Source organism: Hypanus sabinus, chromosome 2, assembly GCF_030144855.1.
Source record: "Hypanus sabinus isolate sHypSab1 chromosome 2, sHypSab1.hap1, whole genome shotgun sequence".
NCBI classification, from domain to species: domain Eukaryota; kingdom Metazoa; phylum Chordata; class Chondrichthyes; order Myliobatiformes; family Dasyatidae; genus Hypanus; species Hypanus sabinus.
In genome coordinates this window covers 72,349,115-72,493,293 of record NC_082707.1, presented here as the reverse complement: position 1 = coordinate 72,493,293, position 144,179 = coordinate 72,349,115, and the positions used below count along the sequence as shown (strand labels likewise).

Below are 144,179 nucleotides of genomic sequence, written 5' to 3'. Positions count from 1 at the left end.
ACCTCCTCTTTCTTCTGTGGTCCTCTGCTCTCTCCTATCAGATTCCTTCCCTTCATCCCTTTGACTCTCCCACCTATGTCCTCATAGCTTCTCACTTCATCCTCTCTCACTGATCTCAACTGTGGCCTGTTGTATTTTGTCCCATCCCACCACTTGCTTTTTCTGGTTTCTGCATCCTTCCTTTCCAGTCCTGGTGAAGGGTTTCAGCCTGAAAGGTTAACAGTTTATCCCACTCCATCAACACTGCCTGATTGGCTGAATTCCTGCTGAATTTCATGTGTATTGCACTGAGACCATATTTAGTTTCTATTAAAAAATTGGAGCAGAGTTAGTCAATTTGGCCCATTGAGTCTGCTCTGCTATTCTATCGTAGCTGATTTATTATCCCTCTCGACTGCATTCCTCTGCCTTCTCACCATATCATATGAAGCCCTGCTAATTAAGGACCAGTCAACCTCCACTTTAAATATACCAAATGACTTGGCCTCCCCTGCCCCTGGCTATAGATATTCATTATCTCTGTTCTGCATGGATGTCCTTCTATTCTGGACTATTTACAACAGAGATGAGGAGGAATTTCTTTAGCAAGAGGGTAGTGAGTCAGTGAAAGGTTTGGTGCAGCTGGTGAAGCTGTTCCCTCTGACCATAGATTCTCCCACTATTGGAAACACCTTCTTCATGTCCACTCTATCTAAGCCTTTCAATATTTGATAGGTTTCAATAAGATCCCTACATGGTATTTTATTTGCCACTTCTTTGCCTGGTCTCACAATCTGTCCAAGTCCTTCTGCTTCCTGCGTCTCCACCTGTCTTTGTAGCATTTGAAAACCTGGCCACAAAGCCATCAATGCTACTGTCCAGGTCATTGTTGGAGGTACTAATCACATTTGTTACCACCAAGCATTGGGGAAACAAGTTCTTCTCTTGGAACAGGAATAATTGAAATTCTCAATTTTGGACTGTTATAGAGGCTGAGTAATTGAACATTTAGGTATCAGACAGAAACATGGAGATGAAGCCAAGAAGGAGTGTGGAGAGACTGTATAGGCTGGGTTTTGTTTTCCTTTGAGTGGAAGCAGTGACATGATAAAAATATGCATAGAAAATTTTAAAAACCGTCCATGATGATGGTATCTAAAACAAAGGGTGATCCAGTTAAGCTGAAAAGTAAAGGATTTAAAGGGTGTCTGAGGGGGAATTTGGTAAATAATTTTATATTAATGTATTTGTGCTAAGGACAGTAGAAGAAGTACTGCAGGAGTAAACAATAACAAAATACAGAATAAATAATTACAATTCTAGAGGTACTTCAAGCAGACGGTAAGATGTAAGGCCATATTAAGGTAGACTGCAAGGTCAAGATTCACTACTATTGTAATAGGAACTATTCAAGTCTTATAAATAGCAGGATAGCTGTCCTTAAGGTTTCAAGGCACATATTTTCAGGTGTTGTATCACCTGCTCGGAAAGAGATAATGTCCAGGGTGGCTGCCATCTTTGATTACATTACCTGCTTCACTGAGGCAGTGAAAAAGGTAGACAGAGTCCATGGAGGGGAAGCTGGTTTTCTGACGTGCTGAGCTGTACCCACAACGCTTTTTAGTTTCCTGTAGTCATGGGCAAAGCAGTTGCCACAAAAAGCCATAAGGCATTTGAATATGAGGCTGTCAATAGTGCTTCAGTTAAAAATTGGTGAGGGTCAAAGTGGATATGCCAAATTTCTTTATCTTGCTGAGCTTTGTTGGCTGAGAGATCTACCTGGTTGGACACGAGAATATTGGTGATGTTCACTCCTAAGAACTTGAAGCTTTCAATCCTCTCAACCTCAGTGCCACAGTTATAAACAAAAGATTGCGCACAACCCTTCCCCCTTCCTGAAATCAATGAGCAGCTCTTTTGTTTTGCGAACATGGAGGGACTTTTCCCACATACAGTGTGCAGTTGAAGTCTGAAATCTCATTGCCTCACTCTTTGTTCCTTTCTGCAGAAGTGGTGGAGGCAGATATTCTTATGATAATTAAGAAGCATCCATCTTAGTACCTGAAACACAAGACATACTAGGCCATAGATCTAAAAGAGGTAAGTGGGATTAGTGTAACAACATGGACAACATTGACATGATAGCAAAGCAGGTTTGAGACTTAATGGATTCCTATTTTAATTTCTTAAGTTCTTGTGGTATTGCCATTTAAGATATTTGAATTTCCCAAGACAGAATGACGCGGCAACATTTCATCACTTTCTCATTGTATCTCTTAGCCAAGTGCTTTCCCTCATATTTAACCTTTCTGAATTTGACAAGACCTTGTACACTTCCATTAAATCTTCCCTCAGCCTCCATTATTGCAATGATTTTCAGGAAAACTGTATCAATAAATGGCAAATGTTGTGTACAGTAACTGCCAATTTCCTTTTGTGACCAATGTGTAACATGTGATATGATTGCTGTAACAACCACTGCACTGAATTAAGTGCTAAAATTGATTGATTGATTAAAAATAATCTTTGGTTAGAAGCACCAACCTGGTTATTTTTCTTACTAAGTGTCAATTTGAACAATCAGAAAATGCTTTATTGCAAATGAATTTAACTTCAAGATTAATTATCATTCAACAACACATGAGTACCCATGAATATAGCCAAACAAAACAATGCTCTGCCAGGGCCAAGGTGCATAACACAGTACTAACAGTTATACACAGCAACACATTTCTCCATAACTGAAAGGTTCTCAAACATACTACAGCTGCCTCATGATGGAATACCACCCGTGTTCTTAACCATGCTGCACAGTAGGCCCAAACAGTGCAAACAAATATGAATTAAGAGTGCATCCAAAACTTAATTTTTCTTATGACACCACAACTCGCCCAAACGGCTCAACCTGTCACCTGCGATCAAATCTGAGGGCCTTACAGTGCCCTTGTCAGCCACAGCAGATTTGGAGTTGAAGCAAATCATCTCAACACTATAATATATAATAAGCCTATAATAATGACACAAGGACCACCTAAACAGGTGGTCACCCTGTGAGGATAGTGGTGGACTTAAATGTTGATTAATTGTTGATGGACCTTATATACAGTATATGTGCAATTCTTAGCAGAACAGTGCTTGGTAAACTGTAGCATTATGCTCTGTGGAGCTCCTTCAGACTCTGAGCAATTCTTGTCTGCAATAGAAACATAGAAAACCTACAGCACAATACAGGCCCTTCAGCCCACAAAGTTGTGCCGAACATCTCCTTACCTTAGAAATTACGTAGGCTTACCCATAGCCTTCCAATTTTCTAAGCTCCATGTACCAATCCAGGAGTCTCTTAAAAGACCCTATCGTTTCTGACTCTACCACTGCCGCTGACAGCCCATTCCATGCACTCACCACTCTCTGCATAAAAAACTTAACCCGCCATCTCCTCTGTACCTCCTTCCAAGTAGCTTAAAACTATGCCCTCTCGTGCTAGCCATTTCAGGCCTGGGAAAAAGCCTCTGACTATCAACATGATCAATGCCTCTCAAGGCATAAAGATCTGACACAGAACTGTGAATGAAGGTGTGCTACACTAGATGGCCATGGTTGATGGAAAGAGATTTGCAAAGTATGCTTCATGTTGTCCAATCGGCAATATTTTAGAGTGATGCATAGGACTTGTATTTATAATAGTCAGTGGTCCGCAACACTTCATTTTAGATAATACAATTTCCCTGCAGTTTCTTAGATGGCTCCTGATGAAATAGCTTTACAAGTTCTAAAGGATAAGGTTTTGAATGACTAATTTAGTGACTAACCAGCAAGATTGATGATGTACAAAGTGAGCAAGATGCTATGACTATGTAGTGACCCTGAACTGAGCTGTGTATGGTGACCAGGCATTTACAGCAAAAAAAAAAGAAATATCATAGAGTTTATGAAAAAGTATATATAAACATAAATTGACATAAAGCCAGTATTCAAGAGAAGACAAATTCTGCAAATAAAAAAATTACTGAGAACATGAGTTGTAGAATCCTTGAAAGTGAGTATGTAAGTTACAGAATCAGTTCAGAGTTGAGGTGAGTCAAGTTATCTTCATCAGTTCGGGCACCTTATGGTTGAAGGATAACAATTATTTCTGAGAAAGGGTTTTGGTCTCTTTTATCCACCTGCAAAACTCTTGCAAATACGATGGATGAGCTAAGTTTCATGGCATTTATACCTTACATATACTGTATATACAGTACCAATATGTTATATATACAATAGAATTGAACTTGAAATCATGGTAATTAAGAAAACCTACACCTCAGGGACTGCAGCGGTTCAAGAAGGCAGCTCATCACCACCTTTTCAAGGGCAACTAGGGATGGGCAATAAATGCTGGCTTAGCTGGTGACTCCCACATCCCATAAATGAATAATTTTTTTTAAAAACCAGTTCAATTTACAGCTGATGACTAAGATAATTACCTGGCTGATATGCATGTACTGTATTTAAGCTTATATTATGTAATAAACATAGTTTAATTATTACTAATATTTTAAGAGGTCGGCTGGTTAGGTTTGCATATATCTTTCAAGACCCATGTCAAATGAGGTAGGACTTTGAATACGTAGTTGTATCCACTGCAGTTAATTATGCTTGCTACTAATGAAGGATAATTGGTCAGAAGATCCAATTTCATTGCTTTAAATAGCAATCTGATGAACATAGATACTGTAGATGGGGGAAAAGGAGACCATTTGTAAGATACCTTGTAAGACAATTATGATTAATGATTGAAAGAACCCTTTTGCTGAACTATAAGATAACCGGCCATGATGTAGATACAGATGATTCTAGTTAATTGCGACACATCCGAACTAATACATTTAGGACCAATTAAGCAGCTGGCCCAATTAGCCAAAGTTTCATGGAAATAGTAACAAAGGTATAAAAAAGACAAACTACAATTTAACTGAGTAGCAAATTATTATGAATTTAAATGAAAAAAGAACAAATTAGAATACTACCAATGCTGCTATAGTACTACAAAACTGTGTATTAATTCCTAAAAGTTATTGACAGAAGAATTCGGGTGTATGCTGCCATGTACATGGTGTCCAGGAAAGGGCAGCACTTCTGCTGAAGGTGTCCATTCTGGGGCAGCTCGCTCACATTTGGTCCCCGCTGGGCATTCAGCTCTCACCTGGTACTCCGTGTAAATTGCATGCAACAGTGTCCACACTCCGGCAAACCACTTTGACAGTCAGGCTAAACCAGGTGAGGGTAGCTGGCAGGCCTCATACATTGGTGAAATAGGGTCATGCCTGTCCTAGCAAGTGAAATCAGCTCCGGTGAACTAGATAGATGAAATCAAGAATGAGATCCAGTGGCCAAGAAGGTGGTTTTGCAATGGTTCATGGAGAGTGAAGGGCATGACAAGGTACAACGAAGTCATGGTCATTGTTTGCGACCAAGGAAGACCCCAGTTTGTGATAACTACTCATACCACTGGACCCGGGCTTCTGAGATCAAGCAAGTGGAACTGTCCCAGTTCAAAGGCTTTTCTTCTTTAAAAATTCTCCCACACAGGTTTCACTGTCATCCTCAGATACGATGTACAACCCACATGCCTCCGTGCTCTTTTGTTTGACCTGTAAATGAATGGAATTAGCACAGATAATGGACTTACCCCCTTTCGACGTTTGCATCCTCCAAATCTTCATTTTCATTGTAATATTCAAAATGATTGTTGATACCTTCAAAATCTTCGTAGTTCCTAACTCGATGAAGTAGTAAAATCATTTCATCTTCACTCCCGGTTGTTTCCGGCATCTCCAAGCCTAAATGCTTGAAACTACAGTGAGCAAAATAATTCTAAATTTTCTCACTACTTATTTCTTGCCAATTATCAGTGACAAAAAATACTGCTCTTTTAACGCAAACACATGGAAATTATGCTATTTACTTCTCTTCATTCTGAGTACAATGTAGTGTCTAAAGGCCACACAAGTTTATGTGACCCAAATAAACAAAGGGAATTCTGGCTATTTTCTTGATTAGATTTTGTTCCTTAAATATTGTCTCAAATAAGCAAGTGCCCTGATTAACCAATGGACAAATTAATCAGATTCTGCTGTCTTCCAATAGATTCTGTTATTACATGGTCTTGTATTTGGAACTCCCAGTGAGCCTGCACCAGTTTTTTCCGGTCATCAATTCAACTGTGCTCTGAATATTCCGATTTTGTTTAAAGAGTTGAAAAGGTGCTTTTCCTTTCCCATTGCCTTTTGCTCAGAAAGTTACATTAAAGTGGAGTGACTTTGGGGGTCAAGCGTAAATACAGTAATTGTCCCCTTATTAATTTTCTCTAAAATCCATTATGCTAAATCATTCTTTGTTCTATATTTTAATTCAGAATATCTTAAACAGGGTTATTTGGTTTGAAATATTGCTGTAGGATATTTAATATTTACTTGATCATAAACAAACTGAAATGATACATGCAAGAGAACTCTGAAGTATTCCCCAATCATGAGAACAGCATTTTTCTCTTCCACTGCTAGGTTTGACTATGAAATACTTTGCGACATGGAGAAATCATCACTATTTCAAAAACACAGGATGCGGTCGCTGCCATAAGCTGGTGTGAAAACATGGACTGTAATGACCTGCTGAAGAAAACCTCTGTGTCCTTGGTAATTTTGTTGCTGCATAGCTATTACTGAAGCAATTCAACAATGGTTTTTACTTCTTAAGCTGAGAGCAATAATCTCTTCTGCTTCTCTGACTCCTAACAAAAATGTCCTGTTTTAATGCAACGCAACATCTGAAGACAGAAATGTACTCTTTCAGCAACACCACGCAAGGTGAATTTATGAAGACATTCCAGTACCTGTTGCACATCCCTACTTTCACCCTGGGACTGATCATCAATTCAGTGGCACTCTGGATACTCTGCTTCAGGTTGAAGAATTGGACTGAGAATGTGATCTACATGACAAACCTGATATTTTCTGATATCCTGTTGCTTTTCTCTCTGCCTTTCAAAATGCACGCCTACCAGACGGGAGAGCACTGGAGTCTCGGTTCAGTCTTCTGTCAGTTTGTGGAGTCCCTGTACTTTGTCAACACCTACGGGACCATCCTGTTAATCATGCTGATATCTCTGGATCGTTACATTGCTATCAAGCACCCCTTTCTGGCCAGAACCCTCAGATCTCCAAAGAAAGCAACAATTGCCTGCACTGTTCTGTGGCTCTGTGTCTGGTCTGCAAGTATTCCAAATTACTTGCAAGAAGAAAATGATGAACACTGCTTTAAAGATTTTGCTAAGTTTTGGTGCCCTGGCAGAATTCCTCTGAGCATGATCACAGTGTTTTTAGTTGCTGCATCTGTTGTGATTTTCTGCAGTGCTCAAATTATAAGAACACTGCAAAGAGTAGATGAAGAGAGGGATGACGTTGACACCAAGATATCAAGGAAAATAATCTCTTCCAATCTGGTCACCTTCCTTCTCTGCTTTACTCCGTATCACCTAGCCCTTTTCCTGTACTTTTTGGTAAGAAATTCTTACATAGCAGAACATTATCTGATATCCCTGAGGGTGTTACTCCAGATCTGTCAGTGCTTTGCCACAACAAACTGTTGTCTGGATGCAATGTATTACCATTTGATCATTAAGAAGTTCTGGAAATCAGAAAATGAACAGCTAAAAAGAAATGTTTTGCTGTCAATTGTGGTTAGCTTTAAGAATTCAATTTGTCTTTAACTCAGTTATTTAAAAACTTGTTGATTACCTGCTTGCATTAGTAGTCTGAAGGAAAATATGTGATAAAAGCTACATAATTTCTTCAATGCTATTATGAAATATACTCTGTCGTACATGTCCTGATGACACCATGTCAGTAAGATGGTGTGCAAATGGGGAGGAAATTGGATAATGATATTAGTGAGATCGAAATGCAGTTTCTTCATTTTTATTTCTACCGAATGTATATAAACTGGAGGAGTGGCCGATTCATTTATGGCATTAATTGAAATAATTAGATATGTATGTTTAAACTGTCTGTTTATCTGAATTATTCATTTACACAATTACCTTAAAATAAATATATATATTGTTGTGTTTTGTCTTGTAAAGGAAAGTTATGCTGTATGTTAAGTGCAGGCATTCATTACCAATCATCTAAAGAAGTTTAAGAATGCTCCTGGAATATTTAATATAAACCCCCGAAGTGGTTAGCACATAAACAATTCATTGGCTTAAAATTTGCTATATTGAAATAAATTGAGAATATTGAAGATTTTCAACTTTTCAAGAATAGGAAATCAAAATGACACAATTTATTTCAAAGAAAACCTTTAGCCTGAAATTACGGGGATGCTGGGGATTTACCTGGCATCTGGAGAGGTCTGTCAATATTAGTCCCCTTATTCTGTATAAATTATGATTTTTTTAAATTTGTTCCTGTGTTAGGTGAATATAATCAATTAGGTGCTAATTATTTGGAGCGCATGATAAAACATGCCGGATTATACATTTGCCTAACAAATATACTTAACTGCAAGAAATTCAAGCAACTCAAAGATTCACTATGTAGTTTCAAACAGTTCCATTAACTTTAGTTTCATAACTCTTTCAGTTACACAACTCTTTGATTTACTTTCACAACTTGCAAAACCTAGAGCTAAAGGATGGGTCACAAGAATATCTACTTTTCTCTGTGTCGTGTCTGAACAATAAATATAATGGGGAACAGAAATGAAGTAATGAGGAGCAAGAAACATAGTGAGAAACATACAAAAAATTTGGTTTGCTTATTGATAGAAAATTATTCTAATTCCCCTTCACAATTACCTTCATAATTTTGTACCAATTCAGAACTTTTTTAAAGTTCCTGCTATTGCCTAAGGCCCCTAACCTCTATGAAGGTGTCATCACATTGTGGATGGATCTCTCATGCAATTTCTACAACATTTATTTAGCAATGCAGTGTGGAGTAGGCCCTAGCAGCCCCTTTCCCCAGATAACCCTAACATTTACAGTTTACAATGACCAATTAACCATCCTTGGACTGTGGGAAGAAACCAGAGGACCCGGAGAAAACCCAGGCATTCCACGGGGGGACGGGGGGGTGCATACAGAGTCTCGGCACCAGAATTGAACTCTGAATTTCGCAACATCCAATGGTGTAATAGCTGCCGAGGTGCTGGTGTCTCTTGGTATGCAAGGAAGTAGATGATTAATCAGAAGGGTAGAGGTTCCTCTTTTATGACTTCCATTCTTAACTGAACAATCCAGAAAAGGTGATTGGTAACCTTAGATCTAGAATAGGAGTCATGTAGCTCAAAGTGAATGTTAATTATAGACCACAGAAAATATAAACTAGCATTAATTGTATAAGCTTGTTGAGAATTATGACAGCATTCTACCCCATTGTACCAAGGTACAGTGAAAACCTCTTATTCTATCCAGATATATTACCACTAGATCACTCTGCACACTGCCCTTCCCTTGCATTTTAAATCACTTTGCTACCATCAGTATTGTCTTTGACCATTTGTCTACACAAACGTCTCTGTTTATGGAACGCACATTAGAAGCATCCTATCTGGGTGCATCACAGGTTTGTATGGTGATTGCTCTGCCCAAGACTGCAAGAGATGGCAGAAAGCTGTGGTCACAGCTGAGTACATTGTACAAACCAACCTCCCTCCATTGATTCTGTCCACACTTCCTGCTGCCTGGAAAAGCAGCCAACATAATCAAGGACACCTCTAACCAGTCATTCTCTTTTATTCCCTCCCCTGTCTGGCAGGAGATATCTGAATTGGAATCCAATTTATTATCAATGACATATAGCATGAAATGTGTTGTTGGATAGCAGCAGTACAATGCATAGACATAAAATCTCTAACTAAATAATGTAGCAAAGGGGAATAATAAGGTATATTCATGAGCTCATGGTTCATTCAGAAATCTGATGGCAGAGGGAGAGAAGCTATTCCTGAATCATTGAGTTTGGATATTCAGGCTCCCTGCTGGTAGTAACAAGAAGAGGGCATGTCCCAAATGGTGAGAGTCCTTAATGACAGATGCCACCTTCTTGGTGCATTATGTCTTGAAGATTTGTTCAATAGTGAGAATGGCTGTGCCTGTGATGGAGCTGACTGTGTCTGCAGCCTCTTGTGACCCTGTGCATTGGCGGTTCCACACCTGGTTGTGACGCAACCAGTCAGGGTGCTCTCCACTGTACATCCTAATGAATTAGTAAAAGTCTCCTCAGGCTCCTAATGAAATGGAGCCACTGGCTCTAGATATAAAAGCTTCAGAACACATAGCACCAGACTCTAAGACAGCTTTTATCACACTGTTATCAGGCTCATGTTCAACCCTCTCATATGCCAAAGATGAGTTCTTGATTTCCCAATCTACGTCGTCTTGGCCTTTCTATTTTAGTTGTTTACTTGTTCTGCACTCACTGTAGCTGCTGCACTCTACTTTATCTTCTGTATCCCGCTTTTTTTTACCACCTCAGATTTGTATGGCATGTAAACGGAAGTTTTTCACTATACATTGGTACGTGGCAATAATAAAGCCAATAAGCACAAAAGAAATTTCCCAGCATCAGGTTACTCCAACATTTACACTTCTAGCTTTGACTCTCATTCTATTTTACATCTTGTAATTTGCTGAGCTTTTCTACATTCTGGAAGTCCTTGAGTATCTACTCCGTCAAATCAGACATTGTCTACTTTCCTTCAACTCGCAAGAACCAACAGAGCTGACGTAGGTACCTGCTTGCATTGCAGGGTCTCCTGAAGTTAGGATTCAGAAAGCTTACTCATTTCTTTTTTAAAAAACCTCCTGAAACTGTCACAAGCAGGGCTCATTTTTAAGAAAGATGTTTTTGTCAGTTACTATGTTGCCTGTATTTGTTGAATGTCAACTTGTGGATATGCATTGTCCACAATTTCTCTAATTGTCTGTCTTTACACTTGCTCTGGTTTTTCACTTTGTTTTGTTGCTGTCTCATTTGGATCATGGGGGTTGTTAAGCTCTCTGCATTCATCACTTTTCTTTAATTTGGCATCATTTAATTAGCACATTATTTTCAAAACCTAGAATTTCTATATGCTCCATGGTATATTTCAAGGGGACATGCCAACCTCTCTTTGTTGGGTCTTGTGGTTCCCAGTCAGGTGAAACTCAGATCAACTTCTTCTGTGTATCATCAGTAATGTCTGTTCATCAAAATTCTGTACAGCTTGTCTGAGCTCCAATTAGCTTTCCAACTTAGCATATGTATTAAATCCTTAGTTTAGTTTGAATTTGCAAAGTGTCTATGATTCCTGCACTTGAGTTCACTTGTGATATCACAGAAACACCTAACTGTAACCCTGATGGATCTCTGTCAGGATAGTTCAGCTCGCAATAGAGAGAGATGGCTCAATCTATAATGAATACATATCTCTCCATTACCATGTTCCTTATAGTTGGAATACAATGTTGTCAATTTTAGTTTCTGTGGTCTCCAATGAACAGGGGACTTCCCTTCTATGATTGTGACTGCAAATTTTTTAAAGATCCTGTTAACTCCCCCTTAAAATCATGGGTCAAGGAGTGGTGGCTGAGAGACTACTGTTGGTTTTGTTATCTGAAGTTGGACAGTTAATGATCAAGTTCCATCAGCTGCAACCTACCAAGATGGAAGATAAGCTGCTCTTCCTTGAGCTCACATTGGGCACCATTTGTAGGAAGACGAAGAACAAGAAATTCAAGTACAAACATGACTGGGAATGTAAGGGACGGTAACTGGAATGTCACGGTCACCTCTACAAACTGACCAATGCGTTCAACCAATCTGCATTCCATTTCTCTAATGTAGATTTTCTCTGATTGGCTTTCCTCAATTGTGGAATTGAATTTAGGAGCCGAGAGGTAATTTTGCAGTTATACAGGACCCTGATCAGACCCCACATGGAGTACTGTGCTCAATTCTAGTCGCCTCACTACAGGAAGGATGTGGAAACCATAGAAAGGGTGCAGAGGAGATTTACAAGGATGATGCCTGGATTGGGGAGCATGCCTTATGAAAACAGGTTGAGTGGTGAACTCGGCCTTTTCTCCTTGGAGCGACAGAAGATGAGAGGTGACAAGATAATGATAGAGTTGTGCAAGATAATGGGAGGCATTGATCGTGTGGATAGTCAGAGACTTTTTCCCAGAGCTGAAATGGCTGCCACGAGAGGGCACAGGTTAAGGTGTAGAGTCGGTTTAGAGAAGATGTCAGAGGTAAGTTTTTAATGCAGAGAGTGGTTAGTGTGTGGAATGGGCTGCCAAAAAAGGTTGTGGAGGCGGATACGATAGGGTCTTTATAAGAGACTTTTGGATAGGTACATGGAGCTTAGAAAACACACACAACTTTGTGGGCCAAAGGGCCTGTATTGTGCTGTAGGTTTTTTATGTAGTAAGGACCACAGTGTGAGTACTGAAGGAAAGTGGGAAAGAGGCAAGGAGAAGAGCTGGGTTCTGTATCACCCATTGTTGCATGGGAGAAGAGTTGTGGTTGGAGAAGGAGAAGTGTGATTCACAGAGACACAAAAGGAGCAGTCCCTTTAAAATGCAGGAGGAGATGAGATGGAGAGGATGTCCACAGGTGGAAGCCTGCTGAAATACAGAAAATTATGGGAAGGAAGTGAGGGAAACTAAAATCCTATCCTTCTTCTGCCTGAGAAGAGAAGTGGCCAGAGCAGAAGGGTGGGAAATTGGGTTCCTGTTTATAAATCCACTCTCAATTCAGGTAAAGAGGACGCCGAGGTTAAGGAAAAAGAAAGCCATCTTAAAGGGTCAGATGTGAAAAGTCTTGTCATCAGTGCAGGAATGATGTAGATGGTGGTTGGAGTGTGGTCCTTTCAGGACTCTAGGTGAGAGGAGTTGACAAGCTTTTAGTGGGAGTAAGTAAACTTCTAACGAGCTGCACTTACCAGAAACAGAAGAGATTCTGTAGATGCTGCAAATCCAGAACGACACACAAAATGCTGGAGGAACTCAGCAGGTCAGGCAGCATCTATGGAAGAGAATGTGTTACAGAGTGGAGTAAACAGTATTGGTGGCTAACTGGACCCCTGAGATGGAGATGTAAAAAGAGAAATGGGAACAGCTGGATATGGTTCATGTGATGGTGATAGGAGAATCAGAATTGGCAGAAAGTGGTAATGGAATTTCTGAGTTCCATATGAGTGTGGGAAGCAGCATCAGTAAGTCCCAATGTTTCAGGTGAAGAGCAATGTAGACTAAAACAAGAGCTTCTACCACAGAAGCAGGCATAAAAATGAAAATCTAGTGCAGCATCTGTCTTCTAATCTGTTCAGTCACCATTCAGAGAATTAAATAGTTCTTCCGGGTGTAAAAGCAATACATTTCTACTACTTCCATTCTAGTGTGCTCTATTTGGTGTTCATAATGTGCTCTTCCCTCACATTAGAGAAACAAAATGCAGATCTGATGACTACCTTGCCAAATGCTTGTGTTCAGACCGCTTGAGTAACCCAGTTCCAGTTACCTGTCACTTCAGATCTCACATAAATATAAAAAGTACAGTGCAAACTTGGCCCCTTTAATCTACTATAGTTGCACCAACTATGGCCCAAATTAAACTAATCCCAATTGCCTGCTCATGTCTGGTATCTGTCTCCTTCCTGTTCCCTCTCTGACCTATCTATCTGTGCTCTCCTAACTGAAATAACAAAGCCCAACAAACACTTCAAGAATGAAATTTGCAGCCTTCTAAACTCTATGAACTATAAACCTCTGAATTTTCTTTCTCTGTATCCAGAACTATTGTGCAGTAGATCATCCATTTGTAATGTTAATCCATATGGTCTCAACAGTACTTTACTCCCACGCAAACATGGCCTCTCCATATCAGTGCTGTTCTCATTGTCCTTCCTGTCCTTCAGCAATTTAATTTCACCTCTTTCCTAACTTGCACGCTCAAAATGCCGGAAGAGCTGTGCTGCTCAAGATTTTCTGCCACCTGCAGAATCTTGCCTCCTGCTTCCTTACTTTTTCCTTCTGACCATGGGTCTTCAGTCTCATTTTCTTTTTTGACAGATATTGTTGGACCTGCTGAAATATTCCAGAAATTTCTTTATTAATTGAAGAACAGCTATGCAAGTTCTTTTAGTTACATTATTACACTGGAGAAATGTTGAAATAATCTGTTTTTTCTATCATTGCCCAACCCTTTACAATAAAAGATTCCAGCTCACATTGACTTTGAGTTAAGGTATTTCACTTTCCACTGTCTCCCAGATATTGCAGCATTAACTCATATGCAGTCTATCTAGTTTCCTTCATTAATATCTCTTAAGTTTTCTGATTCTTATAAGAGATAATAAATGCATTTGTTTTACACTGTAGTTGGAAGATATTACATTTCTTCCTAAACATCTTAAGTAGTTTTAAATTTTTTTTCTCTACTTCTTTGATTTTTGCTTCTCCAATTATTTATTTCTTATACTGCTCAAAGTTAAACTGTTTTTCAAATGTATCTCGCTCAAGTTGCTTCTCATTCTGACATAACTTTATTTCAGAGATGTAGGTTATGACTAAGCTCTGCCTCTTTTGAGCCAAGTGCAAAATTGTTCCTTTCTGTTTATTGGGTCCAGAACCCCCTTGCTGCTCATCAAACTACAAGAAGTGCCACATGTCTCTAATACCCACCTGATATAATATCCTGAGCATTGCTTTACAATGGTACCACCTAACTCTTGTTGTTTTACTGATGTGAGAACTTTGAGTAAGCTGAACCAGTCTATGAGTCATAGCCCACCACAGACGCAAATTTCATTCCCATAATATAAAAAAGGTCAAAAGAATTACCACTAAGTTTAAAATGTCACACATTTGCAAAACTAAATCAAGTATCAGCATGGGATGCACTTCTAAGGTATAAAGTTCACATTTTTCAGAAGGGACTCTGGAACAAAGTACAAACTCCTATTAGTAGTCATTTACTTTGTCAAAGTCTTTTGCACCTGAACCAGAATATAGATCGGCATGTGGCAGGATGGGGTTGGTCCTGCTGCTGGATCCTGACCTCTGGTTCTCTCCGCGTGGAGTTTGCATGTTCACCCACGTCCATGTGTAAATCCCTATATGTGCTGGTTTCTTTCCACATCTTTAGGAGCCTGAAATACAAAGAAAATTTGCATAGACTAGGACTTTATTCCCTGTGATGTAGGAGCTTGAGTGGTAACCTGAGAGAGATACAGTATATAAGATCATGAGGGGCATAGGGTGAAAGCACATAATCTTTTATTCCCAGGGAGATGGCACTGAAAACAACTGAGCATAGGTTTAACATGAAAGGCAAGAGATTTAATAGGGACATCAGAGCAGCTGCTTGGAATGAGCATCCAGAACAGTAGCTGAAGCAGATATACTCCTTTGGATACTGCTGAGGGGGTGACCTATCTGGGCAAGGCAGCAGCAAACAGGCCAACAGCACTGTGGTTGGCACTGAGCTTCAGAACGGTAGGGTGAAGTCAGGTGGAGCAGTCGTTATAGGGGACATGATGGTTAGGGGGACAGATAGGAGATTCTGTGGCAGCAAAAGCGACTCCAGGATACTGTGTTGCCTGTTGGGTGCTTGGACCCAGTACATCTCTGAGCAGTTGTAGAATATTCTTGAAGGGGAGGGTGAGCAGCCAGAGGTCATGATACATGTTGATACCAATGACATAGACAGGAGATGGGTGGAGGTCCTGCACAGTAACTGTAGGGAGTTGGGAAGGAGATTGAAGAGCAGTACCTCCAAGGTGGCAATCTCCGGATTACTCCCGGTGCCACAAGCTGGGGAAGGTCAGAACAGGAAGATAGCACAGATGAATGAGCGGCTGAAGAGATGGTGCAGGGGGCAGGGTTTCAAGTTCTTGGATCATTGGAACCTTTTTTGGGGAAGAGGTGACCTGTACAAGTGGAATGGATTGCCTCTGAAATTGAGGTGAACCATTATTCTGGGGGGGGAGGATTGTAATGCTATTGGGGAGGGTTTAAACTAGGATGTGGTGGTTAGTGCACAAGTAGTGACAGCTTGTAGGGAGTTTATGATGAAGGATAGGCAGATGATAGAGCAAAGGAGCACTCAGCCAGATGGTTTGAGATGTGTCTATTTTAATGCAATAAATATCCTGAGCAAGACAGATGAACTTAGAGTGTGGATCAATACATGTAACTATGGTGTTGTGGCCATTACAGAGTCTTGGATAACTCAGGGGCAGGAATGACTGCAGAGTGTGTCGGGCTTTAGATGTTTCAAAAAAGGACAGGGAGGGAGCAAAAGAGGTGGGGGAGTGGCACTGCTAATCAGGGACAGAACTACATTTGCTGAAAAGGAGGAAGTCACGGGAGGATTGTCTTCTCAGTCATTGTGGTGGCAAGTCAGAAACAGGATGGGGGCAATTCCTCTACTGGGTGCTTTTTGTAGACACCCTCCCACCACCAGTAGTAACAGAGACATTGAGGAGCAAATAGGAAGGCAGATTCAGGAATGGTGCAACAATAATAGGGCTGTTGTGATGGGTAATTTTAGCATTCCTCATATTGACTGGCATTTCCTTAGAGCCAGGGGTTTAGATGGGGTGGGGTTTGTTAGATGTGTTCAGGAAGGTTTCCTGGTGCAATTTGTAGATAAGCCAACTGGAGGGGAGGCTGTGCTTGATTTGGTATTGGGAAATAAACCTGGTCAGGTGTCAGATCTCTCAGTGGGAGAGCATTTTGGAGATAGTGATCACAATTCTATCTCCTTTACCATAGTGCTGGAGAGGGATAGGAACAGAAAATTTAGGAAAACATTTAATTGTGGTGGGGGAAAATATGATGCTATTAGGCAGGAACCAGGGAACATAAATTGGGAGCAGATGTTCTCAGGAAAATGCACAGCAGAGAATTGGCAAATGTTCAGGGAATATTTGCATGGCGTTCTGCATAGGTATGTTCCATTAAGGCAGGGAAGGGATGGTAGGGTTAAAGAACCATGGTATACAAAGGACGTAGAAAATTTAATTAAGAAGAAAAGAAAAACTTACAAAAGATTCAAGAAACTATGTATGTTAGAGCTCTAGAAAATTACCAGGTTGCCAGGAAGGAGCACAAGAATGAAATTAGGAGAAATAGAGGGAGCCATGAAAAGGCCTTGGCAAGCAGGGTTAAGGAAAACCCCAAGGCAGTCTCCAAGTAGATGAACAGCAAGAGGATAAGCCATGTGAGAATAACACCAATCAGATGTGAAAGTGAAAACATGAGCATGGAGCTTGAGGAGGTAGTGGAGGTACTTAATAACTTGCTTCAGTATTCACCAGTGGAAAGGACCTTTGCAATTGTGGGGATGAGTTACAGCGGACTGAAGAACTTGAGTGAACAGACATTAAGATAGAGGAGGTGGTGGAGCTGTTGAAAGGTAGTAAGTTAGGTAAGTCACGGGGACTGGACAAGATATACTCCAGGCTACCGTGGAAAGCGAGGGAGCCTCTGACAACGATATTCAAATCATCAATAGGGACAGAAGAAGTACCAGAGGATTGGAAGGTTACAAACATTGTTCCCTTGTTCAAGATAATCCAGGAAATTATAGACCAGTGAGTCTTACTTCAATGGTGGGCCAGTTGTTGTAGAAGATCCTAAAAGTCAGGACTAATGAGCATTTGGAGAAACATCATTTGATTAGGGATGGTCAGCATGGTTTTGTCAAGGACAGGCCATACCTTACGAACCTGATTGAATTATTTGAGGATGAAAGACAACACATTGATGGAAGTAGAGCAGTGAATGCAGTGTATATGAATTTCAGTAAGGCATTTGGTAAGGTACCCCATGTGAAGCTCATTCAAAAAGTAATGAGGCATGCGATCCAAGGAAACCTTGTTTTGTGGATCTAGAACTGGTTTGCCCACAAAAGGCAAAGGGTCATGGCAGATGGTTCATATTCTGCATGGAGTTTGGTGACCAGTGATGTTCCGCAGGGATCTGTTCTGGGACCCCTGCTCTTTGTGCATTTTATAAATGACCTGGATGAGGAAGTAAAAGGGTGGTTTAGTATGTTTGCTGATGACACAAATGTTGGGGGTGCTGTGGATAGTCTGGAAGGTTGTCAGAGATTACAGCAGGACATCAATAGAATGTAGAACTGAGCTGAGAAGTGGCAAACACAAGGAAATCTGCAGATGCTGGAAATTCAAACAACACACACACAAAATGCTGGTGGAACACAGCAGGCCAGGCAGCATCTACAAGGAGAAGCACTGTCGACATTTCGGGCCAAGACCCTTTGTCAGGACTAACTGAAAGGAAAGATACTATGAGATTTGAAAGTAGTGGGGGGAGGGGGAAATGCGAAATGATAGGAGAAGACCGGAGCGGGTGGGATGAAGCTAAGAGCTGGAAAGGTGATTGGCGAAAGTGATACAGAGCTAGAGAAAGGACAGGATCATGGGATGGGAGGCTTCCGGAGAAAGAAAGGGGGATGGGGGGAGCACCAGAAGGAGATTGAGAACAGGCAGAGTGATGGGCAGAGAGAGAAAAAAACAAACAACCCCATGATGGGTAAAAAGGGGAGGAGGGCCATTAACGGAAGTTAGAGAAGTCAATATTCATGCCAACAGGTTGGAGGCTAACCAGCCGGTATATAAGATGTTGTTCCTCCAACCAGAGTGTGGGTTCATCTTGACAGTAGAGGAGGCCATTGATAGACATATCAGAATGGGAATGGGACGTGGAATTAAAATGTGTGGCCACTGGGAAATCTTGCTTTTTCTGGCGGACCGAGCGTAGGTGTTCAGCGAAATGGTCTCCCAGTCTGCATTGGGTCTCACCAATATATAAAAGGCCACACTGCGAACACCGGGCGCAGTGTACCACACCAGCCGACTCACAGGTGAAGTGTCGCCTCACCTGGAAGGACTGTCTGGGGCCCTGAATGGTGGTGAGGGAGGAAGTGTAAGGGCAGGTGTAGCACTCATTCCGCTTACAAGGATAAGTGCCAGGAGGGAGATCGGTGGGAATGGATGGGGGGGGGACACGAGTGGACAATGGAGTCACGTAGGGAGCGATCCCTGTGGAAAGCAGAAGGGGGGGAGGGAAAGATGTGCTTGGTAGTGGGATCCTGTTGGAGGCGGCGGAAGTTACGGAATATTATACGTTGAACCTGGAGGCTGGTGGGTGGTAGGTGAGGACAAGGGGAACCCTATCCCGAGGGGTGGGCGGATGGGGTGAGGGCAGATGTGCGGGAAATGGGAGAGATGCATTTGAGAGCAGAGTTGATGGTGAAAGAAGGGAAGCCCCTTTGTTTAAAAAAAGGAAGACATCTCCTTCGTCCTGGAATGAAAAGCCGCATCCTGAGAGCAGATGCAGCAGAGACAGAGGAATTGGGAGAAGGGGACGGCATTTTTGCAAGAGACAGGGTGGGAAGAGGAATAGTCCAGGTAGCTGTGAGAGTCTGTAGGCTTATAGTAGATATCAGTAGATAAGCCGTCTCCAGAAACAGAGACAGAAAGATCAAGAAAGGGGACGGAGGTGTCGGAAATGGACCAGGTAAATTTGAGGGCAGGGTGAAAGTTGGAGGCAAAGTTAATGAAGTCAATGAGCTCAGCATGCGTGCAGGAGGCAGCTGCAATGCAGTTGTTGATGTAGTGAAGGAAAAGAGGGGGACGGATACCCGTATGGACTTGGAACAAGGACTGTTTGACAAAGCCAACAAAAAGGCAGGCATAACTGGGACCCATGCGGGTGCCCATGGCTACACCCTTAGTTTAGAGGAAGTGGGAGGAGTCAAAGGACAAATTATTGAGAGTAAGAACAAATTCCGCTAGACAGAGGAGAGTGGTGGTAGAGGGGAATTGGTTAGGTCTGGAATCCAAAAAGAAGCAAAGAGCTTTGAGACTGTCCAGGTGGGGAATGAGGTATATAGGGACTGGATGTCCATGATGAAAAAAAGGCGGTGGGGGCCAGGGAACTTAAAATCATTGAAAAAATTCAAAGCGTGAGAAGTGTCATGAACATAGGTGGGAAGAGTTTGAACAAGGGGGATAAAACAGTGTCAAGATATGCAGAAATGTGTTCAGTGGGGCAGGAGCAAGCTGAGACAATATTCGGTGGGGCAACCTAACCCACCTAAGAACTGAAAGAAAGATTTAACATACCATGTGTGTCACACAAAGATTTGTTCAATAAAAATGCAACATTTCCTTTTCAAAGGAAGGCTACTGAATTCAGAGACTTGTTTGAAGTCAGTAGTACAGATGTTGGCCTATCATTCTAGAGTTAATAAGTAACTCAAATACTCTAGCTGTCCAGATAGAATTTGAGCTGATTTCCAGACACTAGTACAGATATTTTAATGACTACTTTACAATGGCCTTGATGTATAACCATATAACATATAACCATATAACAATCACAGCACGGAAACAGGCCATCTTGGCCCTCCTAGTCCGTGCCGAACCCTTAATCTCACCTAGTCCCACCTACCCGCACTCAGCCCATAACCCTCCACTCCTTTCCTATCCATATACCTATCCAATTTTACCTTAAATGACACAACTGAACTGGCCTCTACTACTTCTACAGGAAGCTCATTCCACACAGCTATCACTCTTTGAGTAAAGAAATACCCCCTCGTGTTTCCCTTAAACTTCTGCCCCCTAACTCTCAAATCATGTCCTCTCGTTTGAATCTCCCCTACTCTCAATGGAAACAGCCTGTTCACGTCAACTCTATCTATCCCTCTCAAAATTTTAAAAACCTCGATCAAATCCCCCCTCAACCTTCTACGCTCCAATGAATAGAGACCTAACTTGTTCAACCTTTCTCTGTAACTTAATTGCTGAAACCCAGGTAACATCCTAGTAAATCGTCTCTGCACTCTAATTTATTGATATCTTTTCTATAATTTGGTGACCAGAACTGCACACAATATTCCAAATTTGGCCTTACCAATGCCTTCTACAACTTTAGCATTACATCCCAACTTCTGTACTCAATGCTTTGATTTATAAAGGCCAGCGTTCCAAAAGCCCTCTTCACCACCCTATCTACATGAGACTCCACTTTCAGGGAACTATGCACAGTTATTCCTAGATCTCTCTGTTCCTCTGCATTCCTCAATGCCCTACCATTTACTCTGTATGTTCTATTTGGATTATTCCTGCCAAAATGTAGAACCTCACACTTCTCAGCATTAAACTCCATCTGCCAACGTTCAGCCCATTCTTCTAACCGTCATAAATCTCCCTGCAAGCTTTGAAAATCCACCTCATTATCCACAACACCTCCTACCTTAGTATCATCGGCATACTTACTAATTCAATTTACCACCCCATCATCCAGATCATTTATGTATATTACAAACAATGTTGGGCCCAAAACAGATCCCTGAGGCACCCCGCTAGTCACCGGCCTCCATCCCGATAAACAATTATCCACCACTACTCTCTGGCATCTCCCATCTAGCCACTGTTGAATCCATTTTATTACTCCAGCATTAATACCTAACGACTGAACCTTCTTAACTAACCTTCCATGTGGAACTTTGTCAAAGGCTTTGCTGAAGTCCATATAGACTACATCCACTGCCTTACCCTCGTCAACATTCCTTGTAACTTCTTCAAAAAATTCAATAAGGTTTGTCAAACATGACCTTCCACACACAAATCCATGCTGGCTACTTCTAATCAGATCCCGTCTATCCAGATAATTATAAATACTATCTCTAAGAATACTTTCCATTAATTTACCCACTACTGATGTCAAACTGACAGGTCTATAATTGCTAGGCTTCCTTCTAGAACCCTTTCTAAACAATGGAACCACATGAGCAATACGCCAATCCTCCGGCACAATCCCCGTTTCTAATGACATATTAAAGATCTCCGTCAGAGCTCCTGCTATTTCTACACAAACTTCCCTCAAGGTCCTGGGGAATATCCTGACAGGACCCGGAGATTTATCCACTTTTAAATTTCTTAAAAGCGCCAGTACCTCCACCTCTTTAATTGTCATAGGTTCCATAACTTCCTTACTTGTTTCCCACACCTTAGACAATTCAATATCCTTCTCCTTAGTGAATACCGAAGAGAAGAAATCATTCAAAAGCTCTCCCATCTCCTTCGGTTCCACACATAGCTGACCACTCTGATTCTCTAAGGGGCCAATTTTATCCCTCACTATCCTCTTGCTTTTAATATAACTGTCGAAGCCTTTCGGATTTACTTTCACCTTATTTGCCAAACCAACTTCGTATCTTCTTTTAGCTTTTCTAATCTCTATTTTAAGATTCCTTTTACATTCTTTATATTCCTCGAGCAATTCCTTTACTCCATGCTGCCTATATCTATTGTAGACATCCCTCTTTTTTTGAACCAAATTTCTAATATCCCTTGAAAACCATGGTGCTCTCAAACCTTTAACCTTTCCTTTCACTCTAACAGGAACATAAAGATTCTGTACCCTCATAATTTCACCCTTAAATGACCTCCATTTCTCTATTACATCCTTCCCATAAAACAACTTGACCCAATCCACTCTCTCTAAATCCCTTCGCATCCCCTCAAAGTTAGCCTTTCTCCAATCAAAAATCTCAACTCTAGGTCCAGTCCTGTCCTTCTCCATAATTATATTGAAGCTAATGCTATTGTGATCACTGGACCCGAAGTGCTCCCCAACACATACATCTGTCAGCTGACCTATCGCATTCCCTAACAGGAGATCCAACACTGCCCCATCTCTAGTTGGTACTTCTATGTATTGTTGCAAAAAACTATCCTGCACACATTTCACAAACTCTAAACCATCCAGCCCTTTTACAGAATGAGCTTCCCAGTCTACGTGTGGAAAATTAAAATCTCCCACAAACACCACCTTGTGTTTACTACAAATATCTGCTATCTCCTTACACATTTGCTCTTCCAACTCACGCGCCCCATTAGGTGGCCTATAATACACTCCTATCAGTGTTACTGCACCTTTCCCATTCTTCAATTCCACCCAAATGGCCTCCCTAGAGGAGCTCTCTAATCTATCCTTCCAAAGCACCGCCATAAGATTTTCTCGGACAAGCAATGCAACACCTCCTCCTCTGGCCCCTCCTACTCTATCACACCTGAAGCAACTAAATCCAGGAATACTTCGTTGACAATCACACCCTTCCTGCAACCATGTTTCACTAATAGCTACAACATCATAATTCCAGGTATCAATCCACGCTTTAAGCTCATCCACCTTTCTTAAAATGCTCCTAGCATTAAAATAGATACATTTAAGATTCTCTCCATCTCCTCCTCTCTTTCCATCCCTAACAATGCATTCAAATTTATTATCCTTTTCTTTCTTCTCCCCTACATCTTCAGGCTGAGCGCATCCCTTCTCCATCACCTGCCTTTCCTCCCTCACACACTGTCTATTTACTTGCTCCACTGGTGAACTAACCTTCTCTCCCATAGCCTCCTCAAATAGTCTCCCGCCCCCCCCATCTTACTAGTTTAAAGTCCGCCCTGTAGCCCTAGCAAACCTCCCCGCTAGGATATTGGTCCCCCCACGATTCAAGTGTAACCCGTCCTTCTTGAACAGGTCACTCCTGCCCCAGAAGAGGTCCCAATGATCCAGAAACTTGAATCCCTGCCCCCTGCTCCAATCCCACAGCCACGCATTCATCCTCCACCTAATTCTATTCCTACTCTCACTGTCGCGTGGCACAGGCAGTAATCTCGAGATTACTACCTTTGCGGTCCTTCTTCTTAACTGCCTTCCTAACTCCTTATACTCTCGTTTCAGGACCTCTTCCCCTTTCCTTCCCATGTCATTGGTACCTACATGTACCACGACCTCTGGCTCTTCACCCTCCCACTTCAGGATATCTTGGACGCGATCGGAAACGTCCCGAACCCTGGCACCAGGGAGGCAAATTACCATCCAGGACTCCCGGTCACCTCCACAGAAACGCCTGTCTGAGCCCCTGACTATTGAGTCCCCTATTACTATGGACCTCTTTCTTCTAACCCTACCCTTCTGAGCTACAGGGCCGTCCTCAGTGCCGGAGGCTCGGCCACTGTCACTCCCACCAAGTAGGCTGTCCCCCCCAACAGTACTCAAACATGAGTACTTATTGTCAAGGGGTACAGCCACTGGGGTACTCTCTAGTACCTGCCTCTTCCCCTTCCTGACTGTAACCCACCTATCTGCCTCCCGTGGTCCCGGAGTGACCACCTGCCTGTAACTCCTCTCTATCACCTCCTCACTCTCCCTGACCAGGCGAAGGTCATCGAGCTGCAGCTCCAGTTCCCTAACTCGGTCCCTCAGGAGCTGCAGTTCGGCACACCTGGCGCAGATGTGGACGTCCGGGAGGCTCGGAGACTCCAGAATCTCCCACATCCGACACCAAGAACAACAAGCTGCCCTCACACTCGTCCCTCCCAAATAACTGAAAATACAAGGACTAAAAGATAAGCCTACTGTGCCCTCTTCCGCCTAAGCCCTCTGAGCCCAAGCCCTACACTCTGCGCCCGGCTCACTCCACTGCCCGCAAACGAAGCTGCCCACTTCTTAAGGCGGCGTTCTTTATACATCTTCCCTCCTTCCTGGGCCTCCTTCACGCGCCTGCGCAGTCCCGCCTCTCAGAACTCCGATCTGAGAAGCAATTGGACAATTTGAAAATGGCCGCCGCCGCACTTGCTCTCAAGCCTCGCTGTCCTCTTCCAAAATGTAGCAGTGCCTCCCTGTGCCTGTGCCTGTTGCAATGATGGTATAATATGGAACTTGATATTGCTATTAGCAAGACAGTGGTACTGACAGCAACTTCTGGAGTTCATGAACTTGAGTTCAAGAAATCCAGTAGTTGCTGCCAATGATTGTCCACAGGGGGTGCTATTTAATTGTCTTTGCTGCTATCAATTGATAGGAACTTAAAATCTGAACAAAATCTCTTCTGTAAAACACTTACAAAATGTTCCTCTATCACACTAAAGGAGCATTTCAAGCTTTAATACTGAACTAAGCTGCATTAGAACTTAGCAGAGTCTTTTTCTATATGATCATTGTAATCTCTCAGGTAAGTATTTTAAAATATAATAGATTTTTTAAATCTTTTAAAACATTTCATTATGATTCAGTTTCTCCCTTAACACCATGTGAATACCACAATCTTTATTTTGCCTCAATATTCTTACCAAAAAAAGACAGAAGAACACAACTACCTGATACTTTCTTGTTTGTGAACTGTGAGAATTCTTTAAATTAATCATTGGCTCATCTTGCTGGATTACTCCTTGGACATAAGACAGGAAATACTTGAAGTATACAGGTCGGGGGGGGGTATAAAGTTATGATGCAACAGCATAAAGCTGAGACATTATTCTGTTTACCTCTCCATGAATGCCACTTGTCCTGCTAAATATTTCCAGCAATTGCTTTTTGCACAATTTTTTTTTGCATGTAGGGAGGGATTGATCTTCTTGTTGCAATTTGCATGATTGGTTTATTTTGCACATTGGAAGGGAGGAGGTGATGCTTTTTCTTTGAACAGATTCCATGGTTTTCTTTGTTTTGTGGCTGTCTGTGGAGAAGACGAGTCTCAGGTTGTATACTGCACACATACTTCGATAATAAATGCACTTTAAATCAGTCCTTTGAATTTTCTGTTTTACTTCAGGTTTCTATTTGCTCAGATGTTAATGTTCCTGGAACACAGAGAACCCTTTAAACTTACATCTAAAAGCAATGTCAGAAGAATCGAAGACCATAGCATAGGGTGGTTAGACTTTTTTTGATAATTTTCTTCATAATCAGAAATAATTTTCCTGCTGGATGCACAATTCTGGCTATTAAAAATACAGCACATTGAAGTGTATCCAATTATGAATGCAAGAAATCAGAATCATGTATATTATCACTGACAAACGTCATAAAATTTGTTGATTCAGGGCAGCAGTATAATGCAATATATAAAAAATACGATAAGTTTCAATAACAATAAATAAATAGTACACAAAAAGGAATAGCAAATTATAATTCATAGATCTTTCAGAAATCTGATGGCCGAGGGGCAGAAGCTGTTCCTAGAACATTAAGAGTGCATGCTCAGGCTTCTGCATCTCCTCCCTGATGGTTGCATTGAGGCAAGGGCTTATCTCGGATGGGGAGGTTGCTCCCTTCTTCATTGCAGAACACCCTAAAGGTTATCTTGCAGATAGAGTCATTGGCAAGGAAGGCAAATGCAATGTTAGCATTCATTTCAAGAGGTCTTGAATACAAGAGCAGGGATGTGATAACGTGATAAGAAAGGATTTAATAATTAGGCTTTATAAGGCACTGGTGAGGACTCAACTTGAGTATTATGAACAGTTTTGGGCTCCTCATCTAAGAAAAGATGTGCTGGCATTGGAAATGGTTCAGAGGAGGTTCACAAAGATGATTCTTGGAAAGAAGGGGTTATCATACTAGGAACATTTGATGGCGCTAGGTCTATTCTTGCTGGAATTTGGAAGGATGAGGGGGAATCTCACTGAAACCTTTCGAATGCTGAAAGACCTATACAGAGTAGATGTGGAACGGATGCTTTCCATGGTAGGGGAATCTAGGACAACAGGGCACAGCCTCAGGATGGAGGGGCATACATTTAAAACAGATGCAGAGAAATTACTTTAGCCAGAGGGTGGTGAATTTTTATTTTTTTATTAGTTTTTTTATACATTTTCTACATAACTACAGATTAAAAAAAAACCCAGATCTAAATGAAGAACATTGATACAGTGCAAAAATAAACATACAATAACAATATGAAACAAAGAAAGATAATTGAGAAAGCACCCAAATTGAATACAAATAAAATTAGTATCCTCCCCAAGTCCCGCAACTCAAAAAAAACTCCAGACCAACCACAACACAATATAGAGAATATAAATCAGGACAATCAAACCCCCAAAGCTGTAAATACACTTAGCAACAGAAGATATTGATGCCTACTACCAAAAGAAAAAGGAGGGACCAAAAAAAAACATTAGTTAAGAGGAAGGTTATGAAAGTACTCAATAAGGTCCCCAGACCTTATGGAAATTTAAATCCGAATTAAGAACTGAATAATGAATTTTTTCGAGGTCTAAGCAGGCCATAATATTGTTAAGCCATTGAGCATGCGTAGGCGGGGCAACATCTCTCCCTCTAAGGAGGATTAAACGTCTAGCCAGGAGAGAGGCAAAAGATAATAGTCGACACTTAGTCGAACTCAATCGTAAATCTGTCTCACCCCAGAAACCGAACAAAGCAATTAAAGGGTTAGTTTCTAAGTGGTGACTCAGAATATACGATAACATTATGAAGACATCTTTCCAAAATTTCTCCAAGCTAGGACAAAAGCAGTACATATGAATGAGAGAGGCCTCGCCCCTTTTGCATTTATCACAAAGCAGACTAATGTTAGGGTAAAATCGGGATAATTTAGATTTAGACATATGGGCTCTGTGAACAATCTTAAACTGTAAAAGGCAATGGCGAGCACAAAGAGAGGTTGAATTAACTGATTTGAGAATCGAGTCCCAAGTCTCATCAGATAAGGAGGTATTTAAATCCTGCTCCCACGCCATTTTAATTTTATCCACAGGGGCACGTCATAAAGCTGCTAATTTTTCTCGAATAAATGATATTAAACCTATACCTAGTGGATTAATGGAAAGAAATAAGTCCATAACATTTTTCTCAGGCATTTCAGGGAAGTTAGAAATTAAAGAAATAATAAAGTGTCTAATTTGGAGATATCTAAAAAAATGAGCATTGGGCAGATTGAACTTAGCAAGAGAGCTGTTGAAAAGAAGCGAAGCGATTATCAATAAAAAGATCTTCAAAATGTCTAATGCCCTTCCTATACCAATCATGGAATGCCGAGTCATACGTAGTAGGTGAAAAAAGGTGATTATGTAAGATAGGGCTAGAAATGGAAAAACCAAGGAAACCATAAAATTTCCTAAACTGAGCCCATATACGCAAAGTGTGTCTAACAAGAGGATTAACTATTAATCTGGACAAACTACTAGGGAGTACAGAGCCAAGAAGTGCAGAGATAGATAATTCTTTAGTGGAGCTCAACTCCATTGCCACCCAATTAGGGCACTTGGGTTGACCATGGAAAAAAGACCAAAAGGTAGCACAACATATATTGGCTGCCCAATAATATAAACGAATGTTAGGTCAAGCCATGCCACCCTCTTTTTTAGGTTTTTGGAGATAGACTTTATTAATTCTAGAGCGCTTATTCTTCCACAAATATGACAAAATAATAGTCTAAGGAATCAAAAAAAGATTTAGGAATAAAAATTGGGATTGATTGAAATAAATATAAAAGTTTATGGAGAACTTACATTTTAACAACATTAATACGACCTACCAAAGATATAGATAGAGGTGACCATTGTAACAGACTCTGTTTTATAGTATATGAAAGATTGGCAAAATTTTCACGAAAGAGATCTTTAAACTTCCTTGTGACTGTAATCCCAAGATAAGTAAATTGATTATGAACTACTTTAAAAGGGAGATTACGAAATGTTAATTCTTGTGCTTCTTTATTAATTGGGAAAAGCTCACTCTTATGTAAATTAAGTTTATAGCCAGAGAACTGGCTAAACTGGTCAAGAAGTGAAAACATTGGAGGTAAGGATGTAGATGGATTTGAAAGAAAAAGTAATAAGTCAACAGCATAAAGAGAAACTTTATGCTCATCACCCCCTCTCCAAATCCCAGTCAATTCAGGACAATTTCGAAATGCTATCGCCAAAGGTTCTATAGCCAAATCAAAGAGAAAGGGACTTAAAGGGCATCCCTGATGGGTGCCACATTTGAGGTTAAATAACTGGGATTTCTGAAAATTAGTTAAAACAGAGGCAGTAGGACACAAATACAGCAATTTGATCCAAGAGATAAAACTTTGACCGAAGTCAAATTTTTCTAAAACTGCAAAAAGGTAGTTCCACTCTATACGATCAAATGCTTTCTCTGCATCAAGGGAAATAACACATTCAGGAATCCCAGTTGGAGGTGAATATAAAATATTAAATAAACGCCAAATGTTAAAAAAAGGAAGACGGTTTTTAATGAAACCAGTTTGGTCATCAGAAATAATAGAGGGAATATAAGATTCTAATCTGTAAGCCAAAACTTTAGCCAAGATTTTAACATCAACATTAAGCAAAGAAATCGGCCTATGCAAGGAACACTCTGTTGGGTCTTTACCCTTTTTTAATAAAAGAATAATAGATGCCTCATTAAAAGAGGGTGGCAATTTGCCGTAATTAAACGAGTCAGATAATACTGAGAATAACTGAGGAGAAAGAAGGGAAGAGAATGATTTATAAAATTCTATGGGGAACCCATCAGGTCCAGGAGATTTCCCTGAGGACGATGCAGAAATTGCAAAAGATATTTCTTCTGATGATATAGGCGCATTAGTTTTGGCTTTAAAATCAGATGAAAGTGAAGGAATATTCAGGTTATTTAAAAAATGATCAACAGAGATATTGTCATTCAAAGATTCAGAGGAATAAAGTCAAGAATAGAAATTTTTAAATGCATCATTAATTTCTAAGTGATCCGATGTAAAGTCTCCATTCTCATTCCGGATCGTTGTAATATGTTGTTTGGCTTTGGAACGCCTCAGCTGATTGGCTAGAAATTTACCAGATTTGTCACCATGAATGTAAAAGCGACTCTTACATTCAAGAAGTTGGAGTTCGACAGGTTGAGTAGACAGAAGATTAAATTTAGTTTGAAGTTCTAGAGGGTGGTGAATTTGTGGAATTTATTACCACAGGCAGCTGTGGAGGCCAGGTAGCTGGGTGTATTTAAGGCAGAGCTTGATAAGGTCTTGATTGGACATGGCATCAAAGTTTATGGGGAGAAGACCAAGGACTGGAGCTGAGGAGTGGAAAATTTCATCAGCCATGATTGAATGGAGGAGCAGACTGGATGGGCCAAATGGCCTAATTCTGCTCCTATGTCTTATGGTTTTATTGAATCATTCTCGTGAACCTCTCTGAATGATCTCCAATTTCAACTCATCCTTTCTTAGTTAAGGGGCTCAAATTTGCTCAAAATATTCCAGTGAGGCCTCACTGGTGCCTTATAAAGCCTGATTATTACAACCTTTCTTTTATATTCTGGTCTTCACAACTGAATGCTAACATTGGATTTGACTCAGTCCTGCATGATAACCTTCGTAGAATCTTGCATAAGGACTCCCAAGTCCCTTTGCACCTTCATTTTTGTATTTTCTCTCCTTTTAGAAAATAGTCAATCCTTTCATTTCTTCTACCAAAGTGCATGACCATACGGTTTGCGAAACTGTATTCCACCTGCCATTTCTTTGCCCATTCTCCTAATCTGCCTCACTACTTCCTCAAAACTACTTGTCCCTCCACCTATATTCATATCATCAGCAAACTTGAATTATTTGCTCTGAGCCAGTTATAGGCGAAAGAGAAAGGACAATTACAGAAGTCTTCAGTTCTATCTGTGCAGTAACCAAACTGAATAATAATGATACTCTGTGGTTCCATTTTAATTGGGGTGCATCTAAATTAATGTTTAAAGAACCAATACTGAGGCATAATTGCTGAATGTGACATGATGCTCAACTATATTCTTACTCTGCCATTATACAAAAATTGTTTGTAAATCCAGGTTGTCACTGGATGTACTGACACTGTAATATAACAGTGTCATAAGACCATAAGACACTGGAGCAGAATTAGGCCATCTTTCCCATCAAGTCTGCTCCACCATTCAATCATGGCTGATCCCTTTTCTACCTCCTCTTCAACCCCAGTTCCCAGCTTTCTCCCTGTAACCTTTCATGCCATGTCCAATCAAGAACCTATCAATCTCTGCCTTAAATACACCCAACAACCTGGCCTCCACAGCTGCATGTGGCAACAGATTCCACAAACTCACCACCCTTTGGCTAAAGAAATTTCTCTGCATCTCTGTTTTGAAAGGGTGTCACTCTATCCTGAGGTTGTGCCCTCTTGTCCTAGACTCTCCCACCGTGGGAAACATCCTTTCTACACCTACTCTGTCTAGGCCTTTCAACATTGGAAAGGTTTCAAGGAGATCTCCCCTCGTCCTTCTAAATTCCAGTGAGTACAGACCCAGAGCCATCAAACTTTCCTCGTATGATAACCCTTTCATTCCTAGAATCATCCTTGTGAACCTCCTCTGTACCCCCTCCAATGCCAGCACAACTTTTCTATGATGAAGGGCCCGAAACTGTTCATAATACTCAAGGTAATGCCTCACCAGTGCCTTATAAAGCCTCGGCACCTTATCCCTGCCCTTACATTCTAGACCTCTTGAAATGAATGTTAATTTGCCTTCATCACCTATTCAACCTGCAAGTCAACCTGCACAAGAACTCCCAAGCCCCTCTGCATTTCATATGCCTGGATTTTCTCCCCATTTAGAAAATAGTCCACACATTTATTTCTACTACCAAAATGCATGACCATGTATTTAATTTGCCACTTTCTTGCCCATTTTCCTAATCTGTCTTTCTGTGTCCTACTGGTTTCCTCAACACTACCTGCCCCTCCACCAGTCTTCGTATCATCTGCAAACTTGGCAACAAAGCCATCTATTCCATCATCTAAATCATTTATATACAGCATAAAAAGAAGTGGTCCCAACACTGACCCCCGCAAAACACCACTAGTCACTAGCAGCCAACCAGCAAAGATCCTTTTATTCCTACTCATCAGCCAATGCTCTAACATTGTTAGTAACTTCCTGTAATACCATGGGCTCCTAACTTGGTAAGCAGCCTCGTTTGTGGCACCTTGTCAAAGGCCCTCTGAAAGTCCAAATTAACAACTTCCACTGCATCCCCTTTATCTATCCTACTTGTAATCTCCTCAAAGAATTCCAACAGGCTTGTCAGGCAGGTTCTTCCCTGAAGGAAATCATGCTGACTTGTACTATCTTGTTCTGTGTCACCAAGTACTCCATCACCTCATCCTTAACAATGACTCCAACATCTTCCCAACCACTGAAGTCAGGCTAACTGGTCTATAATTTCCTTTCTGCTGCCTTCCTTCTTTCTTAAAGAGTGAAGTAACATTTGCAATTTTCCAGTCCTCTGGCACCATGCCAGAGTCCAATGATTTTTGAAAAATCATTTCTAATGCCACTGCAGTCTAACACTACCTCTTTCAGAACCCCTAGGCAGGAGCGGATTAACCTAGTAGCAAAAGTAGCATATGCTACGGGCCCCGCACTAAATGCTTGCAAGCTGCAATCTGGTGAAATCGGCATCTCTCGCCGTATTCGCATGACGATCTGGCAACGCTGTTGTGTTCATGTCGGGGAAGCTGCATGCCACATGGTATGTGTGTGCAGACGTGTGTTGGCTCCTAGCTGTGTCGTGGTGACCTGTGTGCTGTCTCCCACGCTCCCAAGCCGTTGCAGTGTGCGCTGTTATGCCGTTGGAGGATGCGCCGCCGCAGTGAGCCTGTGACAAGGAATGTGCTACTCAACAGTTTTATGTGACCCAGTTCATGGTTCCCCATTTTTTTCCCGATTTTAGGTAGTCCGAACCAGCTCGGGAACATACAAGATTGGATTAGACTGTGAATTCCGTGTCGCTAAACGTGTCGCTTCCCACCTTGTGAAAGAAATGGAGACTGAACAAAAGTATTGGTGCACACTTCTAGAGCAAATAATTGAAGTTGTTAAGTTTTTAGCAGAACAAAGCCTTTCATTTCCTGGTACTGATGAAACTATTGGCTGTCCTCATAATGGAAATTACTTGGGGTTGATAGAATTACTGGTGAAGTTTGACCCTTTTCTGGCAAAGCATATAAATGCTCGTACATACAAAGGAAGGGGTCATAAATCATACCTATCTAAAATAACGTGAGGAATTCATCAATCTGATTGGATCCGGCATACTGGATCACACTATCGGTGAAGTGAAGAAATACAAGTATTACTCTTTTTCATTGGATTCTACTCCAGATATATCTAATGCGGACCAGCTGACTTTGTGCGCTATGTTTTGCTGTCTGGACCAGTTGAAACATTTGTGAAGTTTTTGGATATGGAAGGTCATAGTGCTGAACAATTCACTCAAAGTTTACTTGACTTTTTAAAAGGAGAATGACATTGAAATAAAAGACTGCCGTGGTCAGAGTTATGACAATGCCAGCAACATAAGTGGCAAGTATAGTGGCTTACAAACACGAATTAAAGAGCTGAATGAGTTTGCGGATTACATTCCATGTTTTTCACATTCACTAAATTTGGTTGGAAAATGTGCTGCTGAATGTTGTCAAGAAACATTAATTTTCTTTCAATCTGTAGAAAGCCTGTACACATTTTTTCTGCTTCTACTTATTGGCCGGATCTCCTTTCTGCTGCATTATCTGATGGTGGTGCTCATTTGCCCATTGTGAAAAGAATGTCAGATACCAGGTGGTCAGCTCGTGCAGATGCAACAACAGCACTTTTACACAGCTTTTCTGTAATAAAATAAGCCATGGATGACATTTCAAATAACAATGATCAGAAGGCAGACTGGCGACAACATGCTCATGGATTACATTCAGCCATGATGAAGCTGGAAACAGGAATAATGGTCATATTGTGGGATCAAGTATTAACAGTGTTTACAATTGACCTGTGCTTCTTTGCAATCTTCTGGCCAAGACTTGAACACAGCTTGGGCACTCTATGTATCCTTGTACGGATATATTCAAGCTATGCGGTCTACTTATTCAGACATTGAGCAAAAAGCCAAGTATATGACTAAGTGTGAAGATCATCAACAGCAAACTCGAAGAAAACACAAACAAAGGCACACGTATGATGATTTCAGTGGTTCCAGCACTCTTGACCCACTTCTTGATTCTCAAAGGCCTTCTCAGAAGTTTAAAAGCCGAACATTTCTTGCCATTGCTGACAGCTTGCTTTCTGCCCTGTCAAAAAGGCAGAAAGCTTATCTAAAGCTGAATGGTGTTTTTGGATTCCTTCATCTGCTACACCTAAAGAGATCATAAAGAGGTCATCAAATCTTATTAAATCATATCCAGAAGATCTGGAAGAAAGTCTTGATGAAGAATTTGTGCAGTTTACTGAATTGTTGAACACTGATCTTGCTTCACATTATTGGCACCAAACAAGACCTTGTAGAGTTACAGTTGTACCGTTGATAACTAACAATTCTTTGGAATCATGTTTTCCAAATGTAGAACATGCTTTGTGCATCAATTTGTCACTCATGGTTACCAACTGCAATGGAGAATGCTCATTTTCAAAACTGAAAAGGATTAAAAATGAACCAAGGAGCACCATGGGTCAAACCAGATTGAACAATCTCACTCTAATGAGCATGGAACATGAACCTCTGCATGAAATAGACATTTCCAGTATCATCAACAAATTTGCTCAAGCTACATCTAGAAAATGTAACTTTTAGATTGTAGTTTTGTTACTTTTGACATTTAAAATTGATACTTACGTGTAATTTTATAACTGAATACGTACTATTACATACTATTACTGAAATGTCAGACATTTGTCATATTATCTGGCTGTATAGCAAATGAAAAAATTGAATTACTTTACTATGCAAGTAAATAATTTATGTTTTAATACTTATGTCCATTTTTAAAATTTAGGGCCCCCTTATACCATATGCTACCGGCCCCGCACTAGCCCAATCTGGCCCTGACCCTAGAGTGCAGTTCCTCCAGTCCGGGTGACTTATATACTTTATGTCTTTCAGCTTTTTGAGCACCTTCTCTCTTGTAGCAGTAACTGCACCCACTTCTCTTCCTTCACACACTACAACATGAGGCACACTGCTATAATCATTTTGTGATTACAGTATACTAGATCTTTTTCCAGAGCTTTTGTTATTAAGAGCCCCTTGCAGTAACTTAGAAACAGGCCGCTTTCAGACATTGGGGTTAATAAGGTGCTGAGCTTTTGATCCTGAAAAATATTGAGAAAATGAAATGGGTAATACGCAGTAAAATCATCGAGGATAATAGATTGACTTATTGCTAACTGACATCACAAACAAATTATATTATTACATGCTAAACTTTAATACTGTCCATTAGTTACAGCTGTTTAAGTGCCAGCCTGCAATTCACCATGATACACACAGCTATGACAATAAATCATTATTATGAAGTGTTTCAAGAGACTCATCATGAGGGATGTAAAGACCCTGCTGCCCCCCCCTCACTGGACCCCCTGCAGTTCGCGTATCGTCCCAACCGCCCAACAGACGACACCATTGCCATCACCCTCCACCTGGACAAAAAAGACACGTACATTCGAATGCTGTTCAAAGACTTCAGTTCAGCATTCAACACAATCATTCCTCAGCACCTGATTGGAAAGCTGAAACCGCTGGGCCTGAACACCTCCCTCTGCAACTGGATCCTAGACTTCCTGACTGGGAGACAGCAATCAGTCCGGATTGGGAGCAGCATCTCCAACACCCTCACACTGAGCACGGGGCCCCCCAGGGCTGTGTGCTCAGTCCACTGCTGTTCACTCTGCTGACACAGCTCAAATCACATCATCAAGTTCACCAATGACACGACTGTGGTGGGTCTCATTAGCAAGAACGATGAGTTAGCATACAGAAAGGAGGTACAGCAACTAATGGACTGGTGCAGAGCCAACAACCTGTCTCTGAATGTGAGCAAAACAAAAGAGATGGTTGTTGACTTCAGGAGAGCGTGGAACAAACACTTTCTGCTGAACATTGATGGCTCCTCCATTGAGATCATTAAGAGCACCAAATTTCTTGGTGTTCACCTGGCAGAGAATCTCACATCGTCCCTCAACACCAACTCCATAGCCAAGAAACCCTAGCACCAGCCAAGAAACCCCAGCACCATCTCTACTTTCTGCGAAGGCTGAGAAAAGTTCATCTCCCACCACTCCCCCATCCTCACCATATTCTACAGAAGATGTATTGAGAGCATCCTGAGCAGCTGCATCACTGCCTGGTTCGGAAACTGCACTGTCTTGGATCGCAAGACCCTGCAGTGGATAGTGAGGTCAGCTGAGACGATGATTTGGGTCTCTCCTCCTGCTATTACAGACATTTACGCTGCACCCACAAAGCTAACAGTATTGTGCAGGACCCCACGCACCCCTCACACAAACTCTTCTCCCTCCTGCCATCTGGCAAAAGGTACCGAAGCATTCGGGCTCTCACAACTAGACTGTGCAACAGTTTCTTCCCCCAAGACATCAGACTCCTCAATACTCAGAGTCTAGACTGACATCTACATCATTTATTATTAAATTGTAATTTGTTCTCTACAGTGCCAATTGTCTTGTTGATTAATTATTGTACTGCCCTGCACTGTTCTGTGCACTTTATGTAGTCCTGTGCAGGTCTATAGTCTAGTGTAGTTTTGTGTTGTTTTACGTAGTCTTCTGTAGCCTTATGCTGTCTCAGATAGTCCAGTGTAGTTTTGTGTTGTTTCATTGTGGCACCAGGGTCCTGGAGGAATGTTGTTTCATTTTTACTGTATACTGTACCAGCAGTTTATGGTCGAAATGACAATAAACTTGACTTGACTTGAAATCATAGTCATAGAAAGATATAGCTCAGAAACAGGCCTTTAAACTACTTACTCCCATTGATCTGCACCGAAACTGTAGCCCTCCATACCCTATCATCTATGTACGTATCCAAACTCTTTTACAAATGTTGAAATCATGCTTGCATGTACCACTTCCTCTGGCAGCTCGTTCCACTTTCTCATGGCTCTCTTACTGAAGAAGTTTCCCCTCATATTCTCCTTAAACATTTTACCTTACACTCTAAACCAATGAACACTAGTTGTAGTCCCACCCAAATTCGGTGGAAAAAAACCTGCTTGCATTTACCCTATCTATACTCTCATAACTTTGTATAACTCTATCAAATCTCCCCTCAATTTTCTATGTTCCAAGGAATGAAGTCCTAACCTATTTAATCTTTCCTTGTAACTCAGGTCTTCCAGTCCCAGCAACATCCTTAAAATGTTTCTGTGTACTTTTTCAACCTTATTCACATCTTTCCTGTAGGTCAGTGACAAATACTACTGATGCACCATCAATAACTCTCGGAAAAGGGAGGCGAACAATAGGCTTTTATTAGCTGCAAGAGACCACGATTAGTAGCAAGAGACTACCACACAACATCCTGGAGACCGAGGGAGAAGCAGTGCCTCGAATCGCCTTTATACAGGGGTCTGTGGGAGGAGCCACAGGAGCAGTCAGCAGAGGGGCATGTCCAGACAGGTATATGTAGTTCACCACATTCACCCCTCCTTTGTTTTAAAAGAGAGTTCCCATGGGGCGAAGTTTCTTACAAGTATATTTACAGGTTAAGTCTATCAGGCGGCCGAATCTGTCACTGCGATCTATGTAGCACTGGTGACGGTGGTTGTGCTGGCTCCGGCCTGACTTGAGGTGCCAGCCCATTAGGCATCAGTAATCCCTCATGCGTGTGTGAGGCGCCCGGTATGGGAGTGTCGTGAGGAGTCTGTGTAGGGCTTGGTGTGCGCTGGGTGTCTCGTGGGGATACACCCCGGTGGGTAAGGGGTTCATAGTCACCGTGGAGTGTTTGGGGTAGGGTTCTGGTGCTCCTGTGGGCACCAGGTCGCGGACGGAGACCGTGTCCTCCCGCCCATCAGGTAAGACCACGTAGGCATACTGGGGGTTTGCATTAAGTAGGTGAACCCTCTCGACCATCGGGGAGTATTTATTGCTCGTCGCATGTTTCCAGAGCAGCACTGGCCCTGGGGACGTCAGCCAAGCTGGTAGGGTGGTCCCAGTGGCAGACTTCCTGGAAAAAGAAAAGAGTCACTCATGAGGGGTGGCATTGGTGGATGTGCATAACAGGGAGAGGATGGAGTGGAGTGCCTCGGGGAGGACCTCCTGCCAGCGAGAGGCCAGCAGTCCCTTTGACCTAAGGGCTAAGAGTGTGGCCTTCCACACAATGCATTCTCCCTCGCCACCTGTCCATTCCCCCGGGGATTATAGCTCGTGGTCCTACTAGTAGCAATGCCCCTAGCCAGCAGGTACTGGCGCAGCTCATCACTCATAAAGGAGGACCCTCTATCACTGTGGATATAGCAGTGATATCCGAACAGAGTGAAGAGCTGGCACAGGGCTTTTATGGCGGATGTGGCAGTGGTATGGGGGCAGGGATGGCAAAGGGGAACCGCGAGTATTCGTCCATTATGTTGAGAAAGTAGACATTGTGGTTGGTGGAGGGAAGGGGGCCCTTAAAGTCGACAATCAGTCGCTCAAAGGGGCGGGTGGCCTTGATAAGTTGTGCCTTTTCAGGACGGTAGAAGTGCGGTTTGCACTCAGCACAGATTTGGCAGTCCCTGGTCATCGTCCTGATGTCCTCAAGGGAGTAAGGCAGGTTCCGGGCTTTCACGAAATGGTAACATCGGGTGACCCCCGGGTGGCAAAGATCTGCATGGAGGGCGTATAGCCGGTCGAGCTGTGCGCTGGCACATGCTCCCCGGGATAGGGCATCAGGGGGTTCATTGAGCCTTCCAGGCCAGTACAGGATATCATAGTTGTAGGTGGAGAGTTCTATTCTCCACCGCAAAATTTTATCATTTTTGATTTTGCCCCGCTGTTGGTTGCTGAACATGAACGCAACTGAGCGCTGGTCGGTCAGCAAGGTGAACCTTTTGCCGGCGAGATAGTGCCTCCAGTGCCTAATAGCTTCCATTATGGCCTGGGCTTCTTTCTCTACCGCAGAGTGCCGAATTTCAGAGCCTTGAAGGGTACGAGAGAAGAATGCTACTGACCTTCCTGCCTGATTGAGGGTAGCAGCCAGCGCGAAGTCAGAGGGAATGGGAAGGGAATGGTCTCATCCACCGCATGCAGCGTTGCTTTGGCAATGTCCCCTTTAATGCGGCTGAAGGCCATGTGGGCCTCGGCTGAGAGGGGAAATGTGGTGGACTTGACCAGGGGGCGGGCCTTGTCTGCGTAGTGAGGGACCCATTGGGCGTAATAGGAAAAGAAGCCCAGGCACCGTTTGAGGGCTCTGAGGGAGGTGGGAAGAGGAAGTTCCAACAGTCGTACGGTCGGGGTCAGGGCCAATTACCCCGTTCTCCATGACATACCCAAGAATAGCAAGTCGGGTGGTTCCAAACACACACTTGTCCCTGTTATAGGTAAGGTTAAGAGTTTTGGCCGCGTGGAAAAATCGTTGGAGGTTAGTGTCGTGATCCTGCCAGTCGTGACTGCAGATGGTGATGTTATCCTGATATGGGAACGTGGCCTTCAGTTGCACTGGTCCACCTCTGGTCCATTTCCCTCTGGAAGACAGAAACGCAACGAAGGGAACATGCAGGAAGTGATAGAGCCTGCCGCCTGCCTCGAAGGCGGTGTAGGGGCGGTCCTGCGGGCAGATGGGGAGCTGATGGTAAGTGGATTTCAGGTCTATGGTCAAGTACACCTTGTACTGAGCTATTGGATTGACCATATCCGTGATGCGGGGTAGGGGTTACGTGTCAAGCTGCGTGAACGTATTGGTGGTCTGGCTATAGTCCACGACCATCCTATTTTTTTGCCCTGTCTGAACAACGACCACCTGGGCCCTCCAAGGACTTGTGCTTGGCTCAATAATACCCTCCCTGAGCAGCGCGCTGCACCTCTGACTTAATGAAGGCCCTGTCCCCCGCGCTGTACCTCCTGCTTTTAGTTGCCACAGGTTTACAGTCGGGGGTCAGGTTGGCGAACAGCAATGGGAGAGGGATCTTGAGGGTGGAGAGGCTGCAAGTGGTGTCAGTAGCGCGGCTGTTGGCATGGTGTTGGGTGGGATGTGCGGGTCAGTGTGTGTGTGTGGTCAGTAGCAGGGTATATGACGAATTCCCACAGAACTGGGGATTTCTGACAGTGATTGGTAGGAGGGGCCCGTCATACTCCATTGTCACACTTTTCAGGTGGTTCTGGAAGTCGTGCCCCAATAGCACAGGGGCACACAGTTGAGGCATGACCAGTAACGCAAAGTCCCGATATTCTGTGCCCTACACCACCAATGTCGCTACACAACCCCCCGATTGTCTGTGGAATGCGATCCAGAAGCCATGGTGACCCTCTAGCTTACCGGCCATGTCACAAGTCCACAGCGTTGCACCGTGTCTGGGTGAATAAAACTCTCAGTGCTGCCTGTGTCAAACAGGCAGCTAGTCCTGTGCCCCTCCACCAGGATGTCCATCATTGACCTTGCGAGCTGGTGTGGAGCGCTTTGGTCGAGGGTTACAGAGGCCAGAGTTGAACCGCTGTCTTGGTGCCTGGTAAGCACCCATGGGTCAGAGGCGAGGTGAGGTGGCGCCGACAAAGATGGCAGCGACCAAGATGGCGACCCCCATAACTCGCACGCAGCGCTGCTCAACCCTGCTCGTGGTTTAGACTTACAGGCCTTGGCGAAGTGGCCCTTCTTTCCACAGCTGGAGCAGGTAGCTTCTCAGGCTGGGCAGCGTTTTCGGGGGTGCTTTTCGAGTCCGCAGAAGTAACACTGCGCGGACTTGCGACTGGCAGCAGCCGTGGTCGATTCGCCGGAGGGTTGCGGGGTGTTCACGGACTCGTGACTGGCAGCAGCTGTGATCAATTCGCCGGCGGGTGGCGGGGTCGGCAGCGTCCATGGGACCGGCGGGAGATCGCGCGGCTGGACAGCGTCAGCGTTGTGCAGAGCAGTCTCCAGCATGTCGGCCAGCTCGATCGCCGACTGTAAGGTAAGATCAGCTTTTTCCAGCAGCCACTGGCGCACGTACATTGACCTGATCCCCGTAACAAAGGCGTCTCGTACCAGGAGCTCCGCATGCTGTTCCGCCGTCAGTCCCCTGCAGTCGCAGGCCCGCACGAGTGTCTGTAGGGCCCGGACAAACTCAGCGCCCAACTCTCCGGCCCACTGCCGCCACGTCGCTAAGTGATGCCTTGCGTAGACGGTGTTCACCAGCCACAGGTACTGTCTTTTGAGGGCGTCCAGCTCCCCTTGGTAGGTCCGCAGGTCCCTGATTAGGGAGTACACCCACAGACTGACCGTGGAGAGGAGAACTCTGTGCATGATAGCAGGCTCAGTCACACGAATCTCTTCCAGTTACGATTGGAAGCATGCAAGCCAGAGTTCAAAGGCAACAGCTGCTAAGGGAGATTGAGGATCAATGTCCAATTTGTCTGGTCGTAAAATGCTCTCCATGTTTTAAAATTGCAGCTAATAAAATTGATGCACCATCAATAACTCTCATAGATGGGAGGCGAACGATAGGCTTTTATTAGCTGTAAGAGACCACGATTAGCAGCAAGAGACCACCACACAACATCCTGGAGACTGAGGGAGGAGCAGTGCCTCCAATCGCCTTTATACAGGGGTCTGTGGGAGGAGCCACAGGAGCAGTCAGCAGAAGGGCGTGTCCAGACAGGTATATGTAGTTCACCACAACTACACAAAATATTCCAGCTTAGGCCTCACCAATGTCTTACATAACTTCAACATAACATCCTATCTCCTGTAATCAAAACTTTGATTTATGAAAGACATTGTGACAAAAGCTGTCTTTATGACTCTATCTACCTGTGATACCACTTTCAATGAATTATGGACCTGTATTCTCAGATCCCTTTGTTCTACTGCACTCCTCGGTGCCCTACTGTTCATCATGCAAGACCTACCCTCGTTGGTCCTACCAAAATGCAACACCTCGCACTTGCCTGCATTAAATTCCATCTGCCATTTTTCAGTCCTTTTTTAGCCAGCTGGTCCAGATTCAGCTGCAAGCTCCGATAGTCTTTACTGTTCCCTATACCCCCAATCTTGGTGTCATCCGCACATTTGCAGATCCAGTTAATTACTTCATCATCCTGATCATTGATATAGATGACAAACAACAACAGTCTCAACATTGAATCCTGAGGCACATCACTAGTTACAGGCCTCCAGTCAGAGAGACAACCATCTACCAGTACTCTCTGGCTTCTCCCACAAAGCCAATGTCTACTCCAATTTACCACCTCATCTTGAATGCCAAGTGATTGAACATTCTTGACCAACCTCCAATACAAGACCTCGTCAAATGCCTTGCTAAATGCCATGTAGACAACAACCACTGCCTTTACTTCATCAACTATCCAGGTAGCTTTCTCAAAAAATTCTAAGTGTGGTTAGACACGACTTACAACACACAATGCCATAAAATTCTCATATATCCAGTTCCTTACAATAGCCTCCAATAACTTTCCCACTACAGATATCAGGCTCACTGCCTATAACCTCCTAAGTTTTTCTTAAACAGTGGAACAACATTAGCTCTCATCCAATACTCCCGATGAAGGGTTTCAGTCCAAAACATCGATGGTTTACTCTTTTCCATGAATGCTGCTTGACCTGCTGAGTTCCTCCAGCATTTTGTGCGTTACTTACTTACTACCTGTTATGCATTGGTGTTTAGGGCAACAATGAAGGCCCCACATCTCTGGTGGTGCTCAGGGCTTTCTTCATTGTGTCAGTTTTCACTACAGTCAATGACGCAAGTCCCGGGTGCAGACTCAGGATTGCTGTCGCACTTCGATGTAGAAGGAATTTTCATTGCTGGTTCCAAAACAATTTTGCTTTACCAGTCAGGCTATCCCTGAGCTGAACCCCTGAACCTGGAGGACAGGGGGGGCCAACCTTTGTCTGTTTTTGACTTGTTTGGCATAGGTGATCCTACCGAAAGCCTAAGCAGAAAGCCCTGACTCCAGCCAACATAGCTCTCTGGGTCATTGAGGCACGCAAGTCTCCAAACTATGACAAGGTTGTGGTCCTCTTGGAGAACCTATCACTAAGGATGATTTAAATATGTCTGCTAGGGATGCTGCAGTTTCTGCACTTGCCTCATACAGGGTCCGAGGGAACACCTTGTCAGGCCCTGGGGATTCATCCACTCTAATTTGCTTTAAGATAGCAAGCATCTTCTCCTCTGTAACCTGTGTAGGATCCATGAAGTTGATGCCACTTTGCCTCACTTCTATAGACTCTGGTCCAACTCTCAAGAAAATACAGTTGCAAAAAATCCATTTAAGATCTTCCCCATCTCTTTTGGCTCCATGCATAGATTACCATTCTAATAATCCTGATGACCAATTTTGACCCTTGCAATCCTTTTGCTTTTAACGTTTCTGTAAAATCCCTTAGAACTCTCCTTCATCTTTTCTGCTAGGGCAACTTCATGCCTTATTTAGCAGTTCTGATTTCTTTCTTAAGTGTTCTCTTGCATTTCTTATACTCCATAAGTACCACATTTGTTCCTACTTGCATATACCTGCTATGAACCTCCTTTATTTTCTTAAACAGGGCTTCAATATCTCTTGAAAACTAAGATTCTCTAAACCTGTTATAATTGCCTTTTCTTCTGACAGGCACATACAAGTTTTGTACTCTCAGAACTTAACTTTTGAAGCAATGTTCCCTCCAATTTGTAATGATCATTTTACACAAAAATCTCGTGCTGTGCAATTTTTTGCCTTGGGTCAAAAACGTGTGCATTGAATTTTATAGAAAAAGGTATTCACTTTAACAGAACACTTTAGCAGAACACTGACAAGAAGAACTTTGATCTCCTCTGGGTTTTCACTCATCCATCCACACCTTCACATAACTTACAGGGAAAGCCTTAGCAGGTAAGGAAGGATTTTCTTGCCAAAGCTTTTGCATGTCAACCATATGTGATTTGCTTGCTAAATGGTGCATTAAAAAGTCAGGTTCCCAAATGTCACTCCACTTCTTCCCCCTTGCAAATTCTCCAGCAACCTTTGCATAGAGGTGACACCATTTTCAGTATTGTACAAAAGTATTTCTTGTAGCTGCACGTTTCTGACCACATGAGCTTTCAGTGAAGTTGTTTCCAGTGTTTCATTTAGCCTTTCCACTTTGAATGAACTACCAGTTCTTTTGCGCTTTATGTCCTTTGCTTCTTTGGGATCTGACATAGGGAATCAATAACTTCTTCAATAAAAACACTATAAATAAGCCAATTCTAAAATCTGCAGAAAAATAATCATATACTCCACATTGTCAATACTCTCTGCATCAGAAGCCAGAAAAGGAAATGTGATTATGTACGATCATAAAATATACTTAACATGCCAATGACATAGGGGGTGACTACCTTTGGTGCACAGCTTAAGTTCCTTAGTGTGCAGGTAGCAAAAGATGAGTGCGGATACATATGCACACAATTTAGAGGGAGCATTGTTTTGAAGGCCTCACACTTAACCAAGTACTCTTTTGTGAGAAAACAGCCTGTCTCAATCCACATTTGCCAGATCCTTTCTAATACCATCAAAATTGATCTTTCTCCAATTTAGAATCTCAACCCGTGGACCAGACCTATCTTTTTCCATATTTACTTTGAAAAAACTAATGGCATTATGATCATTAGATGTAAAATGTACCCCTACAAAAACTGCTGTCACCTGTCCTGTCTCATCCCAGTTTCTACTATCAATGTCCCAGTTAATATGTGGGAAGTTAAAATCATGTGAAAATATGTGAAAAGTTAAGATAATAACCTTGTGTTTCTTGCAACAGTCTGCAATCTCTCTACAAGCTTGTTCCTCTAAATCCCATGAACTGATAGGCAGTCTATAATTTAGCCCCATATCTTTCTTGTTCCTCTGTTCCACCCATAAAGCCTCACTAGATGAGTTCTCCAGTCTATCCTGACTCAGCATTGCAGTGACATTTTCCCTGACTAGTAGTGCCACCTCTCACCCTTTATTTGCTCCTGCTCTGTTGCATTTAAATATTGAGCTGCCAGTCCTACCCTACCTGCAAGCTAGTTTCACTAATGGCTACAGTATCATGATTCCATTTGTTGATCCATGCCCTGAGCTTTTCCCGCAATATTTCTTCCATTGAAGTGTTTGAAGTGGATGATTCCTCTGGTGGGTACATCCAGAACAAGAGGGTATGGCCTCAAAGATGAGGGGCGACCTTCAAGGACAGAAGTAAGGAGGATTTTTTTTAGCCAGAGTGGTGAATCTGTGGAATGCTCTGCCACAGACTGTGGTGCAGGCCAAGTTCATGGGTACATTCAAAGTGAAAGTTGATAGATTCCTAACTGGTCAAGGCATCAAGGGATATTGTGAGAGGGCAGGTGTATGGGGTTGAATGGGATCCAGGAACAGCCATGATGAAACGACAACACAGACTCAATGGGCTGAATTGCTATATTCTGCTCCTATGTCTTATCATCTTATAGTCTAAGCCAACTTCTTGCATCACTTGGAGGCTGAGGATGTGAATTCCAAATTCATCGACTGTTCTGTTTCAACCTAATGCTCAGCTGACATTGAAACTAATTTCCTACCATGTTTAATTTTCCATTTTGTTGCCTATAGTATTTATTCCCTGGCCAAGCTATCCACTTTTGAGGATGAGATCAATGTCCAGTTCTGTTGGATAGGGCCAAGCTTAGACCATGAGATATAGGAGCAAATTAGGCCTTTTGGCCCAATGAGTCTGCTCCACCATTTCATCATGGCTGATACATTATTCATCTTAGCCCCAATCTCCTAACTACTCCCTGTTTCCCTTCATGCCCCGACCAATCAAGAATCTATCAACCTCTGCCTTAATATTTGTAAAGACTTGACCTCCACAGCTGCCTATGGCACCAAATTCCACAGATTCACCACGATGTGCTAAAGAAATTTCTCCTCATCTCCATTCTAAAGGACACTCCTCTAGTCTGGGGCTGTTTCCTCTGGTGCCAGCCTCTCCCACCATAGGAAACATCCTCTCCACATACACTCTATTGAGACCTTTCACCATTCAACCAGGGCACCTCTCATCCTTCTGAATTCTAGTGAATACAGGACCAGAGCCATCAAACACTCTTCATATGACAATCCTGGAATCATTTTCATCAACCTCCTTTAAACCCACTGCAGTTTCTGAACATCCTTTCTGAAGATAATGGGCCCAAAACTGCTCACTATAAATACTCCAAGTGAGGTCTCCCATTACACCTACTTTTATACGCTAGTCCTCTTGAAATGGAAGCTAACAATGTATTGCCTTCCTTACCACAGACTCAACCTGCAAATTAACCTTTACAGAATCCTGCACAAGGCCTCCTAAGTCCCTCTGCACCTCAGATTTTCACATTTTCTCTCCATTTAGAAAATAAGTCTATGCTTTTATTTCTTCTATCAAAGTGCATGACAATACACTTCCTGAAATGGTATTCTAACTGGCACTTCTTTGCCCATTCTCCTAATCTGTATAAGTCCTTCTGTAGCCTCTCTACTTACTCAAAACTTCCTGCCACTCCACCTATCTTTGTACCATCTACAAACATTGCGACAAAGCCTTCAATTCCAAGATGATATCCAAGATGGCGGCGCTACGGTAGCTTGCAGCAGCCACTCCGGAGCTGATTATCTGTTATTGTGAAGCAACGTGCTGTGCGCAATCGTAATCAATTGAAAAACGGACATGGGAGCACAGAGGAACATCTGAAAATCTCAGGAAGACCTTCTTGTTGCTGCTGCTGCTATGAGGTCCGGGTCTCTGCTGGGAAGAAGAGGCCCCCAGTCCTCGGGGTCGCGTTGCCGATGGGCATTGGCGGGGCCATATTAAAACGCTCGGCAGAGGATGGTGCTCGGAGAAGCTGTACCGGAGGGGATGGTCGGAGGCTCGACGGTCCGCTGCAACCAGGTCGCTTTCACTGTGTGCCGTGTCTGCGAGGTTGGGTTCGACGGAGCCTTCACGGTGTGCTGCGTCTGCGAGGATGAGTCGGGTGGCGCCGTGGAGGTCCATAGTGGGGGTACTCCCTTCTGCCGGTGGCGTGAGAGGACGAGTCTGTTGGGAACCTGGGGACTTCTGGAAACTGTGTGGTGGTTTCTTTCGAACTAATAGTCTTTTGGCATCTTTAGACTATTTTTATTGTGCCCATGGTCTTTTTTTTTATCAATTATGCTGTTACTTGCACTGTTGTAACTATGTGTTGTAACTGTGTGGTTTTGTGCAGGTCTTGTAGCTTTAGTTTTTGGTCTTGTTTGTCTTGTGGGATTGGAGCTCCTTTCCGGGGAACACACTAGATTGTAGCGCGATATTAATACGCAGCAGCCTCTCCGGACTCTGGATTGGGGATTGCCAAATGTTATGTAGATTTTCTGATGTAGTCTGTTCTGTCATGTGTTTTTGTGATAACATTCTGGAGGAACGTTGTCTCATTTTTTAACTGCATTGCATTTGTGGTTTCTAAATGACAGTAAACTGAATCTGAATCCCATCATCCAAGTCATTAACATATAGGATAAAAAATATCCCGATACAAACCCCTGTGATACACCAATAGTCTGTCAGCCAAACAGAAAAGGCTCCCTTTATTCCCACTTGTTGCATCCTGCCAGTCAGCCACTGCTTTATCCATGTCAGTATCTTTCCTGAAATACCATGGGCTCTTAAAGTAGCGTCATGTGTGGCACAGTGTCAAAGGCCATCTGAAATCCATTTACACAACATCAGCCAATTCTCCTCTGTCTATCCTGCTCGTTCATCCTATTCTTACCCTCACTGTCACATGGCACAGGTAGCAATCTAGAGGTTACTACCATGGAGGCCCTGTTTTTCTTGTCTCTGGTAAGTGGAACACTGTGCTTTTACATGGATTACCACCTCTTCAATTACAATGGGCAGCCACATGCTAGTTTTCTTGAAGCACTGCCCATCTATTCTGATCTATACCTACCTCTTTGGAATGAGATACTGTCACCTAGAAATGAAGAAATAAAGCTAGGCCATTTAGCTTTTTGAATATGTTCCATCATTTGTAATGATCATGGCTGCTCCTCTCTCTATTCTTTGTAATATTTATTGTGTCCAGAAATCTACCCATCTCATTCTTAAATATCATCAGCAACTTGGTTCCATAGCTTCAATGGAATTATTCTAAACGGTAATGAATACAGGCCTAATCCATCCAATTTCTCCTCATATAATGGTCCCAACTTTACAGGAATCTCTTTGATCACTCCTTGTTTTATTCTTTCAGTGTGTATTCTTTCTTCCATACAGTGATCAAAACTGTAAACAATACTCCAGGAGTGATTTTATCAAAGTCCTATACACTTGTAATAAAAATTATTGCTCCCACACTCAAAACCATTTGCAATGAGGCCAACATATAAAGTCATAGAGTCATACAGCATGGCCCTTTGACCCATCTCATCTGTGTTGCCTAAATTGTCTTTTCTGAGCTAGTCCTATTTTCTCGCATTTAACACCTATCCCTCTAAACCGTGCCATTAACAAAGGGGTCCATGGACCCCAGGTTGGGAAACCCTGCTCTAAACCTTTCCAGGTACCTATCCAAATGTATTTTCAATGTTGTTATGAATATCATTGACAATCTATATCTATATGAGATATAGATATATCAATCTATATCTGCTTCTCATGCTTCATGATTTTCATACTACTCACAGTTCATGATTACACTTGTCCCTCCCCACCAATTTGCCTCCTGGCGCTTGTACCTGTAACCATGCCAAGTGCTAGACCTGCTCCAACATTCCGTCCCCCTCATGGCCCTAAATGGTTCTTCCAGCCGAGGCAATACTTCACCTGCAGACTTTCGGGGTCCTTTCTTAGATAGATAGATAGATAGATAGATACTTCATTCATCCCCAAGGGGAAATTCAACATTTTTCCAGTGTACCATACACTTATTAGCAAAACATGCGTCTGCTGCTCCCAGCACAGCCTCCACTACATCACTGAGACCCGACACAGACTGTGGGGCTGCTCTATCAAGCACCTTCACTCCATCTGCCACAGCAGCCAGGATCTCTGAGCTTCCATTTTAGTCTCATTTCCCATTCCCACACCGGAAAGTCTGTCCACAGCCTCCTTTACGGCCACGATGTGGCCAAATGCAGGTTAGAACCACGGCACCTTATATTCCGCCTGCGTAGTCTCCAACCTAACTTCTTGAACGTCATTTCACTCGTAATTGATCCCCTCCATCTCCCCCTCATTTGTTTTCCATCATACTGGTCATTTTCTCATCCCTTCCCTTCCTCTCCCCAGCTCTCATGATCTGCTCATTACCTCTTATACCTATCACCTCCTAGCTTCTCACACATTCCCTTTCATCCCCTCACTTCAACTCTCCCATCACCTGCCAGCTTGTATTCCTCCACTTTCCTCCACCTTTTTATTCTGGCTGCTGTCCCCTTCCTTTCTAAACCTGATAAAGGGTCTGGACCTGAAACGTGACTGTTCCTTTGCCTCCATAGATGCTGCCTGACCTGCTGAGTTCCTCCAGCATCTGGTGTGTGGTGTTCAAGATTTCCAGCATCTATATATTCCCTTGTACCTAAATTGGTTTTCTAATAGTCTTTCTGAGAGTTTTGTGTCTGATGTCCCCACAACTTTCTGGAGATATAATTATTTTATTGATTTATTGGCAATAGAATTTAATTTGTTGTTTTATTTAATAGAAAGGACGCGGGATTACAAATTGACAATTAAAATTGTTTTAAGCCTTGATGGAATGAAAAGCAATTATTATCTGAACGTGACAAAATTTAAACAATCAATTGCCAAGTGGAGACAGCTTTCTGGCGGGCTGACCTCAACGCGATCGACTCGCACTCCTAATGTTCACGCGAGCTGCTTTCACATGAAGTGTCTTTCAAGCTTTAGAGATCGAACCGGAGATGACTCGGACTTTGGTGTACGTGCAGCGCCTTTGATTGGAACAACATCACGATCTCGTACTTAAAATATTCAGAGCGGGGTCCTGGAAACCATGTGAGACAGCTGGGCCAACTGAAGCGCTTCTCGAGACTCTGCTGTTTTCTTTTGAAGCATATAGAAGGCAGATCCGACTACAGGTGAGAGTCGGTGTACATCAGCCTTTTGTAGGAAGGTGAGGATCGGATGGAACCGAATTACTAGGCAGTGGCAATATGCTGAAATGATTTCTGATCGGAAAAAAGCTGTCAAAGCTCTGACGTGGTATTGTCCATTTTAGTTTCCAGCAATGAATTGTACAAATCACTCGGGGAATTACTCGGACTCTGCTCATGGATTAATTTTGCTGCTGTTTACTGTGCCGACCTTCTTTATCGGGTCAATGTTGAATGGAGCAGCTTTGTGCATGATATGTTGTCATATAAAACGGCGGACTAAACCTTTAATCTACGTTGTCAATCTCGTCATCTCAGACATCCTTCTGCTCTTCATTTTGCCTTTCAAAGTCTACGCCTTCCATGTCAAGGGAGGCTGGAAAATGAAGAAAACTTTCTGCCAATTTCTTGAGTCTTTGAGTTTCGTGAACACTTACTCTAGTATCCTGGTGATAACTCTAATCTGTGTGGATCGGTACGTCGCTGTCGTGTATCCTTTCAATGCCAGAGCTAACTCATCCCCCAGAGTCATCGCTGGAATCTGTGCCGTCATCTGGATTGTCGTGTCTTTATGTAGCATTCAGGTCTACGACAAAAGTCAGTCGGAGTCCTGTTTTTACAATATATCTCCAGAAGTTTGGGACCTTTCTTTCGTCGCTCCACTGGAAGCATTGTTTTTGATTTGTGCGCTCACAATGCTATTCTGTGCCCTTCGCATTATCCACACCCTGAAGGATCGAACCAGTGAGACCGAGGACAAGTGCACTGATAGCATCAAAATCCTCCTTTCAAATCTCTTCACTTTCCTGATCTGTTTCACACCCTATCACACTGTTCTACTGTTATACACCTTGACTGTGAATGGTTTCCTCTCAGCACGTTACTGTGAACTCCTGCGCGGCGCCGCGCATTATACTTTGTACTTGGCCAATGTCAATAGTTGCCTGGACGCGATTTACTATTTCTATGCCTTCAAGGAACTGCGTCGAACTAAGCAAAACCCATGACGTGAAAATCCAGAAGAAAGTCTACGACACATCATTGGGCTCTACCAGCATTCAGCGGAACTCTCACGCACATTAGTTTGCTCTGCAATATAGCTGTACTATTTTACAGCAGCAAATGCCCGGTTTTACCGCTTTTATTTAAATTAACTTGTCACCGTTGTATCTAACCCATATATGTATAAATCCTTGTTAATCTTTTTAAGTTATTCATTTCACAGTCCAAATTCTGTACACTGGCTCCATATCGACCAACAACAATCACACCAGCTGCACTCTCCCCTCCTTCCCAGCAGTTTTGCATTTTATTCTTTCACTAAAGTTCACCAAATTCCTCTTCAATATATTTTTCTCGCTACAAAAAAGGGAGTATTTACCAGTAATCGGTTAATCCTCCAACCTTCGCGTCTTTGGGACGGCAGAGGGTGGGTCGGGGGTGGGGGTGGTACGAAACCGGAGCACCGGGAGAAACCCACGCTGCAGAGGGAGAATAGGTAAACTCGTCATTTACTACAGAGGGCACCAATGAGGGTGTCTGGAGCTCTAAAACAGCAACACTGTCTGTTGATCCCGGCAGTTACCCTGTAATGATAAATAAAAGTCTGTTTCAAAATAAATTCACGAAGCAGAACGTCGGGATCAGTGAAAAGTAAATGGAGAGAATCACCCGAAAAAGAATCAAGAATTCAAAGTTCAAAGTAAATGTATTATCAAAGTACACATGTCACCATATCCCGCCCTAAGATCCATTTTCTTGCAGGCATTCACGGTAATAACAGAAACACAATAGAATCGATAAAAAACACATACAACAGAGATGGGCAAACAACCTATATCCAAAAGAAAACAAGCAGTGCAAATAAAAAATAAATAAAAATAGCAATTAGGCCTTCAGGGCAATATTTATGTAAATCTCCAGAAAGCGGCATTATTAAACACCTCTAGAATTAAACAAAAGTTCCCAGCAATTGAGAAATGAGCATGTTTGCCTATGCCTGTACCTCAGGCTTTACCAGCCTGAGCTGAGAACGTATAAAAATACAACAAAATAATAATAAATAAATAAACAAACAAATAATGAGTATTGAGAACACAAATTGTAGACTCCTTAATAGTGAGGCAGTGAAGTTATTTGCTGTGGTTCGAGAGGTGAAACTGAAGTATATTAGAACTGACTGAAATCACTACAGTGATTCCGTCTGCAGTGAGTGTCACAGATCAAAAAACCTCGGCAGAGAAATGATGAACTGGAGTCCAAGACTCAGATGCATCAGGAAGAAGAGAAATCTACTCAAACACTTTGTTCCAGCATCCACATGCATCCCTTAGGTAAAATATATTGGTATTGGTCAGTCAGGAGAGAGAAGGAGTTGTAGCTGGCAATGGGGCAGCTCGAGGGATCCAGAGGTAGATTTGCAAGTGCACACACAGAACGCTGGAGGAACACAGCAGGGCAGGCAGCATCTACGGGAAATAAATATAGTCGACGTTTCAGGCCGAGACCTTTCGGCAGAACTTTGCACAGGTGCAACGACCATGGGTTAAAGTAGAAACTGCAGGGTGGATAAGTAAACTGGTCATAGTGCTATGAAATATATGCATTCAACTTTGTGGATTGAATAGGAACATGCTGGTAACAGGACACAAGGTTAAGAAATAGATACACGCAACATGTTGCTAAAAGTGTCAGCATTAAGGACACCTGTCAGTATTGGAGAGATCTAGCTGTTGAGATCCAAATAGGTAAGTTTGACATAGATAGGACAAAATAATTCCTCTGAAGGACTCAGAGCAGCTAGAGTACAGATTCAAAGTAGAACTGCACATTCTCTGTCAATGTCATGTTATTTTGCATTCTGTTACTGTTTAACCTTGCTCTACCTCACTATGTAATGATTTGATCAGTATGAACAGTATGCAAGACAAGTTTTTCACTGTATCTTGGTATTTGACAATAACAAATCAATTCCAATGTCTAACTGGAATTAGTAAGGGTAAGCAGTTTCAAGTTCCTGGATGTCGACATCTCTGAGGATGGAACTTGGGCCCAACTTATTGATACAATTACAAGGAAAGCAGGACAGTGACTAAAGTTCATTAAGAATTTGAGGCGAATTGGAATCTCTCCAAAAACACTTGCAAATTTCTACATAGGCGTTGTGGACTGTATACTAATTTGTTTCATCGCCATCTGCTATGGATGGGCCACAGCACAGGATCAAAAAACACCTGCAGAAAGCTGTAAACTCAGCCAGCTCCATCATGGATGTTGTAATGTGAGTAAAAGTAAGTTGATACTAATTGGGAAGCTGTTGGTAACAGGAGGCTGGTTTCAGGGTTGGCGGGGATTTACTCCCGGGGTGTATTGTATGTAATTCCACCACCCATGCCGCACAAGTTACCTGAAAGCCTCAGCATTGTAAATATCATTTGCTGTCCTAGATAAAGACGTTCTTTTGACCATGAGCTTGTCGAGTGGTCCTTTTTTAAAGTAGAAGTTACCACATATTTTTGGCGACAAGGTGAACTGGTTTTGTGGACGAGTCGGTGTCTTTCAAACAGGAGCTGTGAGCGGACAAAGAGCCTCGTGTTCGAATGGCTGTTTTCGGGACAATCTGAGTTCGAGACGCGGACTGAGGACTGGCCGGGTATGAGGAAAGGTTGGGACACTTTTTCTGTGCTAATGGAATCACTGAGCAGGCTAAGAAGCGCTCTATTCTCCTGAGTGTGTGTGGGGCAAAGACTTACGAGCTGATAAGGAACTTAGCTTCGCTGCAGAAACCAGAGAAATTCCATTTGACGAACTGGTCAAGCTCATGGAGAACCACCACAATCCAAAACCTTTGGTGATAGTCCAACGGTTCAAGTTTCACAGCCATTTCAGGAAGCCAGGTCAGTCTGTGGCTAACTTTGTGGCCGAGCTTCGGCAGCTGTCAGGTCATTGCGATTTTGGAGCCGTGTTGGATGACAGGCTCTGTGACAGATTGGTATGCGGCATTAGTAATGATACCGTACAACGCTGCTTGTTGGGGAAAATCCCACGGTTGACTTTCAAGAAAGCCCTAGAGATTGCCCAAGTCAAGATTGGACTTGCTGCACCCGGACATGAAGGCAAAACTGGAGAGAAAGCAGGAAAAGCAGAAGGAGGTACATGACCAACATGTGCGAGAGAGACAGTTAGAACCGGATTACAATGTCTATGTGAGAAACTTAAGCAGTAGCAATAATCAGCAAGAGCTACCTGGGGTTATTCTTGAGCAGAGTGGTCCAGTCTCCTATGTTGTTAAGCTGACCGATGGTCATGTTTTCCGCAGACATCAGGACCATGTGCACCTGCGTCATGATACAGGCTCAGAGGTGGACAGTTCCATGGAGTTTCCAATGGTGAGACAGACTACTGGGGAAGCATGTCCACCAGTGACTTTGCCAGAGGGAGAGACACTGGCAGAGGGGGCAGAGTCCCCTGAAGAGGATGGACATTCTCACGTGGACACACAGACCCCTCTCATGACTCCAACACCAGATCCACCCAAAACATCCTCACCAGTGGTGCCTGCTGGGTCACTGGGGGTAGTGCATAGACTGCAGTGCCTTAGCAAACCTCCTGACAGACTGAATCTTTGATTGGATAGTGTTTTTTTGTTGTTGTTAGATTGAATGTTAAATTTAAATTAGGTGATTTGTATTGGTAACCTGTCGCTAATGATATCACTTTTTTTTTCATTTCCCAGTTCTTCTATATCGGGGTAATGTTGGATTTTAAAGGGGGAGAAGTGTTGTAATGTGAATATTTTGAAAGTAAGTTAATAATCGGGAAGCTGTTTGTAACAGGAGGCTGGTTCCGGGGTTGAAGGAGGTTTTACACTACATTGTATGTAGTTCCACCACCCAGGCCGCACGAGGTACCTGGAAGCCTCTGTATTGTAAATATCAATTGCCGTCCCAGATAAAGATGTTCTTTTGGCCTTAAAGTTGACGAGTGCTTCTTTTGTAAAGTAGAAGTTACCACATGGGCACTAGTCTCCTCAGCAATGAAGGCACATTCAAAAGGCAATGCCTCAAAATAGGTGGCATCCCCCATTATGGACCCTATCACCTGAGCCATGCCCTCCTGTCATTGCTACCATCAAGGAGGAGATACAGGAGCCTGAAGACACACACTCAGTGTTTCAAGAATAGCTCTTTCTCCTCTGCCATCAGATTTTTGAATGGACAACTTGTCCGTGAACACAACCTCACTATATTTTCCTCTCTTTTTGCACTATGTATTCAATATATATGTATATACTTATTGTAATTTATATTGCTTATTATTGTGTATTGCCATGCACTGCTGCTGCAAAACAAGAAATTTCATAGCATATGCCTGTAATATTAAAGTTGATTCTGATGAGCTTCTGTAGACATAGAACATAGAAACATGGAAAACCTACAGCACAATACAGGCCCTTCAGCCCACAAAGTTGTGCCGAACATGTCCCTACCTTAGAAATTACTAGGCTTACCTATAGCCCTCTATTTTACTAAGCCCCATGTACCTATCTAAAAGTTTCTTAGAAGACCCTATCATATCCGCCTCCACCACCGTTGCCGGCAGCCCATTCCATGCACTCACTACTCTCTGAGTGGAAAACTTACCCCTGATATCTCCTCTGTGCCTACTCCCCAGCACCTTAAACCTGTGTCTTCTTGTGGCAAACATTTCAGCCCTGGAAAAAGCCTCCGACTATCCACATGATCAATACTTCTCATCATCTTGTACACCTCTAACAGGTCACCTCTCATCCTCCTTCGCTCCAAGGAGAAAAAGCCAAGTTCACTCAACCTATTCTCTAAGGCATGCTCCCCAATTCATGCAATATGCTTGTAAATCTCCTCTGCACACTTTCTATGGCTTCAACATCCTTCCTGTAGTGAAGCGACCAGAACTGAGCACAGTACTCCAAGTGGGGTCTGACCAGGGTCCTATATAGCTGCAACATTACCTCTCGGCTCCTAAATTCAATTCCACAATTAATGAAGGCCAATTCACCATATGAATTCTTAACCACAGAGTCAACCTGTGCAACTGCTTTGAGCGTCCTATGGACTCTGATCCCAAGGTCCCTCTGATTCTCCACGCTGCCAAGTGTCTTACCATTCATATAATATTCTGCCATCATATTTGACCTACCAAAATGAACCAATTCACACTTATCTGGGTTGATCTCCATCTGCCACTTCTCAGCCCAGTTTTGCATCCTATCAAAGTCGCACTGTACCCTCTGACAGCCCTCTGCACTATCCACATCACCTCCAACCTTTGTTTCATCAGCAAATTTACTAACCCATCCCTCCACTTCCTCATTCAGGTCGATTATAAAAATCACGAAGAGAAAGGGTCCCGGAACAGATCCCTGAGGCATCCTGCTGGCGACCGGGCTCCATGCAGAATATGACCCATCCACAACCAGCCTTCTGTGGGCAATCCAGTTCTGGATTCACAAAGCAATGTCCCTTTGGATCCCATACCTCTTTACTTTCTCAATAAGCCTTGCATGGGGTACTTTATCAAATGCCTTGCTGATTTGGTCTTACGCAGAGAGATTGGAGAGATTGGGCTTGTACACACTGGAATTGAGGAGATTGAGAGGGGATCTGATTGAAACGTTTAAGATAATTAAAGGATTTGATAGGATTGAGGCAGGAAATATGTTCCAGATGTTGGGAGAGTCCAGTACCAGAGGGCATGGATTGAGAATAAGAGGTCAGTTATTTAAAACAGAGTTGAGGAAGAGCTTCTTCTTCCAGAGAGTTGTGGAGGTGTGGAATGCACTGCCTCGGAAGATGGTGGAGGCCAATTCTCTGGATGCTTTCAAGAAGGAGCTAGATAGATATCTGATGGATAGGGGAATCAAGGGATATGGGGACAAGGCAGGGACTGGGTATTGATAGTGAATGATCAGCCATGATCTCCGAATGGTGGTGCAGACTCGAGGGGCCGAATGGTCTACTTCTGCATCTATTGTCTATTGAAATCCATATACACTACATCTACTGCCCTTCCTTCATCAATGTGTTTAATCACATCCTCAAAGATTCAATCAGACTCATAAGGCATGAACTCCCCTTGACAAAGCCATGCTGACTACTCATAATCGTATTATACCTCTCCAAATGTTCATAAATCCTGCCTCTCAGGATCTTCTTCAACAACTTATCAACCACTGCAGCAAGACTCACTGGTCTATAATTTCCTGGGCTAACTCTATTCCCGTTCTTGAATAAAGGGACAACACTCGCAACCTTCCAACCCTCCAGAACCTCTCACGTCCCCATTGATGATGCAAAGATCATCACCAGAGGCTTAGGAATTTCCTCATTCGCCTGCCATAGTAGCCTGAGGTACATCTCATCCGGTCCCGGCAACTTATCTGACTTGATGCTTTCCAAAAGCTCCAGCACATCTTCTTTCTTAATAGCTACACGCTCAAACTTCTCAGTCTGCTGCAAGTCATCCCTACAATCACCAAAATTCTTTTCCATAGTGAATACTGAAGTGAAGTATTCATTCAGTACCTCAGCTATCTCCTCCGGTTCCATACACTGTTATTATTACACCTTTCTAGGATCTGTTTCCCTGTCTGCCGCTCGATATCCCTGTTTCTATTGGGTGGCCTATAAAAAATGCCCAGTAAAGTTATTGATCCTTCCTGATCCTAACCTCCACCCACAGAGTCTCCGTAGACAATCCTTCCATGGCGTCCACCTTTTCTGCAGCCATGACTCTATCTCTGATCAACAGTGCCAAGCCCCCACCTCTTTTGCCTCCCTCCCTGTCCTTTCTGAAACATTTAAAACCCAGCACTTGAAGTAACCATTCCTGTCCCTGAGCCATCCAAGTCTCTGTAATGGCCACCACATCATAGCACCAAGTACTGATCCATGCTCTAAGCTCATCTGCTTTGTTCACAACACTCTTTGCATTAAAATAGACACATCTTAAACCTTCAGTCTGAGCTCGGCCCTTCTCTATCACCTGCCCATCCTCCCTCTTGAACTGTCTACAAGCTTTTTTGATTTGTGAGCCAACCTCCTCTTCCCCAGTCTCTTCAATTTGGTTCCCACCCCCCAACAATTCTAGTTTAGACTCTCCCCAGTAACCCTAGCAAACCTACTCACCAGGATATTGGTCCCCCTGGGATTCAAGTGCAACCCGTCCTTTTTGTACAGGTCACACCTGCCCCAAAAGAGGTCCCAATGATCTAGAAATCTGAATCCCCGCCCCCTGCTCCAATCCCTCAGCCACGCATTTATCCTCCACCTCATCCTATTCCTATTCTCACTGTCGCGTGGTACAGGCAGTAATCCCAAGATTGCTACCTTTGGGGTCCTGCTGCTTAACTTCCTTCCTAACTCCCTAACTTCCTAACTAACTTCCTTCCTAACCTCCTAACTCTTTTTTTCAGGACCTTTTCCCTTTTCCTACCTATGTCATTGGTACCAATATGTACCATGACCTCTAGCTGTTCTCCTTCCCACTGCAGGATATCTTGGATGCAATTCAAAACATCCCGGACCCTGGCACCTGGGAGGCAAACTGCCATTTGAGTTTCTTTTGTGCGTCTACAGAATCGCCTGTCTGACCCGCTAACTATAGAGTCCCCTATCACTACTGCCTTCCTCTTCCCTTCAATATCCTTCTGAGCCGTGTTGTGGTTTTTTGTGCCTCGCAAATGACCAAGAGATGTAGAAGATTCTTCAAAAAGGGTTCAACTTTAATTTGCAAATCAAAGCTGAGACAGTCATTGAGCTAGTCGCTGATTGCCCATCAATCTCTGGACACAGCATTTTTTATAGTATTTGTCCAGTTGTATTAGCCTATGTAATCGATCTATAGTTGCATATTACACGTACTACACATACATCATGTCCCTATTGTTCCAATCAATTGGCTTAATCATGTTCTAATCTACATCTCTCTCATTAATATACCATTGTCTTCTACATTTTTAAGACTTCAGTCTCCTACCAAATTGGGTACATGCATAGCAAATAATAAACTCAGAACTGAGCAATGTTCTAATCTACATTTCTTTAGCCACCTCTCATTAACATACCATTGTCTTCTACATTCCTAAGACTTCATTCTACTAAATTGAGTACATGCATAGCAAACTGACTAGTTACACAGCAAATGATACAAGTTTTATACTCCATAATATTTTTATACTCCAATACCCTTCTGAGCCACAGGGCCAGACTCTGTGCTGGAGGCACGGCCACTGTCCCCCCCCCCCCCCCCCCCCCAGCAGTACTCAAACAGGAGTACTTATTGTCAAGGGATACAGCCACAGGGGTACTCACTAGTACCTGACTCTTCCACTTCCCCCTCCTGACTGTGACCCACCTGTCTGTCTCCCATGGCCCCGGAGTGACCACCTGCTTATAACTCCTCTCTATCACCTCCTCACTCTCCCTGACCAGAAGAAGGGCATCAAGCTGCATCTCCATTTCCCTAACTCGGTCCCTTCGGAGCTGAAGCTCGACACACCAGGATGTGGAACAGGAAAAAGTAAGGTTAATGTTGTTCTTTTGCTGACTAAGACATAAGTTATCATAGGGAAGGAGGAAATGGCAGAGCTATTAAACAAGTATCCTGTACCCCACTTCACTGATGAGGACACCAAGAAGTGTGGAAATAGTTGAGGACTACTGTATTTCAGTGGTTCAGTTTGGAAACCATCGATATACTGTGACTTCTGCCAATAATGTGTAAGATTGTGAGGAGGAAGCAGAGATACTAGAGGGGTTACAGGCAAGCTAAATGAATTAGGGAAGAATGAAATATGAGAAAATATCAGACGACCCATTTAATGAAAAAATAGAATGGTAGTTTATTTTTCAAATGGCAAAAGTTAAAAGATTCCTGAGTTCAGAATGGAGGGTCTGAGACACACTCACACAAGGATAATTCACCACCATAACAAGTAGCAAGGTAAATGTCATGTTGACTTTTATTGTAAAACAATTTGAATGTGAAGAGTCTAGAGTGCAGCTTTGATGTCCCTACCTTAATGCGTTGGGGAAGTACAGCAAAGGCTCTCTACATTGATTCTAGGCTTGCTGGCCAAGAGATTACACAGATCAGATGAGTTCTCTTCTGAAGCCTGACATGGCAGGTGCAGAGTTGATGGCTTTCCTGGCTGTGGTGTCCCGAGCCAGAAGTCACACTTTCAAACTAAGGGGACAGGTCTTTCAGGACCGGAATATGAAGGTAGGAGGAAGGTGGTAAACTTTTGGATTCACTACGTAAGATGGCTGTAGCTGCTCAGTTGCTGGTATCTTTAGCGACACACAAAATGCTGGAAGAATTTGGCTTGAAGGGGACAGTTGATGCTTCGGGTCAAGACCCTTCATCAGGGAGTGAAACAACGGGAGGAAGATAGCCAGTCTAAAAAGGCATGAAGCAAGAGCTGCTGGGCTATAGGTGAAATCGGGTCAGGAGGAAAGTAAGAAGGTGGGTGAGGGGGGAAGCAAATGATATGAGAAGGTAGGAGGTGACAAAGGGCTGAAGAAGATGGAATCTGATAGGTGAGGGTAGTGCAGCATGGGATAAAGGGGAAGAGCTGAGGAGGTAAACCGGAGGGAAGAATCAGTGGGTGATGGGCAGATTGACATGGCAGTGGAAAGGAATAAGGAGGAGCGATGAGCCCAGTGGGACAAAGGAAATAAGGGAGGGTGAAAATGGGGGAATTGTTACCAGAACTTAGAGAAATCAGTGTCCATTCTGTCAGGAGACTACTAAATGGGAATATGAAATGCCATTCCTCTAAATTTCTTCTAGCCTCGACTTGGCAATAGAGGAGGCCATGGACAGACATGTTGATATGGAAGTAGGAAGTGGAATTAAAATAACCGGTCATTTTGGAGATACTGGCTCATACAGCAAAGGTGCTCAGTGAAGCAATCCCTCAATCTGCGATAGATGATTTTTGAGAGTAAGGGTAATCTTGAGATGAGAGGATAGGGTAAGCACAGAAGAGCATTATTAAGGTAAAGGATCTGGCCTAATCTTATTGGCTGGCGGGTATATTCTTATTGACTATTGGAACAAGCACAAATAGCTAAATGGTCTGTGCTTCCATTTCTTTCATGCACATATACAATATTAGTGTATGTATTGTCCATAGAAATACATTCTGATCCATGTGAACGAAAACTTGAGGCCCAACAATGACATTAACTAAATATGCAAAACAAAATTTATTATCTGAGTATGTATTTCCATTAAATTTTAAAGGAAGGATTATTGAAGCATTACAATAATGAAAAAAAATTGAAGGGAAAGTAGAGGAATATTTCCTTCTGTTATATGGAACTAGTACAAAGGATAATACTGGCCTGAATTTAGTAGGAAAATTTTAACAGTTCCCCATGTACTTGTTACAACTTCCTCACAAAACTGTCAGCAAGTTTGGGATTTGTGTGCAAAACCAAAGTACTGTGGTCAGCTGCACATACTAATTTGATATAAATGAACGTTGCTCTAGGATGTAGAGTTATGATAGCATTTCAGGGAACATGTTTCATTGGAGAGTGTGACAGAAAAGGTTAGCAATGCTAGTTCTCCTACTCATATTGCCCATTTGCCCAGTTAGTCACTCCCCCTTGTTCTGTCCCTGGCCTAGCTTCCCCAGTAGTTCTCACACCTTGCCCTACTGTTCTGCATTTCTAGGGAGTTCACCATTTCCATATCCCAACAGTAAAACAATTGCTAGCTTGGCTAATCAAAACAAACCCTTCAGTTAACATGCTCTGCTGGTTTATAACTCATTAAAAATAAGGATTCTAGACACAGGCATTCCAGTTTCATTTATTTTCACTCAAACTGTTACATTGGTTTGTAGATAGCAGAACAGTCCCAAAAGACACAAGGGCCCAGTTTGTGATGTCCTAAAATAACGCCAGGCTTAACGGGAGCAGCCGCACCACACTCTACGCAGGCACCACCACTGGTGATGAGGCATTATTCTTTTATAATCAACTGAACAGATGGACACTGCTCTGTGGGTTTAACTAAGGCATTTGTTGTGGAATAAAACTGTAGGGCATTTGAATCCCTGTTTAAGATGTTCCAATTCTGCAACTGAAATAATTATTATGGTCTGGTCACATGATTATCCCACCCTCCCCTCAGACTAACAGTAGAACTTCCTGTTCCTTCTAGGCCAGGAGAAGGTAGATTTGAACCCCCAGTCTGGCTTTGTTAGGGAGGTGTAGAGGTTTGATTTGATTGTTGGGGAATAGTTACATTGGAAAGTTAACGAGAAAGTGTGTCGTGGAGAAAACCTCTATATATTTGTAATTTTTTTGTAGATACTTACTTGTTTTCATTTGTCTATTTGTAAATTATTTTTCTTCTTCACAACTTCTGGCAGCTTTAGCATTTGTTTTAACCTGGCACTAAATAAAACCTCTTGCTGTTGTGGTTTTCCATCATTTTTTGATGGTGACCTTTGTCAGGCATGCACAGCTACCAAAAAACAGCAGATAGGGAAAGAGATCCTGGAAAGGTGTAATAATAACAGAGCTGGCATGATGGGAGATTTTAATCTCCCAAATATCTGGTGAGAGTGAATATCGAGAGAATGTTTCCTATAGTTGGGGAGCCTCGGCCCAGAGGGAGCAGCCTCGGAATAGAAATATCATCCCTTCAGAACAGAGATGAGGAGGGACTTCTTGAGCCAGTGGGTGGTAAATCTGTGGAATTCATTGCCACAGATGGCTATGGAGGGTATGTAGGTGACACTGTTGGTCACCTACTGTCTATCTAGTCCAGAACTTCAATGTCTACGCCTCCTCAGCAAAACAGGCAAAAAAATAGCAACCCCAAAATGGGTCAATGATGAACTAGTAAAGAAAATTAGTCTGTTTTAACCTGTTTAAAACTATTTCTACTCTATTTATTGCAGTGTTATGTGATCAAAAACATAAGAAGAACAATTTTAAAGACTAAAACAAACTTATGATCAATGCCTGGGAATCCATCACATAAAGGATGATTAATAAATATCTGGAAAAAATATTGGAGAAAAATGGAGGATTAAATATTTTCAAATAGTTTTTAACAACGTTTGAGAAGTATCCCTTCTGCAATCTATCTGCAATTGTATCTTGCATTTTGTTAGTAAATTTCAGCTCAAAGAGCTAATACAATGGGGAAATTGTGTATATGCAGCTTTCGCTGTGCTTCTTCTAACCACAGTCCCAGAAAGCACATAATTAGCAACATGTTCCTGTGTTGGTTTTGAACGGCTGCTATTTGACCGGACTTTTTCATTTTCTTAGAAAATTATGAATGTGAAATCAGCTTCTGTGAACCACTTTTAAAGTTTCCATTGTTCTTAGCATGTGTATGGAAAACACAAAAAAAAGTTGGTAATGTTCACAATAAGCAGAATGTGTGCAAATGCTCGTTTTTATGAAACACCACAACTTATGCAACACAATTGCAACTTTCAGAATTCAATTAAGATACATTGTAAAATGCAAGTGTGAAAAATACACGTCCTTAACTTGATTGTATAGTATTAAAGACATTTTCTGAGAATTAGCAAAACATGGCATGATGCAATTCTGGCCAATGCAAACTTCCAAGTCGGGGTCAAAGTGTGTGTTGGAGGCAGTGGAGGTTGACCAAAAAGGGAATCAGGTGTGAAGAACAGGAAAGAGGCTCTTTGGTAAGCAAAGAAATCGTAAAATTGCTCACAGGTTTTGTTTTGGAATAAGTTGGAAGACAGCTCTTGTGCTCAATGGATTTGTAAACCTACAAAAATTGCAAATATTTTCTCTAATTACTGAAGAGAACTATACTTTTCTACAAAAGTGGATGCATTATTAATGGGTTTCCAGCACAACCTGAAATAATAGGCCCAAGAGGAAGGCTAACTTGTTGAAGGTAGTTGAAATAGGAAATGTATGAGGACTAAGCCCCTAATTGTCTTTCAAGAACAACATATCTGAATATCAAGAAATCTATAAGTGATCAGTTAAGTGGTTGTGTAAACAGTTATTATCAACAGGCAGGGACCTAGGCCCAGACACCTGCAGCCCCAATCTGATGATCAGTTATTTCTGCCCTTAAAATAAATAGGAACGTGGTTCTGTACTACTTACCTCACTTTAATAGCAGATGTGGTAAGTTGCACTGCACAAACTAAAAGTAGGACAGGAAAAATAAAGTTAGATCTAAAGAACAATATCTAGAGATAAAAGACTTTGCTCTAGAAGTATAGTGATGATGCCTTACAAGGAGTAAATAATGTTCAGACTTCAAAGGTGGGCTGTTAATAATCTTTGTAATCTTACAAAAGAATGTGAGAAGCTTGTTAGCAAATGGTCAACTATGAAATTTATTGAAAGTTGACCAAGTAAACCTGATATTCTATGTGCATTGGAAACCTGGTTGAAATCTTGTCTAAGTCTTAAGATAAAAGGTTATGTTGATATAAGATGTGAATAGAAAATGAGTAGTGAAGGAAGAGTGGCTACCTTTGTCAAAAGTAGGATAGCACATAGAGCTTTGAGTTTGAGTAAACTGTGGTCGAAATTTGGGTAAAGTATAGATAACAAAATTTTGTAACACCTGGTATGTTGGAAAGTGTGAGTGGAAATAGGAAAATAAAGTTATATGGCTGTGTGGGTTTTAATGCTTGTTGTACAATGTAGGGTCATAGTGACACAAACGTGAATGAGATGGTAGCCGATGACTTTCTAGAAGGAAGGTGTTTGGTGTACCTGAATGATGGTAAATGTACAAGGATAAATCTATGTTACAATACTGTTTCTGCTATAGATCTTATGCTGGTATCTGAGGATATAGCAAGTATGTGTAATGGGGAAGTGTATAGTGATACAACAGTGGGGAGTGATTATTTTGCTGCAATATCTGTACAATGGGAAAAGATGTCTATCAGAGGAAAGAATCCCTCATCCCCAGATGGAATTTTAAGACGACAAATTGGGATGTATTTGATGACTTATGTGAAAGTAGATTCCCTGATTTCCAGTTTTGGAGGTCATCAAATTCAATAATAATACCTTGTGCTCTGTACTCAACTCAATAGCTAATCAATTCCTAGAACTTTGGGAGATAATTAAAGGAGTTCCCTGGTGGACTGATGAATGTAAAGGAGCTGTGAAGGAGGGGAATAAAGCTTTTTTGGAAAGCTAGGCATTGTTACTCCTGTTCATTTTTCATACAACATAAAAGAGCTCAAGCTATAGTTAGAAAAGCAGTGAGATGAACAAAGAAATGTATTAGAGAATGTACTATTATAGCATTGGGAAAGAGATCCAGATGGGGGAAGTTTGGGGTGTGATATAGAAAATAGGAGGGTTAGAAAACTTCATGCTGTACCAGTTTTATATGGTGGTGACTCTCGTAAAAGCAGAATTATTAGCAAATACATGTCAATGTATTGTTACGAACCCCGTAACTGGGTCACTTATCAGCAAAGATAGAGAGGTCCGTTGAAGTCTGATAATACTATTTTTAACAGTATTTATTAATAAAAATACACAAAAATATTATCAATGCAAATATACAGATAATATACATCATCAATACTAAATCTAAAAGTGCGGGTATAATAATAATCAATAAGGAATACACTCTATCATTGTCTAGGGGATAATGTATTGTCCGATGGAAATATAAAATTCACTCAGTTCATGCAGGCTGCAGCCTTTGGGGACTGCTGGGTTTGCAATGGTTGGAGAGAGAGAGAGTTTTGGGAGAAAAACTTGCCGGCTTTCCTTTTATGATTTCGATCCGTCGGAGTCTCGTTGTTGTGGCCTTTCACTTGTGGCCTCTCCTTTAGCTAAAGCCATTCTTCCGTGGTGAGCCCGCCAATCCCAGGCAAGGGAAAGGATGCACACGAGCCCCACCGGCTGTCGCTATTAAATGCTGTCACGGGATTTCTAGCATTTCTCCTGGTGCGCCTAAAGGGGTTGTTCCCCAGACCCTCTTTTATCCTTACTCATGGGGTCTCAGATGTCAATCAGGTTGGGATAATGCAATCCCTCAACCAGCCCACTCTGGTTGTCCCCTGAGGGGCTTCAATGAATAGTACACTACTCAATACACAATCCCGTCTCCAAGAGATAATGGCCATTACCAGTGGCTTTGTTTCGCTGAGGCCAGGATACATTCCAAACCTTGTGGATTCTGCGTGTCTCTCTCTCATTTCCTGGGTCCCAGACCCGAATTAATAGCGATCTTGCGATTCTCAAAAAGGAGAATTGACTTTGTACCCTTCAGCCCCTCAGAGTTGTGGCACATTCGTAACACCCCCTTTCTTCTAAGATTTTTACCACCGGTAAAAATGAATTAATACAGAGACTTACAGGATTTCAGAATCTAACACAATACAAAAGAGTTTTTTTTGTCACTACAGGTTAATACAGTTATACATTCAATTCAGCATCTAAACAGTTAGTGATTACATTGTCACTTCCTTTAATATCTTAACATCTTGTACCTTAATAAATTCTTGTAGCATCAGACTCCAATTTAATAACCACCTATTTTTTTTCCTTTTCTTCAGCAAACAAAAACTAAAGAGTTGTGATCTTAGCTTACGTGTATATTACAAAAGTTCATGCAAATACTAATCTTTCAAACTTAACAGTCAATCTTCCATGGGGTTGTCTTTATTAGTTGCATGCTTTGTCAAAATCCCTTAAAACCGGATCCTGTTATTTAAAGTGGCATCCTGTCGACCCTCGCCCCTTTTCCAGTTAACTCCCATGTGGTTAACTTGTATACCAGTGTGGAATAGGCTTTTGAATACTCCTTTCATAGGAGTTATTTTATCAACAATGTGTTCCAAACTAAAACCATTTTCTGAATTTCCACACAGTTCTTTAATTTTTGGCAAGTTGTTAGTTTTATCTTCAGGATCCTTCATGCTATTAGTTTTCAGTTTAAACCAGGGGTCAGCAATCTTTACCACTGAAAGAGCCACTTGGACCCGTTTCCCACAGAAAACACTGGGAGCCACAAAACCCGTTTGACATTTAAAATGAAATAACACTGCATACAACGTTTTTTTTGCCTTTATGCTATGTATAAACAAACTATAATGTGTTGCATTTATGAAATTGATGAACTCCTGCAGAGAAAACGAAATTACATTTCTGCATGCAACAAAAACGTTTTGAACTCCGAAAAAAAGACGTTGGGTTGAAGGTTATCAGTCTTGGTTAATGGGATTTCTGCCCCTGGACCTCAGCGCACAGCATCTGCACATCAGGGCTGTATGACGTCACCTTCATCTTTACACAGGATCGCAAGCTGTCATTTGTGAGGCGTGCACGATGTTTGTTTTTAATAAAGTTCATGTTGGAGAACACCTGCTCACATATATATGTGGATCCAAAGATCGACAGGACTCCAAGCGCATACTTTTTAATGTTTACATAAATGTCGGGGATAGCATTCCATGTTTCGAACACAAGTTTGTCCTGTTTGGGGAAGTTTTCAATATCACTCCATTTGTGATTCTGAGCAAGAACGGCCTTCTGACGGGCAACATCTTCAAGGTCTGCTGTCAAGCGTCTAAACTTGGACACCCATATGTCTTTGTCCGCTATGTCGGCCAGTTCCATCTCAAGATCAGGTTGACTCACACCTGCCAATGCAGTTGTATTCAGTAGGGATGGATCAATGCTTAGGGGAGTGACCGGGAAGGATAATGTGTTTTTTCCCTCTCTGAACTCACAGAAGCATTTCCCAAACGATGTTTGCATTGCAATGATTGCAGAATGTAAATACTCCGAATTTATCATGTCGTGACCTTGTTTGAACTCTCTCAAATTGGGGAAGTGAGACAAAGTGCCTTTCTGTAAATCTCTGGCAAGCATTGTCAACTTGCGCTCGGATGCCAAAACATCCTCCAACATGTATAGGGCTGTACGTCCTTTCCCCTGAAGAGCTGTGTTCAGCGTGTTCAGGTGCGCTGTCATGTCTACCATGAAGTGTAGCTTTTCCAGCCACTCTGGTTGTTCCAGCTCAGGAAAGGTGAGCCCTTTGCTGCCCAGGAAAGTTTTCACTTCCTCCAGACACGCGACAAAGCGTTTCAGCACCTCCCCTCTGGACAGCCACTGGACTTTGTTGTGCAGCAGGAGATCAGAATATGCGCTTTCCAGCTCGTCCAGTAACAAACGGAATTGATGGTGATTTAAACTTTTTGCCATTATTTTATTGACAATCTGAATGACAACATCCATTACTTCTGTGCATTCCAGAGGAAATGTTTGAGCGCACAGTGCCTCGTGGTGCAAGATGCAGTGAAAAGTCAGCAGCTTTCTGTCCAGCGACTTCTGCAGTAAAGCCACAAATCCCTTGTGCGTTCCTGTCATACTTGGTGCCCCATCAGTAGCTACTGACACCAGATGGGTGGTCTTTATTCCTTTGGCCCTTAAACAATTCAAGACAGCCTCACAGATGTCCTCCCCCTGTGTTTGGTCTTTTAGAGGTATCAACTCAATCAGTTCTTCCTGTGGCCCGGCAGAGTTTACATACCGGCAGAACAGCGCTATTTGTTCAATATCACCTTTGTCTTTAGACTCGTCACAGGCAATCGAGTAAGCCACAGCTGAATTGATGTCTTTAATTTGCTGTCTTGTGATGTCTTCTGCCAATTTTATGGTTCTGTCTTTGACAGTCTTTGCAGAGAGGGGCATATTCCTGATTTTCTGCACAATTTCACTCTTGTTTTTAAAGTCCGTGAATAGATGTTCTGAAATCTTAATGAAAGATTCTTTTATATATTCACCATCTGTAAACTGCTTCCCGTGCCTGACTATTTCCTGAGCGGCAATATAACTAGCGTATGTCGTTGATTTTCCAGACTTCATCCATTTCTTGAAATGATTTTTGCTCAGATCAACCTTCTGCATCAGTTCCGAAACGGCTTTTTTTCTCTCATCTCTATCCGGATATTTTTGAGCAAAGGCTGCGTGTTTATTCTGGAAATGCCTTGCGACATTTGACTTTTTGTTGTTTGCTAGTTTCTCATTGCATATTAAGCATACCGGTAAACCAGTCTCGTCAACAGTGAAAGCAAATGAATCTGTCCACGTATCATTAAACGTTCTGTTTTCTTCAGTCACTTTTCTTTTTTTAGAATTCACCATAGTTAGCCTACCTTGGATCGAAAAATTAAAGAAATCGCGCACTGACGGTTGTCAGGTATTGGCAGTGGAGACGTATATTAATAGCGATAAAAACACGTTGTAGCGGTGTGCTCACGCAGTCAGTAAACTGCAGTCGAATAACTTTATTCGAACTAAACAGCCTTGCTTTTAAGCCTCCCTCAACCCAGCCCCCATGGGCGCGGATGCTCCAAAAGACACGTACTCACAAACCCCGGTAGGCTATCTCCCTTAGCCTGAACGCTGGCTAATTGTGAGCCGGTTCCAATGTGCCAGGAAATGGGTCGCCACAACGTCTTATTTAGATTGTACAAGATCACCATAATCTTCAAATTTAGAATTACATTTCAAAAACTAACAAACTAACATAAAATACATTTTAATTAAATACTGACCAATTATTTCCCAAAGCCACAGGGAGCCGCAGCACAGAGATGAAAGAGTCGCATGCGGCTCCGGAGCCGCGGGTTGCCGACCCCCGGTTTAAACTCTGCAAGTGATCCCTCTTTGTCCAAACATCATTTCAAATTCTGCCTCTTCACAGCACTCTCTTGAATAACAATAGCGCGTGGGGCACCTTTACATTCCAAATCAACCTGTATTTGATTCGCAGGCACCGTGTTACCAAGCCATTGTCTCTGCAGCCTGGTTACTGCTTCTGACATCAATCCAGACTTAAATTTTCTTCATTCAATTTAGGAACTACACTTTTCCCTTTTGCTTCAATAATAATATTCACCTCACCACCTTTTATCTCCTCACTAACTTTTAACACACCTTCGAGCACAAACAACTGGGAATTCTCACTTCCCACTAGTACCAAGGTTAACCCTTTCTTCACTGAACCAAGTCCCTCTGACCCACAAGGACTGTATTCCTTTTCAACTGAATCAAATACCTCAGACTCTTTCTGAGCTCCATTACTAGGTTCAGTACCACGTGCATCCACATCTTGAACACACTCAAAAGGGACATCTGCCTCTTCCAGGCTTTCAATACCCATACACTTTTCAAATTCTAAGTTCCCCTGATCCTCCCAGTTCCTCTCTGGGCAACTCCCTTCCGGAGGAAACTCAACCCTGTGGGCTGAAACAACCTCATCTACCAACCCAGCAGACTTCTTCAAGGTAATGGCATCCTTTTCATCTAGGACTGCCCTCATTTCATTATCGGGAACACATTTAAAATTTTCAACTTCTTCAAACAGTTCTGTCAAGCTAGACAGATCATCCATGTCCAACCCTGGACCTTTTAACAGCCTTATCTGTTTCTCATTTTTACTCCGTGCCTCTGTAAGTTTCCTCCTGGCTAAGGGCAGGTCTACCTCCTCTCCCTTACTCTCTTTCACTTTCCAATCCTCCGTTTACCACCCTCTAACTCCTCTTGGTACAGGGTCGGTAAAAACGTCTCGGCCAAATCGATACTGGCCAAATTTAAACTGGTCTCATTCTCAGCTGCCTTTCTCGACATGCTGCGAGTGGTCGCACATGCGGGATAGATCTTGGAATCTAGGGGCGGGTCCTCAACACTTACAAGCTAGCTCGTCAGCTCCATGGCTGACCAAACGTCACCACCAGCTAAATCATTACCCAAAAGGATGTCTACGTCAGTTCTCCGGAGTTCTGACCTCACCCCTATTTCAACTGGTCCAGATACCAGCTCACAATTTATAATGATCCTATACGAAGGCACCGCTTCTGTCCCTTTTCCTATGCCTCTCAAAGCTACCTCTCCAGTCTGAGGACCAAAATCTAGCACTGTACTGCGAATCAATGACAGTTCAGCTCCCGTGTCTCTCTAGATCCGCACTGGAACTGGTATGTTTCCCACTTTCACGGACACGGTTCCTTCTGCAATAAATTTCTCAGGCCCCTCTGATATTCTGTCTACTTGGGGCTTTCTCGTCAATTTACTGATCACCACAATACATCCTGTAGGGACTGCTACTTTCCATTTTCCTGTCTCCTTCCTCCGAGCAAGGCACTTAGATGCAATATGACCCACCTTTCCACAATTAAAACAGGTCAAGCCAGGACCTCTCCTGCTGTCTTGCCTCTCCTCCTCCTTAGTTTTACAACTAGCTCCCAGCTGAATCTCTGCCTCAGCCGGCGGGCTTTCTCTACCATTCCCACGGTCTCTCTGGTAACTTTTATTCGAGGAAAACTTTGTCTTGTGGGTTAGGGCAAATTCATCTGCGAACCTAGCAAATTCTGAAATGGACTTATTCGGCTTCTCATTCAAATACATCCGGATATCATCTGAAACACAACCTTTAAATTCCTCAATCAGAATTAACTCCCTGAGATGCCAAAAATCTTCTTCCACCACTTCTGCTGCGCACCAACGATCCAAGAGCACACCCTTCTCATAGGCAAACTCTGCATACATCTGATTCCACACTTTCTTTAAATTTCTGAACTTTTGTCTATAGGCTTCAGGTACCAATTCATAGGGCTGAAGAATGACCTCCTTTACTTTCTCATAATTCTCAGACTCCTCCTCCATGGACAACGCCGCATATGCCTGTTGTGCCTTCCCTTTTAACACACTTTGTAACAACTCCACCCACCGATCTTTGGGCCACTTCTGACTCACTGCCACCTTTTCAAAATGCAAGAAATAACTATTAATATCCATCTCCTCGAACAGAGGTACTAACCTAAACTCCCAACTAACATTAAACCTCTCCTCTCAGTCTGGCCCTTGAGCTCTTCTCTCTGGCCTTAACTTCTCCATGTCCAAGTCATGTTGCCTCTGTTTCTCTTTCTCTTCATACTCCCTCTCCTTCTCGGCTCTCTCCTCTTTTCCAGCTGCTTCCAGCTGTTTTAACTTAATTTCATGCTCTCTCTGCTTCTCGGCTCTTTCCTGCTCCCTTTTCACCTCTAACTCCTTTAGCTGGAGCTCATTCTCCCTTTGCTTGTCGGCTCTTTCTTTTTCCTTTTCAGCTGCTTCCAGCTGTTTTAACTTAATTTCATGTTCCAACCTTAATTTCTCCAATCTAACTGAGCCGTCCCACTAGCTGGTGCCTTTACAGGGATATTTTCCAATACCTCAGCCGAAAACACATTCTTCACAATATAATACTGAGTTATGGCCCTCCGCACCTCCTGCTTTTTCATCGACAACCTCACCTCTGCGAGGTTTAGTCCTTTCGCAATATTTATCAAGTCCGACTTTGTGGCCGCCTCTAGCACCTCCAGAGTCGGGTTTTCTATAAATTCCTCAATGTCCATCTTTGCTGGTTTCCCGTCTGGTTACCCACGCAACCAGACCCACGTTTGCACTTAAAAGCCCGATTCACTGGCCCTCCAATTTGGTATCAAATCTCGAGACGAGACCCCACTTTGAACCCCGTAACCGGGTCACTTACCAGCAAAGATAGAGAGGGCCGTTGAAGTCTGATGATACCATTTTTAACAGTATTTATTAGTAAAAATACACAAAAATAATATCAATGCAAATATACAGATAATATACGTCGTCAATACTAAATATAAAAGTGCGGGTATAATAATAATCAATAAGAAATAAGCTCTATCGTTGTCTAGGGGATAATGAATTGTCCGATGGAAATATAAAAGTCACTCAGTTCATGCAGGCTGCAGCCTTTGGGGACCGCTGGGTTTGCAGTGGTTGGAGAGAGAGAGAGTTTTGGGAGAAAAACTTGCCGATTTCTTTTATGATATCAATCCGTCAGAGTCTTGTTGTCGTGGCCTTTCACTTGTGGCCTCTCCTTTCGCTAAAGCCCGTTCTTCTATGGTGAGCCCGCCAATCCCAGGCAAGGGAAGGACGCACACGAGCCCCCCACCGGGTGTCACTATTAAACGCTGTCACGGGATTTCTAGCGTTTCTCCTGGTGCGGCTAAAGGGGTTGTTCCCCAGACCCTTTTTTATCCTTACTCACGGGGTCTCACGATGTCAATCAGGTTGGGATGATGCAATCCCTCAACCAGCCCACTCTGGTTGTCCCCTGAGGGGCTTCAATGAATAGTACACTACTCAATACACAATCCCGTCTCCAAGAGACAATGGCCGTTATCAGTGGCTTTGTTTTGCTGAGACCAGGATACATTCCAAACCTTGTGGATTCTGCGTGTCTCTCTCTCATTTCCTGGGTCCCAGAAAATAGCGATCTTGCGATTCTCAAAAAGGTGGGGGCAACTTTGTACCCTTCGGCCCCTCAGAGTTGCGGCACATTCGTAACAGTACATAGTTCAGCCAACTTAAGTAAAGAAGAGCGAAACAGTTTTGAAATGCAATGAGAAAAAAGAACGTTCCAGTTCCTACTTGGATGTCAAATTTCCATTGCCTGAACATAAAAGGGCTATTAATGTCATTGGTCTGACATCACCTGCAAAAGATAATATTTGTTATGGAATATTTACATGGTTATTGGATTTCAAACTTGAGTGGTTTTGAAATTCTTTAATACGATATAGGTTGAAGGGAGGACTTCCTGCTGCCAGGAAATTGGCGGTTGTTATCCCCATTTTGAAACCTGGTAAGGATCAATTAGATCCTTTCGGTCATAGACTTATTCTGCTAACTTCACAAGTACGTAAGATAATGGAATGAATGGTTACAGCAAGACTTTCGTATTTTATGGAAAGCTGTGGAAAATTAGCTGCATACCAATCTGGATTTCATAAAGGGAGAATGACCATGGACTTGGCGTTAACTTTGGAATCAGATATTCATAAGGCACAAGAGAATAAAGAGCAGTTTTCTTCTACGTAAAGGAAGACTATGATGTGATGTGTTATGGACACAAGCATTGCTACTCAATCTGGAAAAGACAGGAATAGGTGGTAAAATGATCAATTTGATTCAAGATATTTTTATGTGATAATGAAACAAGTTAGGTGGGAACAACAATCTCTAAGGAGTATGAGGTAGAGAGTGGGACTCCACAGGGGAGTGTGTGCAGCTCACACTTTTTTAATGATGAATGATATTTCCTTAAAAGTTGATTCAGTCATTTCCAAATCATTATATGCTGCTGATGGTGCAGTGTTGAAGAGAGGCAGGAATATAAATTATATTGTTAAGAAAATGCAGGCAGCTGTTAATGAAGTAGAGGAAAGAAGAAGTCGATAGGAGTTTAAATTTTCTTCAGTAAAGACATTATTTGTTTTTCTAAAAGGAACATTATACCCACAATTGATCTCAAAGTAAGGTAAATCTCTTCAACAAGAGTCAGTGGTAAAGTTTCTAGGTATCTGGATGGGCAAAAGGCTAACATGGAAGCTGCATGTGAATAAAATTCTAGAGAAGTGTAAAAAATGCCCTCAATGTGCTCAGGTGCTTAGTTGTGTGAGATTGGGATGCAAGTAAGAGGTCGCTTAATCAACTGTATGATGCTTTGATCAGATCTGTCTTTGACTATGGATGTGTTGCTTAAGAATCAGCCTCACCAGCACTCTTATAGCCCCTAGATAAGCTTCAAGCTCACACATTGAGATGAAACATCATCTGAAACATGAAACAACAGTGGGAATGATAAATGTGTTTTAAAGGCTCTCACATTTACTTAATCAGCTGAAAGAAAAGGAGTACTTTCATAATTAGCTGAATGTTAACAAATAATGTAATTTGGTTATTTTAAAGCAGAGTAATTTGGTTATATTCATACTTGATAATGGAGAGCAAAATAATATTTGGAAACCAATAGACGCTGGAATTAGGGCCACCTACAATCATTTAAGCCAGCTGCACCAGTATATTTATATACTGGTTTATCTATGTGACAGACATTAAAAGGAGTTGATTCTTTTGTTAGTAGTTAGTAACCAATTAACATACAGGCAGTCCTATAAACTGCAGTCAATATTGCAACTTCAACGTAAAATAATTTGGTACTGGACAAAATTAATTGTGCAATAACCTATCAATATTTGGTTTCATTGACAGCCCTTCCACCTTCCTGGCAATTGGTGCTCTTATGTTTCCAGATCTCAGAAAGCATGTTGCATTTGCTGTCCATTACTGGAATGAACTGGACTGGGCTGGGCTGGAACCAATTTCCTAGGGGGAGTGTTTGCTACTGCTGTTCAGGAGGATTTAAACTAATGTGGCAGGGGGATGGGAACAAGTGCAGAGAGACAGAGAGGTGTAAAATGAGGGTAGAAGTAAAAAGTAGTAAAGTGAAAAGTAAAAATGGCAGGCAGGCAAATCCAGGGCAAAAATCAAAAAGGGCCACTTTTCAACATAATTGTATAAGGGCTAAGAGTGTTGTAAAAACAAGCCTGAAGGCTTTGTGTGTCAATGCAAGGAGCATTTGTAACAAGGTGGATGAATTGAATGTGCAGGTAGTTATTAATGAATATGATATAGTTGGGATCACAGAGACATGGCTCCAGGGTGACCAAGGATGGAAGCTCGACATCCAGGGATATTCAATATTCAGGAGGGATAGACAGGAAAGAAAAGGAGGTGGGGTAGCATTGCTGGTTAGAGAGGAGATTAATGCAGTAGAAAGGAAGGACATTAGCCTGGAGGATGTGGAATCAATATGGGTAGAGCTGCATAACACTAAGGGGCAGAAAACACTGATGGGAGTTGTGTACAGGCCACCTAACAGTAGTAGTGAGGTTCGGGATGGCATTAAACAGGAAATTAGAAATGCGTGCAATAAAGGAACGGTAGTTATAATGGGTGACTTCAATCTACATATAGATTGGGTGAACCAAATTGGTAAGGGTGGTGAGGAAGAGGATTTCTTGGAATGTATGCTGGATAGTTTTCTGAACCAACATGTGGAGGAACCAACTAGGGAGCAGGCCAGACTTTGAGCAATGAGGAAGGGTTAGTTAGCAATCTTGTCGTGCGAGGCTCCTTGGGTAAGAGTGACCATAATATGGTGAAATTCTTCATTAAGATGGAGAGTGATGTAGTTAATTCAGAAGCAAAGGTTCTGAACTTAAAGAAGGGTAACTTTGAAGGTATGAGACGTGAATTAGCTAAGATAGACTGGCAAATGATACTTAAAGGGTTGACGGCGGATATGCAATGGCAAGCATTTAAAGATCGCATGGATGAACTACAACAATTGTTCATCCCAGTTTGGCAAAAGAATAAACCAGGGAAGGAAGTGCACCCGTGGCTGACAAGGGAAATTATGGATAGTACAATTCCAAAGAAGAAACGTACAAGTTAGCCAGAAAAAGCAGCACACCTGAGGACTGGGAGAAATTCAGAGTCCTGCAGAGGAGGTCAAAGGGCTTAATTAGGAAAAGGAAAAAAGATTATGAGAGAAAGCTGGCAGGGAACATGAAAACTGACTGTAAAAGTTTTTATAGATACGTGAAAAGAAAAAGATTGGTTAAGACAAATGTAGGTTCCTTACAGTCAGAAACAAGTGAATTGATGATGAGAAACAAGGACATGGCAAACCAATTGAATAACTACTTTGGTTCTGTCTTTACTCAGGAGGACATAAATAATCTTCCAGAAATAGTAGGGGACCGAGGGTCTAGTGAGATGGAGGAAATGAGGAAAATACATGTTAGTAGGGAAGTGGTGTTAGGTAAATTGAAGGGATTAAAGGCAGATAAATCCCCAGGGCCAGATGGTCTGCATCCCAGAGTGCTTAAGGAAGTAGCCCAAGAAATAGTGGACGCATTAGTGATAATTTTTCAAAACTCTTTAGATTCTGGATTAGTTCCTGAGGATTGGAAGGTGGCTAATGTGACCCCACTTTTTAAAAAAGGTGGGAGAGAGAAACTGGGGAATTATAGACTGGTTAGCCTGACAACGGTGTTGGGGAAAATGCTAGGGTCAGTTATCAAAGATGTAATAGCAGCACATTTGGAAAGCGGTGAAATCATCAGACAAAGTCAGCATGGATTTGTGAAAGGAAAATCATGTCTGGTGAATCTTAAATTTTTTTTTGAGCATTTAACTAGTAGAGTGGATAGGGGAGAACCAGTGGATGTGGTATATTTAGATTTTCAAAAGGCTTTTGACAAGGTCCCACACGGGAGATTAGTGTGCAAACTTAAAGTACATGGTATTGGGGTATGGTATTGATGTGGATAGAGAATTGGTTGGCAGACAGGAAGCAAAGAGTAGGAATACATGGGACCTTTTCAGAATGGCAGGCAGTGACCAGTGGGGTACCGCAAGGCTCAGTGCTGGGACCCCAGTTGTTTACAATATATATTAATGATTTAGATGAGGAAATTAAATGCAACATCTCCAAGTTTGCGGATGACACGAAGCTGGGCGGCAGTGTTAGCTGTGAAGAGGATGCAAAGAGGATGCAGGGTGACTTGGATAGGTTAGGTGAGTGGGCAAATTTATGGCAGATGCAATTTATTGTGGATAAATGTGAGGTTAACCACTTTGCTGGCAAGAACAGGAAAACAGATCATTAACTGAATGGTGGCTGACTAGGAAAAGGGGAGCTGCAATGAGACCTGGGTGTCATTGTACACCAGTCATTGAAGGTGGGCATGCAGGTACAGCAGGTGGTGAAAAAGGCAAATGGTATGTTGGCATTCATAGCAAGAGGATTTGAGTACAGGAGCAGGGAGGTTCTACTGTAGTTGTACAAGGCCTTGGTGAGACCACACCTGGAGTATTGTGTGCAGTTTTGGTCCCCCCATCTGTGGAAAGACATTCTTGCCATAGAGGGAGTACAAAGAAGGTTCATGGGATGGCAGGACTTCCATATGAAGAAAGACTGGATCGACTAGGCTTATACTCGCTGGAATTTAGAAGATTGAGGGGGAATCTTATTGAAACATATAAAATTCTAAAGGGATTGGACAGGTTAGATGCAGGAAGATTGTTTCTGATGTTGGGGAAATCCAGAACGAGGGGTCACTGTTCAAGGATAAAGGGGAAGCCTTTTAGGACTGAGATGAGGAAAAATTCTTCACACAGAGAGAGGTGAATCTGTGAAATTCTCTGCCACAGGAAACAGTTGAGGCCGGTTCATTGGCTATATTTAAGAGTGAGTTAGATATGGCCCTTGTGGCTAAAGGGATCGGGGGTATGGAGAGAAAGCAGATACAGGGTTCTGAGTTGGATGATCAGCCATGATCATACTGAATGGCAGTGCAGGCTCGAAGTGCCGAATGGCCTACTCCTGCACCTATGTTCTATGTTTCTATACACAGCATACCACTGGCGTTTTGTCAGGGGCAGTAGTGTTGCTTACCCCCAAATGCCAATCAGTAAACCCACTAAAGTGGGTTTAGGTAAATGGTCAGAAGTCTTGTTTCCAAGCTGCATCATACAAACTAACCCTTTGTTTTATTTAGAGATACTGTGCGGAACAAGCCCTTCTGGACCTGCTAGCTACCTACTTAACACCAGAACATTCATAGGACAACTTACAACGACCAATTAATTAACTTACTAACCAGTATGTCTTTAATTTGTGGAAGGAAACAGGAGCACCCAGAGGAAACCCTCACACTCATGGGGAGAACATATGAACTCTTTAGAGATGGCACCGGAATTGAACTCTAGTGAAGTGGAAGGATATATCAGCTCCTAATTTGTCACAATGGTTCTCTCAAATGCTGCTGTGTCTTAGTTTGGAGAAAATTAGAAGTCGAAACTTTGAACCTTTATTTGATTTTGAGAATCGATGGTGCTCATTTGCTCGCTATTATCATATGAGCTAATTAATAGATCTTCTCTATGATCTAATTGTAAATTCTTTTTGATATATTTTTCTTTCTTGCTGGCAGTTTGATGATTATTTTTATAAGCTTTTTGAATGATGCATGGCTCCGGGGTTGTACCCCTATTGGGTTTTTTCCCCACTTTTTTGCTTAGTAGGGTTTTTTTTATTCACAAAATTTTCAATCCTTAAGGTATTTTTTCTTGAGGCATTGTAAGTGTTGTTACTTTGATGTACTTGTGTTATTTTTGAATAAAGTAATAAAAAGATTTGAAAAGAATGAACTCCAGAACGCCCTGAGCTGCCATGACGTTGTGCCATCCTTTACGCTACCATAGAACTCATTCCTGCATTAAGTGTTCACCAATCAATGCATTAACTTTATGAAGTTACTTTCCTCTTGAAATGGTAAAGTGGTTTATTTGAAGTACTTTCACATGGAACACTTGTATGTTATAACAGGCTATTTTGTCATCGTGCTTTCATCACATTTAGGAATCTCAACATACAAAGATGGTGAGACAATATCTGAAAACTTTGTGACATACAAAGCTATGGTTTAAAACAAAAACTTGTACGATCCCTCAAAGTAGGAAATCAATTACTCAATCTTACTTTTTTAATATTCAGCATCTTTGAACTAACGGTAAAGCTTAAGGGTGAGAATGGAGATTAGAAGACAACAAGCATTACTATTGGTTTAAGGAAGGTAGAGAGGAAAATGTAACTTGTTAAAATATAGAGTGCAAAACTGAAATAAGGTAAAGGATTACTTGGTTTTATCTTAAGTAATAAATGTTGAACTATGTCATAAAATTCTCACTGAATGAAATTAAATTTCATTAATTAATCTCAATGAAATCACATTAAAATTTCTTTCAAAGCAACACAGTACAGCAATTTCTGTCACTGTATGCCAGATCTAATATCAGCTAGAAATTCTTGGAGGTTCATTTTCGATTCTCTAGGCTTTGCAAGGGAATCATGGGATTGGAATTGCTAACAACAAGAATTTGTTTCCCTGGAGCCAGTGGATCAGTTGATTTGATATTGGACTATGTGGAAATAATTGATTGATGTCTTTCTTTCAGTGGTAGCATTTTTAACTAATAGTGCCAATGTTCCTACTTAATTGATCATTCATTGCTGCTACTTTATTAATTCACTGGTATTTACTGTTCCATTGATTGATTAAATCTTTTGGTTCTTGATGCTCCAATAATTTTTTAACCATTTACAGCTGTGCTACAATTCTGGCCTGGTTCCTTTCACTATTGTCAGTGACTTTTGTATTGTGGGTTCTTACACTTCTTTTAAAAGGTTTTGGGCCTATCTTATCCTAATTTACCAGCAACGGATGGTCACTTAATATTGGTGTTATTTTCTTTTCACAGCCAAAACTTAAGGAAATATTTTGAGAGTGTAAAATTATTTGGATATCTTGAAGCTGAGAATCTGTACTCATTATGATAATTATGATAATACAGCATACAAAATTAGCTTTTTTAAACTATAGGAGAATGCATAAGCACTGCAGTAGAGTTTTGCAGTGCTATTGCCAAAACTTGTATGTTATTATTTTCCACCTCAGAAAACTAGTGTAAGGTTGAGGAAAAGGAACTAATGCACAGATTAAATGTACAGCACGTACCTTAACTTTGTCCTAGTAGTGAAACACCTGAGTGAATGAAGGAAGTAATATTATTGTGATCCTTTGGTGCATTCAGAAAACTTGCAGTGCAAACTAATATTTCAATATTCAAAAACTAATAATGACAATTTTAACTTAATTTTAGGAATTAAACATTTCAAACACACAAAACTTTACAATTTGTTCAGTGTTTCAACTGCATTGAAATGAGGTTTGGATTGGATGGGTTACAGTTAACATGAACTATGTGCTTATTTTCAAGCTCTAAGAGCCTTGATTTGAATTGTATGCAACAATATGAATATACAAATTAGGCCATCTACTGTTGGGTTGCTATGCTTGTTGTTCGACTTCTGCATGGCTCAACTAAGTGCATATTTGGTTACGTCGAACCCCATAAATCAATTTGCATTTGTTAATGTGATAAGCGGCTTGTGGACTGTTGAGTAACTCATGAATGGGTATTTTCATCCAAATAGTATTTAATCTGCATATGGACCATTTTGTTCAATGAATATGCTCCTTAAAATGTGAAGGTTTTTTGTATAAACTAGAGTTGAAGTGGAAATACTTGTTTTACTTGCCCAGTAAGATTACACCATCTTGACAGACTGAACTCTAAAAGTATTTGGTATTCTATGTCTATGAAGGTTCTCAGTCATCCAGGTCCTTGTAGATCAAGCAGTAGTAAATCAATGCAACTGGACTTGCTGTGTTGTCTAGAAGATGTTTTGCCACTCATCTGAGAGGCTTCTTCATTTCTAATCCATAGTAGGCTGTTGTCCAGTTTATAAACTCTGTGAGTTGCTTAAAGGTACAACGGTCACATGAGAGTCATCACAGAGGGGGTGGGGTATGACACCACCTATCAGCTACTTACATCTTTATCCCAGCATCTTCGCAGCAGCTCTCAGCTCCATTCATGCAAAGATAAGACTAATGACACTCTCATTACCTCCACAACTCTTAACGCCCCTCATGTGATTGGAAAACCTTTAAACAACACAGAGTTTATAGGCCAGAAAATTACCCACCATGGATCATAGCTGAAGAAGCCTCTTGGATGAATGGTGACATGTCTTCTCAACAACACAGCAAATCCAGATGCCTTGGTTTACCACTGTCTGATATTTTGTATTCTCTCCAACATGGTACTAATATTACATCTTCATTCCCAAAGTAGTTATGAAATTGCAAGATCAAGGGTTTCAAAGGTACATTTAATGTGAGAGAAATGTAGACAATATACATCCTGAAATGTCTTATCTTTGCAACCATCCATGAAAACAGAGTTCCCCCCCCCCAAAGAATGAATGATAGTTAAATGTTAGAACCCCAAAGTCCCTTCAGCTCCCCTCCCTTCCACATGTAAGCAGCAGTGAGCAACAATCCCCCTCCCTCCACCAGAAAAAAATATCAGCACCCACCACCGAACACTCAAGCATGAGCAAAGACACAGAATTTGTTACTCCAAAGACTACTCGTTCACCTGGTATTCGACATGCCACAGGCGCTCTCTCTCCCTAATAAGGGAGAAAGAGATGTCTCTGTTTCACAGTGAGAAGGGAGACATAATAAACAACTTGCTGGTTTACGATGTTAAAAGCCTGTTGTGTCACTTTTTCCAAGCTCTGTGCCCAAAGATCTCAGGTCTCTGGGCACACAGCCATAGATCTTCTGATTCCCACAACACACTGATCTCCTGCCAAGACACCGACCTTCAATCCCCCCATCTCCAGAGCCACAAAATTTCGGACATCCGAAGGCGAATGAAGCTCTTAGACCACGCCCTTGGCATGTCGAATAACGGCCAGTCATGAAACACCATTCCCACGAAGAACTGTAGACAGTATTTAACTCCAGGTCAGGGTCTTCAAAAGAACCCTGAAAGGGAAAAATAAAGATATTAAAAATAGAAATCCAGCTGTTTCCGAAGATACAAGCAAAGGAGTCGTCGTAGTGTCCATAGTGCTGAGGGCTAAGGGTTTCTCAGTAGATGTTCAGAACATTTCTCCAGCTGGAGAATACAGAAATGGAACATTATAAAGTAAAGGTAACCCATCAATATTGCGATTAAAGTGCCAAAGATGTACAAGAGCAACTTTTCCCCAAGCTGACAGAACGGTCTGCCTCAATCTAAAATACTATAAACCTTGCGGCTGACAGCCATGAGTCATTCCCTCAATAAACTTGTGCTGCATTAACCTTTTGGACATCAATTACTCTTTGTCACCAGTTATAATGGCATGAGGCACGTGAGCAATGAGTAGTGCCAAATTGCCCGGACATGGCAAACTAATGTTATCCACAAATTACTAAGACCGATCTGGCTATCAGTGACAGACAATGTGATTTCATTCTTGAGCTTAGTACCAATGCAAAGTGAGGTGACACTGCACAGACCCGAATAGCACATAGACTATCTGTGTACCATTTTGAATAGTTCCATTTTAACTAAAAATGAGCTTGCTGAGCTTTATGGTGCCCAAAATAATTCTGGAATGGAGGTGTAAACAAGTCCATAGTGTGGATGCCACAAAAGGGAAAACAGTGATGTGAGTTTGTTCTACTTGGAGATCTGAAAGACGGAAATGATTTCTCACAATAGAAAATACGTGCTATCTGAGAAGCTGACAAGCTTGAGTCGCAAAAGTATTCTTTCATGTCTAATTATGAAAGGAAGAATTGTAGCACAAGTTAATTTTAGAACAGAGACTTGAAACTGTAGATGCTGCAGTCTGGAGCAAAAGAATGATCTGCAGAAGGGATGATGAAAATCAAAAGGAGTGGTTGAAAGTGGAGACAGTTTTCTTTATTCTCCTTTCATCATTCTCCACCAACACCAACCCCCACCCTGTCCTGCCTGGCTTTGTTTTATAACTACCTGCCTCTATCTATCATTCAGCCACCTGCCTCCCAACTCCACTCCTCCCTACCTGACTTAATTTCCCCAACATTTTTCAGCCTCTTCACCTCCCTCCACCAAGTCCTTTGATTACTTTTAGTCTGTCTGACCATATCCCTTCTTCGGTTAATTTCAATTCACCTAGTCCTAAATTCCAAATTGGCAATTGCTTCCAACACCACACACCACCCCAACTCTGGGTGGTGCTTCATCAGTTGAGTTCATGTTATTTGCAGAATACTTCCAGTTTTACAAACTTTGCACATGAATGTTGTTTGCTAGTGTCCTAGAAATTACTCAAAACATTGACTTCATATAACTTCAAATGCTGCCTGACCCACTGAGTTTCTTCAGCTTTTTTTGTTCCAGGTTGCAGCATCTCCAGTCGCATGGTCTTCAGAAATGACTGAGTCTCAGTGTTCACAGTAATTCTAAGGTTTACTGTGTTTTTTCCCAGTTGCTCCATATCAGCTCTCCTCAATGAACACATAGAAAATTACACTTTGCCAAATGTAATGGAATACCAGATATAAAGCAAACTTTTAGAACCCTATTTTGGTTAAAGAAAACTGAATGACTGTTCAACTATTCTGTAATTAGCTTTCCACTCCATCTCGCTGATGTTATGGTATTTTCACTCAAATGCTTCTTTTTTTTAAATAGGATAAGATGCATCACTCTGCTGTTGCCGTGAAATAAAGGCATGCTATTCCAGACACTGTTGCTGAAACTAAGCTAGTTACAAGATGAATAGAACAAGTGGGTGGCAGGGAGGAAATACGTCTCTACCAAAGGGGATCTAAGGTGCTCCTTCCCTCCAGTAGCCTGCAGGTCACCCTTGGGCAAGGAGTAGCTTCTGCTTCATCCCTGCCCCTAATCAGGGTCACATGAAGCCATGGGAACGGGTGGTGGATGGTCTATGAACAGCTGATGTATATGACAAGCCCAGGTTATGTGAGCACTGACGCCAGGCAGACAATTTTTGAAGAGTGTTTATAATGGCTCGGATGACTATTACAGCTACAGAAAAGGTGGGTAATGCAGCAGGATCCTCTTTTGAGTCAGTATGGGTAGAAGTCAAGAACAGGAAGGGATCAGTTACTCTATTGGGAGTATTCTATAAACCCCCTCGTAGCAGTAGAGATACTGAGAAGCAGATTGGGAGGCAGATTTTGGAAAGGTGCAACAATAACAGGTTTGTTATCATGCGTGACTTTAACTTCCCTAATACTGATTACCACCTGATTAGTTCCAATGGCTTAGATGGGGCAAAGTTTGTTCAGTGTGTCCAGGATGGATTCCTGTCACAGTATGTTGACAGGCCGACGAGGGGGAATGCCATACTAGATCTAGTATTAGGTAACGAACCAGGTCAGGTCACAGATCTGTCAGTGGGTGAGCATCCGGGGAACAGTGACCACCACTCCCTGGCCTTTAACATTATCATTTAAAAGTCTTGAGTCAGAGAAGACAGGAAAATTTTTAATTGGGGAAGAACAAATTATGAGGCTATAAGGCTCGAACTTGCGGGCGTGAATTGGGATGATGCTTTCGCAGGGAAATGTACGATGGACATGTGGTCGATGTTTAGGGATCTCTTACAGGATGTTAGGGATAAATTTGTCCCGGTGCGGAAGATAAAGAATGGTAGGGTGAAGGAACCATGGGTGACAAGTGAGGTGGAAAATCTAGTAAGATGGAAGAAGGCAGCATATATGAGGTTTAGGAAGCAAGGATCAGATGGGTCTATTGAGGAATATAGGGTAGCAAGAAAGGAGCTTAAGAAGGGGCTGAGGAGAGCAAGAAGGGGGACTGAGAAGGCCTTGGTGAGTAGGGTAAAGGAAAACCCCAAGGCATTCTTTATGTGAAGAACAATGGGATGACAGGAGTGAAGATAGGACCGATCAGAGATAAAGGTGGGAAGATGTGCCTGGAGGCTGCGGAAGTGAGTGAGGTCCTCAATGAATACTTCTCTTCGGTATTCACCAATGAGAGGGAACTTGATGATGGTGAGGACAATATGAGTGAGATTGATGTTCTGGAGCATGTTGATATTCAGGGAGAGGAGGTGTTGAAGTTCTTAAAATACATTAGGATGGATAATTCCCCAGGGCCTGATGGAATATTCCCCAGGCTGCTCCACGAGGTGAGGGAAGAGATTGCTGAGCCTCTGGCTAGGATCTTTATGTCTTCATTGTCCACAGTAATTGGAGGGAGGCAAATATTGTCCCCTTGTTCAAAAAAGGTAGTAGAGATAGTCCAGGTAATTATAGACCAGTGAGCCTTACGTCTATGGTGGGAAAGCTGTTGGAAAAGATTCTTAGAGATAGAATCTATGGACATTTAGAGAATCATGGTCTGATCAGGGACAGTCAGCAAGGCTTTGTGAAGGGCAGATCATGTCTGACAAGCCTGATAGAGTTCTTTGAGGAGGTGACCAGGCATAGAGATGAGGGTAGTGCAGTGGATGTGATCTACATGGATTTTAGTAAGGTATTTAACAAGGTACCACACGGTAGGCTTATTCAGAAAGTTCGAAGGCATGGGATTCAAGGAAGTTTGGCCAGGTGGATTCAGAATTGGCTTGCCTGCAGAAAGTCATGCTGGAGGGAGTACATTCAGATTGGAGGGTTGTGACTAGTGGTGTCCCACAAGGATCTGTTCTGGGACCCCTACTTTTCGTGATTTTTATTAACGACCTGGATGTGGGGGTAGAAGGGTGGATTGGCAAGTTTGCAGACGACACAAAGGTTGGTGGTGTTGTGGATAGTGTTGAGGATTGTCGAAGATTGCAGAGAGACATTGATAGGTTGCAGAAGTGGGCTCAGAAGTGGCAGATGGAGTTCAACCCAGTTAAGTGGGTTTGTACCATTTTCAGGGATCTGTGGATATGTACCCCCAGATCCCTCAGCTTCCAAAGTACACTTTGGAAAGACAAACTCCAAGGCAGAGTACAAAGTAAATGGCAGGATACTTGGGAGTGTGGAGGAGCAGAGGGATCTGGGGGTACATGTCCACAGATCCCTGAAAGTTGCCTCACAGGTAGACAGGGTAGGTAAGAAAGCTTATGGAGTGTTACTTTCCTAAGTCGAGGGATAGAGTTTAAGAGTCACAGGGTAATGATGCAGCTCTATAAAACTCTGGTTAGGCCACACTTGGAGTACTGTGTCCAGTTCTGGTTGCCTCACTATAGGATGTGGAAGCATTGGAAAGGATACAGAGGAGATTTACCAGGATGCTGCCTGGTTTAGAGAGTATGCATTATGTTCAGAGATTAAGGGAGCTAGGACTTTACTCTCTGGAGAGAAGAAGGATGAGTGGAGACATGATAGAGTTATACAAGATATTAGGAGGAATAGATAGAGTAGACAACCAGTGCCTCTTTCCCAGGGCGCCACAGCTCAGTACAAGAGGACATAACTTTAAGGTAAGGGTGAAAAGTTCAAGAGGGATACTAGAGGAAAGTTTTTTACTCAAGAGAGTGGTTGGTGCATGGAATGCACTGCCTGAGTCAGTTCTGGAGGCAGATACACTAGTGAAATTTAAGAGTCTACTAGACAGGTATATGGAGGAATTTAAGGTAGAGGGTTATATGGGAGGCAGGGTTTAAGGGTTGGCACAACATTGTGGGCCAAAGGGCCTGTGCTGTGCTGTGCTGTGCTGTGCTGTATTGTTCTATGTTCTAAAACTACACACAATACTCCGTGTGGTCTCATGAGTGCCTTAGAGAACCTCAACATCACATCCCTGCTCTTATATTCTATACCTCTAGAAATGAATGCCAATGTTGCATTTGCCTTCTTCACCACTGACTCAACCTGGAGGTTAACCGTTAGGGCCTCCTGCACAAGGACCCCCAAGACCCTTTGCATTTCTGCATTTTGAATTCTCTTCCCATCTAAATAATAGTCTGCCCGTTTATTTCTTCCACCAAAGTGCATGACCATCGTCATCATCATGTGTCGTACTCTGCCAGAGACTTGGCAACCACTGCATGGCCATACACTTTCCAACATTGAATTTCTTTTGGCACTTCTTTGCCCATTCCCCTAAACTATCTAAGTCTCTCTGCAGGCTCTTTGTTTCCAAAACATTACCAGCTCCTCCACCTATCTTTGTATCATTGGCAAATTTAGCCACAAATCCATTAATCCCATAGTCCAAATCATTGACATACATCATAAAAAGCAGTGGTCCCAACACCGACCCCTGTGGAATTCCACTGGTAAATGGCAGCCAGCCACAATAGGATCCCTTTATTCCTACTCTCCGTTTTCTGCCAATCAGCCAATGCTCCACCCATGCTAGTAACTTCCCTGTAATTCCATTTGGTCTTATCATGGGGTCTTAAGAGCAAGGATGTCCTTTTGCATTTGTACAGGGCCCTGGTGAGACCACACCTGGAATATTGTGTACAGTTTTGGTCTCCAGGTTTAAGGAAGGACATTCTGGCAATTGAGGAGGTGCAGCGTAGATTCACTAGGTTGATTCCTGGGATGGCAGGGCTGTCTTACGCAGAGAGATTGGAGAGATTGGGCTTGTACATGCTGGAATTGAGGAGATTGAGAGGGGATCTGATTGAAACGTTTAAGATTATTAAAGGATTTGATAGGATTGAGGCGGGAAATATGTTCCAGATGTTGGGAGAGTCCAGTACCAGAGGGCATGGATTGAGAATAAGAGGTCAGTTATTTAAAACAGAGTTGAGGAAGGGCTTCTTCTCCCAGAGAGTTGTGGAGGTGTGGAATGCACTGCCTCGGAAGACGGTGGAGGCCAATTCTCTGGATACTTTCCAGAAGGAGCTAGATAGATATCTGATGGATAAGGGAATCAAGGGATATGGGGACAAGGCAGGGACTGGGTATTGATAGTGAATGATCAGCCATGATCTCCGAATGGCAGTGCAGACTCGAGGGGCCGAATGGTCTACTTCTGCACCTATTGTCTATTGTCTATTGTCTTGCTAAGCAGCCTCGTGTACAGCACCTTGTCAAAGGCCTTCTGAAAATCCAAGTATACTGCATCTACTGCATCTCCTTTGTCCACCCTGCTTGTAATTTCCTCAAATAATTGCAGTAGATTAGTCAGGCAGGATTGTCCTTTCAGAAACCATGCTGGCTTTGGCCTATCTTTGGCCCATCTGTGTTTAAAATTTTGGGTCAGTCTTGGCAGGGCCCAATTTACTGTAGAATAAACAACACAGAAATGGACCTTTTGGCTCAACTGGTCCAGGCCAACCAGAGCATTCTCCCTGCTAGATCCAGTTGTTCACTTTTGTCCTAGAACACTGAAAGCCCCTCCCCTCTATGTTCCTATCCAAATGTCTCTTGAATGTTGCTTTTGTACCTGCCCACTTGCTACACTCTGTGTGAAGAAGGTATCTCTCAGCAGTCTTTTACATTTCTCCCCTCAATGGCCCTTGGTTATGGACTCCACTGCATTTGGGTGCAGGGTGTGATGGGAAAGACTAACTGATGAAAACCAGCATATCAAACGCCTGCGCCACCCCATCTACTTGAGCAGCTGCTTTCAATGAAATGTACTTTTCTTCCATGTTCCTCTATTTCACAATGTCAGGGCCCTTTTCTTCATTGTTTTTAAGTCTCACCCTGATTTGAATCTGCAAATTTCATCACCCCATCTCCCTAGCTCATCATGATCTTTGCAGTTCATTGCAAACTACTTCACTATCAACAGAAAACTGGCTAATCATGCCATATATGTTCATACCCACATCATTTGAATTACCAATGAGTAGAAGTTTCCCACACTGGCCCCACAAGTCACAGGCCTCCAGGTGGAGAATCAGCCCTCAACTGTCACCCTTTTCATTGAGCTTAGTGTGAATCCACCTCACGACATCCTCCTCAATCCCATGGGACCTAAACTTCTGCAATAGCCAATACAGGACCTTGTCAAAGGCCTTATTAAAGTCCTTGTAGACAATCTCTACTACACTCCTTCCATTTTTCCCCTTAGTTATGTGCTCAGAAACTTCAAAAGATTTATCAGACATGACCCCCCACACATAAAACTATACCCTTTATTCATGATTTAAGCCTTACTATCCAAGTGATTGTAGATCTTGTCCCTCAGAATTCCCTCCACTAACTTACCGACAACTGAAGTCTGGCTCATTGGCCTGGTATTTCCTGGCTTATCCTTGTTACCCTTCTTGAACAATATTATCCACCTTCCGGCCTTCTGCAAGTTCACCCGTGGCCAATGATAGAGCAAAATCTCTAGGACCTCTGACTTCTTCTCTGCCCTTGGTCAGGCACGAGGGATTTGCTCACTTTAATGTCTTTAAAGTCTGCAAATACCTCCTTCCTCACAATAAGCATATCATTCACGATCTCACTACTTTTTAACTCTTCCTTAATTCCTTGACATTCATAATATTCTTTTTAGTATGTACTGAGGAGCAATTAACATTAGAAATATCAGCCATCTCCTGTGGCTCCAGACATAGGTTGCCCTATTTATGTTGCCTATTTCTCCCATGACACTCTTTTACTATTAATATAACTGAAGAACTTCTTGTCTGGCAAATCCATCATCCATCTCATGCCTACTTTCCCCTCCTGATTCCTTCTTAAGCTTGGTCTTAAACATTGTACCTCTATAAATTGCTAGATTGTTAGCTCTCATCAGCCAGAGTTTCCTGAACTTGGCATTTCTACCCTTCACCCTAACAGGGAAATGCTGCTCCTTGACTGTTAATATAACCCTTATAAAAGCCTCCAATTAGTCACCCAGTCAATCCCAGCTAGATTCAGCCTAATGCCCTCAAAGTTGATTTTGTTCCAGTTTAGGATTAAAACTTGAGGATATGTTCTATCTTTTTCCATTTTAAAACTAATAGAATTGTTGGCCACTGGTCCTGAAGTGCTTCCCAAATGGCACTGCAGTTAATTGGTCTACCTAAGAGTTCTAGTATTGCTCCTTCCAAGTAGTTTCCTCTATAAGTTGTATGAGGAAACAGTCTTGGATGCACCGCCTAATTCTGCCCCTTACAGACCCTTTGAAATCTGGCCCAGTCAATGCTGAGAAAATTGAACTCTCCCACGGATCTCCTTATTATTCTCTCAATTCAATGCATTCTTGACACGTCTTCTCCTCAAGTTCCTGCTGACTATTTGAGTGGGGGTCTGTAATATAGCCCTGCCAATGTGGCCATCCTCTCTTTCCTAAGTTCTAACCAAATGGCCTCATGAGATGATCTCTCAAGAATATCCTCTCTGAGGACTGTTGTTGCTGTGTACTCCCCCTTACCAAAATGCCTGTTCCTCAGTAATACTCTCTAATGTACCACTGACTTTTCACTGATTTTTCTCCCGCAATTCACATCCCTCTGCCAATCCAGTTTAAACCCTCCCTTGTGGCAATAGCAAGCTTCCCATTCAGATCCTGTCCTTCTTTGCTTCAAGTGCAACAAATCCCAGTTATAAAGGTGGCCTTTACCCCAGAAGAGATCCAAATCTTCCAGGAAGCTGAATCCCTGCCAGCTCTCCAGCCACAAATTCATCTCGCTTCTTTTTCTACACCTGGATTGTAGTATTTGGCACCTAAAACTTCTTCCCCATAGGAGGCTATGTAAATAGTTTTAAATGCAGGACCTCAAGGATAGTAATCTGGAGATCACTATCCTTGAGGTCCTGCATTCTTAATTTGTAGCTTAACTCCCTATACTCGTTCCGCAGTATCTCATCCTTTTACAGAGGTACAGTGACCTGTGGCTATTTGCCAACCCTTTCCCACCAAGAATTTTCAGCAGCTGTTCAGACAGCCTTGATCCTCACCTACTGAAGCAGGCAAAACATCAGCATGGCAGCTCTTCTGTGGTTATAGCCTCCTGCCCATCTTCCTTTCCAGTCAGTGTCCTATGCCTTGACCCGTCGAACTGTACCCTTTCCCTCTGAGCCTCAGAGCTTACAACAGTACCAGAGACTTGCCTACTATGGCAGCCCCTGAAAGAGCATTCCCCCTCTCCCCTCAACAGTTTCTGAAGAGGGTCATGTAAGGGGAATGGACATAAGGAAACCCTGCACTAACTGCCTACTGCGCTTTACTCTAATAGCGGTCACCCATCTATCTGAAGCCTGTCCTTTGTCCTTTACTGAAACTCATTTACAAAGCCCTCTGCCTCTCAGATGGGTCTGAGTACATCCACCTGCACCTCCATTTTACTCAGTCTGTCAGGAACTGCAGCTGAGTGCACTTCCCCCAGTGAAGTTATCAGGATGATATTGAGGTTTCTTGACTTCTCACATCTCACAGAAGGAGCATTCCACTGTCCTAACTATTAACCTGCCATAACGAATCAAGGCCTAAGGGCTATCAACAAAATAAATACTTGCCAGTTTCATCTTGTTGAAGGCTTTTTAAAGAGCTACTCTCACTTCCAATACCTTAGGACACATGCTCTGTCCCTTTATGACAAACCCTCTTGAGACCAAAACATTTTGATGACAGAGAGCCAGAAATCCAAAACTAATCAATGTTTTGGGCCGAAACTCTTCATCAGGACTGATGAAGGGTCTCGGCCCTAAACGTCGACTGTTTACTCTTTTCCACAGATGCTGCCTGGCCTGCTGAGTTCCTCCAGCATTTTGCACGTGTTTCTTGGATTTCCAGCACCTGCAGATTTCCTCGTGTTTCTGACCAAAAAACTAATATTGTTAGCTGTGGTAAGTACACAAAAACAATTAATTGCCTATACTTCTGACCATGTTTGAAATGCATGTGGTAAAATCTGCCTGGTCTGCCAGCTTGCACTCAAGCCACACTGGTGTTGATAATTTAGCTATGTTTGTTGCAAGCCAATGAGCACAATCCCATTGTCTTAATGGTTGGCTCTTATATATGCAATATTGTTGTCTGTAGAGCAGCCTGTGCTTTCAATTTCAATTTACTGCTTTCAGTTTCCAATAAAAAAATCTGAAGTATAAATGCAAGCTTCTTGAACTTATTTACATTTACAGAACTGAAGCCTTGTTTGAATTAATATCTGCTGCATTGATGTAACTCTAGAATACTCCCTAACAACTTATGTATCCATTGGCATTATTAATGAAAATGTAAGCACTGTACTGTATTAATTAGTGACACACATATATGATCTCAGAAATGTGACGCACACTAAGGTAAATTGTATTCAATACTGTTCAAGTCAAGTCAAGTCAAGTCTTCTTATTATCATTTCGACCATAACTGCTGGTACAGTACATAGTAAAAATGAGACAACATTTTTCAGGACCATGGTGCTACATGAACAATACCAAAACTACACTGAACTACGTAAACCAAAACAAAAACTACAATAAACTACAGACCTACCCAGGATTGCATAAAGCAACACAGAACAGTGTTAATAATAAGCAGTTCTAAATAATAACAAGACAATAGGCACAGCAGAGATCAGTAGGTTGTTAGTCCGACGGCTTGGGGGAAAATCTGTTACATAAATAATCAGCTGAATGGCAGCGTCTGGGATTCCGTCCGTTTCTGTACTCCCACTGAGTATTTCGTTCCAGTTCCTTGATGGGCAGGATGTCAACAAGAATACGACTGTGTAAAGCAGATGTAAATTTTTTGTTCATATTGCATAAAAATAATTACAAATTGGTCAAATGTCTAGGCACCCTTTCTGTAACTCTTTTTATTCTCTATTGTTCCATTACTCACTTGTGTATGAAGGGTAATTAAACCATGTGGGAATGGAAGGTAATGATGGAATTGCATAGGTGACATAAACACTATGGTTTGATAACTATTGTCAATTTCAAAGCTCCCGATATGTCCTTGAGTTACCTTTAAAGATCAAGTTCCATGGTGCAATGCATTACAATTGACGAAGAGCATTTTGACATTTAGATGACAATTCCACAAAGGTTCTTTGTGGGAGTATGATGACAATATTGCCATTCCACTTCAATGCTCTTATTGCTTTAAATCATTGTGGAATGCCAACATCCCCTCTCCCCCTCCTCAAGATGAAACATACTCAAGGAGTGGAGCTTCTGCCTTTAAAATGAATTACTGTTTTTTTTTGCATGAGTGCCACCAAGCCATTTTGGAGCAGAAATCCAGACGACTTGTACCTTGAAGTAGCAGCAAGTTTTTATGCTCAAGAATATAAAGACACTTAATGTTGCAGTGAGAACAATAGGAAAGTGACCTTGGTCACAGAAATTGCTTTGCGAATTGCACACCTGCCAGGTTCAAGAAAACTTATTACCATAATCATGGATAACTTCAATCAACACTACTCTGAATTAGCTCTGTGACCTACACACTCACATTTGAAGACCCTACAACTCATGTTCTTAGTATTTTTTCTATTTGCACAGTTTGTTTACTTTTGCATATTTGTTGTTTGTTAGTCTTTGCTAATGTAAACATTTTTGTATATTGTACTTTTTCGCCATAAATGCCTCTAAGGAATGAATCATAAGGTAGAATGTGGTAACATACACATATTTTGATAATAAATATACAATGAACAACTTTAATTTCTCATGAACTATTTCATTTGAAGAGAGCTGAAGAGTAGGAACAGTACTGGAACTATGGATCAGAGTTGCCAAATTTGTAAATTTTGCAAACGCATGAGTTATTAAAGCATTGTGCAAAAACCTAATCGAGGCTCTGCAACTTTGCACAGCTTTAATTGCCCTGAGGCTCAAGTCGGTGTGCATCTCTCGAAAGGAGAATTTGTTTGAAGCTATTGAGTGCAAAGACATTCATTTACAATCAATCCTTTTTTGTGGGTATGCGATGCTTGTAACTGATGTGCATTTCTGAAATGCATCATGTGTAGTTGCTACTCTTCATAGAAGTCTATGCCATGTTTAGTTCTAGTTCTACAGTTGTTAAATTAAATTAAAGCCTGACTCACTATCATTAATGATCTACCCACAAGGGCATTTCAACGCCTCAGTGTAACATACTATTCATTCCTAAATTTAGATTACAACACTAATCAGGACAAAATTTAAATTACACAGGATAAACTGATATAGATCTATGCTTATGTTTTTACTAAATGAGAGAAGAGATCATTGAAATATACAAAGTTCTTACAAGTCCTAAGATTCATTCAGTATTAACATCTTGCTTGGATTGGGTTACTAGAATTGCGGAGCCCTCCTCAATGAAGACTCAGCCATTCAAAATTTTAATGCCTGTCTTTTCTCTCCTTGGAAATGATAATGAGCCACCATCTTGAGCCCCTACACTCCTTCTAGTGAAATAATCTCACAGTGCTGTTGTACAGGAAATCCCAGGATGCCTCTAAAGTTTTCCCACGGATGCCAATTCTGTAGAAACTCAAGGAGGAAGATGAAGTTTTCCCACTATCAAAATTGTGTGAGACTTTGAGCTGAAGATGTTCCCATACACTTGTTGACTGAGGTCATGGGTTTGAGAAGTGATTTTGGAGTAGTCTAGTAAGTAATGACACAGCATATTTTAGTAGGTACACCACAAGCACAGTATACATAATGAGGAGGAATAAAGTTTGAATTATTGAATGGATTGCTAATCAACTGAGCTACCCTGTCCTATGTTTGTCTTGTTAGCCCTGTACTCATCCAGGCATATTTCTTGCTCCACTACACTGTTACCATGCCTTGCAGACAGTGGAAAAGCTTTAGAGTTGGGAGCTGAAACAGGGGAGAGCCAACTTTCATGAGGGTAAACCCAGTTTATTGACAATGGGAGATTAATGTCATGAAACAGCAGGAGCAAATGTTACTTGCTGCTCATTAACTCATGGCCAAAAGTTCAGCTTTCACTTCTTTATCAGAGGATCTGCACTTCGAAGAGAACATTGTGTAATCATCAGTAAGCAATGGCATTGCTGGTTGTGGTGGTTGAGGGGAGGGTGGTGTTGGTGGTGTAAATGAAGTAACCTCCTGAAGTTCAAAGTGCAGTTATTTTAAGATTCTGTGGAAAATGCTGGCCATGTCACAGCCTTCCTTCATTTATGTGAAGTTGTAGTTCTGGTAAAAGCTATCTGGGTAACTTCAAATTGTGTATTGATTTAAGTGAATGGCTATAATAATTAAGTCCAACTGAAGGTTCTTGTGGTGCAATGGATATCAGCTGTCACACCAATGTGTTAATAGAGTTAACACACAAATACTTGGGTGCAAGAAATAGCCTTAAACTCTGCAAATCTCCGTAAAAGTCAGTGCGCACACATTCCTGACATTAGAAACACTGCAGAAAAGTTTTCTCTAACAGCATCAAGTAGTTCATTGAGATTGATTTTTATTAGCTGCCTTCTGTATATTCCAACAACAATGCTTTACCACCCCTGTTCCTGAAGAAGAACAGACTCTGCTTTCTAACAAAGCCTGTGGGGGTGGGGGGACTAGATTGAGACCCTGCCCCAGGAACAGCTATAACAACCTTGATAACGTCAAAGGTGCCTTTGTGCGTTTTAAAATGTTTCTGATCTTTAGAATTGGATGTTGATAGTGAAGAAAGTTCATGTAGATTCAGAATGGGTAGATTATGTGAGGTGGGGGAGAGGGAGAGATCATTTAGCGAAGTGGGCCGATGTGTGGCAAATGGCTTCCAATGCAGTTAAGTGTGAGGTGATGGAATTTTAGAAAGTCAAACCAGCACAAGACTTGTATGTAAATGGTAGGGCTCTAAGAAGTGTAATGAATCAGGGACCTAGAAGTACCAAATGCAAAGTTTGTTAAAAGTAGCATCACAGTGGTGAAAGGCATTTAGCACACTGGCCTTCATCAGTCAGGGCATTGAGTATAGGAGTTGGGATGTTACGTTGCACTTATGTGATTACTAGTGATGGTGTACTTGTTGTATTGTCAGTTTTGGTTGACCTGTTATAGGAAAGATATGGAAAAAGTCCAGGAAAAAAAGGAGAATGTTGCCAGGACTAAAGGACCTGATTTATAGGCGGTGGTTAACCAGGCTGGTCTTTATTTCTTGGAATGTAGGAGTATGAGGGGTAACCTTTATAAAAGTATTTAAAAAGTAAGAGGAATAGATAAGGGTAGATGGTAATTTTTTTTCTCTAAGGTGGGGAGTTCAAACCTAGGGGACATAGATACAGAGAGAGAGTGACTAAATTTAAAAGGGACCTGAGGGACAAATTTTTCAAGCAGTCAGTGGGGAATATATAGATTGAGCTGCCCGAGAAAGTGGTCGAGGCAAATACAATTGCTTCATTAAAGAGGCATCTGCATAGGTATATGAAGGGGAGAAATTTGAAAAATATTTGAATCTTTTGAATGGGTGGCGATCCCTCTTCGTGATTTGGGTTATAGTTTGTACACTGGCTGAGAAGGTAGGGGTAAAATGGTGTGAGGATGCAACAGAACTCAACTAGGGCAGTAGGTGACCACAAACACTGTTCGTATCCCAGACCATACATTTACTTTCTTGCCTCCATGATAGTCTTTTATTCATGCTTTCTGCCACTACCCATGGGAATGGATCCATCAGGAAAGGGAGCAAAGAATAAGCCATATGACTTCTTTCTGTCATCTGGATCAGCAGAGAGACACTGAAGCTGGTGGTGAGACTTTATTCATCATAACAAGAAGGCATTCTCTTGGGGACCATCTTGGTCATCTCCCAAGTTCAAAGTACATCAGATTTTTATACTTTGAAGATCAAAGTTAACAGCAGGTGATTCACTATAATTTCAATAGCTACAATGACATCACCTGCTTAAATATTTGAATCTGATCGTGCTTGTGTTTTGCAGTCTCCTGGTGCTTTCTGTTTAATTCTGTTAAGTTTATTTTGATAGGCTTAAGGATTCTGCACTATTTTTATTATTTAAGCGGATGTCTGTTCAGCACTAATTACGGGGTCCCGATTTTGAGAATGTTTCGTCTGCGGTGTCGCTCGACCAAGCCACCTATGTTCTCTTGGACTTCTTACCCATAAACTTTGGTCACTGTCTCTACATCGGAGCCTGACTCTTTTCCACACTTGGATTCCGACATTGCCAGCACACATCTTAACAGAAGGAGTAAGGGAACCAAAGGGAGGTGATGGGCAGGTGAAGAGAAGGGGTGAAAGGGTAACCAGAATGTAGAATGCAAAAAGAGATAAGACGTGAAGGGGAAGGGGTGGGGAGAAATTACTGGAGGTTGGAGAAATCAATGTTCATGATCAGGTTGGAGGCTATCCAAATTGAATATGCAGTGTTACTCCTCAAACCTGAGTTTGCCCTCATCACAGCAGTTGAACAGGCAATGGACCGGCATGTCAGAATGGGAATGGGAAGTCAATTGAACTAGGAGATCCTGCCTTTTGTAGTGGACAGAGCGAAGGTACTCGGAAATGCTCAGTACTCATTATTCATAGTGCAGTGATCTATTAGAAACATTGACATACATTCAAGCTGTGCATTTGATCTCATTGTTAGTAGAAAGAACTTGTAATTTATACCTTCTTTCAGGATCTGGGCATCAATGGCAAGGACAGAATTCCCTTCCCCACTTCCTTGGAAGGTGGTTGTGAAATGTCTATTTGGTATTCTTCTGTGAAGGTATTCCTCCCGACAATTGAGCAATTCATTCTGCAGTCTGGGCCCAGTGATGAAGAGTGGGACTATTTATCCGAGTGAGGTGATGCATAACTTGAAGGAAGATCTGCAGCTGATGTTATCTACCTTGTTCGCTTTCTTCACAACTTTCTAGTGGGGTCTTTGTATCCATTCTGCCAATCTATCAGTCTCTACTTTAAATAAACCTCATGACTAGGCCTCCACTGACATCTATAGCAATGAATTCCATAGATTCACCACCTTCTTGCTAACGGCATTCTCCTCATCTCTGCTCTAAAGCAACACCCTTCTCTTCCGAAGCAGTGCCCTGTGGTCCTGGCCTCCCCTACTATAGAAAGCATCCTCTCTGTGACTGATAAGTTGAAACTCCAGTTTCAATTGCTATAATCACCTTATCTTAACTGAAAAACGGTAGTTAATTATTTATTGTTAGCTTTATATTGAAGTATAAAATATCATGTCGGTAGAGTGAGATTCTCTTGGGCTCTATCTCCTGCAGAATTGCCGTGTGAATAAAGACTTTTATATTTCCTGTTTACAGCTTCTCTGTATTAGTCAGTCACACCATATGCATGCCGTCTCTGCAACCAGCTGATTTTCATTGGAGTGCTCTGGTTTCATTGCAAGGAACTGCAGATTACTTGATTACTGTAGAATACACCTGAGCCATAGAATCTGGGGAAGGGAAGGAAATTAAGTACTTAAACTTTGTTTATTGAACTGTAGGAAGCAAAGTGGGCATTGGGAGAAATATTGCAGAAACTTTCCTCAGAAGTACATATTTATTTTATTCATGTATTGAGATACAGTGTGGAATAGGCCGTTCTGGCTCACTGAGCCATGCTGCCTAGCAACCCCAAATTTAACCCTTACCTCATCAAATGACAGTTCACAATGACCAGTTTACCTACCAACCGCTTCTCTTTGCACTGTGGGAGGAAACCAGAGCACCTAAAGGAAACACCCACTGTCACAGGGAAAATGTAGAAACTCCTTACAAATCCTGCAAAGCATATTGTTACTTCACTGGTCCAAACAAAAAGCTGGAAACAGAGATTGGAGACAGTAAATGTGGCTTTCGAGCCTGCTCTGCTGCAAAATTCCAATTTACTAATATGTTAGTGCAGAAGATATATCCACTGAACAACAGCAAATTCCAGATCATTTGAAATGTAAAACAACCCACGATTTGACATCAACTCCCTTTTCTAATTACTGGTCAGTGCAGAAAGAAAATTGAAACTGCAGTTTATGGAAAGCATTTCCATGATGTATTGATAAGTATGACCTTTAATTTACGGGAAGTGGTTTCTGACATGGTCTGTATTTTAAATGGCTGTTACCAGAAGCAGAGACCAGTTCACTGGTTATGGTTAGCAGAATTATGCTTCTAGCTACACTCTCCAGAGCAGTTGTTACTTCAGTGAGTTTGCAGCATGTCCATTTGTGATTTTCCGGAAATGATTAATCAGATATTATGAATATGGCTCTGTAAATGCCACATTAGCTTTCGCCAATGCTTACTGCAGTTGTTTGATATTCAGTCTTGAGACCACCCATCCAATGAATTTAAATAAATTCAGCATTATGATTAACTGTGTGTTTTTCTCATTGCAGTGAAATAGAGCATTAATGTGCTTGGATGTTAACATTGAGTATTATGTTCTGACAGAAACTTCTTTCTGTGGGATTTATGTTATAAGAAAATGAAAAAAAAGTGGGCAACATTGTATCATGACAGTTCGTGTAATGCTTTACTGTGTCAACTACCTGGGTTCAATTCCTGCTGCTGTCTGTAAGGAGTTTGTATTTCCTCCGCATGAACACGTGGGTCTTCTCTAGATCCTCAATTTCTTCCCAAATTCCAAAGGAGTAAAATTTAGTAGGTTACTGGGTGTAACTGGGTGGTGCAGGCTCATTACCATATTGTATCGCTAAATCTTAAAAAGTGAAAAATCTAAATCATCTAAGCAAGGAAAGTTGACGTTATTAGGGATTCTGGAGTTATGGAATTGTGAAAATTGCAGATATTAAGTCAAACAAGAACCAGTCTTCAGTTCTTAATGCAAATTGCAAGCAGTAATCAGGTTGAAATTAAAAGGATGGGCATAATGTTGGCACACAACAAGGGGCTGGATGCTTGGGGAGAAAGTTTGCAAAGTGAAGTGACCTCAAGACAATCTCATGTAAAACAGAGGGCATATTAACTGGCCTACATCAAAACAGACAACAATGGCCAGGTTATTTTGCACCATAGTGACAGATCAAGGAAACTTGAACACCATACTGATATCACTTCACACATTAAACATAGTCAAAGTCCAAAGTAAAATTTATTATCAGGGTACGTACATGTCAGCACATACAACTGTGAGATTTTTTTTCCTTAAGATAAAAACACAAGGCGCTGTAAACGATTAATGACTCTTATTAAACAACAATTAACCAATTCACGTTCTCTTGAGAAGCACAAGCCCTATGCTCTCAGCTCCCCACACAAGCCCAAAGAGCTCTTTACACCTCCTCTTTCTTCTGTGGTCCTCTGCTCTCTCCTATCAGATTCCTTCCCTTCAGCCCTTTGACTCTCCCGCCTATGTACTCATAGCTTCTCACTTCATCCTTTCTCACTGATCTCAACTGTGGCCTGTTGTATTTTGTCCCATCCCACCACTTGCTTTTTCTGGTTTCTGCATCCTTCCTTTCCAGTCCTGGTGAAGGGTTTCAGCCTGAAAGGTTAACAGTTTATCCCACTCCATCGACACTGCCTGATTGGCTGAATTCCTGCTGAATTTCATGTGTATTGCACTGAGACCATATTTAGTTTCTATTAAAAAATTGGAGCAGAGTTAGTCAATTTGGCCCATCGAGTCTGCTCTGCTATTCTATCGTAGCTGATTTATTATCCCTCTTGACTGCATTCCTCTGCCTTCTCACCACATCATATGAAGCCCTGCTAATTAAGGACCAGTCAACCTCCACTTTAAATATACCAAATGACCTGGCCTCCCCAGCCCCTTGGCTATAGAAATTCATTATCTCTGTTCTGCATGGATGTCCTTCTATACTGGACTATTTACAACAGAGATGAGGAGGAATTTCTTTCGCCAGAGGATAGTGAGTCTGTGGAAGGATTGGTGCAGCTGGTGAAGCTGTTCCCTCTGGCCATAGATTCTCCCACTATTGGAAACACCCTCTTCATGTCCACTCTATCTAAGCTTTTCAATATTTGATAGGTTTCATTAAGATCCCTACATGGTATTTTATTTGCCACTTCTTTGCCCAATTTCACAATCTGTCCAAGTCCTTCTGCTTCCTGCGTCTCCACCTGTCTTTGTAGCATTTGAAAACCTGGCCACAAAGCCATCAATGCTACTGTCCAGGTCATTGTTGGAGGTACTAATCACAGTTGTTACCACCAAGCATTGGGGAAACAAGTTCTTCTCTTGGAACAGGAATAATTGAAATTCTCAATTTTGGACTGTTATAGAGGCTGAGTAATTTAACTCTTAGGTATCAGACAGAAACATGGAGATGAAGCCAAGAAGGAGTGTGGAGAGACTGTATAGGCTGGGTTTTGTTTTCCTTTGAGTGGAAGCAGTGACATGATAAAAATATGCACAGAAAATTTTAAAAACCGTCCATGACGATGGTATCTAAAACAAAGGGTGATCCAGTTAAGCTGAAAAGTAAAGGATTTTAAGGGTGTCTGAGGGGGAATTTGGTAAATAATTTTATATTAATGTATTTGTGCTAAGGACAGTAGAAGAAGTACTGCAGGAGTAAACAATAACAAAATACAGAATAAATAATTACAATTCTAGAGGTAGTTCAAGCAGAGAGTAAGATGTAAGGCCATATTAAGGTAGACTGCAAGGTCAAGAGTCACTACTATTGTAATAGGAACTATTCAAGTCTTATAAATAGCAGGATGGCTGTCCTTGAGGTTTCAAGGCACATATTTTCAGGTGTTGTATCGCCTGCTCGGAAAGAGATAATGTCCAGGGTGGCTGCCATCTTTGATTACATTACCTGCTTTACTGAGGCAGTGAAAAAGGTAGACAGAGTCCATGGAGGGGAAGCTGGTTTTCTGACGTGCTGAGCTGTACCCACAACTCTTTTTAGTTTCCTGTAGTCATGGGCAAAGCAGTTGCCACAAGAAGCCATAAGGCATTTGAATATGAGGCTGTCAATAGTGCTTCAGTTAAAAATTGGTGAGGGTCAAAGTGGATATGCCAAATTTCTTTATCTTGCTGAGCTTTGTTGGCTGAGAGATCTACCTGGTTGGACACGAGAATATTGGTGATGTTCACTCCTAAGAACTTGAAGCTTTCAATCCTCTCAACCTCAGTGCCACGGTTATAAACAAAAGATTGCGCACAACCCTTCCCCCTTCCTGAAATCAATGACCAGCTCTTTTGTTTTGTGAACATGGAGGGACTTTTCCCATATACAGTGTGCAGTTGAAGTCTGAAATCCCATTGCCTCACTCTTTGTTCCTTTCCGCAGAAGTGGTGGAGGCAGATACTCTTATGATAATTAAGAAGCATCCATCGTAGTACCTGAAACACAAGACATACTAGGCCATAGACCTAAAAGAGGTAAGTGGGATTAGTGTAACAACATGGACAACATTGGCATGCTGGCAAAGCAGGTTTGAGACTTAATAGATTCCTATTTTAATTTCTTAAGTTCTTGTGGTATTGCCATTTCAGATATTTGAATTTCCGAAGACAGAATGACGCGGCAACATTTCATCACTTTCTCATTGTATCTCTTAGCCAAGTGCTTTCCCTCATATTTAACCTTTCTGAATTTGACAAGACCTTGTATACTTCCATCAAATCTTCCCTCAGCCTCCATTATTGCAATGATTTTCAGGAAAACTGTATCAGTAAATGACAAATGTTGTGTACAGTAACTGCCAATTTCCTTTTGTGACCAATGTGTAACATGTGATATGATTGCTGTAACAACCACTGCACTGAATTAAGTGCTAACATTGATTGATTGATTGATTAAAAATAATCTTTGGTTAGAAGCACCAACCTGGTTATTTTCCTTACGAAGTGTCAATTTGAACAATCAGAAAATGCTTTATTGCGAATGAATTTAACTTCAAGATTAATTATCATTCAACAACACATGAGTACCCATGAATATAGCCAAACAAAACAATGCTCTGCCAGGGCCAAGGTGCATAACACAGTACTAACAGTTATACACAGCAACACATTTCTCCATAACTGAAAGGTTCTCAAACATACTACAGCTGCCTCATGATGGAATACCACCCGTGTTCTTAACCATGCTGCACAGTAGGCCCAAACAGTGCAAACAAATATGAATTAAGAGTGCATCCAAAACTTAATTTTTCTTATGACACCACAACTCGCCCAAACGGCTCAACCTGTCACCTGCGATCAAATCTGAGGGCCTTACAGTGCCCTTGTCAGCCACAGCAGATTTGGAGTTGAAGCAAATCTTCTCAACACAGAGTGCCTATAACACAAGGACCACTAAAACAGGTGGTCACCCTGTGAGGATAGTGGTGGACTTAAATGTTGATTAATTGTTGATGGACCTTATATACAGTATATGTGCAATTCTTAGCAGAACAGTGCTTGGTAAACTGTAGCTTTATGCTCTGTGGAGCTCCTTCAGACTCTGAGCAATTCTTGTCTGCAATAGAAACATAGAAAACCTACAGCACAATACAGGCCCTTCAGCCCACAAAGTTGTGCCGAACATCTCCTTACCTTAGAAATTACGTAGGCTTACCCATAGCCTTCCAATTTTCTAAGCTCCATGTACCAATCCAGGAGTCTCTTAAAAGACCCTATCGTTTCTGACTCTACCACTGCCGCTGACAGCCCATTCCATGGATTCACCACTCTCTGCATAGAAAACTTAACCCGCCATTTCCTCTGTACCTCCTTCCAACCAGCTTAAAACTATGCCCTCTCGTGCTAGCCATTTCAGACCTGGGAAAAAGCCTTTGACTATCAACATGATCAATGCTTCTCAAGGCATAAAGATCTGACACAGAACTGTGAATGAAGGTGTGCTACACTAGATGGCCATGGTTGATGGAAAGAGATTTGCAAAGTATGCTTCATGTTGTCCAATCGGCAATATTTTAGAGTGACGCATAGGACTTGTATTTATATTAGTCAGTGGTCCGCAACACTTCATTTTAGATAATACAATTTCCCTGCAGCTTCTTAGATGGCTCCTGATGAAATAGCTTTACAAGTTCTAAAGGATAAGGTTTTGAATGACTAATTTAGTGACTAACCAGCAAGATTGATGATGTACAAAGTGAGCAAGATGCTATGACTATGTAGTGACCCTGAACTGAGCTGTGTATGGTGACCAGGCATTTACAGCAAAAAAAAAGAAATATCATAAGGTTTATGAAAAAGTATATATAAACATAAATTGACATAAAGCCAGTATTCAAGAGAAGACAAATTCTGCAAATAAAAAAATTACTGAGAACATGAGTTGTAGAATCCTTGAAAGTGAGTATGTAAGTTACGGAATCAGTTCAGAGTTGAGGTGAGTCAAGTTATCTTCATCAGTTCGGGCACCTTATGGTTGAAGGATAACAATTATTTCTGAGAAAGGGTTTTGGTCTCTTTTATCCACCTGCAAAACACTTGCAAATACGATGGATGAGCTAAGTTTCATGGCATTTATACCTTACATATACTGTATATACAGTACCAATATGTTATATATACAATAGAATTGAACTTGAAATCATAGTAATTAAGAAAACCTACACCTCAGGGACTGCAGCGGTTCAAGAAGGCAGCTCAACACCACCTTTTCAAGGGCAACTAGGGATGGGCAATAAATGTTGGCTTAGCTGGTGACTCCCACATCCCATAAATGAATAATTTTTTTAAAAACCAGTTCAATTTACAGCTGATGACTAAGATAATTACCTGACTGATATGCATGTACTGTATTTAAGCTTATATTATGTAATAAATATAGTTTAATTATTACTAATATTTTAAGAGGTAGGCTGGTTAGGTTTGCATATATATTTCAAGAACCGTGTCAAATGAGGTAGGCTTTGAGTACGTAGTTGTATCCACTGCAGTTAATCATGCTTGCTATTAATGAAGGATAACTGGTCAGAAGATCCAATTTCATTGCTTTAAATAGCAATCTGATGAACATAGATACTGTAGATGGGGTAAAGGAGACCATTTGTAAGATACCTTGTAGGACAATTATGATTACTTAGTGAAAGAACGTTTTGCTGAACTACAAGATAACAGGCCATGATGTAGATACAGATGATTCCAGTTAATTGGGACACATTGGAACTAGTACATTTAGGCCCAATTAAGCAGCTGGTCCAATTAGCCAAAGTTTCATGGAAATAGTAAAAAAGGTATAAAAAAGACAAACTACAATTTAACTGAGTAGCAAATTATTATGAATTTAAATGAAAAAAGAACAAATTAGAATACTACCAATGCTGCTACAGTACTACAAAACTGTGTATTAATTCCTAAAAGTTATTGACAGATGAATTCGGGTGTATGCTGCCATGTACATGGTGTCCAGGAAAGGGCAGCACTTATGCTGAAGGTGTCCATTCTGGGGCAGCTCGCTCACGTTTGGTCCCCGCTGGGCATTCAGCTCTCACCTGGTACTCCGTGTAAATTGCATGCAACAGTGTCCACACTCCGGCAAACCACTTTGACAGTCAGGCTAAACCAGGTGAGGGTAGCTGGCAGGCCTCATACATTGGTGAAATAGGGTCATGCCTGTCCTAGCAAGTGAAATCAGCTCCGGTGAACTAGATAGATGAAATCAAGAATGAGATCCAATGGCCAAGAAGGTGGTTTTGCAATGGTTCATGGAGAGTGAAGGGCATGACAAGGTACAACGAAGTCATGGTCATTGTTTGCGACCAAGGAAGACCCCAGTTTGTGATAACTACTCATACCACTGGACCCGGGCTTCTGAGATCAAGCAAGTGGAACTGTCCCAGTTCAAAGGCTTTTCTTCTTTAAAAATTCTCCCACACAGGTTTCACTGTCAGCCTCAGATACGATGTACAACCCACATGCCTCCGTGCTCTTTTGTAAATGAATGGAATTAGCACAGATAATGGACTTACCCCCTTTCAACGTTTGCATCCTCCAAATCTTCATTTTCATTGTAATATTCAAAATTATTGTTGATACCTTCAAATTCTTCGTAGTTCCTAACTCGATGAAGTAGTAAAATCATTTCATCTTCACTCCCGGTTGTTTCCGGCATTTCCAAGCCTAAATGCTTGAAACTACAGTGAGCAAAATAATTCTAAATTTTCTCACTGCTTATTTCTTGCCAGTTATCAGTGACAAAAAATACTGCTCTTTTAACACAAACACATGAAAATTATGCTATTTACATCTCTTCATTCTGAGTACAACGTAGTGTCTAAAGGCCACACAAGTTTATGTAACCCAAATAAACAAAGGGAATTCTGGCTGTTTTTTTGATTAGATTTTGTTCCTTAAGTATTGTCTCAAATAAGCAAGAGCCCTGATTAACCGATGGACAATTTAATCATATTCCGCTGTCTTTCAATAGATGCTGTTATTATATGGTCTTGTATTTGGAACTCCCAGTGAGCCTGCACCAGTTTTTTTCCGGTCATCAATTCAACTGTGCTCTGAATATTCTGATTTTGTTTAAAGAGTTGAAAAGGTGCTTTTCCTTTCCCATTGCCTTTTGCTCAGAAAGTTACATTAAAGTGGAGTGACTTTGGGGGTCAAGCGTAAATACAGTAATCGTCTCCGAAGTAATTTTCTCTAAAATCCATTATGATAAATCACTATTTGTTCTATATTTTAATTCAGAATATCTTAAACAGGGTTATTTGGTTTGAAAATATTGCTGTAGGATATTTAATATTTACTTGATCATAAACAAACTGAAATGATACATGCAAGAGAACTCTGAAGTATTCCCCAATCATGAGAACAGCATTTTTCTCTTCCACTGCTAGGTTTGACTATGAAATACTTTGCGATGTGGAGAAATCATCATTATTTCAAAAACACAGGATGCGGTCGCTGCCATAAGCTGGTGTGAAAACATGGACTGTAATGACCTGCTGAAGAAAACCTCTGTGCCCTTGGTAATTTTGTTGCTGCATAGCTATTACTGAAGCAATTCAACAATGGTTTTTACTTCTTAAGCTGAGAGCAATAATCTCTTCTGCTTCTCTGACTCCTAACAAAAATGTCCTGTTTTAATGCAACGCAACATCTGAAGACAGAAATGTACTCTTTCAGCAACACCACGCAAGGTGAATTTATGAAGACATTCCAGTACCTGTTGCACATCCCTACTTTCACCCTGGGACTGATCATCCATTCAGTGGCACTCTGGATACTCTGCTTCAGGTTGAAGAATTGGACTGAGAATGTGATCTACATGACAAACCTGATATTTTCTGATATCCTGTTGCTTTTCTCTCTGCCTTTCAAAATGCACGCCTACCAGACGGGAGAGCGCTGGAGTCTCGGTTCAGTCTTCTGTCAGTTTGTGGAGTCCCTGTACTTTGTCAACACCTACGGGACCATCCTGTTAATCATGCTGATATCTCTGGATCGTTACATTGCTATCAAGCACCCCTTTCTGGCCAGAACTCTCAGATCTCCAAAGAAAGCAACAATTGCCTGCACTGTTCTGTGGCTCTGTGTCTGGTCTGCAAGTATTCCAAATTACTTGCAAGAAGAAAATGGTAAACACTGCTTTAAAGATTTTGCTAAGTTTTGGTGCCCTGGCAGAATTCCTCTGAGCATGATCACAGTGTTTTTAGTTGCTGCATCTGTTGTGATTTTCTGCAGTGCTCAAATTATAAGGACACTGCAAAGAGTAGATGAAGAGAGGGATGACGTTGACACCAAGATATCAAGGAAAATAATCTCTTCCAATCTGGTCACCTTCCTTCTCTGCTTTACTCCGTATCATCTAGCCCTTTTCCTGTACTTTTTGGTAAGAAATTCTTACATAGCAGAACATTATCTGATATCCCTGAGGGTGTTACTCCAGATCTGTCAGTGCTTTGCCACAACAAACTGTTGTCTGGATGCAATGTATTACCATTTGATCATTAAGAAGTTCTGGAAATCAGAAAATGAACAGCTAAAAAGAAATGTTTTGCTGTCAATTGTGGTTAGCTTTAAGAATTCAATTTGTCTTTAACTCAGTTATTTAAAAACTTGTTGATTACCTGCTTGCATTAGTAGTATGAAGGAAAATATGTGATAAAAGCTACATAATTTCTTCAATGCTATTATGAAATATACTCTGTCGTACATGTCCTGATGACACCATGTCAGTAAGATGGTGTGCAAATGGGGAGGAAATTGGATAATGATATTAGTGAGATCGAAATGCAGTTTCTTCATTTTTATTTCTACCTAATATATATAAACTGGAGGAGTGGCCGATTCATTTATGGCATTAGTGGAAATAATTAGATATGTATGTTTAAGCTGTCTGTTTATCTGAATTATTCATTTTCACAACTACCTTAAAATATATATTTATATATATAGTTGTGTTTCGTCTTGTAAACGAAAGTTATGCTGATTGTTAAGTGCAGGCATTCATTACCAATCAGCTAAAGAAGTTTTAGAATGCTCCTGGAATATTTAATATAAATCCCCGAAGTGGTTAGCACATAAACAATCCATTGGCTTAAAATTTGCTATTTTGAAATAAATTGAGAATATTGAAGATTTTCAACTTTTGAAGAATAGGAAATCAAAATGTCACAAATTATTTCAAAGAAAACATTTAGCCTGAAATTACAGTGATGCTGGGGATTCACCTGACATCTGGAGAGGCCTGTAAATATTAGTCCCCTTATTCTGTATAAATTATGATTTTTTAAAATTTGTTCCTGTGTTAGGTGAATATAATCAATTAGGTGCTAATTATTTGGAGCGCATGATAAAACATGCCGGATTATACATTTGCCTAACAAATATACTTAACTGCAAGAAATTCAAGCAACTCAAAGATTCACTATTAGTTTCAAACAGTTCCATTTAGTTTCATAACTCTTTCAGTTACACAACTCTTTGATTTACTTTCACAACTTGCAAAACCTAGAGCTAAAGGATGGGTCACAAGAATATTTACTTTTCTCTGTGTCGTGTCTGAACAATAAATATAATGGGGAACAGAAATGAAGTAATGAGGAGCAAGAAAGGTAGTGAGAAACATACAAAAAATTTGGTTTGCTTATTGATAGAAAATTATTCTAATCCCCTTTCACAACTACCTTCATAATTTTGGATTAATTCAGATCTTGTTTAAAGTTCCTGCTATTGCCTAAGGCCCCTAACCTCTATGAAGGTGTCATCACATTGTGGATGGATCTCTCATGCAATTTCTGCAACATTTATTTAGCAATGCAGTGTGGAGTAGGCCCTAGCAGCCCCTTTCCCCAGATAACCCTAACATTTACAGTTTACAATGACCAATTGACCATCTTTGGTCTGTGGGAAGAAACCAGAGGACCCGGAGAAAAACCAGGCATTCCACGGGGGGACGGGGGGGTGCATACAGAGTCTCGGCACCAGAATTGAACTCTGAATTTCGCAACATCCAGAGGTGTAACAGCTGCCGAGGTGCTGGTGTCTCTTGGTATGCAAGGAAGTAGATGATTAATCAGAAGGGTAGAGGTTCGTCTTTTATGACTTCCATTCTTAACTGAACAATCCAGAAAAGGTGATTGGTAACCTTAGATCTAGAATAGGAGTCATGTAGCTCAAAGTGAATGTTAATTATAGACACAGAAAATATAAACTAGCATTAATTGTATAAGCGTGTTGAGAATTATGACAGCATTCTACCCCATTGTACCAAGGTATAGTGAAAACCTCTTATTCTATCCAGATATATTACCACTAGATCACTCTGCACACTGCCCTTCCCTTGCATTTTAAATCACTTTGCTACCATCAGTATTGTCTTTGACCATTTGTCTACACAAACGTCTCTGTTTATGGAACGCACATTAGAAGCATCCTATCTGGGTGCATCACAGGTTTGTATGGTGATTGCTCTGCCCAAGACTGCAAGAGATGGCAGAAAGCTGTGGTCACAGCTGAGTACATTGTACAAACCAACCTCCCTCCATTGATTCTGTCCACAATTCCTGCTGCCTGGAAAAGCAGCCAACATAATCAAAGACACCTCTAACCAGTCATTCTCTTTTATTCCTTCCCCTGTCTGGCAGGAGATAGACAATAGACAACAGGTGCAGAAGTAGGCCATTCAGCCCTTTGAATCTGCACCGCCATTCTGAGATCATAGCTGATCATCCACTATCAATACCCGGTTCCTGCCTTGTCCACATATCCCTTGATTCCCCTATCCATAAGATACCTATCTAGCTCCTTCTTGAAAGCATCCAGAGAATTGGCCTCCACTGCCTTCTGAGGCAGTGCATTCCAGACCCCCACAACTCTCTGGGAGAAGAAGTTTTTCCTTAACTCTGTCCTAAATGACCTACCCCTTATTCTCAAACCATGCCCTCCTGTACTGGACTCTCCCAGCATCTGGAACATATTTCCTGCCTCTATCTTGTCCTATCCCTTAATAATCTTATATGTTGCAATCAGATCCCCTCTCAATCTCCTTAATTCCAGCGTGTACAGGCCCAGTATCTCTAACCTCTCTGCGTAAGATAGTCCGGACATCCCAGGAATTAACCTCGTGTATCTATGCTGCACTTCCTCTATAGCCAGGATGTCCTTCCTTAACCCTGGACACCAAAACTGTACACAATACTCCAGGTGTGGTCTCACCAGGGCCCTGTACAAATGCAAAAGAATTTCCTTGCTCTTGTACTCAATTCCCTTTGTAATAAAGGCCAACATTCCATTAGCTTTCTTCACTGCCTGCTGCACTTGCTCATTCACCTTCAGTGACTGATGAACAAGTACTCCTAGATCTCTTTGTATTTCTCCCTTACCTAACTCTACACCGTTCAGATAATAATCTTCCTTCCTGTTCTTACTGCCAAAGTGGATAACCTCACACTTATTCACATTAAACGTCATCTGCCAAGTATCTACCCACTCACTCAGCCTATCCAAGTCACCCTGAATTCTCTTAACATCCTCATCTCATGTCACACTGCCACCCAGCTTAGTATCATCAGCAAACTTACTGATGTTATTCTCAATGCCTTCATCTAAATCATTGACATAAATTGTAAACAGCTGTGGTCCCAATACCGAGCCCTGTGGCACCCCACTAGTCACCACCTGCCATTCCGAGAAACACCGATTCACCGTTACCCTTTGCTTTCTATCTGCCAACCAGTTGTCTATCTATGTCAATATCTTCCCCCCAATGCCATGAGCTCCGATTTTACCCACCAATCTCCTATGTGGGACCTTATCAAATGCCTTCTGAAAATCAAGGTACACTACATCCACTGGATCTCCCTTGTCTAACTTCTATCAGATATCAGATATTCAGATATCTGAATTGGAATCCGATTTATTATCAATGACATATAGCATGAAATGTGTTGTTGGATAGCAGCAGTACAATGCATAGATATAAAATCTCAAGACAGATGAGCTTAGAGTGTGGATCAATACATGTAACTATGGTGTTGTGGCCATTACAGAGTCTTGGATAACTCAGGGGCAGGAATGACTGCAGAGTGTGTTGGGCTGTAGATGTTTCAAAAAAAAGACAGGGAGGGAGGCAAAAGAGGTGGGGGAGTGGCATTGCTAATCAGGGACAGAACCACATTTGCTGAAAAGGAGGAAGTCACGGGAGGATTGTCTTCTCAGTCATTGTGGTGGCAAGTCAGAAACAGGATGGGGGCAATTCCACTACTGGGTGCTTTTTGTAGACACCCTCCCACCACCAGTAGTAACAGAGACATTGAGGAGCAAATAGGAAGGCAGATTCAGGAATGGTGCAACAATAATAGGGCTGTTGTGATGGGGTAATTTTAACGTTCCTCATATTGACTGGCATTTCCTTAGAGCCAGGGGTATAGATGGGGTGGGGTTTGTTAGGTGTGTTCAGGAAGGTTTCCTGGTGCAATTTGTAAATGAGCCAACTAGAGGGGAGGCTGTGCTTGATTTGGTATTGGGAAATAAACCTGGTCAGGTGTCAGATCTCTCAGTGGGAGAGCATTTTGGAGGTAGTGATCACAATTCTATCTCCTTTACCATAGTGCTGGAGAGGGGTAGGAACAGAAAATTTGGGAAAACATTTAAATGGGGTGGGGGGAAATATGATGCTATTAGGCAGGAACTAGGGAACATAAATTGGGAGCAGATGTTCTCAGGAAAATGCACGGCAGAGATTTAACAAATGTTCAGGGAATATTTGCATGGAGTTCGGCATAGGTATGTACCATTGAGGCAGGGAAGGGATGGTAGGGTTAAAGAACCATGGTATACAAAGGATGTAGAAAATCTAATTAAGAAGAAAAGAAAAACTTACAAAAGATTCAAGAAACTATGTATGTTAGAGCTCTGGAAAATTACCAGGTTGCCAGGAAGGAGCACAAGAATGAAATTAGGAGAAATAGAGGGAGCCATGAAAAGGCCTTGGCAAGCAGGGTTAAGGAAAACCCCAAGGCAGTCTCCAAGTAGATGAACAGCAAGAGGATAAGCCATGTGAGAATAACACCAATCAGATGTGAAAGTGAAAACATGAGCATGGAGCTTGAGGAGGTAGTGGAGGTACTTAATAACTTGCTTCAGTATTCACCAGTGGAAAGGACCTTTGCAATTGTGGGGATGAGTTACAGCGGACTGAAGAACTTGAGTGAACAGACATTAAGATAGAGGAGGTGGTGGAGCTGTTGAAAGGTAGTAAGTTAGGTAAGTCACGGGGACTGGACAAGATATACTCCAGGCTACCGTGGAAAGCGAGGGAGCCTCTGACAACGATATTCAAATCATCAATAGGGACAGAAGAAGTACCAGAGGATTGGAAGGTTACAAACATTGTTCCCTTGTTCAAGATAATCCAGGAAATTATAGACCAGTGAGTCTTACTTCAATGGTGGGCCAGTTGTTGTAGAAGATCCTAAAAGTCAGGACTAATGAGCATTTGGAGAAACATCATTTGATTAGGGATGGTCAGCATGGCTTTGTCAAGGACAGGCCATACCTTACGAACCTGATTGAATTATTTGAGGATGAAAGACAACACATTGATGGAAGTAGAGCAGTGAATGCAGTGTATATGAATTTCAGTAAGGCATTTGGTAAGGTACCCCATGTGAAGCTCATTCAAAAAGTAATGAGGCATGCGATCCAAGGAAACCTTGCTTTGTGGATCTAGAATTGGTTTGCCCACAAAAGGCAAAAGGTCGTGGCAGATGGTTCATATTCTGCATGAAGGCTGGTGACCAGTGATGTTCCGCAGGGATCTGTTCTGGGACCCCTGCTCTTTGTGCATTTTATAAATGACCTGGATGAGGAAGTAAAAGGGTGCTTTGGTAAGTTTGCTGATGACACAAATGTTGGGGGTGCTGTGGATAGTCTGGAAGGTTGTCAGAGATTACAGCAGGACATCAATAGAATGCAGAACTGAGCTGAGAAGTGGCAGATGGAGTTCAACCCAGATAAGTGTGAAGTGTTTCATTTTGGTAGGTCAAACTTGAAGACAGAATATAATATTAATGTTAATACTCTTGGCAGTGTGGAGGATCAATGAGATCTTAGGACACTCAAAGCTGCTACATGGATTGACAGTATTGTTAACAAGGTATATGGTGCGTTGGCATTAATCAGCCATGAAGTTGAATTCAAGAGCCATGAGATAATGTTACAGCTATATAAGACCTCAGTTAGACCCCAGTTGGAGAACTGTGTTCCATTCTGGTCACCTCATTACAGGAAGGATCTTAATACTATAGAGAGTGTGCAGGGGAGATTTACAAGGATATTGCCTGGATTGGAGTGCATGCCTTATGAGAATAGGTTGAGTGAACTAGGCTTTTTCTTCTTGGAGCAACGGAGGATGAGAGCTGGCCTGATAGAGGTGTATAAGATGATGAGAGTCACTGATCATGTGGATTGTCAGAGGCTTTTTCCCAGGGCTGAAATGGCTTACACAAAGGGGAATAGTTTTAAGGTGCTTGGAAGTAGGTACAAGGGGGATGTCAGAGGTAAGTTTTTCACCCAGAGATTGTTGGGTGCCTGGAATGCACTATCACTGAAGGTGGTAGAGGCAGTTGTAATAGGGTCTGTTAGGAGACTCTCAGATAGGTGCGTGGAGCTTAAAAATATAGAGGGCTGTGAGGTAGAGAAATCCTAGGCAGCTTCTAGAATGGCCTGTAATGTGCTGTAAATTTTCTATGTTTCCACGTTTCTATGAGACAGGCACATAAGCAACATTCTTAATTAGTCAGGGCATGAAACGATATGGGGAGAAGGCAGGAGAGTGGAGCTAACAGGGAACATGGATCAGCCATGATGGCAGGCAGACTCAATGGGCCAAATGGCCTAATTCTGTTCCTATATCTTGTCTTATGGTCTTATTTTAAAAACATTTTGGTAAATACATGGATAGGAGAGGTCAATGAGACAATTATGGACAGGTGAGACTAGCACCTTGAACAATACAGTCATCATGACCAATAGGCCTGCTGTCATGTTGTATGACTCTGACACTGGGATGGGCTGTCTAGTGGCTAAATAGACCACTATAAATTACCTTGCCTAAGGGTGTGCAAACAAAATCAACGAGGAACTGAAGCAATTTAGGGGGTAAATGTAATTGTGGGTTTAGAGGAATAAAGAGAATGAATGGAACAGTTAGGGTTGCTAGCTTGGGCTGACATGGACCCAATGGGCAGAACGGTCATCTTCTGTCTCTTCCAAATAAGGTGGAACCTGGGGCTTGTTCAAAATTTTGACCTCCATCCACACTACATTGATTCATTTTAAAGCTCCTTGACTAGAACTGTAATTGCCATGTTCGTGAATATTTAAAATTCTCAAGCAAGGAAAGTGTCCCTCTTACCGCCCCCACACGCCATTAGAGAGAGAGAGAAAAAAATGGGCTGAGATTCGGGTAGCTTCTCCTAATGTAGCTGGTGTGCATGTCACCGAGGAAGTGTCAGATAAACACGCAGTGAAATCTCCAAAATCGTGAGAATGCTGGTTGGTGGAAGGGCACGTTACTGTTTCTGGTTCTATCGAATGTGAAAGTGACAGAAAAGAACAGCGTTTAGGTCGACCGGTAAGACTGATTTCTTTGTCCGGTTACTCACCTAACAACATGTGCAATTTCAGCAAAACGACGGAGTTTGAAACTGTGAAGACATTCCAGTTCGTGGTGCATATCCCAACGTTCATCTTGGGACTGGTTGTCAATTCAGCAGCACTCGGGATAATATGCTTCAGGTTGAAGAATTGGACGGAGAATGTGATCTACATGACAAACCTGATATTTTCTGATATCCTGTTGCTTTTCTCTCTGCCTTTCAAAATGCACGCCTACCAGACGGGAGAGCGCTGGAGTCTCGGTTCAGTCTTCTGTCAGTTTGTGGAGTCCCTCTACTTCGTCAACACCTACGGGACCATCCTATTAATCATGCTGATATCTCTGGATCGTTACATTGCTATCAGGCACCCCTTTAAGGCGAGGACCCTCAGATCTCCAAAGAAAGCAACTATTGCCTGCACTGTTCTGTGGCTCTGTGTCTGGTCTGCAAGTATTCCAAATTACTTGCCAAAATTTTCACCGAATGATGGAAGGTGTTTCGTGGGTTTCTCCAAATTTTGGAAAGATCTCAAAATTCCTCTGAGCATGCTCGCTATATTTGTCATTGCTGCAGCCGTTGTGATTTTCTGCAGTGTTCAAATTATAAGAACATTGGAAAGAGTAGATGAAGTGAGAGACGACTTTGACACCAAGATATCAAGGAAAATAATCTCTTCCAATCTGGTCACCTTCCTCTTCTGCTTTACTCCGTATCATTTAGCCTTGTTACTGTACTTATTAGTACGAAATTGTTACATTGCAGAGGATTACCAAGCATCTTTGCGCGTATTTCTCCAGATCAGTCAGTGTTTGGCGGCAACAAACTGTTCCCTTGATGCTATGTATTACTTTGTAATACTCAAAGAGTTCTGGACGTCGAAAAAGAAGAGCCCGGAGGAATCATTGTCAACCAATACTAGTTAACCCGCAAAATTCAATCTGTTGACTTTACCTTGGGTACATAAAAATAACTTATTGATAGCCTACTTACATTGGTTACGTGAAAAATAAATCATAGTGAACGATGCTTAATTTATTTGATTGATTTTGAAGTATACGGGGGAAGAGAATAATTAATATTAATAATATTAGTCGAAAACCAGTTCGTTAGTTTTTATGTTGTTACCTAATGCACATAAACTGGATGAGTGGCCAATGGATTTACAGAAATAATTGAAAATGATTAGTTATGCATGGGGGTAAACCTTTTTGTTTGTCTTTATTATGTTTAAGTGATTATAAAAATGAATATGTTGCTTTCTTTTAAGTGCAGTCAACGACTACCAATCATCTAAAAAGGTCTCAGAAAGCTGCTGGTATATTTAATATAAACTCAAAGGGGTTTGCATGTAAACATTTCATGGGCCTCAATTTAGCAATATTAACTTTAACAAAAACAGGCAATCAGAACGACGCGATATTAGACATTGCAATTTATTTCAAAGAAGCCCTAAACGTGAAGTTAGAGGAATGCTCTTGGATTTTCTTGTCATCTGGAGGGACCTAACCATACTATTGTATAAATTGTGAACTTGTACCAAGTAGCTTCTTGTGAACCTAGATAATAAATTGCCTTCATATGTACTATTGATCGTATACTGCCTAAATACCGCATAAACAAGAGAAAATTTGCAGATGCTGGAAATCTGAGCAACACACAACAAAATGCTGGAGGGACTCAGCAGGCCAGGCAGCATCTATGGAAAAAAGTACAGTCGACCTTTCGGGCCGAGACCCTTCGACAGGACTGGAGAAACAAAGCTGAGGAGTAGATTTGTAAGGTGGTGGGTGTGGAGGGAGAGAGAAAGGCCAAGCGTTAGGTGAAACTTGGGATGGGGGAGAGGGATGAAGCACAGAGCTAGGAAGTAGATTGGAGAAAGAGACAAAGCCATGGAAGAAAAGGCGGGGAGTGGGGGGAGCACCAGGGGGAGTTGATGGGTGGGCAAGGAGATAACATGAGAGACAGACAAGGGGATGGGAAATGGTGAAGGGGGCATTACTGGAAGTTTGAGAAATTGATGTTCATGCCATCAAATTGGAGGCTACCCAAACTTAATATAAGGTGTTGTTCCTCCAACCTAAGTGTGGCCTTATCCCGACAGTGGAGGAGGCCGTGGATGAACATAACGGAATGGGAATGGAAAATGGAATTAATATGGATGGCCACTGGGAGATCCCGCTTGTTCTGGCGGACTTAGCGTAGATGCTTGGCGAAGCGGTCTCCCGATCTATATCGGGTCTCACCAATATACAAGTGGCCACACTGAGAACACGGAACACAGTATATGAACCCAACAGGCTCTCAGGTGAAGTGTCACCTCACCTGGAAGGGCGGTTTGGGGCTCTGAATGGTAGTAAGGGAGGAGGTGTAGGGATACTGTCTATCTGTCTTTACTGAAGCCGGTCCTGACGGGCTCTCTCCCAGCGCCGGGATGACTAACACGAGGGGGCGTGGTTTTAAGGAAGTAGATACAGGGGGAATGTCACACAGCGAGTGGTGGGTGTGTGGAATGCTCTACCAGCAAAGGTGTTAGGAGCGGATACAATAGGGTCTTTTAAAAGACTCTTAGATAGGTTCATGGAGCTTAGAAAATAGAGGGCTATGCGGTAGGGAAACTCTAGGCCGTTTCTAGAGTAGGACACATAGCCGGCACAGCATTGTAAGCCTGTAATGTGCTGTAGATTTATATGTTTCTATGTTTCCAGCAGTTCATGAAGCTGATTGCCAAATGTCTTCATCCGACAGGTCCTTCCTCCCCTGCGAAACGGTGTAGCCTATGTACTGTAAGTTGGCGTTCCTATCTGATCCTTGTGTGGTCTGGTTATAAACTGCTCGTCTTGCTGTAACTCTGAAACGCTGGCTATCGCCCCTCAATGACCTGCTTCATCTTCCTAAGCAATTAGTAGATCATCTACATGTTGTAAACTGGTCGACCGATAGATAGAGTTTTTCCAAAGTCTGCGGCATGACCTTATGGAAAATGGCTGGGTTATTAAGGAATCCCTAGGGAAGTCTGGTCCACGTATACTGCTGCTCACCCAGAGTGAAGGTAAATCTGTCTTGTGACTCAAGGGCCCACAAATCCATTAGCAATATCCAGGAGACAGGCCGTCCTGGATTGTTGCAGGGCTCGCCACAATGGGATGGAATCACGGAGTGGTTTTATTAAGAGCGGTATAATATTGTTAACCGATATAATCCGTCGGGATTCTTTACTGGCCATATAGGCGAGTTGATAGTTTACGCAGTCACTCTGAGTATCCCCTGGTGTACTAGAGTAAGGGCACGTACTCTGAACATTTGTCACTTCGACTACACTGGCCATGTTGTGTTTGCTCTTGGCGGTGCGTGCTCGCTGCTCCTGGCTTGTCCATATTATTTCTCCAATTTCCTGAATCTATAACGGCCTCAGGATAGTACCCTCATATTTGGACATACACTAGAAGCTGCACCTTATCGATTTCGAGTATCTGAGACTCGTTTCCTTCTGCATTCACCGTTTCCTCTCCTACACCCGTAATATAAATAGCCTGTCTGGTTGTTCACAAAGGTAGGTCAATTTTCGATAGCCACAGCGCTGTGTCCATAACATACCGGATTGTCGGCCCCCTAACAATACTGTTGTGTACATCCGCGGGTTTCCACAGGGGGCGCCGTCACATCTTTTTCAGACTCGGAAGCCGTCTTCACCCACTCGATCTAATGAGTCAGACTGGCGCTGATAAAGTGAAAGATTGCGTGTCTGTTGTGACATTCACCTGTTTTTCCTTCCTCCTTTATTGCCACCAACCCTGTCCCGATTGGCCACAGCTGTAGCATATCAACTCCTTTACCTTCCCCCGTCTATTCCAGCAGTTTCTTGCCACGTGCATCAGCCCCCTCCTTGGTGTCATTAGCTTAATTCATTCGGCCCAACATTGTGGAAGAAGAACCTGTTCGTGAGTGTACTGTTCAATACTATAGTTCTGTTTTCATATGGTTAATGTAGGCAAATGAAGTAAAATCAGAGACACATTTCCTAAAGAGCAAACACCAGGAAATCTGCAGATGCTGGAAATTCAAACAACAACACAGGCAAAATGCTGGTGGAACACAGCAGGCCAGGCAGCATCTATAGGGAGAAGCGCTGTCGACGTTTCGGGCCAAGACTGGTCCTGACGAAGGGTCTCGGCCCGAAACGTCGACAGTGCTTCTCCCTGTAGATGCTGCCTGGCCTGCTGTGTTTTACTAGCATTTTGTGTGTGTTGTACACGTTTCCTAAACATTGGCACAAATATTAAAAAATTGTGTTCGTGCGGAATTGGCGATGCAGTATGTAATTAAAGACTACTTTTATGGCACAAAATGTGAACTTTATAATGCAGACAAAAGTGTTTCAAGCTCCGATTGTTCTCCCTGAGTGTATGAGAAGGGAAAACCTTTAATTCTATGTCAAATGAAGAAAGCTTTGGGAATAGAAGGCAAATGTAATTTTAGAAGTTATTTACAGGTTAATATTTCTGTTAAATTGCAAAACCACTGCTATCCAGCTGTGCCCTTAACAGTAAATAAAGTTGAGCATGAAATTGAGGGGTTTTTTGCTTTCATTTCAACAATATGGTGTCTTATTAGCTGGGATTTCTTTGCACAGTACATATCCATTCTGAAGGATGGCAACTTATGTGTAGTTCACTCACTGGTAACATGAAAGTGGAAAAAGAAGTTTCCTCCTACCTGCCCCATACAGCATTAGAAATGGCTTTAGCTCCTACGCATGTTAGGATCACGTCGGGGCTGTGAAACGTGCAGCCATTTTGAATGTGGCTCACCTGTGTGGTGTCAGATAAACACGCAAAATAAATCAATAAAAATGTTAGTATAGCCTTGGGAAAGCAAGACCCATCTGACATTACTACTTGTAATACAACTGGATATGAAGGTAATGAGAAAAATAATATTTAAGTTGGGTATTATGACTGATCCTGTCTGTCTGGCTGCACTCCTAACAACATATGCACTGTGAACAACAAAACAGAACTTGTTTGTAAAGTCTTTCCAGTACATGGTGCACATCACTACATTCACCTTATGATGATCATCATTTCATCAGCACTCTGGATAAAATGCTTCAAATTAAAGAATCGGATGGAGTCTGTGATCTCCATGACAAACATAACATTTTCGGATGTGCTTCTGCTTCTCTCGCTGTCTTTCAAAATGCACGCCTACAAGTACGAACAGAGTGATACCTTGATTCATGCTTCCATCAGTTTGTGCAGTCCCTTTTGCATTGCCAGCATCTACGTGAGCACTCTGTTAGTCATGCTGATCTCTTTAGATCTGTACGTTGCTATCAAGTGCCCCTTTCTGGTGGAACTCCTAGGATCGAAAGCTATCATTGTTTGCATTGATTGTGATTCATTCTGGAGTTAGACCATAAGATCATAAGTTATAGGAGCAGAAGTAGACCATGCGGCCCATCAAGTCTACTCTGCCATTCAATCATGGGCTGATCCAATTCTTCCAGTCATCTTCACTCCCCTGCCTTCTCCCCATACCCTTTGATAGCCTAGCTAATCAAGAACCTGGTTCTCATACAATTCCTCTGATCATGTTCACTGTATCTTTAATTGCTGCATTTGCTGTGTTTTTTTCTGCCATATCTAAATTAGAAGAACATGCAGAGAAGTTGTTGCAAGTTAGAAAAAAATGGAGACAATCTATGAAATTAATCTCTTTCGATCAGTAGCTTTCCTTCTCTGCTTTACTCCATATCATATAGCCTTACTTTTGTGCTTTTTGACAGTAGTAAATTACCTGACAGTAGTGAATTACCCGATTTCTGTTAGGCAAGGACAAACTATTGCCTGAATTGGATGTATTTCTATATGATCATGAAGGATTTCAAGAGGGTAAAAATACATTATTTCAATCTGTATAAACTGATTTCTAATATTTAGTGACATTTCTTCAACTAGGATGATATGATTTTTCTGCCCCATAGACTTAAGATAATGACCTGAAAAATAATTTATACTGGTGATGAAAGTGAACTGATTGTAATAAGCTCTTCTGATCTGTGCAGGGTATCAGAGAGCATTGAGTGGGTGGGGAAACCAAGGTTTCTCAGCACCTGAAATGGATAATTATTTAATGAGAGTTTTCAATTGTTTAGAGTTCCTTATGTTTTTCTTGAGTGATTCACTCTTTGTAATGTGGGCTCCTGGTACTTTCTGTTTAAGCTTATTAAGTTTATTTTGATTAAACAAATCAACATTCAAGAAAATGGTGTAAATTTTGGAAGAACTCGCTACTTACTGATGTTGTTCCTTGCAATAATGGTATGTCCTTGTTAATGTCAAATCAATGTTTGAAAGGACACTCGGGAATAATTGAAATAAGCTTACATATCAACAACTGCAGTGGTTTAGACTAACCTTTTACAATACATAATTCCCATTTGTCTGTACTGTTGAATGATGCTAATGTTCCAATGTACAAGTGTCTCCTAAAACAGTAATTTGGGTTTGCAGCCCTGAAGAGCTCTGCTCTAAAAGCTGATCCCTGGCTGGAGTGTGCAAGCACACAAGTAATTCATTCATATGTGCCATGTCTTATGACGTGGACGATCATTGTTTTGGCCATTGTTTTGTTCTTGGCAAATTTTTCTATGTATCTGGTTTGCTAGAGTCTTCTTCTGGGCAGTGTCTTTACAAGAAGGGTGACCCATCCATTATCAATACTCTTCGGAGATTGTCTGCCTGGTGTCAGTGGTCGCATAACCATAATGTGATATATACCAGCTGCTCATACGACCATCCACCACCCGCTCTCATTTCTTCATGAGTCCCTGATCGGGTGGTGGGCAGCTAAGCAGGTGTTACACTTTGCCTAAGGGAAATCTGCAGGCTATTGGAGGGAAGGGGTGACTTTACAGTTCTTTGGTAGAAACATATCTTCACCCTGCCACCCTATACCAAGAGTAAGCTACCTTATATTTAACATCTTGGTGAAAATACTGACTGAAAAATTGAACCTTCAGGTAACAAATGAAAGAGAGCTACAGAGAGCCAGTTAGCTCAGTGATTATGTACAAGTCTATGTCTGTCTCAAGATATAAAGTGAAAGTATAGCCTTCTGTACCCTAATTACCTCTGGTAAAATAGTGAAGAATTAAACCCTATGAGGAAGGTCCTTTCTGGATCCTTCCCTAGGTTTCATGTTTTGAAGGACTCAAGCTTCCAGGCTTAAGGATTCCAGTCTATTCATCCTGGTGTAAGTGTCTTGGTCTGAGTGTGAAGGTTTTCAACATTCTCAAGGTTCCCCATTGCACTTCAATGTTTCCAGGATTTCTTCAATATTCTCGCCATCTCAAGGATTCCCCAGGTCTCTCGAGTATTCCCGGATCTTGCATTTTCAGGTCTCCTTGGGACTATAGGTGCCAGCCATAGGGAGGGGGTACTATAATGAGCTGATCAAGCCTGTGCCTGTACCAGAGAGCTTTGGACTCCGATGTTTTTAGAGCAGCCGAATTTGATAACTGTTGTTTAATTAGAGTTGTGAATCGTTTAGAGTTCGTTATGTTTTTCGCGAGCAACTCACTCTTTCCAATGTGGTTTCCTGGTGCTTTTTGTTTAAGCTTGTTAAGTTTATTTTGGTAGGCTCAGGGATTCCATATCACTTATATGATTTAAGCAGATGCCTGATTATTGCTAATTATGGGGTTGTAGTTTTAAGACAGTTACTTCTCATGGTGTCATTTGGCCAAGCCACCCATATTGTTTTGGAATTATTATGGATAACCTCTCGTCGCTGCCCCTACATCAGTGTCTGTCTTTCCTCTGCACTTGAGTTCTGATATTGCCAGCACACATCGTGACACTGATGATATTGCATGAAAACAAACTGAGGCACTGCTATGTTCTCTCACTGAAATGTGGCTTAGATCCACTTCATCTGACTGCACCTTGCAACCTGAGGACTTCTCAGTTCACCTGGTAGCTGTCCTCTTGAAAAGCAAAAGGCAAAGGAGTCTGCTTCCTAATCACCTCCTCTCATTGCTCAGACATCATGGTCCTGACAAGTTCCTGCTCACTTGAGTTAGAATATCTAATGATGAAGTTCCATCCATTCTACCTGCCATGGGTGCACATTTCAGTTATGCTGATGGCAGTCTACATTCCATCTCAGGTGGGCATAAGGCCGACACTCAATGAACTATACTCTGATTAACAGGCACTGGTGCCCTCTTCGTCAGTGCAGGTGACTTTAATCAGGCCAAATTCAAGACCGTTTTTCAAAACACTACCAACTGCTCTGCTGTCCCATCAGCATCCCAACACTTGACCATTGCTACAGAACCATCAATTCCCTGCTTTCGCTTTGGTAAATCAGACCACCAAGCTGCATTCAAACAGAATCTGAAACAGCAGAATCTAGTACCAAAAGTCTTAGCTACAGGAAAGATGTACAGAGAAATTTATAAGGATGTTGCTGGGTCTGGAGGACCTGAATTATAAGGAAAAATTGAGTAGGTTAGTACATTATTCCTTGGAATATTGAAGATTGAAAGGAGGTTTGATAGAGGTATAAAAAATTTTGAGGAGTATAAGGGTAAATGCATAAAAGCTTTTACCACTGAAGTTTGGTGGGGCTGCAACTAGAGGTCATGGATTAAGAGTGAAAGGTGAAAAGATAAGGGGAATGTGAAGGGAAACTTCACTCAGAGAGTCCTAAGAGTGTTGAAAGAGCTGCCAGTACAAGTGGTGCATGCGAGCTTGATTTCATTGTTTAAGATAAGTTTGGATAGATACATTGATTGTAGGGGTATGAAGGGTTATGGGCCTGGTGCAGGTCAATGGGAGTAGGCAGCTTGAATGGTTTGGCACAGACCAGATGGACCAAGTGGCCTCTGTGCTGTAGCTTTTCTATGACTCTATGGACCCTAAAGCCATAGAGAACTGGTCTGAAGAAATAGATAAGCTTCTATGTGATTGCTTTCAATCAATGGACTTATCCATGTTCAAAGACTCAGCAGCCAACTTAGTTGAGTATATCACCACCATCACAGACTTCATCAGCAAATATATAAAGGACTGTGTACCAAAGAGATAAGTCCAAGACTTTCCAAACCAGAAGTCATGGATGAGTGGAGACATCCATTCCCTGCTGAAATATGGGACATCAGAGATGCCAAGAGACAGTGTCAATCCAAAATCAAGTACTAAACCAGTTTTCAGTTGTGACAAGGCTTACATGCTATCATAGGCTACAGAACTAAGTCAATTGTCATTGTTATTAACAGCACATCATTTCCTGATGAGCTTTACACATTCTATGTATGTTTTGAACAGAAGGGGTACAGAATGTCACAATCCACCTCAATAGTCTTCAATCCACGTATACCCACAGTCAATGCTGGAGACATCAGATCAGTCTTCCGGAGAGTTTCCCATGAGAAACCTCTGGCCCAGGTAATGTCCCTGGCTATATCCTTAGAGTCACTGCTCGTCAGCTGGTAGGCATATTTGCAGACAGTTTCAGCTTCTCGCTGCTTCAATCTGAGATCCCATCTCTTTTAAGAAAACCACTAACTTCTTGATACATAAGAAAAACAACGTATCATACCTAAATGACTCCTGCCTAGTTGGTCTGACATCCATGATCACGAAGTACTTCAAGAGGCTGGTTACTGCACCCAATAAATCCAAACAATCTCAACCCACTACAATCTGCCTACTGCCAAAACTAGTCCACAATGGATGCTCAGCACTCATCCCTGGAGCATCTGGACAGTAGACACTTTTGTTGGATTATCGTTTATTGACGATAGTTACACTTCCAATACCATAGTTCCAAGTCAGCTCATATCCAAATTCCTGGATCTAGGAGTGAATATCTCCTTTTGCAGCTGGATCATTGGCTTGCTGACCGAGAGATCACAATCAGTAAGATTAGGCATCAATGCCTCAGCCATAGGTATCTTCAGCAATGGTCTCTCACAATGCTGTGTCCTCAACCCCCTACTCCCTATACACGTGACAGGGTGACCTGATTCTGCTCAAACTCCATCTAGGTTTGCAGTTTGCAAATGCACCACTGTAGTGGAATAAATCACAAATAACAAGTTGGATTATAGGAAGGCAATAGAGAGCCAAATGGCATGGTACATAAGAGCAACTTACCCTCAACGTCAGTGAAATGAACAAACTGGTCATTGACTTCAGGAAGAGGGTTGTGTGCATGCTCCTATCCACATCAACAGCATTGAAGTTAAGTGTCAAGAGCTTCAAGTTGCTAGGAGTGAACATCGCCAAGAATCTGTCCTGGTCAAGTCACATAGGCACTGTGGCCAAGAAAGTGCTCTGACACCTCTGCTTTTTCAGGAAATTAAAGAAATTTAGCATGCCCCATTTGACCCTTATCAATTTTAATTAATGCACTATATAAAGAGTCCTATCTAGATGCATCACGTCTTGGTATAGCAGCTGCTGTGCACACAAAACTGCAGAGAGCTCTGTGCTCAGCTCAGCACATCACAGGAATCGGCCTCCTCTCTATGCACTCTATCTATACACCTTGCTGTCTTCGTAAAGCAGCTAGTATAATTAAAGAACCTAACTACTCTGGACATTCTCTCTTACTACGCCAGCAGAAGCAATATTTATTTGCGGTTTTGGTGTGAAACTAAACACTCTCGGGCATTTGTATAAATGTACAGTAAATAGCATTCTGAGTAGTTGGATCATAGCCTGCTATAGAAGCTCTAATGCAGATTGTAAGAGGCTGCAGAGGGCTGTAGACTCAACCAGATCTATCATAGGCACAGTCCTTTGCATCATCAAAGAAACCTTCAAGATGCAGTTCCTCATGAAGGCAGCATTAATTGTTAAAGATCCTCACCAGCTGGAACATGCCCTTTTCTCATTACTCCAATCAGGGAGGAGATACAACTGCCTGAAGACCTTCATTCAATGATTCATGAAAAGCTTCTTCTCCTCTACCGTCTGATTTCTGAATGATCCATGAACCTATAACACTACCTCATTGCTCCTTTTCTATACTATTTTATAATTTATAGCAATTTTGTCTTTGTCCTGAACTGCTGCCACAAAGCATTAAATTTCATATCATAATATATTTGATAATAAACTTGATTCTGATTCTGACAAAAGCCTGAAAGCATGGAATCCTGTTCTCAAGGACATTTATCCTACTGTTTTATTATTTAATGATGCCCTAGTACAATAAAAGTATTCCTTTTGAGAGGACTAGAATATAATAGCAAGGACATGATATTGAGTGCTTTATAAGGGATTGCTTGGACTGCACTCAGAGTATTGTGAGCAGTTTTGGTCTCCTTATCTAAGAAGGGATGTGCTAACATTGGGAAGTTTCCAGAAGAGTTTTGCTTGAGTTAGTTGATCCAAGAAACCAGAGAGGTGACTTATGAGCTTCATGGAAAGTGTTAAGTTAATGAATCATGAAGAAACTGAATATGCTTTGTACAAAGTCTCATCTTGACTGAAACTCATAAAACACCATAATCATCTGGAACCACCATTGGAGGTATGGATGGACCATGTTTGGAGTTGAACTGATCTGGAAGTGCTGGGATGAGCACAGGTGTGCGTACCTACTTTCCAATGCTGGATTCAAATATGTGGCAGGAAAGGAAAACACTGAGGGAGACAATCAAATAATCAGATCCACGGTTCTCACAAAATGCAGAAGGCCTCAATCGAACAATGATAAGTTCAGTCTATTCTGACAGGCTTCTCAACAGTGATGCAAGCAAAGTCTGTTCCTATAAAATTGTGCTGTAAATCAACCCCAGCCCAGCAGTATAGTCTGATCTAGGGACACAGAGGGGTGTCTGTTTTGTGTGGATTACTTATAAAGTCATGATTAAACTGAGATAAAAGTTGCACAAAATTTCCAAATGGCTGGAGCCCTGAAAGTCGTAGTTCTAATCTGGAATTACTGGATGTACTGGGGTAGAAAGTTTGAAATGAACTGTCCTAGGAGATCTGGAATGGACACAGGTGTTGGTAGTGCAGAAGAGGACAGCACCTGGGGAGAGAATAAGAGTAACCAGAGATTTTCTCCCTACAAATGGTAGAATATCTCACCTGAACTGTGTGACAAATCCAGTCCATTTATGGCATGGCAGCCAATCTTTGAATGTGCTTGTAATAGGCTTCTTGGTTAATGATGTAAGTCTCTTCCTGTAAGTCACACACTGGAGGGCTCACTTCATCTGTTGGAGCCTGCAATTCTAATCATTACTGGGAAGATATCTTCTTTACAGTACAACTGTGCAATTTAATATTGCAACAGCATTTGATTGTGAGAATTCTAGCATTGTTTAATTAATAGAACATTGAACGTTACAGCACAGTATAGACCCTTCAGCCCATAATATTGTCCTGCCTTTTTATCCTAACAGATCAATCTAACCCATCCATCCTACATAGTTTCTTAAATGCTCCTAATGTATCTGACTCTACCACCATCATGGCAAGGATTTCAATGTACTAACCACGTACAGTGTTTAAAAAAAAAAGACTTCTGACATTCCCTCCCACCCCTAACATACCTTAAAATTATATCCAATCACCTTAAACTTATACCCCCAGTATTAACTATTTCCACCCTGGAGAAAAACCTCTGACTATCGACTTGTTCTATGCATCTTGTACCCTCTATCAAGTCACCCCGCTTCCACTATTGCTCCACAGAGAAAAGCCCTGGCTCACCCGACCTATCCTCATAAGACATGCTGTCTAGTCCAGGCATCATTCTGGTAAATCTGCTCTGCATCCTCTCTAAAGCTTCCATGTCCTTCCTATGATGAGACAGTCGGAACTGAACACAGTGTGGTATAACTAGGATTTTATGGAGCTACAACGTTACCTCGCAGCTCTTGAACTCAATCCCTCGACAAATGAAGACCAATACACCATACACCTTATCAACACGATTAATTTGCATAGCAGCTTTGAGGGATCTTTAGTCACGGACCCCAAGATCCTTCTGTTCCTCCACTCTGCTAAGTATCCTACTATTCATCTTTTATTCTGCCTTCAAATTTAACCTTCCAAAGTGAATCACTTCACACTTTTTTGGACTGGGCACCATCTGCCTCTTCTCAGCCCAGCTCGGCATCCTGTCAATGTCCCGTTGTAACCCACAACAAACTTTGTATCATCTGCAGACTTACTAACCCGCCCGCCCTTGCACTTCCTCATCCAAGTCACTTATAAAGATAACAAAGAGCAAGGATCCCAGAACAGATCCCTGTGGAACACCACAGGTGCTGTTTTTCAGCTTCCTACCTAGGTCCCTATATTCTCTCCTCAGGATTTGACAGCTCAATAATGAACTTGTAGGCACAACAGAAGCAAAATGTCTTGGAGTAAAAGCAGTAGCAGTATCAGCCCATATCCATTCATATGGAAGCCTGCAAACAGATATCAGCTTGCTCATTGTCTTCAAAATAGAGATTCCAGAAATTTAGTCCATGCTGATAAAAAGTTTCTTGACAAGTATATCCCACAGTTTGTGAGGCACTTACATTACAGAGTAATTAATGCCAGTACCATCAAGGAACTGTGCAGTCAATGGCACCCAGATGTATATATGGATGTACAAACTTTTCACATTTAAAAGGACTTGCTAAAAGTAGGGTTGGTTAGGTCAAGAATAAAGGAACAAATCTAGTAGAGAAAGATGAAAAGATGTGGAGAGGTCAATTCTAAAACTAATACTGAGAAAGTAAATATATGTCTCCATGAAGGACAGCCGAAGTTGAAAGCATTGAGCTATAGAAGTAGAATCTATCATAACTAAGTAACTGAGCTGTACTGATACGCATTCTGGTCTGCTGAAATAAATTGGCAAGGCCTTTGGCCATATGATTTTGAATATAGGTTAAATATACAAATTTTGTAGTAGGACTGCAGAGTAGCTGTAAAAGATAAAGCAGAGAACGGGTTCTTCAAATGTTACTTTCAGCTGACCCTCGTCCGAATGCTTTCCGTGGCTTCACTCTCCTGAAGGATGCTCACACACCAGCCTCAGAGACTGAAATCACAGGATCATCAGGGGCTGTGGGAGCTCACGAAGGTTCCTCCATGCCTTGATGGTCAAAGTGAGCATGAAAGACTAGGAGCTCATACTGAAGCGATGCCCTAGGCCGCTTGATTTCTCTTTGTAAGAGGTGATAACATTCAACCCCTCCTCCTGCTGTCGAGCATCCTTTATTGATTCAAGTTTAGACAGAGGTTGCCACTTTACACAAAAGATGGCTTTCTGAAGTTTGTACCTGATCCACTTTTAACTTTCTTGGTCACCAGACTTGACCACAATGCGTTTAAAATGCACCTCTGTTGTTTATGACATTTTGCTTATTGCCTTTTTCCTGCTGACCCATTGTAATAGACATCACATCCCTACCTTTGTGCATTCCATTCGATATCAGATATGCTTGTCAGTAGTTATTGTGTAGGCATGGAGCGCCCACTGGGTAACTTTTATTTCAGGTTCACAAGCAATAGTTCATGTTCTACACCATAACAGAATATTCTCTGAATAATTGCAAGTCTTGTCCCTATGGCAGAAGGGTTTGGAATGGTCTCTATTTAAATGGCTGAAAGAACCAAAGGACCTCAACTCAATGGTACCCCATCCTGGAGAGTCCTTACAGTCTCTGGCCGAACCCCTGAAAGAGTTCATCTCATATCTGTTCACTCCATTGAGGGTGAACAGGCTGCCTTCAGAAGTTTCGTGCAATTTCTTTTCTCTCAGCTTGCGTTTGCCTTGCTTTTGAGGTTATGGAACTTGATGTCTCTACCATGACTCAGCCCCTTCCCATCATAGATTGGCATGTGTGATATTGCAGGCATAACAAAATCATTACTAAAAGAAGATTATAGCTGGGAACTTAATGTCCAAGGATACCATAAGACCATGAGACATAGGAGCAGAATTAGGCCATTTGGCTCATCGAGTCTGCTCCTCCTTTCAATCATGACTGATCTTTTTTTTCTCCTCTTCAACCTCAGTTCCCGGCCTTTTCCCCGTAACCTTTAATGCCATGTCCAATCAGGAACCTATCAATCTCTGCCTTAAATATGCCCAACGACCTGGCCTCCAAAGCTGCATGTGCCAACAAATTCCACAAATTCCCCACCCTTTGGCTAAAGCAATTTCTCCTCATCTCTGTTTTGAAAGGGTGCCCCTCTATCCTGAGGCTTAATATCAGCCAATGCTCTAACCGTGTTAGTAACTTCCCTGTAATACTATGGGCTCTTAACTGGTAAGCAGCCTCATGTGTAGTACCTTGTCAAAAGCCTTCTGAAAGTCCAAATATACAACATCCACTGCATCCCCCTCATCTATCCTACTTGTAACATCCTCAAAGAATTCCAACTGGTCCATCAGGCAGGATTTTCCCTGAAGGAAACCATGCTGACTTTGTACTATCTTGCCATGTGTCACCAAGTACTCCAACACCTCATCTTTAACAATTGACTTGAACATCTTTCCAACTACAGAGGTTAGGCTAACTGGTCTATCATTTCCTTTCTGCTGCCTTCCTCCTTTCTTAAAGAGTGGAGTGACATTTCCAGTCCTCTGGCACCATACCAGAGTCCCATGATTTTTGGAAGATCATTTCTAATGCCACCACAATTTCAAATGCTACCTCTTTCAGAACCCTAGGGTCCAATTCCTCTGGTTCGGGTAACTTATGTACCTTTAGGTCATTCGGCTTTTTGAGCATCTTCTCTCTTGTAACAGTAACTGCACCCACTTCTCTTCCTTCACAACATTATCAGAATCAGGTTTATTATCACCAGCAAGTGACGTGAAATCTGTTAACTTAGTAGCAGCAGTTCAATGCAATACATAATCTGCTGGAAGTTCTAGGTGTCAGAAGTCATGAAGTGTGTGAAGTTTTTGCACACTTTCATTACTAAGAAGAAAGTTACTAGTCATTACTAGGGAGAAAGTTCTTCAGAAAATGAAAGATCTAAAGATAGCTATGTCATCTGAACCAGGTGGTGTACACCAAAGGATTCTGAAAGAGGTAGCTGAACAGATTGTGGAGGCATTAGTAATGATCATTCAAAAGTCGCTAGTTTGGAATGGTTCCAGAAGACTGGAAAATTTTGCAATTTTCCAGCTTTCTGGAACCATTCCAGAAGTCACTCCACAGTTCAAGAAGGGAGCAAGGCAGAGGAAAGAAAATTATAGATAGGCCAGTTAGTCTGATCTCAATGGTTAGGAAGTTGTTGGAGTCAATTGTTATGGATGTGGTTTCAGTGCACTTGGAGGAACATGAGAAAATAGGCCGTAGTCAGCATGGTTTCCTCAAGGAAAAATAATGCTTGACAAATCTGTTGGAATTCTTTGAAAAATTAACCAGTAGGATCGGTTTATCTTGTATGCTTTTATTTTCAGAAGGCTTTGGACAAGGTGCCATACATGAGGTTGCTTCTATTTTATCTTCATTAGTCCACAGGACTTGTTTCCAAAATGCATGAGGCTTGTTTAGATGTTCCTTTGAACTTTTTGGCTGCAATGAGCAAAGGTATGTTTGGAGAAAAAAAGGGTCCAGAATTTCATGAAAAGAAGACCTCTCCAACTGTTAAGCACAGGGGTGGATCGATCATGCTTTGGGCTTGTGTTGCAGCCAGTGGCACGGGGAACATTTCACTGGTAGAGGGAAGAATGAATTCAATTAAATACCAGCAAATTCTGGAAGCAAAATTCACACCATCTGTAAAAAAGCTGATGATGAAAAGAGGATGGTGTCTATAACAGGATAATGATCCTAATTCACACCTCAAAATCCACAATGGACTACCTCAAGAGGCACAAGCTGAAGGCTTTGCCATGGCCCTCACAGTCCCCTTACCTAAGTATCATCAAAAATCTGTGGATAGACCTCAAAAGAGCAGTGCATGCAAGACAGCCCAAGAATCTCACAGAACTAGAAACCTTTTGCTAGGAAGAATGGGTGAAAATCCCCCAAACAAAAATTGTAAGACAGTTTACAAGCTGTGATACTTGCCAAAGGGGGTGTTACTAAGTACTGACCATGCAGGGTGCTCAAACTTTTGCTTCAGACCCTTTTCCTTTTTTTTTATTCTGAAACTGTAAAAGATGGAAATAAAAAAGTAATCTTGCTTAAAATATTAAAGAAATATGTCATCTTTAACTTTATGCCTTTTGGAAATCAGGTAATCTTTTACTCACTTAGCTACTCACTGTAACAGAAATTTTGACCAGGGGTGCCCAAACTTCTGCATGCCACTGTAAGTTAGTATAATCACCTCTTTGGCTGTAAATGTTCAGTGGATTTTTAGTCATTTTTAGTATGGCTGGTTCGGTTTTTTTTTGTAATTTCTTTGCAGCCTTTGTCACACCATGACTTGAACTGTCTCATAAACTGTTTTTCTCAGGACTTCACTTTATCTGTCTAGCTTGAACTAATCATTAGTATAAAGCATCCATAACTTCCTTGTCCTTTGCTTTCTCTTTGCTATCTTTCTTCTGTTTTTACAGTAGATTCCGTTGGTTAATGTTAATTACATACTTTGTTGTGTACACCTAATAAACGGGTGTTTCTCAGGTAACATTGTCTAATTTCTTCAATTATTTCACTTTTTCTGCACCTTCTGCTTGTTCTTTTGGTCTTCAGTGCATTTCCGAAACTGCGAGAGCCTGTGATGTGCAGTTTAGAGTTCAATCAAATGATCTAGCATTCTGCTGTCCCTACAGAGGACCAAGAGCTGCCTCGTGGAGAAGACCAAAGACAGGGCACGGGGCCATGATTAACACCATTTCGAAGCATCGAGGAAGATTGAAGCATGAGGTGATTGTAGAGGAGGTCAGTGGTCACTCTCACAGAGGCCATAAAGTAAGTAGCCAGCTCAACAGTGTTTGAAAGGCCACGTGTCAGAGTCATTTGGAAGGCCGGAAATCAGCCTTCCAATGGTCACTCTTCATGGAAGGACGAAGTTTCAAAGGTTTCAAAGGTACAATTTAATATCAGAGAACTGTATACAATATACATCCTGAAATTCTTTTTCCTCAACACCATCCCCGAGAGCAGGTCCTATTCCTGCAAAGAACCTCAGTCAGCATGTAACTCCAGGTCACGGTCTTCAAAAGAACCCTGAAAGGGAAAAATAAAGATATTAAAGATGGAAATAGAGTTGTTCCTGAAGATGCAAGCAAAGGAGGATGCCTACAAATTTCTATGTGGTTATTGGACTGTATATTGCGCTCCTTCAGTATTCTGTCTTGCTGCCTGTTGGGGTCCCAGGTAGGCACTATGTTAGTTTTTGTGAGAGGGAGGTGTTGGGGATTTGGGGTCTGATGGTTTACTTGGTTTGTCTGTGTAGGAGACCGGTTAGTTTTTGTTTGTGAAAGAGGGGGTTGAGGGTTTGATTTTATCGTCACTGTTTTTTTGCAACAGAGGTGTTGGAGGTTTGGTGTTATTGTTGCTTTTTTTGTGAGGGGGGGATTTTGGGGCATGGGGTTCGAAGTTCCAGCCACCTTTTTCTGTGTGGCCCCTCTGTTAGCTTGTTTGCTAGGGTGGGGTTGGGGTTTGCAAGTTTTGTTTCTTTTTCCTTTTCGTGCTAGGAGGGGGTTTTCTAGTGTTTGTATTTCATGGCTGCCTGGAGAGGACAAATATCAGAGTTGTATTGTACATGCATACTTCAACAATAAAATGAAGATTGGAACCTTTGAACATCATTCTAGATCTCCAAAGAACCTTCTGGACAATATCATCTCCACATCCAATAATAGTGTCTGCCTTAATGAGTGTGTCTATCTCCAGTGGAGTATTTGGACACACTATGAAATCTCCAGGAAGTAGCACTTCCTTTGTCTCAAGTATTGAGGTTCACTTTTTTCTGTCCACATTCTTTCCACAGCCCACCTCCCCCCTAAACCCTATATCCGGAAACATGTCACATTGCTGTCCCTCTAATAAACCTTTTATGGACATCTGTGGGTGACCAGCACTGGCACTGGAGGCTGCCATCAATCATTGGTCTGAACTTGACATTGTCCTCATCAGCTCTGTGATGTGGTTAGCAGTCAGATCACACAGAGAGGGTGCCATGGTTTCTGCCTGTCTTAGTGGGTGACTCTCACATCTTCCCTCTTTGTTAGGATACTGCCTCCAGCCAAGGCCTGAGAAGCTACGGCTGTAATATATCTTCTTTACTCTTCTATGTCTATTCTGGCACTCACTTGCTAAGAGCCCTGCACATGAAGAAAATCCTCCCTGTCCTTGTAGCAGCTACATGCACTACAGCCATTTCGCATTACTCTTTCCCCCTCCCTCCTCCAGTCTAACCGCCCGGCTTATGGTATTCTCGTAGGTTAGTTAGATCCCACTGTTATCCCCAAGTCTAGAACTTCCTGGTGGGCTGAGTTCAGGCCTTGCTTCACCATTTTCAGGAAGACTGGATAGTCGAGCCCCAGGTATTCTTCATATACTCGATATTTACATTCTACGCAGTCCATGGTGAGCACATCAAATCTCTGAACCACTGACATTATCATTGCCCAGTTATTCTCCTGCTCATTACCTCACTTCTCCCTTAAAGCAGCAATTTCTCCTCATTACTGGCACTACCATTAATTAGCCATGTACCATCCTGCATCCTCTGTGGCGTACTGATCCACGTATTCCTCAGGCATTTAGCTCTTACCAACACGTGTACATTTTTGGGGTGCATCTGGTGAACTTCAGTAATCTTTGTGGCAAAATTTTACATTCCTACGAGTGACTTTAAGTGAGGGCTGCTCAGGCGAAACGCTCTGCTTCTTCCCCAGGTTTATAGACTATACTACCCATTGTCAAGGGCTGACTGGGGTCATCAGGATTCTCGATATGCTGTTGTCTGCCATCCAAACAGATACGTCTGGGTGTGACATGTCCCCCAAATATTTCCACCTTAGCTCCACACTAACAAAAGACAAGGAAAAATTTAAAACTCAAGAATATTTACTGTGTGATCTCCCAGTTTTCTTGCCACTGAATTCATGGTAACACTTGTATTTCCTTCCCTATCCAACTCAGTACCACACAGTTATGCACTTATTCTTTGCAGTCACAGGTGCACTCACGAACAAATGTATTGTTATGCAATCCCTCAAATGAGTGTGCACACATCCGTCTGGCAACCTGAATAACCAGTAACCACTTTTTGCATCTGGAGGCCTTGTCTCATCAACTTACCAATAATGATAGTCAGTCCCTCCCACACACACTCATATGCACACACATCACACTTCCATATCAGCAGGTTCATCCCTACACTGTGTTCTTAGATGCTTCATAATCCCATGGTTGTTGAGCTGAACGGAGTGGTACTCTTAGACTGCTGAGGTCGCTGGCCACATAGTGGGTCTCAAATATATCCTGTCTGTGTCACTAGAGAGACACTAATGCTCATGATATAAAGGTCTTCATTCGTCATAACAAGCAGGCATTCTGCTGGAGCAACCCACACACAATGCTGCAAGAACTCAGCCAGTCAGACAGTGTCTACAGAAATGAATAAACAGTCAAAGTTTCGGGCTGAGGCCTTTCTTCAGGACTGCAAAGATGTCAGAATAAAAGTTGAGGTGCAAGGGTATGAGAATAGCTAGAATGTGGTAGGTGAAGCCAGGTGGGTAGAAAAGGTAAAACACTGGAGAAGAAGGATTCTGATTGGAGAGGAGACTGAAAAAGGGAAGGAAGAGGGGGCCCAAGGGGGAAACGATAGCTGGGTGCGAAGAGTTGAGAGGCCAGAGTGGGGAATAGAAGAGGGTAGAGGGAGGAGGACTCAGGGCCACCAGCTATCTCCGCACAGTAGAAAGAGTGGCATGTAGAATTTGGAGGGACAAGCTGCGGGGGAAGCAGTCAATTGAATATGAGTAGATACCTGGTGGCCCTGTCTCAGTCTCATTCAGATAACCTCCTTTCCCTTATTTGTGCTCTTCCTGGTAAAGATAGCGTTATGTTTCTCTTGTGAAGCCTGCTTATCTGTTGCCACAACCCTGTCTTGCTGCTGCATGCAAGTAAGTTTGTGCATACTTGCATCACACAACCACACAGAGCTGTGGTTTATCAACTTTAAGAGTACCTACACATCTTCTCAGATTGTGAAACTGGCTACGCTGCTCTAGCTTAACTCTAGTTAAAAGCTCTCTATTTAATCAACAGCAAGCAAAGCAGTGGAAAGTGGTTCCATGGAGTCAAACAGTACAATCTTCTTTGTGAATACTCTGTTTGCGTCTACTTATGGGTTGACGGTGGCAGTTGGATTACCCCTAAACAGCTTTTCGCTATGGGTGTTCTGCAAAAGATTGAAACGACAAACTGCTCCTGTAATCTATTTGACTAATCTGGCAATATCAGATCTGCTCTTCATTCTGTCATTACCTTTCAGAATACATTACTTTATAACCACTCAATGGCTTTTTGGAAATTTTATTTGCACTCTATCTGAAACAATATTTTCAGTGAATTTTTATACAAGTACTTTATTTATTACATTAATAAGCATTGATCGCTATCTAGCTATAGTTCATCCTTTCCAGTCAAATTTTCTTAGAAGTCCGAAAGTGGCCAGTGCTGCCTGTGCCGTGGTTTGGTTTATTATCATTTTGATGAGCTTTCCAATTGCTTTTCAATATCATCAAAAGGATCAAATAAACAGTACAATATGTTATGAAGGATATCCAGCTGAAACTTGGAAATCTGCTGTTAAACTCATATTACTGATAACAATGCTTGTATTTGCGATGCCTTTTGTAATAATTATCATTTGCTTCTTTGCTGTTGTCAGAGTTATGTTCCGAATCAGAAAAGAAGATCAGACATTTAAAAGATACAAAATTGTACCATTGTTTCTACTAAACATCGGGGTCTTCACTGTGTGCTTTTTACCTTTTAATGTTACTTTGGTATTGTATGGACTGTATAAAATAGGTCGTTTCTCAATGAAAGGAATGTATCTGGTTCATGCCATTACCGTTTGCTTAGCCAGCATCAGCAGCTGTGTGGATCCTATTATTTACCACCTTACTAGCATGGCTTTCAAAATCGATGCAATAAAGAAGGAAAAGGTGACCGTCAATTCAGTGGATTTGATAAAAACAGGACCTCAAACTAACAAAGAAAGCATTGTACTCGGTAAGTGAATGATTTACAAGTTTGGATATGCATTAATAGAGATGGAAATAGCTGAACTATGCACTTGCGTTTAAGTAATTAGCAGCTGTCCGTATACATGTTGAAATAAATCCTTTTGTGTTTGAGCGAAGTAGAGAAAATAGCAACCTAACTTGATTTGTCCTTAGCTTCTCTAAGAGCTTTGCAAATATCTTGGAGTTTTTTTTTCTGCTTATTGGCAAAGGAAGTGATTCTATTAGCACTGAAGCTGCACATCTTCAAACAAGTGAGCAGTAACAGATTGATACTAGACCGGTTTGAATTTGTCTGCTTTATAAGAGTACCAAAATGAAATATTTTCTATAGAGAGGGCCTATTCAAGCCACATTCATGATGGCAAAAATTGGTTAATTTCATTTCAGTTTTTGATCGGTAGCCTTGTAGAATGGAGCACTTCAATGAATTGTGCAGTTTTTAAATGTGATGAATGCTTTTGTCTCCACCAAACTCTTAGGAGGAGAAGTTTAAAACCTCAACACTTGTTGAATGCATCTCTTTTCCTCATCTCCATTCTAATATTTCAAATTTTGTTTACCTCAACTCCATTATAATATATTAAAGGTTCTGATTCTAGGGAATATTTTACTTTGCGAAGTAGATGCCAATGTTGGAAGTATTGTATGCTTTTTAGCAAGATGTGCTAAACATCTGTCTCTACAACTGAAATGTTGTCGTGGTCTTTGTCATGTTCAGTAATATCATTTGATATCAAATGTAGTGAAGTAAGCTGGCTGAATAATAACTTTTGAACTGTTAAGAGGCAAGACGCATTGTGGACGTAGTAAATTGTTGGTCTAAAAATCTGGATTATTGATCTGGAAACATTAAATCAAATCCTTTTTGAGATGTTGTTGATGTTGCTGGGTATTCTCCAAACTGATGGCATGAATATTTATTTCTCCTTCCAGTAAAAAATTACCTCCTCCCCACTTCTATTTCTCACTCTGGGCTTTTACCTCATTTCACCTGCCTACCATCTCCCCCGATGCCCATCCTCCTTCCCTTTCTCCTACGGTCACTCAACCCTCCTATCAGATTATTTTCTCTTCAGCCCTTTACCTTTCCTACTCACATGGCTTCACCTAACACCTTCTAGCTTGTCCACCTTAACCTCTACGCAACTTTTTATTCTGGCATGCTCCCCCTTCCTTTCCAGTCCTGAAGAAGGGTTTCAGCCCAAAATGTCAACTGTTTGTCCATTTCCACAGATGCTGCCTGACCCACTGAGTTCCTCCAGCATTTTTGTGTGTTGATGTGGACGTCCAGCATCTGCAAAATTTCTTGTGTTTATAATTTCTATCATCCATGTGTCCATCTAAGTATTTCTTCAATGCCCTTAATATATCTGCCTCTGCCATCACCATTGGCAGTGTGTTTCATGCACCCACACTCTCTGTGTTAAAATAAACAACTTATCTTTGACATACCATCCATACTTTCCTCCAATTACGTCAAAATTATGCCCCATTATATTAGGCATTTCCGCCCTGGAAAAACAGTCTCTGAATATCCATTTGGTTTATACCTCTTATCATTTTGTACACCTCTATCAGATCATCCCTCATCCTCCTTTGCTCAATCTATCCTTATAAGACATGCACTCTAATCCAGGCTGCATCCTGGTAAATCTCATCTGCAACCTCTCTAAAGCTTCCACATACTTCATATAATGACAGGACCAGAATGGAACAAAAATTTTCAAGCATCGTCTAATAGAGCTGCAGGGTTTTATAAGGCTGCAACGTTACCTTGTGGTGAACTCAGTCCCCAGGATAACAATGACCATTGCATCATACGCCTTCTTCACAACCCTTTCAATTTGTGCAACATCTTTAAGCGATCTATGGACATTCATCCTATGATCCCTCTGTTCCTCTGCATTGCTAAGTATCCTGCAATTAACCCATTATTCTGCCTTTAAATAAAACCTTCCAAAGTGAATCACTTCATACCTTTCTGAGTTGAATTCCATCTGCCACTTCTCAGCCCAGTTTTGCATCTTGTCACTATCCTATTGTAATCTATGACAACCTTTTCACTTTCCACAACTCCACCAAATTTCATGTCTTCTGCAAATTTAATAACTTACACTTCCATTTCCTCGTCCAAGTCATTTATAAAAATCAAAAAGGGAGGAACAGGTCCCTGCAGAACTCTACTCGTCTCTTACCTCCTGGAAGAATACAGTCCTATAACCACCCTCTACCTTCTGTGAGTAAGCCAACTCCGGGTTCACACGACCAGGCTTGCCTGGATTCCAAGCCTCCTGAGTTTCTGAATGAGCCTATCATGGGAAACCTTCTCAATTGCCTGACTAAAATCCATATACATCTCATCCACTTCTCTACCTTCATCAATATGCTTTATCACATACTCAAAGAATTCGATCAGGCTCATGAGGCATGACCTGCCCTTTACAAAGACATGCTGACTATCCCTAATCAGACTTTGCTTCTCCAAATACTTGTAACTCCTGTCTAAGAGTATTCTCCAATTATCTGCCCAACATCAATGTAAGACTCACTGGTCTATAATTCCCTGGGTTATTCTTACTCTCTTTATTAAACAAAGGAATAATATTTGCCACCCTACCATCATCTGGTACTACTCCTGTGGCCAATGAGGATGCAAATATCACAAAAGGCACAGCAATCTCTTCCTTCTCTTTCTGTAGTAACCTGGGTTATATCCGATCGGCCCTGAGGACTTATCTGTCTTATTGTTTTTCAAAAGTTCCCCCACATGCTCTTTCTCATCATTGACTAATTCTAGTATATCAGTCTGTACAATGCTGCCCTCACAAACATTATGGTCTCGCTAACTTGTGAATACTGAAACAAATTATTCCTTCTCCAACCTCCGGCATATGTTTCCTCTACTACCCCTGATCAGTCCTACCTTCACTCTAGTCATCCCCCAGTTCTTCAAATATGTGTAGAATGCCTTGGGGTTTTCCTTATTCCTACAGTTTTTAGATAAGGTCAAATGATCAAGGAGCTTCAAATAACTGTAGTATGATTAACATCAGAAGCAAAACAAACTGCTGGAGGAAAGTAGAAGTCAAGCAGTATCTGTGGAGGAGGATGAAATGTTGATGTGTCAGGTCAAGACCCTGCTTCATAACAACAAGTTAAAAATTCACTCAGGCCTTTGAGTTCCTCCAGCTGTTTTTGATCCAGTATCTGCAAACACCTCTGCAACTTTCTTCAGGTTTGCCACAGGATTTTACAACCAGTAATCATATTGCCCAACCAACACGTCATAGGCAGTATCATTGTGAATGGGCACTATACTGAAAGGTTAAATCTGCTCTTAATTCTGAAATGCTTCCTGACATGCTGTTTATTTCTGTCATTTTCTGCTTTTGTTTCAGGTTTTCAGCAACATCAGATTAGGCACAGATGCACAGAAAATTGTGAATAGATCATGCTATAAGCATGAATAGATCACAATTTATTGTAAGTTTATCTGCCCTTTTCTCCATAAGGATCAGAAACTAGAAAGCAGAGCTAAAAGGAACAGGGAAATAGAATGGATGATTTCTGAAAGAGAGATAAACATAGTGAAAGAAAGGTTGAATTCAAAGAGATAAAGAAAAAGAAGAAACACATTTAGAATTTTAAATTTTTTGAAATTCAGAAATTTCTAATTTACGTGCAAAGGAAGTTGGTAATCAGTAACATATAACATACTGTAAAGGGGAATGTTAACTTGAAATCTTAAGTCTTAGCACTTTATGGAAAGGCATCAGGTTACTAATAGTTAAGTACAGGAAGATTCTGAAAATAAGATTAAAGGCAATATATACTTAAACTTACAAAAAATTGTGATCTATTCATGTTTAAAGCATAATCTATTCACACTTTGCTGTGCATCTGTGCCCAATCTGATGTTGCTGCTCATTTAACGTAAACAGTTTAAATACATTGAACCATGTCTATTGGGTCACTGAAGTTGGGTCAGTATAATTTTACCATCTTTAATATATAACCAGCAAATTATCTTAGCACAATTACAAAAATTGTATGTGGTAGGGAAAACACTTTGTTGTTACAGAAAATTTCAAACATTTACAAGGTTTAATAGGAATGTTCCATTGCACCTCAGTTAGAATCATATAGCACAGAAATAGATCCTTCATTCCACCAAGTCTTTACCGGCCTTCAAGCTCCCATTTTCAGTCAAACTACTCAGATTCAATTTCATTCTATTCACATTCCTGTCAATTTCCCCTTAATCTAGCACCAATGGACTAGGAGCAATTTACAATTGCCAGTTAAGGCTATAAGACCTTAAGATATAGGAGAAGAGTTAGGCCATTTGGTTTATCAAGTCTGCTCCACCATCATGGAAGATTCATTTCCCTCTCAGCCTGAATTCCCAGCCTTCTCCCCATAACTCTTCATGCCCAGACTAGTCAAAAACCTCTTAACCTCTGCCTTAAATACACCCAATGACTTGGCCTCTACAGCCACCTGTGGCAATTAATTCCACAGATTCATCTCTCTCTGGCTAAAGAAACTCCTCATCCTCTCCATTCTGAATGGATGTCCCACTATTCTGAGGCTATGTACTCTGGTTCTGCACTCCCCCTCCAAAGGAAACATTCTCTCCACATCCACTCCAGTGAGGCCTTTCAACAATGAGATTCCCACAAATTGTTCAAAATTCCAGTGAGGACAAGCCCAGAGCCATCAAGCACTCTTCATCAAATATGCCTTTTAACCAGGAATAATTTTTGTGAACCTCCATTGCATCCTTTTGAATGTCAGCACATCCCTTCTTAGGTAAGGGGCAAAAATGCACAAAATACTCCATGTGAAATCTCACCATTGTCTTATAAAGCCTCAACATTACCTTCTTGCTTTTATATTCTAGACCTCATGAAATAAATGCTAACATCACCACCTGCAAATTAATCTTTAGGGAATCCTGCACAAACAGTCCCAAGTCCCTTTGTACCTCAGGTTTTTGAATTTTCTCTCCTTTTAGCCCACCCTTTTACTTCTTCTACAAAAATCCATGACAATAGTCTTCCTGACAATATATTCCTACTGCTATTCCTTGGCCTATTCTCCTATTCTGTCTAAATCCTTCTGTAGTCTCACTGTTTCCTCAACACTACCTCCTCCTCCATCTATTCTTGTATTATTTGCAAACTTGGCCACAAAGCAATCAATTCTGTCATCAAAATCATTGACATATAACATAAAAAGAAGTGGTCCCAAATCAAATCTTTGTGCAATACAACTAATCACCGGCAGTCCATTATTCTCAATTATTTCCTCCTGCCAATCAGCCAATGTTCTGTCCATGCTGGATCTTTCCTGTAATACCATGGGCTCTTAACTTGTTAAGCTGCCTCGTGTGTGGCAACTTCTCAAAGTCTTTCTGAAAATCCAATTTCACAAAATTCACTAATTCTCCTTTGTCTATCCTGCATGTTATGTCTTCAAAGAATTCCAACAGATTTGTCAAGCAACATTTTCCCTAAAGGAAACTGTGCTGACTTTTTATCATATGGCTCTAAGTAACCCAAATCCACATCCTTAACAATCAAAATCATCCCAAATACTGAGGTCAGACTAATTGGGCTATAATTACCTTTCTTCTGCCTCTCTCATGAGGTGACATTTATAATTTTCCTTTTCTCCAGAACCATTCCAGAATCTATTGATTCTTAAGAGATTATTACTAATGCCTCCACAATCTCTTCAGCCATCTCTTTCAGAACCCTGGGGTGTAAACCATTTGGTTCTAGTGACTTACGCTCCTTCAGACCTTTCAGTTTCCCAAGAACCTTCCCTCTAGTTATGGTAACTTCACTGACTTCTGTCTCCTGACACTCTCGAACTTCTGGCATACTGTTATAGTCTTCCACAGTGATGACTAATGCAAAATACTTGTTCAGTTTGTCTGCCATTTCCTTGTCCCCCATTACTACCTCTCCAGCATCATTTTCCAATGGCCTGTTATCTACTCTCAGCTCTCTTTAATGCTTTGTATATCTGAAGAAATTTCTGTGACCTTCTTAATATTATTGGATAGTTTACCTTCGTATTCCACCTTTTCCTTTATGACTTTTGTAGTTGCCTTCTGTTAGCTTTTAAAAGCTACACAATCCTCTGAATGTCCCAGTAATTTTTGTTTTATAGTAAGCCTTCTATTTGGCCTTTAGAATAGTTGTTCTTCTTTGGGATGTATCTATCCTGCGTCTTCTGAATTACTCCCAGAAACTCCAGCCATTGCTGCTTTGCCATCATTGCTGCTAATGCCTCCTTCTGATCAATCTTGGCACTTGAATCCAAGGGGGATCAATATCCTGGAAGGAAGGTTTGCTAAGGCTTTTGGGAGAGTTTAAATTAGAATTCCTGGGGGCTGGAAACAGAACTGAAGTGACGGAAGAAAGGAAGGTTGGCTCACAAATAGAGAAAGCTTGGAGACAGTGCAAAAGGGAGGATATGTAGGTGATAAAGAAGGGACATGCACAGACCAATGGTTTGAGATGTGTCTATTTTAATGTGAGGAGTATCATGAATAAAGCGGATGAGCTTAGAGCATGGATCGGCACTTGGAGCTATGATGTTGTGGCCATTACAGAGACTTGGATGGTGCAGTGCAGGAATGGCTACTTCAGATGTTTCAGAAAAGATAGGGAGGAAGGCAAAAGAGGTGGGGGTGTGGAACTGTTGATCAGAGATAGTGTTACGGCTGCAGGAAAGGAGGAAGTCATGGAGGGGTTGTCTACGGAGTCTCTGTGGGTGGAAGTTAGGAATAGG

At 41.8% G+C, this 144,179-nt stretch overlaps 4 protein-coding genes across 6 annotated transcripts; all 4 read left to right on the top strand.

Annotated features, from left to right (window-relative positions):
* Positions 1–6,593: 6,593 nt before the first annotated feature.
* Positions 6,594–7,750, top strand: LOC132404907 (G-protein coupled receptor 55-like). The gene has a single exon (XM_059989500.1). It carries the CDS (start codon positions 6,761–6,763, stop codon positions 7,727–7,729), a length of 969 nt encoding a protein of 322 aa, XP_059845483.1. The 5' UTR covers positions 6,594–6,760; the 3' UTR covers positions 7,730–7,750.
* Positions 7,751–63,510: 55,760 nt separating this feature from the next.
* On the top strand, positions 63,511–108,430 carry LOC132379809 (G-protein coupled receptor 55-like). 3 transcript variants are annotated; one of them, XM_059948099.1, is made up of 4 exons: positions 63,511–63,662; positions 91,911–92,021; positions 102,395–102,486; positions 106,908–108,430. In XM_059948099.1, exon 4 carries the CDS (start codon positions 107,144–107,146, stop codon positions 108,110–108,112), a length of 969 nt encoding a protein of 322 aa, XP_059804082.1. In that variant the 5' UTR covers positions 63,511–63,662; positions 91,911–92,021; positions 102,395–102,486; positions 106,908–107,143; the 3' UTR covers positions 108,113–108,430. The 3 variants fall into 3 exon arrangements, 2 of the variants coding, with proteins under 2 accessions (XP_059804082.1, XP_059804077.1); XM_059948094.1 differs by lacking the exon at positions 63,511–63,662 and adding an exon at positions 106,490–106,606 and having other exon boundaries at positions 86,292–92,021; XR_009507538.1 differs by lacking the exons at positions 63,511–63,662; positions 106,908–108,430 and adding an exon at positions 102,601–103,009 and having other exon boundaries at positions 86,292–92,021.
* A 5,787-nt stretch (positions 108,431–114,217) lies between these two features.
* LOC132379828 (G-protein coupled receptor 55-like) lies at positions 114,218–116,934 on the top strand. The gene has a single exon (XM_059948109.1). It carries the CDS (start codon positions 115,190–115,192, stop codon positions 116,096–116,098), a length of 909 nt encoding a protein of 302 aa, XP_059804092.1. The 5' UTR covers positions 114,218–115,189; the 3' UTR covers positions 116,099–116,934.
* A 19,367-nt stretch (positions 116,935–136,301) lies between these two features.
* On the top strand, positions 136,302–137,150 carry lpar5a (lysophosphatidic acid receptor 5a; the record flags this gene model as incomplete). The annotated part of the gene is made up of 1 exon (XM_059989488.1): positions 136,302–137,150. A coding segment is annotated over exon 1 (735 nt), but the record flags the coding sequence as incomplete, so codon positions are not given.
* Positions 137,151–144,179: the final 7,029 nt, after the last annotated feature.

What these genes read in the sequence shown, in the direction of transcription:
- LOC132404907 (XM_059989500.1), top strand. Translation starts at nt 6,761, where the DNA reads ATGTCCTGTTTTAATGCAACGCAACATCTGAAGACAGAAATGTACTCT.
- LOC132379828 (XM_059948109.1), top strand. Translation starts at nt 115,190, where the DNA reads ATGTGCAATTTCAGCAAAACGACGGAGTTTGAAACTGTGAAGACATTC.
- LOC132379809 (XM_059948099.1), top strand. Translation starts at nt 107,144, where the DNA reads ATGTCCTGTTTTAATGCAACGCAACATCTGAAGACAGAAATGTACTCT.